This window comes from Phoxinus phoxinus (assembly GCF_949152265.1).
Source record: "Phoxinus phoxinus genome assembly, chromosome: 11".
Taxonomy (NCBI): Eukaryota; Metazoa; Chordata; class Actinopteri; order Cypriniformes; family Leuciscidae; genus Phoxinus; species Phoxinus phoxinus.
Window position 1 is genome coordinate 33746735 of NC_136886.1, and position 144179 is coordinate 33890913.

General features: G+C 41.1%; 5 protein-coding genes and 1 long non-coding RNA gene across 8 annotated transcripts in view; 5 read left to right on the forward strand and 1 right to left on the reverse strand.

Annotated features, from left to right (window-relative positions):
- Window positions 1–702: 702 nt before the first annotated feature.
- On the forward strand, window positions 703–19499 carry LOC307007023 (protein-glutamine gamma-glutamyltransferase 5-like). 2 transcript variants are annotated; one of them, XM_079628606.1, is made up of 16 exons: window positions 703–820; window positions 1284–1463; window positions 5019–5261; window positions 6277–6395; window positions 6976–7104; window positions 7186–7363; window positions 8189–8324; window positions 9688–9791; window positions 13086–13325; window positions 13412–13441; window positions 13808–13840; window positions 14531–14563; window positions 14658–14864; window positions 16488–16651; window positions 18064–18200; window positions 19141–19499. In XM_079628606.1, the coding sequence occupies exons 1-16, from the start codon at window positions 814–816 to the stop codon at window positions 19289–19291; spliced, it is 2091 nt and encodes a 696-aa protein (XP_079484732.1). In that variant the 5' UTR covers window positions 703–813; the 3' UTR covers window positions 19292–19499. The 2 variants fall into 2 exon arrangements, with proteins under 2 accessions (XP_079484732.1, XP_079484733.1); XM_079628607.1 differs by lacking the exon at window positions 13808–13840.
- An 18700-nt stretch (window positions 19500–38199) lies between these two features.
- LOC307007458 (protein-glutamine gamma-glutamyltransferase 5-like) lies at window positions 38200–63575 on the forward strand (the record flags this gene model as incomplete). Its single annotated transcript, XM_079629512.1, has 14 exons — window positions 38200–38206; window positions 38645–38824; window positions 39722–39964; window positions 41356–41474; window positions 43113–43241; window positions 43323–43500; window positions 46498–46633; window positions 47364–47467; window positions 47590–47832; window positions 51400–51432; window positions 52016–52222; window positions 61139–61302; window positions 62255–62391; window positions 62801–63575. The coding sequence occupies 14 exons, from the start codon at window positions 38200–38202 to the stop codon at window positions 62949–62951; spliced, it is 2031 nt and encodes a 676-aa protein (XP_079485638.1). The 3' UTR covers window positions 62952–63575.
- Window positions 63576–86469: 22894 nt separating this feature from the next.
- LOC307007267 (uncharacterized protein) lies at window positions 86470–88860 on the forward strand. The gene is made up of 5 exons (XM_079629076.1): window positions 86470–86841; window positions 87184–87298; window positions 87605–87877; window positions 88014–88187; window positions 88280–88860. Exons 1-5 carry the CDS (start codon window positions 86761–86763, stop codon window positions 88468–88470), a joined length of 834 nt encoding a protein of 277 aa, XP_079485202.1. The 5' UTR covers window positions 86470–86760; the 3' UTR covers window positions 88471–88860.
- A 4851-nt stretch (window positions 88861–93711) lies between these two features.
- On the reverse strand, window positions 93712–95193 carry LOC307006871. Its single transcript, XR_013799537.1, has 3 exons — window positions 94850–95193; window positions 94597–94677; window positions 93712–93781 (listed from the first exon to the last, which is right to left on the reverse strand). It is a non-coding gene; the product is annotated as an uncharacterized lncRNA (long non-coding RNA).
- An 11161-nt stretch (window positions 95194–106354) lies between these two features.
- The window catches only part of vstm2lb (V-set and transmembrane domain containing 2 like b), an 87010-nt gene continuing 49185 nt past the window's right edge, over window positions 106355–144179 (forward strand). The window contains exons 1-2 of the mRNA XM_079628611.1: window positions 106355–106500; window positions 120174–120340. Coding sequence (XP_079484737.1) covers window positions 106401–106500; window positions 120174–120340 — 267 coding nt within the window. The 5' untranslated portion in view covers window positions 106355–106400. The remainder of the gene's footprint in view (window positions 106501–120173; window positions 120341–144179) is intronic.
- The window catches only part of LOC307007024 (protein-glutamine gamma-glutamyltransferase 5-like), a 30277-nt gene continuing 16087 nt past the window's right edge, over window positions 129990–144179 (forward strand). Inside the window, exons 1-8 of one of the 2 annotated variants that reach the window (XM_079628609.1) lie at window positions 129990–130112; window positions 130498–130677; window positions 136361–136603; window positions 137734–137852; window positions 138435–138563; window positions 138645–138822; window positions 139565–139700; window positions 141057–141160. In XM_079628609.1, the coding sequence (XP_079484735.1) occupies window positions 130106–130112; window positions 130498–130677; window positions 136361–136603; window positions 137734–137852; window positions 138435–138563; window positions 138645–138822; window positions 139565–139700; window positions 141057–141160 (1096 nt within the window). In that variant the 5' untranslated portion in view covers window positions 129990–130105. The remainder of the gene's footprint in view (window positions 130113–130497; window positions 130678–136360; window positions 136604–137733; window positions 137853–138434; window positions 138564–138644; window positions 138823–139564; window positions 139701–141056; window positions 141161–144179) is intronic. The other variant, XM_079628608.1, reaches the window with a different exon arrangement.

The window sequence follows — 144179 nt, forward strand, 5'->3', positions numbered from 1 at the left end:
AGGCTATATATATAATGTTATTCTTTAAAAAAATAAACTTTTTTTATTTCAGTAGATCTGGTATTGTATATGCTAGTACAATATGCTGACAAACTTGTCCAGTAAAGCTTTAAAAATGAAAATTATAACCTTTTCCCTCATTAAGCACAGTGAAGTGTGTCATTTTATATAAATTACAATGATGTGTACGGACACTTTGGAGCCATAGTATAGTATAGTTATATATATAGTATACACATTCATAAAAGTGTACATTTGCTGGCGCTAATCCTACACCAGTTAATTTATATAAATAGAAAATAAAATTGGTCCCAAAATAGATCCTTGAGGAACACCTGCCTTTACTATTAGAGGAGTAGAATTATAATTATTTACATACACTGAGTTCTTCCAGTCATATAGTTAAAGAAACACTAAAGCACTGTATTACAAAAACCTATACATTTGAGCCTTTGCAAAAGAAGACCATGATCCACAGAATCAAATGCGAAATCAAATATATGCACACATTATTTTTTTTATCATCCATAAGATGAAGCAACTCAGCATTTTTTAGTGATTTTTGTGATCTCACCTTTGTTCCAATGAATGCAGATCTGCATTACTCATTGTGTGACTGCATCCACCCGCTGAAACGCTCTAGTATGAGTGATTGCGCAATTGTTAGGTGTTGGTTCTGATTGTAACGTTTTGCATGTTGACTTCACTTGAATGTGATCTGACGTCTCAGGGAGGGGCGGAAGAATGTCATATATAAAGCACAGTAAACGTAGAACCTGAATCTAACCACAAACGACAACACAGCAGTATCTCATGGACGGTAAGCTTCACTTATGATTTATTAAGTTGTACTGTTTTGCTAGCCATGGCATTTCTTAAACCTTAAAAAAATAGTTATTTTACTATTCATGGTTGTGTTTTTAAAGAATTTACTGCTTTAATCATTTCTATGCATGTCATTTAATTTGATCAGATTATTGCTGGTATAATTTATTTTTTATAATAGCCTAGTTGTTTATAAATAATTGCTATTAATTTGAAATCCTTCAATATTTGTATGGTACAATTTCAGATAATTATTTAGTTGTTTATCTGAAAAATATAATTGAAAATTAAATAATTTACAAATATTTAATTTTTTTTTTTATTAAATATGAATTCTACTATCTACATACGTTTTTTTTTCAGTTCAGTAATTAGCTATTTTAAATTATTTCTATTTTTATATTTTAAAAAATTCAGCTGCCTCAAAAATAATTTGACATTTGCTCATTTTTGCACAGAGTTGAAGCTTCGAAATGTCCACCTGCAACCGGTCCAGAACCAGATCCGGCACAACACCGATGGTCTGAGCTCCAGCACTCTGGTGCTGCGCAGAGGACAGCCCTTCACCATCCTCATCAACTATGATGGACGGCCATTCGATCCACTGAAGGATAAACTGGTCTTCCGGATTGTTCAAGGTATGTTTGTCAGGGTTTAGGTGAAAGTACTGTAGCGAGGACTCAAGTGCAAAACAATGGGTGTTTTTTTATTTTTATAAAGTAAAAGTTTATGCTATGGGCAGAGAGCATCTGTACGGCGTAGGGGGTCTCCTTTGCTCTGTCAAGTGCTATTACATTTTTTTTTTTTTTTTTTTTTTACAGAGTAAGACCAGCTTCAAACCCCCCACCCACCTCTCCATGCATTCATACCACAATCATCCACGCATTCATAGTGTTATCACAAAAAAAAAAAAATCTAAAAGAAGGAAGCACAAGGCAAATCGAATAACACAAGAAAAAATTAAACAATTAAATAAATCAATAATACCAATCAAAATCAATAAACAAAATACCACAGAATTAGCAAAACATGTATGCCATGACACATGGCGCATCTTTAAGAAAGTACACATAATATTTATATCTCTAACTCAAGTAAGCAGACATTCCATTTATTTTCATGCTCAGTTATTCTGTTGTTATTTCTTGCTGTAATTGTTTCCAGCATATACTGATGAAATACTCTATTCCTAAAATGTTTTATACATAAATTTGATAGTTTTAGCTTTAAAAATACAAATTTTACCCATCAAAATAATCATGTTCAAAAAGTGTATGCATTTACCCTCAGACACATAACAAAACATTCTGAGGTGTGATTTGCAAAACAATATCCATCGACCTTAACCATAATTGTATACTGACCCCAAACTTAGCCACATGTGGGCAAAAATAAAACAAATGCATCAGGTCTTCCTCCTCATCCCTCATCAAAAAATGGGTGTTTATTAGGTACAAATTTTAAACAAAAACTACTCCGTGGGGGAAAACAAGACAGGTGGCAAGACTTCAACTCGGCATCAGACAAGGTTTAGGCCCCGTTTACACGTACATGGTTATTTTGAAAAACGGAGACATTTCGTTTACACGCAAACAGAGAATTCGCCTCTGAAAACGATTCTTTCTAAAAACTCCGTCCAGAGTGGAGATTTTGGAAAACTTCGTTTGCATGTAACCTGAGAAAAACTGAGTTTTAGGCAGCCGGCGTCACAGTATGTGACTATTTTCAGGACTCTGATTGGCTAATGTGGGCTTGAGCTTCTCGTTACACTGCCACCTCCAGTTTTGGCATGCTCTTGACAGCATATATACACGGGTTTGTGTAACGAACACTTTTCTGAAAACTGACGGGTCAAATGTCCGTTTTTGAAAATAGCCGCCCACGTGTAAACGTAGCCTTGGACGACGAACCAGCACAGGACTGCAAACACAGGGAGAATAAATAGGGAGAGCAAACAAAGGAGATAACGAGGGGGGACAGGTGGGGCAAATTAATCAATAATCAGGTAACAAGATGGGAGGGGCTAGACAATCGATGGGAGGGGCTAGACAATCGACGGGAGGGGCTAGACAATCGACGGGAGGGGCTAGACAGTCGACGGGAGGGGCTAGACAGTCGACGGGAGGGGCTAGACAATCGATGGGAGGGGCTAGACAGTCGACGGGAGGGGCTAGACAGTCGACGGGAGGGGCTAGACAATCGATGGGAGGGGCTAGACAATCGATGGGAGGGGCTAGACAATCGACAGGAGATCACATGGCCAGTAAAACAAAATCACAAGCCATGTGCTCACACAAAGACGAAACCTGAACACGCTGCCAATGAGAACTCTCATAAGCCACGTGTTCACACAAAACATGACATCATGAAAGCATGCAGCCAGTGATAAACACAAGCTGTGAGCTACACAGCACAAGACAAGACATGACATGAAAGCACATGAAATAAGACACTTACACAAGACAAAACAAAACAGGAGAGTCAGGGCTCTGTCACAAAACCAAGAAATAGACTTGACAGAAGTGACAGAACCCTGACAATTTTTGTGTGTTTGTGTGCAAAATAAACATGCAGCCTCATCTCACTCTCTCTGCATTATGATTCATCAGTAAATAATCATATTTTCCAAATGCAGTTATCCAAATTGCTTAGAATCAGCATGAATCTGTGCATTAGGAAAGAAATTTTATTTATTAATTTATAGATATTGAATACATATAAACCTGGATTTTTTGTATTTAAAACACATATTAGCACCATTAAAGAAATATGTCCTGTTTCAGTATGACTAACAAGTATTCATCACATTAGGTTTAGCCTATTAGTTATTTCATATTTCATTATTTCATTTTAAGACTGTGTAATTCAAATAGATGGAAGTTTTATACGAAAACCAAATGCATAAATCTTAAATTTAGGCCTAAATGTTTTTTGAGTGAATCCTGCTCGATTGTGCTCATGAACTGAAAGCAAAAAAAAAATATATATATATATTACAATTTATTTTATGAGGTAATTTATTCATCCCATGATAAAGCGTTGCAATTACATGACAATGTTTTAGATAAAAATTATAGAAATAATTTAAAAAATGAATCTATTGACTAAGTCATTGATAAAAAAAATAAAAAATATTTATTTTGGTTTATTCCAATACATGCAAATAAAAAAAGGTATTGGTAGCACTTTATTTTACAGTCTTGTTCTCCATGTACATACTATACTTATTATAAGTGCATTAACTAGGTACTAACCCTGAACCTACCCCTAAAACTAACCTTAACCCATATAGTTACCTTATATGACCCTGTACACAAAAGTGCACGCACTGTAAAATAAAGTGCAACCAAAGTATGTTGAGTATAGGACAGATTGTCATATGGGTTCTACACACGTATACACTGTTGCTTAAAGAGGTGGTATAATGCCCTTTTCACAAGACGTAAAATAAGTCTCTGATGTCCCCAGAGTGTGTGTGAAGTTTTAGCTCAAAATACTCCACAGATATTTTTATATAGCATGTTCAAATTGTCACTTTTTGAGGGTGAACAAAAACGCAGTTTTTGTGTCTGTCCCTTTAAATGCAAATGAGCTGCTGCTCCCGGCACAGGGGGCGGAGCTTCAAGAGCTCATGTCCTTTTACCTCACACACACACACACGCACTGAACATTTCAAAAACTTTTAGCCTTTTATGTTCAAACCGGAGTCAGACAATGATGAAGAGACTCAAGAAGAAGTGACGACATGTAGAAGCAAAAGGACATTTCTGAATGGTTAGTTGATGAATTTATGCAGCTTATGTGTAGTTATCTTCTAGTCATTGATTAGCATATTCTGTCTTGATAATCTATAAATCGTGTTCAGGGGGTGGGGTTTATGTAAATGTTAGGGTTGGTGATGTCACTAACCCGGGAGGAATGTCGTGTAGTTCCTACCAGCCGTTTGTTAGTCCTTAAAAAGTGATTTCTTTAAAAGCAAATATCTCCCTTTGCTTTGACCTTTGAGCGTCGTAACTTTGCAGACATTGTTTATGCTCAAACAGCAACACACTAACTAAAGTTAGAAAAGTGAAATCATAATCAACCACCCAACAACTCAGAGCTTATAAGTCAGTCTTAAAAGGTTATTGATAAAAACGAATTCCTTTATAGAGAACACATTTGACTTTCAGAGCCCTGTTTTTGTGTTTAAGTGCCGCTGTCTGTGGAGGTGCCGGTCTCCGTGTCTGGAAACCCTTCTCCGTCTCAATGGAGTGCCATTCTGGAGAGGAGCGCACCGGACCCGAACGCAGGCCGTACGCAGGCCGTATCTCTGTTCAGCCCTGCGTCTTCCTCTGTAGGAGTCTATACACTTCACCTGAGAGTCGAGACCCGCGGGAGCATCAAAACACACGTGCTCGGACAGTTCACGCTCCTCTGCAACCCCTGGTGCCAAGGTGAGCAGGACGGAGAGCTGTACATTAACAATAGTATGAGTTTATGTGTTCTGTTAAACACAAAAGAAGATATTTTGCCAAACATTTCTGGACCCCATTGACTTCCATAGCATTTTTTTTTCATACTATGAAAGTCAATGGGGTCCAAAAATGTTTTGGTTACTAACATTCTTCAAAATGTATTTTGTGTTCAACATAACAAAAAAATGTACACATTCAAGTCTCTGTGATATTCTGATGTCTATAGGCTATCATAAGTCTGAAGGCCTAGAAATGTATCTCCTCAACAACAGGACACACATAATTTGAGAAGTCATTCATATTTGTAGGACTCAATTAAAAAAAATGGCATAATCTTATGCTAAGATTTTGTATATTTGAATATAAATTAATAATTTCTGCTTTAAAATCTGATTGGTTGAGCCTTGGTCAAAGTGAATATACACACTATCAGCTAATAAACTATATTACATGGTGAAAATATTATTTGTAAGAATATTACTTGATATACGCTACAGTTTATAAGTTTGGTGTCTGTAAGATTTTTTATGCAATATTTTTTATCCTAACTCTTATGCATGTATTTGATCAAAAATACAGTAAAAACAGTAAAATACTATACAATCTAAAATAGCTGTTTCCTATGTGAATTTATTGTAAAGTGTAATTTATTCCTGTGATCAAAACTTGCATTTTCAGTATTATGAATAGAAAGTTCAAAAGAACAGCATTTATTTGAAATAGAAATCTTTTGCAACATTATTAATGTTTAATGTCACTTCTGATCAATTTAATGTCCTCGCTGAATAAAAGTATTAATTTATTTAAAAAAATGTAATCTGACCCCAAACTTTAGAATGGCATAAGTGTGTTGAATAGTGATGTCTTTCATTGCCACAGAATTTCACTTACATATGTACAAAACCCTTAGCTGTGGTAAAATCCCTGTAATGCACGGCTTATTGCTTTCATTTATTGTCATATACCAAGCTCACCCTCTTCTGTTATTCTGCAGCTGATTCGGTGTTCATGCAGTCGGAGGATCTGAGGAATGAGTACATCAGGAATGACATCGGCCTGCTGTTTAAAGGCAGCCCCGAGAACATCGACTCCAGACCCTGGTCTTTCGATCAGGTGAGTCGTTTGACTGTTGACTGTGAAGGCACAGCATTGAAAAAGCTTCTTATTAAAGATGCATTGTGTAATATTTAGGAGGATCTGTTGACAGAAATGCAATATCATATACATAACTATGTTTTCAGTGGTGCATAAAGACCTTACTTAATGAACTGTTATGTTTTTATTACCAAAAAAGCCATTTCTCTCTACATACACCGCGGGTCCCCTTACATTGAAATGCGCTAACATGTTTCTACGGTGGCCCTAAACGGACAAACGCGTTTCGTCACTATGTTGTTCTTCGTGCAAAGAAGCAAGCTAAAGTCAGTGAATAAAACACTGACACAATGATGAACAAGTAACAATAATATTCACAACATATCGTTTTACTGAATAATTAAGTAAACCTAATTTCTTACTTTATCTTTGTAACGAAACCTCATTGCTTAACTGGCCACTCTCTGCTGTCTCAGACGACGACAATATCTTCCTATCGGCAACCGTAACTTCTGTTGTTTGCAATTTGTAACCTCACCTCTAGATCCCGCTAAAGATTACACAGTGCACCTTTAACACCTGACACATGTATTTTCAGTATGAAAGAGGAGTACTGGACATCTGTATGAAGTTGCTGCAGTTGAGTCCTCAATCTCAAGCGGACGCGAGGAAAGATCTGCAGAACCGCAGCAATCCGGTGTACATCAGTCGTGTGATCTCAGCGATGGTGAGGAGGATCTCCTCTCATTCTCTGCTTTACGCTCACTCTCTCCATGTGCTCATGTAGTCTCTCTGTCGTTCTCATCAGGTGAACTGTCAGGATGATAAAGGGGTGTTAATGGGGAACTGGTCAGGAAAGTACAGCGATGGTGTAAACCCCTCCATGTGGTCCGGCAGCGCAGATATTCTCAGACAGTGGGCAGCAACACAATTCAGCCCTGTGAAATACGGACAGTGCTGGGTGTTCGCTGCTGTCATGTGTACAGGTGAGACCGATATCAGTTCTTACACTACCGTTCAAACGTTTGGGGTCAGATTATTATTAAAAAATGTTTTGAATAAATAAATATTTTTATGTAGCAAGGATGCATTAAATTAATTAAAAGTGGCAGTAAATACATTTATAATGTTACAAAAGATTTCTGTTTCAAATAAATAATGTTCTTTTGAACTTTCTATTCATCAAATGCATCAAGCAGCTCAACTGTTTTCAACATTGATCATGATCATACATGTTTCTTGAGAAGTAAATCAGCATATTAGAATGATTTCTGAAGGATCATGTGACACTGAAGACTGGAGTAATGATGCTGAAAATGTAGCTTTGATCACAGGAATAAATTACACTTTACAATATATTCACTATTTTAAATTGCAGTAATATATCACAGTTTTTACTGTATTTTTTATCAAATAAATGCTGCCTTGATGAACATTAGAGGCATCTTTTAAAAACATTACAAAATCGTACAGATCCCAAACATTTGAATGGTAGTGTATGTCCTTTAAAGTTTTAATTTACCCCCAAAATCTCACAAACCCGTATGCTGTTATTTTCTGTGAAACACAAAAGGAGATGTTAGGAAGAAAGTTCAAGCTGCTCTTTTTCATACAGTAAAAATGGATGGTGATTTATACAGCCAAGCTCCAAAAGAGCCAATGGCTTTGTGTTTCTCGGATTGAGTAATATAATCTGTGTTTGGAGGGGTTGTAATTATGTTTTTGGGTGAAGTATTCCTTTAATGGTCTTTGTTAATTTGAATTAGTGCTGTTGATGATCGATATATAAAATGCATTTGTTTGTGTAACAGTGATGAGAGCCCTCGGCATTCCAACTCGAGTGGTCACCAACTTTAACTCCGCTCACGACACAAACGCGAACATGGTGATTGAGGAATATTACTCGGAGAAGGGGGAAAAGCTGTCCATCGGTCGGGATAGCGTCTGGTGAGTTACGCCTTGAAAGCTAAAAAGTCTTCTTCTTATAGTTAAGTTGCTAAAACAACATTCACTACCGTTCAAAAGTTTGGGGTCGGAAAGATTTTTAAATGTTTTTGAAAGAAGTCTCTTCTGCTCACCAATGCTGCATTTATTTGATCAAAAATACAGTAAAAAACTGTGAAATATTATTAGAATTTAAAATAACCGTTTTCTATTTGATTATGTTTTTAAATGTAATTTATTCCTGTGTTCAGAGCTGAATTTTCAGCATCATTACTCCAGTCTTCAGTGTCACATGATCCTTCAGAAATCATTCTAATATAATGATTTGCTGCTTCATATTTTTGAGAAAACTGTTATACTTTTTTTGCAGGATTCTTTGATCCATAGAAAGTGCAAAAGAACTAGCCTGGTTCTACCAGACTCTCGTACATTTCATTTGTACAGAGACTCTGGCCTCTCTCCATTGACGAGCGTTAACTTCCTTGTAGGCGGTCCTCTGTTGAAGTTTAAAACTATTGGATCTGCCCAAAGCCACTCAGGATCTGCCATAACCAATCGCTAACGTTTGGTCGTGACGTATGTTATGTCGGCCTTAAACGCGTATCCGAATGATCAGAGGATTGTGTTTAGAATAAGATGTCTGTCAATGAGAGCTGCAGGTTTTGTTCTTCGAATTTAAGAATTCGCAAACAAATTCGAAATGTATGTTTGACACTGAGGACAGTGATAATGTATTCAGTCAGCTGTCGAAGCTGGGTCTAATCATTAACAATACGCCGCTGCGCTCGGTTCGGATCTGCCGCAAATGCTGTGGAGTGATCAGTGATCGCTCGCATCTTTCTCCGCTGCCATTACTGAACTACAACTCAAACTAACGCACGACATCAACGTCATCGTTCTCAGCCACTCCCTCTGTTCGCTGATTGGACCGGTGAAATTTTGATTTCAGAAAACCAAAGAATACACCACAATCCCAGACCTAGTACTGAAGGAAAATGAAAATTGAGCGGAAGAACGTAGGAGGGCGGAGCCAGGCTACAAAAGAACAGCATTTATTTGGAATAGAAACAGTATAAATGTGTTTACTGTCACTTTTGATCAATTTAATACATCCTTGCTGAATTAAAGTATTAATTTTTTCCCCTCCAAAAACAAAAACTTTCTAACCCTAAACTTTTGAACGGTAATGTACTTATTTGTTGTGTGTGAAGTATTTTATTATGTTTCTTTAGAAATTGTTAAGCTGTGCTCCTTATTAGGATTCAGTGCCTTTACAAATAAACCTGAACTGATTGCGGTTGAAATGAATTGTTTCAGTGTTTTTAACCTGACAAAATGTGAGTTAAGAGTGTTTGGGCTTTTTCAGGAACTTCCATGTGTGGGTGGAGAGTTGGATGAAGAGGCCTGATCTGGATGGAGGTTATGACGGCTGGCAGGTTCTTGACCCCACGCCGCAAGAGATGAGCGCCGGTCAGTCAACACTAATGCATATAGAAAACTCATGTGCTTTAATCCCTGCATGCGGATAAGACCAACTGCTACCAATTGATATGATGCTGTAGTCTGGCTATCACCAGACCAAGCTCAATCTTTTGAGATTGAACATTAGTCTGGGGAGTCTGCTCTGTATTTTCTACGTGATCAACGGCATAGTTCAAATAGACAGCTGTCAGTCTTCTAGTAGATGTGTCGAGAGAAATCTGAATCATTCCCCTCCGAATCTCGCAGAGACGGAGAGCGTGAGTATTGTCCATGAGCTAGCAGCAGGAGCAACTTTATCACTCTCTATGGGCTTCTCCCTTGACTTTATGCCTCCACGTCCCCCCGATTGCTTGCGAGCTTCTCCGCAGATTTGTAACGGAAGCAAGATAGATATATGTACAGTTCCCTTTCAAGGGAACCCGAGCTGCGCTTGAAATGCGGTAGGAAAGCCCTCCGTGATTGCGTCGTGAAGCTCGTGTATAATCAGTCCAATGAAAAGCCGACCAGGAAGCTATAAAGCACACCTGAAAACAGACCGCGTTAGATTCTGTGCCTTCAGCAAGAACGTAGAACGGTCAGTTTGGTTGTTCCCTGCCGGTTCGCCTCTTCAGGGCACCGAAGTGACTGTTCAACCAAATCCAGAGGCCAGTATCGAGAGATTGGTTCCCCCAGTAGAATTTCTGGCAGCGTGGAAACTACTGCCACATATTTCTCAGTGGGTCCTGCACACTATAGAAAAGGATTTAAGAATTCAGTTCGGTTCTCGTCCGCCCAGATTTCTAGGGGTCCTCCCCACAGTGGTGGACCCCGAGCAGGCTCTGGTTATGGAGCAGGAAGTACTGACACTTCTGCAAAAAGGAGCTACAGAAGGGGTTCCTCCTCCCAGCAGACAGTCTGGGTTTTTACAGCCGCTACTTCATTGTTCCGAAAGAGGATGAAGGGTTGCGTCCTATTCTAGATCTGCGTAAATTAAACGGCAGGTTTCAGAATCTCAAGTTCAAAGTATGCTTACGCTAAATATGATTGTGTCACAGATTCAGTGGGCTGGTTTGTCACAATAGACTTGAAGGACGCTTACTTATCTATCCATCCTCATCACAGGAGGTTCCTGAGGTTTGCTTTCGGGGGCGAAGCATACCAGTATCGGGTTCTTCCATTCGACCTAGGTGTATCATCCCGCACCTTTGCAATATGCGTAGATGCAGCTCTGGCTCCTCTGAGACTCCAGGGCATTCGCGTATTATACTATATCGACGATTGGTTGATCCTAGCTCAATCTGAGCAGATGGCAGTTCTGTCTCATTTAAAGATGTTGGGGTTGCGGCTCAACGCCAAGAAGAGTGTGCTCCTCCCAGCTCAGGACCACTTTTCTAGGTGTAATATGGGATTTGATAACGATTCGCCGCGAATGAGGTAAAACTAGGCCAGTCACTCTCTGTGGAACAGTTTCAGACTGTTGGGTCTCGGCAGCTGCGTCCAACGTAATTACTTTTGGCCTTCTGTACATGAGATCCCTGCAGTGGTGGCTTCTCCGAGGGGAAATCCGTTTTCGCATGATGAAGGTCACGTGGCTATGCCTACTTGCCTCAGTCATGTGGAAGAACCTTAGTTCCTCGCCCAGGCTCAGTGTTGGGGGCTTCTTGTCGACGCATAATGCTATCGACGGATGCTTCCTTCACAAGTGGGGGTGATCATGAATGGTCGCTCGGCAAAGGGTCTTTGGCAGGACCATCTTCCTTTTGGCACATAATTGGCTAGAAGTGATGGCGGTATTCCGAGAATCTCAATACTTCCTGTCAGACCCGAGAGGTCACCATGTGCCTGTCCTTCCGGACAACACACTGATGGTCTCGTATATCAGAGCAGATATCCTGTTGAGGCAGGGGCTGAGGCCCGGGGAATGGAGACTTCACCCCGAGGTGGTGGAGCTTCTTTGGGAGAACTTCGGTCAAAACTCAGTCTACCTTTCGCATCGTTTTATACAACGCATTGCCCTATGTGGTTCTTCCTGACGCATCCAGCTCAGCTTGGACTGGATGCGATGTATTAGGTGTGGTTAAGGCTACACCTGTATGCATTTCCCGATATCTTTGCTCCCGGGAGTTCTGGAGAGAGTTCGCTGGGTAGGAGCTCGTCTATTATTAGTAGCCCGATTCTGGCCGGCCCGAGTGTGTTTCTCAGACCTAGTGTCCCTTCTAGACGGCGTTCCCTTGGAGATTCCGATCAGGAGGAACTTAGCATTACAATCAGGGATACAATATTTCACCCTCATCCGGAGTTATGGATACTGTAGGCTCGGCCTCTGAGGGGGCCCAGCTCATAGATTCAGGTCTCTCAACCGAGGTCGTGGAGACCATACTCCAGTCTAGATCTCCCTCCACGAGAAGATGCATTGAAATAGAAACTGTTCTCTGCCTGGTGCAGAGAACGCCTTCTGAATCTTGTTATCTGCCCTGATATTACGGTACTTGATTTCTGCAATCAATGTTTCTTTGCTGGGTTATCTCTGAGGAGAGATCCTTAATTTCGTCTTCTCCGTGGTACATGAGGCTGAGGCCTGCACGTACTTGGATTTGCACCTGGTAGGGTGATAGTCTTTCTTCACCCCAGGCCGGGTTGTATTCCTAGGTCCCTACTAAATTTGCGGGTCATTTCTGTCCTCCACCTAATACCCCAAATCAGGAAAAACTTAATCTGTTATGCCCTGTCCGGGCTTTGGATGATTATGTCCACAGAGCTGCCCTGTGGCGTATATAAGAGCAATTATTTGTCTTCTTTGGGTTACCTAAGTTAGGTTGCCCTGCATCTAAACAGATAATGAGCAAGTGAGTAGTTGAGGCTATCTCACTTGCTTATGAAGCGGCCGGACAGCCTTCACCTTTGGCTGTCCGGGCCCCTTCTACCAGGAGTATGGCTGCGTCTAAGGCTTTATTATCGGGGGTTTCCCTCCATGACATCTGTGATGCGGCAGGCTGGTCCTCACCGCATACATTTGTTCGATTTTATGACTTGGATCTTGGCTCCACTCCAGGGTCTAGCGTGCTTGCTTCTTAGTGTGCGCATTGACTTCACACAGAACAGGCCTTTGGTACTATGGCGTCGTGGGTATGGGGTTCCCACCGCGTCTCAGACGCAGCGTCTCGTTCCCTCTCAGGGAACCAGGGTTACATACGTAACTTGAGACGGTTTCCAGCCTGAGCTGCAGGGCAGAATCAAATCCGGGTGGGTTTACCCAGTCTAATGATGCTGTTGATGCTAAAACATAAACTGATTCTTTCACAGGAATGTACCGCTGTGGTCCTGCTGCCGTGAAAGCCGTTCATGAGCAGAAGGTGAACGCGCCATACGACGTGCCGTTCGTTTATGCAGAAGTCAATGCAGATGTGCGTATAATAATCATCAGAGATGGGAAGATATTAGCAACCAAAGTTGACAAAGACCGAGTCGGAGCCATGATCTGCACCAAACGTCCCGGGACCATGGTCATGCAGGACATCACGGCAGAATACAAAACTGAGATGGGTAAGAGAAACACTGAGAAAGAATAATAAAAAGACTTACTGTTCAATAGATTTTTATACAATATTTTTTTTTTTTTTCGCATTTAGATGGAATGCCATTTATGTTCAGCAGTGATGGTAAGTCATTTTATATTTCTGTTTTTTAAGATGAAGTGTGTAATTAATCTAGCATCAGCAGCATCAGCAAAATATAACAAAGAATGGTTTATGTTAAACAAGACTTTGAGGAAATATTTTAAAATAAACTCAACATCAACCAAAGACTAGTTTAATAATATTTTGGTTTTTTTAAATGCTTTTTAACAAGAGAGATAAAAAAATAAATATTTTTTATATGAACAGATATCAAGATGAGATCTGAAGTATTTCTTACTCTCTGAATACAATTGTATATGCTCACACCAATATTATATATATGTTGATGTTGCATCTACGAATACAATTTTGATTATTTTAAAATATTTTTGTAATATTCTCTTCCAGCTCGAGGTGGTGGAGGCACTGCTGAAAGATTCTGTACGTTTTAGCATTTGGCTTGAATACAAGTGTGCATGCTCACACCAAAATAAACACAAATAATAATAATAATAAAGAAATAAATTTAAAATATATATATAAATGTAAAAAAATTACAAAAGTAATCACAATTATAATAATAATAAAAAAATAAGTAGCCAAAAGTGATGTTATAGGACAGCCCTTTATTTAAATTGAATACAAATTTGCTAAAGATTTTGTTAGCATATATTGCGTTGTTGTGCTTGGAGTCCATAGTTTTATTTTGGATAATAACGCAATGAAACATGACAAATTCTGCAGCCATAAGTTTTGGCCAGGCTGTCAAAGTAACTGGCCAAATAACAATTATAAACACATGCACAAACAAGAGAGAAGCAACTAAATATTAATAACTGGTTATGTTGTAGTAAATGCATGCTTTTTCCTGTCTCAGCCTTTTGTTTTCTATGCATTTTTCTGAATAGAAAACTAAAACTAGCTGTAGTTTGACTTTTTTGGCAAATAATTTTGTCAGATAAATTTTAAAAAAACAAGTTTTGTTCTTCCCTCATATTTAAAATCTATTAAATATTTTCCTCACATTTTGATGTTTTAATCAAGCTTGTAGGGTCGATATCTATATGCAATTTTATGTAGATATTTATTATTTTCGTCTTCATCTTCATTTAATAAAATACTCTCTTCCAGCTCGAAGTGGTGAAGGTGCTAATGGAAGAGGCGGTACGTTTTAGCATTTGTTTTTTCTTCCCACATTAATAATGCTCTTTGATTGTTTGAGTGATATAACAGTGATTTTTCATGTCTTTTCATGCAGTTCGTCAGGGCGTTGGAGTTTCTCTCCAGCTTCTGAAAGCCCCTGTAGTCGGAGAAAACCTTTCTTTCATCGTCAAAATCACTAACAACATGGCAATTCCAAAACTGCTGAGAAAACACGTGAACGCTCAAAACAAAGAGTACAACCGCGATCCCACTGGAACCTTCTGGGAGGATCATGATGATCTGAAGATCGGCCCGAATGAAAGTAAGAATTCTGCAGCCGATATTAAAGTGCTTAAACTGTGTACTTAGGACGTGTTGTTTTCCACAGTTACTCTGCTGTGGTAGCCTGGCTAACGCCAGACCCAATTCTCGTTGAGACTTGGGTCTGGGAACCACATGTGCATTTTCTCGTATTTGAGGCGTGGTTTACGAATGCGCCGGCGCCGTTTATTGGGTGCTAAGAATGTCTATCAAATGCGCCTGTACGTAGCTCATAGCCAATCGTTTCCATTATACCAGATGACGTATGTAGAGAAATGGTTTAACGCCAAACGCTGCTCTTTTTTCTAAATAAAATTGCGATCTAAACTACTTAGAACAATATCTAAGGCTGCATCAAAAGGTAGCTTCGCGTCTGCTGCCATGTTGACTCCATAGATATAAACAAACTGCTTAGTTGTGTCGCAAAGATGTCGTCATCGTCTTGCTGCTCCCTCCCCGTTCTGTGATTGGTTCCCTAAACGAGGCGAAAATCAGGTCCATGGTTTCCAGACTGCCTTTCAGTGAGAATAAAATCGCGCTGCGCAAAGGCAGTCTGGGGAAACCCAGGCTACTGCTGTGGGCGATTTTGCAGAAATATAAAACCACGATTATATTTTTTACAATATTACATTTAAAATGGAAAAACCCTAACTTTCTTATTTTTAAGTTTTTAACTGGACCACACTCATGGTGTCATGTGACTATACTGAAATGTAACATACTACTGTGTGACAAGTTTTTCATGGAATGCACACTACATACGGTTAACTACATACTTAAAAAAAAAAGAGGACCTATGATGCTTTTTTACATGTACATCTTTCTTTAGTGTGTAATGTTGCAAAGCACAAAGTCCCTCCAGTGGGAGTTCTTCTCTATATCAGTGTCAGTGTTTCTGAACTCCTGAAACGCCTCCATTGTAGTGTTGCGTTTCTGCTGGGAACGAACACCTCACAATATTCCTCATTTAAATAATTAATACGCAGAATAAAGGGGCGGGGCCTGGTTGAGTGAGTTAGTAGTGTGTTGAAACTGGCGGTTATGGTAAGAGCGGGACATTTCCCAAACACACTCGAAGCGCTCGACCAATCACAACACACTGATCCAGCCGACCAATCAGAGCACAGTGTGCTTTTCAGAAGGAGGGGCTTCATAGAGACAGGAACTAAACAGAGCGTTACTGACAGACTGGGAAGAGTTACGTAAAGTCACCTTTATTTATATATAGCGCTTTATATGATACAGATTGTTTCAAAACAGCTTTATAGTGATAAAAGGGAAATTATTTAATGATATGAACTGAGTTTATTTCGGCTGTAAAGCAGCTCTTAAAATAAATAGTGTCATTGAATATATAAGTGTATATTCAGTTAGGTTGTAAAGATCATCAATTCAATTATTAATTTAGTTCATTTAATCTATAAAGCAGTTCTGCAGAAAAAAAAAAGTAGACACTGTGCAGTAAACTGCGATTCCTTTCTGAACACAGCTAGCATATGCATAACAAATGTCTTACAATCTAACAACACCCATCTGGATATTATTGGACTACCACAAAAATTTATTGAAATGATTCATTAGGAATTGCGCAATCAATGACTGAGTGTTTGTTGTTCTCCACCAGCTGTGACTGTAAAACACGAGATCTCCTTCACCGAGTACATGCTGAATGAGGCGATGGAGGATTGCCTGGTTAACCTGGCTGTGGTTATAGAGGATGTGAAGTCTCAGGAGAGAGTGCTGGCTTCAGGAGAGTATAACATCAGCAGCCCTGCCCTCAATATACAGGTACTGGTGGCCCATCATAGACATATGTGACCCTGGACCACAAAACCAGTCTGGAGTCGCACGGGTATATCTGTGGCAATAGCCAACAATACACTGTATGGGTCAAAATTATCGATTTTTCTTTATGCCAAACATCATTAAGATATTAAGTAAAGATCATGTTCCATTAAGATATTTTGTAAATTTCCTACCACAAATATATCAAACTTTTTTTTTTTTTAGAGAGAGAGAGAATGCTGCACAATCGTGAACATAAATGGACATTTTTAAAGTTTACATTTTTCTTTTGCACCCTCTGATTCCAGATTTTCAATAGTTGTATCTCGACCAAATATTGTCCGATCCTAACAAACCACACATCAATGGAAGGCTTATTTATTCAGCTTTCATATTATGTATACATCTCAATTTCAGGAAAAAATACCCATGTGACTGGTTTTGTGGTCAAAGGTCACATATGTACATTAGGATATATATATATTAGGAATCACTGATATGAACATTTTGGCCGGTACCGATAATTCTAATTCTAAGCCGATAACTGATATATTGGCCAATACATCTACAATTTAATATAATTTTTGAGAGCCTGATTACAAAAACAATAGTCTCCATTAAAATCCATGTCCCAAGCACACAATTATAATGTTCTCATTATAATTTTATGTAGCCGATATGACAGACTTGCTGTGCACGTGTTGCACTTTACTGTATTTTCCTTATTTGTAATGATTCTAGTTAGCCTGGCAAGCCAGACTTACATCAAGATGTTTAGTCTGGCAACTCTCCATAGACGCGGTTTAATCCGAGGGGCGGGATAAATGGTAGTCTCTCAAAATCCCTCTGCACGCAATAGGATAGCGCTACAACCAACCAGAGCAACGGAGAAGGTGACGTAGTCAGAGCGGCAAAGATCCGGTCCAGCAAAACTCCGAACACTTCTTCCCTTTTTAAGAATGACTTAAGTGCCGTTCTTTGCTCTTTTCTTAAAGAAAAACGTAACTCCAAGTCCTCCAGAGTCACGGCCAAAGCCGATTCGAAAGACCGCTGTTCTCCATCCGCAGCCGCCATTCTTTGTATTCAAGTGGCAGCCGTCGCAACTCTGTCTCATATGTTAAGCCCGCCCCCGCCTACTCTATACACGACGTGATTGGCCTGACCCAATTTAGGTATTTGCAGCTAGAAGGTCTATGGAGAGTTGCCAGACTGCCCTGGCTGCCAAATACATGTTGCTGCCCGCTAGGGTGCGTCTAGATTTCTAGGCTAGATTCTAGTTATATTTTAAGCAATTCAAACCATCATGTTGAACAGTGCACATCTGAAGTGTCTCAGTTTGTTTTGTGACTAAATTAAACTATACACACAATATAATAAATAAAACGATTTAATATGAGCCCTGTGTTTTCTTCCAGATTCAAAACGAGTACTCGGTCATCATTAACACACAGCAAGTTGCCATGGTAACCTTTACCAACCCGTTCAACGTTGCAGTGAGCGGTGACCTCATCGTCGCGGGTTCAGGACTCCTGGAGGAGAAGGTTCAGATGAGGTACATGAAGTGTTTCATTTCAGTTTTTAGAGCGAGCGATCACCAGAGAAATGCACAAAAATAACCATGTAATTCAGTTAAATTAATGTTTTCGAATAGGTTTCTCCCCGTCTTCCATTGTTCATACAAACAGATAGCATCCCCCCAAACACACAACATTGGACAAAATTGTAAAAATTTACCATGGTGACCATAATACCATAGTGACTTTACTTAGATAAATAATATAATAATAATAATTTAAAAAGTAATTAAAAAAACAGAAACATTCTTACACTGTTTAAAAAATATCCCACATTCATCAATTTTGATTTAACAGCAGAAACAGTCACTGTATAGTAACTTTGGTATTTTAGCACACACAAGATTCCCATGGTAAATTTAGCTCACATACCTGACTCTGAAGGGCGTCTAGCAGTCGAGTACAGTATTATCTGTACAGTGGGTGGGGTTGTTCCTGACATATTGGACATTTTTATCTTGTTTATCTCTTTGACATCAGTTTCACTGCAGCTGTGTCTTTTAAAAGTGTCAGTACGAGACGAGTACACACTTGTCGCCAGCATTTCTGAAGCACTAAAAGCACTTGTTATTTCAGTTTCTGTCTGTATGGTGTAATCATATGCATAACACAGAAACTTTAGTGTACATTAATCTGTGTTAAACCTTCAGATTTTCCCCATTATACAATATGAACTCTGAGGCTTAAAGTATTAGAGTAACAGAAATAAAGTTAATCTATTTAAAATGTAAATTAAAGCCAGGATCAAAATGATGCTTTAAAAGCAAGGTTTTTTTAAGTTTGCTGCAACAGAATTATTATTTAAGCCTTTATTTAATCTAGATTTAAGATAAATCCTTATAGTTTTTGTGTGTGTGTGTAAATCACTAACCCTAAACATGAGCAGTAGTAATAGTGATTTGTTTCTTTATATCTCAGGCTTACGATCCAGCCTCGAGAAACCATGAAGAGGCCAATCCGTTTCATTCCCTGGATGACGGGAGCCAAGATGCTCCACGCTTTTCTAGAGTTGACGGATCGGTCCACCGTCCTCCGTGGATTCAAGACCGTCACTGTTCAAGCAGCTTAGAGAGAAACACCTGTACAGTACAGATGATTGTGAACACTCAACGTGAAATACTTGGCTATGTGCTTGAAACACCTTTAGAAATTATTGCTTTCTATTTATTGTGTAAACATTTCTTTAATATCAATGTAATTGAATCACTTTGAATAGTGTGTGCCAACTGCCAAGTTTATATTGGCAAAAGCCTGAAAATAAAGTTTTTTTCATTATATGTCCATGCATTATGCTTGTTTGCAATCTGTCCGCATGCATTTGCCACCAGAGGGCAGAATAGTGAAGCCGGAGACTCGGGTTCAGTGAGTGCACACTTACTGCAGTGAAAACATTTCAAACACTGGCATGTTGAAACACATTACAGATATTTTTGAAAAAGTCTGACAATGTATCACTGAAGCATATGATAATAATAATAAAAAAGACCACAGACTACACAAGTCCTTCTTTAACTTGAGGTGGATTTGTGTCCCATCATGGTTGGATTTTTAGTAACATATTTTGATTTATTTTTGTTGCATGTCCTGGAAACGTTCGACAGTGCATTCATCTTTTCTTTTTTGTCAACTTTTTTGCACATTTTAATTTTTCCCACCATTGTCCGACCTAGACTATGTTAAAATATCCAACAGAACTAAAAGCCGTAAAACTCACCCCCAGTTTCACAGACTAGCCTTAAAATAATCCCAGACTAACATGTTTGAGCTGTTTTAACAGAAAGCAACTTGCAATAAAAGTATATTTTAAAATATATCAGTGTCATTGTTTTGTCTCAAGATGCACACCAGTAATGTTTTTTTTTAAAGGTAACAATCACAATCTACTAAAGTGTCCAAATTAAACTAAGGCCTAATCCTGGCTTAATCTAAGACATGTCTGTGAAATCAGGCCTACATCTTAAATCCTTATGAGAAATCCTCTCTCTCTCTCTCTCTCTCTCTCTCTCTCTCTCTCTCTCTCTCTCTCTCTCTCTCTCTCTCTCTCTCTCTCTCTCTCTCTCTCTCTCTCTCTCTCTCTCTCTCTCTCTCTCTCTCTCTATATATATATATATGTCAGACATTGCTCTGTTTAGTGTTGATTGAGTGGGTATATTCTCCCATGATTTTCTTTGTAAAACAAGTTAATATGCAGTTGAAGAAAGAGAAGCGAAAGATTTTAAATTTCATGTGATTTATATGTTGTCAATTCAGATTAAGTGAATGTGAATGAGTGACCAGTTCTCTGCATTATGCAGTTTTTTTTTTCCTCCTTGTTTGCACTCCTTGAGTTGATCGTGGATGAGTAAACGGCGAGCCAACAGTGCCTAGTTGATGTCACAACAAAGCGGCAACCTCCCTGTCTAAACCATAGACAGTATATAAACTGGACACAGCGACCCCATAGGTTTCAACGGAGAGAAATTAAGTCAATTAGAAGCACTTACTTCCTGATCGCCAGGCGAACTGCGCAGGCTCAAACTGAGCTTGACGACGTAGATGTGACGTGAGCGACCTATAGGTCTTCTAGTAGCTGTGGCGAGAGAAATCTGAATCATTCCCTTACGAATCCCGCAGAGACGGAGAGCGTGGGTATTAGCTGTCCATGAGCTAGCAGCTGGAGCAACTTTATCACTCTCTATGGGCTTCTCCCTTGACTTTATGCCTCCACGTCCTCCCGATTGCTTGCGAGCTTCTCTGCCGGTCTATACTCTTATATACTGTCTATGGGTCTATACCATACGGTAATTTTTCGACTTGTGCGACAGAGTCGCGCGGGTATGACGCAATCGTTAGCCTATTTTTACAAAAACTGCTTCTACGGGGCCATAACGTAAGATACAAGGTAATGGAGCTTTTTATAAATTTTCGTGTTTCTTTAGAAATAAACAATGGACAAACGGTGTCTTTAAACGCCTCAGATGTAAAGTTATTCGCTGTCAAAGTGACGCCAAAATGAATGGGAGTCAATGGAATGCTAACAGCAGGTGGGGGTCCGCTAGCCAATGGCGGCGCCCGGGGATGCTTCAGTGTCTTCCGAAACACTGCCCCCCTGGTCTAAACACGAAAGTGAATTAAACTGCAATTCATCGACTGGCCGCTTGAGGCTGGCTGCAGAAGTGAGTCAAATCTGTATCTCCCCCATGTTGAAATGCCCAACTTTACAGCAGAGAAAAGAAAAGTGGTTTTGGTGTATACAGCTAATTTTGCCCTTCATGAAAACTGTGAGGGGGGTGAATTTTTTTATAACTCATCCATTTAAATTATATTAAGCCTTGAAGTTCTGCATAATTAAGGGCGTGGCCACTTGAGTGACAGGTGGATTGCCGCTGATGTCAATGCTAGCCGTTTGTCTGCTGTTAGCCGTCACTTCACCTCAGCTAATTCCAGCTGCAGAACTTGCCATCTCTGCCGGGTTTTTGGGATTATTTCATACAATTTAATACACCCATTACCTCGCACACGCCTTTGGATTCCGTCGTCGAGTGTCGTTCGAGAGAACAACCAGCGCTGTATTCCAGTTGTTTTCCTCGGTGAACATGCACTAATGGATGTCTGACAATTTCGTTGCTTTTTGGAGTTTTCAGATTTAAAAACGTCTATAGATATAAAGGCTACATTCGTTCTGCGGTACCGTTGCTCTGGAACAGATTATAATATGCTTATGTACCGTCACAAGAAATCCTGCAGGTGTCTATGTTTCTCCGTCCATGCAATAAATGCACATCCTTGAATGAGCGCGGATTTCTAGCGCATTTACTTGAACTTCATAGGTAATATATCTATGTTTTGACCCATTTGAGAGGCGGCCAAAATCAGAATTTAAAATGGACTGAATAATAAAGCTCTCTACGAACTTGACGAGCGATGCCGCACTGACGGACCATAGATAGACTGTAAAAAAGAGTGACACATGTATGCACATAATCACGGTCACACGCACTCTCAGAGTATTATTGTAAAGTTACTGCATAATACATTTTCAACTAGAACGTACATTTCCAGAAGAAAATGTGAATGGTGCTTGCAGTGGCAAAACTCGACACTCGGTTGCTAGAGTGTGGTACATGATTGCATACGAGCAAACAACCATGTCTGTACGATGTTCTGCTGCTGAGATATGGCTTATTCATGTTGTTCGGGTGGTTGCTAGGGTGTTCTGGGTGGTTGCTAGGGTGTTCTGGGTGGTTGCTAGGCAGTTGCTAGGGTGTTCTGGGTGGTTGCTATGTTGTTGCTAGGGTGTTGCTAGGCGGTTGCTAGGGTGTTCAAGGTAGTTGCTAGGCGGTTGCTAGGGTGTTATGGGTGGTTGCTAGGGTGTTATGGGTGGTTGCTAGGCGGTTGCTAGGGAGTTCTGGGTGGTTGCTAGGCGGTTGCTAGGGTGTTCTGGGTGGTTGCTAGGCGGTTGCTAGGGTGTTCTGGGTGGTTGCTAATGGATAACGTCGCGCTAGGTGGGCGTGGTTTCAGATAGCCAGGCTCCTCAGCTCCGCCTCTTTGCCCATATTCTGCTATCCGGGAGTGACGAGCGGTGACGCGAGGCCAAGATGGTGACGGCTGGCTCCGCCCACTTTAGGCTTCAAAAATGCTCTTCAGAAACCTACGCGTGACGTCACGGACACTACGTCCATATTTTTTTACAGTCTATGGTCACAACGCATCTTTCTCTGGAGCGAGCTCAGTATCCTTAATCTGTCATCAAACTGAAAATAGAATCAGCCGCTGATTAACCAATCAGGAGCCTGCTTGTTGCTGTCACGTGGTGAAGTGACGTGATAAACGGGGGCAGGCCTAACATTTATAATGTTATTTTATATGTTTGGCCTCAATAACTTATATGTTTGGCCTCAACAAATTATTTTTCAATATGACTAAAGGCCTGGTGTGAACGTTCTAATGTACAACAAAGCTAATCTTTTATCACATAAAAACTTGATTTAAATATATGAGACATATTCATTTTGCTATTTATTCCAGATCTAAATCTAGATTATATGAAACATTATTATTCTAATGTAAAGACAACCAACATACTTTAGTGTATTAGAACATAGTTCGTGTCTGGACAGTGTTGTGTGAGAAAAGAAAAATCACAGGACAGGTTATTTACTTTTGGAGGCTGGCTCCATTTATCATCCAAACAAAAATAAATTATAGATTAGGTGGGTGAGAGTGATCCTCGCTCTGATGCGGGACAACAGGTCATCAAACTGGGTGCGGGACAGGCGGAAGTATAAAGATGAAAGCGTCCGTCATCCAGGCACAGCTCCTGGAGCAAATGGTGAAACTCGCCAAACTGGGTACGCCTCCGGAGGGTCTGGTGGACCCAAGTAACTCTCTCGATGAATGCTCGATCAACATCAGCCATCTTGCAAACAGACAACCGCCTAGCACTGGCCCCTCCCACAAGAAGCGGATTTCGCCTCGGACTCGCGCCAATTTCGCTTCAAACGCTTGCTTTTTACACGCGTTATTTTCACTTTGGACGCGCGAATGGATTCAAAATGTTCAAGCGTCCAACTAGACGCGATAGATGTGAATTTGACACTCTATTCGCGTTAGGTGTGAATGCAGCATTAGCCAGCTAAAGTTTGCATTTAGCACAGTAACGTTACACAAGTCATACGAAATCGGAACCAGACAAAGGACTACGTGATAAATACACAACACATGAGTTCAGCTGGAAAACTTGCTCATGTGGCAAGCTAGGCAATAAAACATAACGCAAAAACACGTAAGAGAAACGAGTGTTTGTTAGCAAGTCTGCTAACAGCTCTGCTAGTCGAAAGCTAGCTAGAAATATGTGGAAATTAGTGGACTGGTCTTATTATCAACAATGGATGAATGAACAACTTCGTAAAAAATTACATAGAAACGACATAGAACGCAAGATATGTAGGCTACTTACTTGTCCATCAACAAGAATGCCAGGTCAGCATCGCTTTTGCATCCAGTGCTGCATTTTAGCTCTCGCCAACGAGTGAAAGCCTGACCGAGTGGGACTCTTGTCCGTTTCCTTTTCCTAGACTCTTCCAACCACGCTTTCTTCATGTTTTCCTTCGTCGAGTCTGCCATGAATCACTTTTGAAATACGCGCTAGTGTCTTCAAATGTTGTTTGTGCATGTGATGTCGTGCCGTAAAGCAAGTCGTGATTCTCGCGAGATTTTTCGGGGTCGCCACCTCTCAAACTTGCATTGCTGGTTTTGCCAGCGGCATCCCCACCCAGGCTTTGCTTTCAGGATGATTCGCCCTACTACGAGTTCGTTTACCATCGAAATGACTTTGAAGCTGTTATATTTATGTACAATCTTGCATAGTGTACCTTTAATAACCTGGATTATTTCCATTTACTGCCAATAAGCTGCTTGACACTTTTGTAAATTCTTGAGAAAGTCAATTCCTGTTGTTAAATCATGAAAACGAAATTCCACTGTCGTCTTTATTTAGTTCAAGTTTTAGTAATTTTGTTTGGCTTTTGTTTAACAAATAGCTTTTATAAATTTTTCTTTCCGTTTTCATTATTTTAGCAAAATTTTAGTTATCAAGTTAAACTAAATGAAAATGAGAAATGTTGCTTTGGCAATAGCTAAAATAAAATAAAATAAATATATTTTTAAATATATATATCATTTTATTTGTTAATTTTTATTCTTTTTAAAGCAACAAAAAAAATTTTCACCTATGCTGATAAGATGCTTGTGCATGTGTTATGAAGTCCACAAAAGATGAGGGATGTCAAAAAGCGAGATAAAATCAAGTTCTTTCACTGAGATTAAAGACAAACGTATCGGTCTCATCACATGCGACCTTTCTCTATATCAAACTTGAGAAAGGTTTGAGAACGTTTGGTAATGAGAAAGGTCGCATGTGATGTGTCGCAAGCACTTGATTTACTAACCTTTTTTTCTTTTTTATCTCACTTTTTGACGTCCTTCATCTTTTGGGGAGTGTGCGGACTCTTTTGAAGTGCCTCTCTTTGTGCATGTGTTATGAAATATCATAAAATATAACTTTGCTGTTTATCAGCACGTTCTGCATAATGTACACTCTTCAGTTCTTCTTGCTATAAAATATATTGAAACAAAAAATATTTTTTATGCTTTTAGTTTCAGTTAACTATAATAACTGCGTTCAGACCACATTATAATTATAAACTGACAAATGTATAATCTTTATATAGAATGCAGATTTATTATGCACTCATACAAAAATGAAAATATCACAAAAATATATATATTATACCTCTTCATGGCTCATTATTAGTCATCTATGAGGTTAAATCTCATAAAACCTGTTAAGTGCAACATATGATTTTGTTTTTTATCATCCATAAGATGAATCAACTCAGCATTTTTTAGATTGTGATCTCACCTTTGTCTCAATGACTGCAGATGTCTGATTAATGCATGTCCTTTACTCATTGTGTGACAGCACATATGCATCCACCCGCTGAAACGCACAGCGTTCTGGTAGTGATTGCATTATTAGGGGCCAAGCACTGAAGGTGCGGGCACCTATTGTATCTGTTCTGGTTCTTATTCTGCTTCTTTTTCTTTTTCTTTTTCTTCCGACTGGGCGTCTATGGCAGCCTATAGAACCGTTTGCGGGAAACTTATGAACATTGGCACAGTGATAGAGGACAGCCTGAACTATCACCATAGCGAATTTGGAGTCTCCAACTCATTCCCTCTAGCCCCACCAGCTGTCCAAAGTTTCACTCATGTTTATGCTAATAACTTTTGAACCACAAGGGCTAGAAACAAAATTATTTTTTCCTCTGATTCCTGAGCTCACGACGATTCGACTGCACCCTATGACGTCATAATAGTTTTCCCGCCATTTTGAATTTTCCGAAAAACCTACTTTTTCGAACTCCTCCTAGGCCGTTGCTCCGAATTTCACGAAAATTTAACCAGATCATCTCCAGACCATGACGACAAAAAGTTATGGAAATCAAGTTGATTCGAATAACCGTTCTCGAATACCGCGCAAATAAATGTAGTGTTGCGCTTGCGAAAACAGACGCAAGGCTGTATCTCCACAACGCTTTATCGGATTCAGACCAAATTTGGTACATGTCATCACAAGCATGACCTGAGGCTACATGCTGCGTTTTGGCGCAGCGCCACCTACTGGTCCGGAGATATGAAGAATTTATGTTTTTGTTTATAACTTCTGAACGGTTTGTCCAAAAATCACAAAAGTGGTCTCGTTAGATTCAGGGCGTCGTGCTGAGTTGACTGATATCCAATTTTCCCATATCGGCCATTTTGGCTGTCGGCCATTTTGAATTATGTGCTAAAATGCTGTATTTTATGAACGCATGAACGTATCGTTACGAAACTCAGTATGGGTCATCAGTACAAGGCCCTAAAGGTAAAAGTGCCGCTGTCTGAGGAGGTGCCGGTCTCCGTGTCTGGAAACCCTTCTCCGTCTCAATGGAGTGCCATTCTGGAGAGGAGCGCACCGGACCCGAACGCAGGCCGTACGCAGATCGTATCTCTGTTCAGCCCTGCGTCTTCCTCTGTAGGAGTCTATACACTTCACCTGAGAGTCGAGACCCGCGGGAGCATCAAAACACATGTGCTCGGACAGTTCACGCTCCTCTGCAACCCCTGGTGCCAAGGTGAGCAGGACGGAGAGCTGTACATTAACAATAGTATGAGTTTATGTGTTCTGTTAAACACAAAAGAAGATATTTTGCCAAACATTTCTGGATCCCATTGACTTCTATAGATTTTTTTTTTCATTCTATGGAAGTCAATGTGGTCCAGCAACTGTTTGGTTACAAAAATTCTTCAAAATGTCTTCTTTTGTGTTCAACATAACGAAAAAACATACACATTCAAGTCACTGTGATATTCTGGTCTCTAGATAGGCTATCATAAGTCTGAAGGCCTAGATCCTTAATTTGAGGCATATGATATACACTACAGTCTATACGTTTGGTGTCTGTAAGATTTTATAATGTTTATGTCTAACTCTTATGCATTTATTTGATAAATATACAGTAAAATATGATTACCGGTACAATCTTCAGTGTCACACGATCCTTCATAAATCATTGTAAATGCTGATTTACTGCTCAAGAAACATTTCTGATTATTATCAGTGTTGAAATCAGTTGTGCTGCTTCAAATTTTTGTGGAAACTTGCATTTTCAGAATTCTTTGATGAATAGAAAGTTCAAAAGAACAGCATTTACCGGTATTTGAAATAGAAATCTTTTGCAACATAAAGGGTTAGTTCACCAAAAAATTTAAATTATGTCAGTAATTACTCTTCCTCATTTTGTTCCAACCCCGTAAGACTTTCGTTAATCTTCGGAACACAAATTAAGATATTTGTGATTAAATCTGAGAGCTGTCTCACTCTTCCATAGGCTTCTATTGTATTTGATACTTGCCGGCCCATAAATATATTAAAGACATAGTTAAAATAGTCCAAGTGACTACAGTGGCTCAACCTAAGTTTATCAAGTGACGAGAATACTTTTTGTGCGCAAAAAAAAACACATAAATAACGACTTTATTCAACTATTCATTTTCTTCAGTGTGGGCCTCGAGTGAGTTCAAGTAGTGTGACAGCGCAGCGCTTCTGGGTTGTACGTCAGCATGTAGGCTCACTATTGGTCGACGCTGGTCATGTGTGTGATGCTGGCCAATAGTGAGCCTACGTTCTGACACATGGACTATTTTAACGATGTCTTTAATATCTTTATGGGCTGGCAAGTTTCAATTACAATAGAAGCCTATAGAGGAGTGAGACAGCTCTCAGATTTAATCAAAAAATCGTATTTATTTATTTATTTTAAAAAATTTAATCTGACCCCAAACTTTTGAACGGTATAGTGTAATAATATGTTGAATAGTGATGTCTTTCATTGCCACAGAACTTTACCTACATTCGTACAAAACCCTTAGCTGTGGTAAAATCCCTGTAATGCACGGCTTATTGCTTTCATTTATTGTCATTATACCAAGCTCACCCTCTTCTGTTATTCTGCAGCTGATTCAGTGTTCATGCAGTCGGAGGATCTGAGGAATGAGTACATCAGAAATGACATCGGCCTGCTGTTTAAAGGCAGCTCCAGTAACATCGAGTCCAGACCCTGGTCTTTCGATCAGGTGAGTCGTTTGACTGTTGACTGTGAAGGCACATCACTGAAAAAGCTTCTCATTAAAGGGGCATTGTGTAATATTTAGGAGGATCTGTTGACAGAAATGCAATTTAATCACAAATATCTTAATTTGTGTACCGAAGATTAACGAAAGTCTTACGGGGTTGGAACAAAATGAGGAAGAGTAATTACTGACATAATTTAAATTTTTTGGTGAACTAACCCTTTGTAACGGTTTTGTTTATTGTCATGTTTGTGGTTTCACTGTCTTTGGTTTTTGCATTCAGTTTGTATCTTGTTTCTCTGCCTTGTTTATTGTATCCCTAGTCATGTTAATTATTAGTTCCCTTGTTTCAGGTGTGTTGCCTTGTTAGTTCGTTTGGTCCCTCTCGTTGTTCTCATTTGCCCCAGCTGTGTCTCGTTCCCTGAGCCCCTCTGTGTATTTAATTCCTGTGTGCTCTTTTGTTCGTTGTCAGTTATTGAATATATGTACGTTCCTGTTCCGAGTTTTCCCGTTCTGTGTTTATTAAAGTCTGCTGCATTTAGATCCGACTACCGCCTTTGCTTCCACGCAATTCATGACAGAATAACTGACCACACCAGGATCTAGCAGTTAGTAGCCTACCCAGGAACAACCAAGCAAGAGGTATGATGATGGAAAACGGATTCTACCAGAATGGACGGTCGCTTGATGATTACGTGGGGGCTTACCTAGAGTTTTATCATGAGACCAATTTGAGTGAGGAAACACTCAAGTATAATTTCTGGAGTGGGATGGACGACACGCTCGGCGCAATGCTTCTGTTAGATGCGGAACACCTCTTTTTTGTGCAGTTCCTGGACCGAGCGCTGTGGGTGTGCGGTTCGTCTCTCACTGTAGGACTCGCTGAGGAAATCAGCTGTGGTCCTAAACCAGTGCATTCAGTGAAGCCCAAGCACAGTTCACCTAAGAGAGTTTCTAACCGAGCACTGAGGAAGCCCGTTCGCCGCATCCGCACACCCGAGCCCGCTCATCGCGTCTGCACAGCCGAGCCCGCTCACTGCATCCGCACAGCCGAGCCCGCTCATCGCGTCTGCACAGCCGAGCCCGCTCGCCGCATCCGCACAGCCGAGCCCGCTCATCGCGTCTGCACGGCCGAGCCCGCTCATCGCGTCTGCACGGCCGAGCCCGCTCTTCGCGTCAGCCCTGCCCAGTTGTCTGAGTCCAGCCCTGCCCAGTTGTCTGAGTCCAGCCCTGCCCAGTTGTCTGAGTCCAGCCCTGCCCAGTTGTCTGAGTCCAGCCCTGCCCAGTTGTCTGAGTCCAGCCCTGCCCAGTTGTCTGAGTCCAGCCCTGCCCAGTTGTCTGAGTCCAGCCCTGCCCAGTTGTCTGAGTCCAGCCCTGCCCAGTTGTCTGAGTCCAGCCCTGCCCAGTTGTCTGAGTCCAGCCCTGCCCAGTTGTCTGAGTCCAGCCCTGCCCAGTTGTCTGAGTCCAGCCCTGCCCAGTTGTCTGAGTCCAGCCCTGCCCAGTTGTCTGAGTCCAGCCCTGCCCAGTTGTCTGAGTCCAGCCCTGCCCACCCAGAACCATCATTCTCTGCAGCGCCCCCTCGCCGACGTAGGAGGAGGAAGAGAACCCCCTGCAAATCCCAAAGTCTGGAGGTCATGCAAGTACGGTCTGTTCTTCCTGTCACTCCTGTTGGGGAAGAGGAGGTTGCCCTGTCTGTATATGTTGCTGCTCTTATGTGTGTTTGGGCTACCCACACAGAAGTGGATTCCTGCCCAGAGACTACTCCAGAGCCTGCTACCAGCCCAGAGACCGTTCGTGAGCCACCTGCTACTTCTGTCAGCCCAGCTATGGCCCAGAGAGTTATCCGTGCCTTTTATGCCATGATGGCCCTGCGTGCCTGGACAGCACACACCTCCCAGCTGACTGTCTCCTGCCCTTTCCGTGTTCCAGAGGCCGTCCCAGAGCCCGTGGCCTGCCCGGAGGCCGTCCCAGAGCCCGTGGCCTGCCCGGAGGCCGTCCCAGAGCCCGTGGCCTGCCCGGAGGCCGTCCCAGAGCCCGTGGCCTGCCCGGAGGCCGTCCCAGAGCCCGTTGCCTGCCCGGAGGCCGTCCCAGAGCCCGTCCCAGAGCCCGTTGCCTGCCCAGAGGCCGTCCCAGAGCCCGTTGCCTGCCCGGAGGCCGTCCCAGAGCCCATGTCTCTTCAGGCCCAAGAGGCTGTTCCAGAGCCTGCTACCAGCCCAGAGACCGTTCGTGAGCCACCTGCTACTTCTGTCAGCCCAGCTATGGCCCAGAGAGTTATCCGTGCCTTTTATGCCATGATGGCCCTGCGTGCCTGGACAGCACACACCTCCCAGCTGACTGTCTCCTGCCCTTTCCGTGTTCCAGAGGCCGTCCCAGAGCCCGTGGCCTGCCCGGAGGCCGTCCCAGAGCCCGTGGCCTGCCCGGAGGCCGTCCCAGAGCCCGTGGCCTGCCCGGAGGCCGTCCCAGAGCCCGTTGCCTGCCCGGAGGCCGTCCCAGAGCCCGTCCCAGAGCCCGTTGCCTGCCCGGAGGCCGTCCCAGAGCCCATGTCTCTTCAGGCCCAAGAGGCTGTTCCAGAGCCCTATGCCAGCCCGGAGGCTATTCGCTTTAATTTCCCCAAGAACTTTTTGGAGGGGGGCAGTAGGGGTCCGGTGGGGACCATGAAGGCCACGTCGACATGGTCCTTTTCCCTACTGTCTTTGCTCCAATCCCCTTCTGTGTATGCCCTGCCCTGGTCCCTGTCTGAGTCTGCTCCGCCGTGGCCACCGGCACGTTCTGCTCCACCGTGGCCACCGGCACGTCCTGCTCCACCGTGGCCACCGGAACGTCCCGCACCGCCGTGGCCACCGGCACTTCCTGCTCCTCCGTGGCCACCTACATGTCCTGCTCCGCCACTCACCGGTACCGTCATGGAGTCTATGGTCCTGACTACCCTGTCTGGGACTCCATGACGCCCACCCCTCCCGCCCAGGTCGTGTTCTGATACGGCGTGAGGCCACGCCTTATGGAAGGGGGGGATAATGTAACGGTTTTGTTTATTGTCATGTTTGTGGTTTCACTGTCTTTGGTTTTTGCATTCGTTCTGACACATGGACTATTTTAACGATGTCTTTAATATCTTTATGGGCTGGCAAGTTTCAATTACAATAGAAGCCTATAGAGGAGTGAGACAGCTCTCAGATTTAATCAAAAAATCGTATTTATTTATTTATTTTAAAAAATTTAATCTGACCCCAAACTTTTGAACGGTATAGTGTAATAATATGTTGAATAGTGATGTCTTTCATTGCCACAGAACTTTACCTACATTCGTACAAAACCCTTAGCTGTGGTAAAATCCCTGTAATGCACGGCTTATTGCTTTCATTTATTGTCATTATACCAAGCTCACCCTCTTCTGTTATTCTGCAGCTGATTCAGTGTTCATGCAGTCGGAGGATCTGAGGAATGAGTACATCAGAAATGACATCGGCCTGCTGTTTAAAGGCAGCTCCAGTAACATCGAGTCCAGACCCTGGTCTTTCGATCAGGTGAGTCGTTTGATTGTTGACTGTGAAGGCACATCACTGAAAAAGCTTCTCATTAAAGGGGCATTGTGTAATATTTAGGAGGATCTGTTGACAGAAATGCAATTTAATCACAAATATCTTAATTTGTGTACCGAAGATTAACGAAAGTCTTACGGGGTTGGAACAAAATGAGGAAGAGTAATTACTGACATAATTTAAATTTTTTGGTGAACTAACCCTTTGTAACGGTTTTGTTTATTGTCATGTTTGTGGTTTCACTGTCTTTGGTTTTTGCATTCAGTTTGTATCTTGTTTCTCTGCCTTGTTTATTGTATCCCTAGTCATGTTAATTATTAGTTCCCTTGTTTCAGGTGTGTTGCCTTGTTAGTTCGTTTGGTCCCTCTCGTTGTTCTCATTTGCCCCAGCTGTGTCTCGTTCCCTGAGCCCCTCTGTGTATTTAATTCCTGTGTGCTCTTTTGTTCGTTGTCAGTTATTGAATATATGTACGTTCCTGTTCCGAGTTTTCCCGTTCTGTGTTTATTAAAGTCTGCTGCATTTAGATCCGACTACCGCCTTTGCTTCCACGCAATTCATGACACCCTTTATGTTGCAAAAGATTTCTATTTCAAATACCGGTAAATGCTGTTCTTTTGAACTTTCTATTCATCAAAGAATTCTGAAAATGCAAGTTTCCACAAAAATTTGATGCAGCACAACTGCTTTCAAGACTGATAATAATCAGAAATGCATTGTGTAATATTTAGGAGGATCTGTTGACAGAAATGCAATATCATATACATGACTATGCTTTCATTGGTGCATAAAGACCTTACTTAAAGAGATACTTCACCGATTAGCATTAAGCTTTGTATCAGTAGAAACCTGGTAGTATTTTTGAATGACCGGGCTTCCCTCCCTCATGTCCCCCTGAGACGAGAGATTTCTGTATTGTTAGATTACAATAATATGTAATCGTCATTTTACGTTATCGGAGGGTTTTTTGGCCAGAGGCTAGAGACTACAGCCAGTAGCTGGTTCCGCATGTTTTCAACCACACATAGGGGGTGGGATCTCACAATAAAACTGCGTCTTTTCAGTTTCAAGTCAACTAGTAGTCTAGTTGTATCATTTCTTCTGATACTGCCCTCTGTAACCGGTAGGCGTGGGAGTGGCCTTGTAGGGCAGCGAAGCAAGTGCATTCTGGGAGTTGTTGTCTTTCATCCACATGAGCCAAAAATACATTTTCTGGCTTTTCTCACTCTAGAAGGCACCAACTTCTAAAATAATTTCACATTTCTACTACATAAATGACCCAATTTAAATACACATTTATCTTTCTAGTGATTCAGGGCGTCGTGCTGAGTTGACTGATATCCAATTTTCCCATATCGGCCATTTTGGCTGTCGGCCATTTTGAATTATGTGCTAAAATGCTGTATTTTATGAACGCATGAACGTATCGTTACGAAACTCAGTATGGGTCATCAGTACAAGGCCCTAAAGGTACTCAAAATATTATGAGACAGCGCCACCTTTTGGTCAAAAGTTATAATGCAATTTCCAAAAATGCTAATAACTTTTGAATAAATTTGCCTATAGTAATGACACTGGTCTCAAAAGATTCCTTGGGTTATGTTGAAAACATAGATACCAATTTTGCCATAGTCAGCCAAACTTCCTGTCCGCCATATTTATTTTCTTTTAAAACCTACTTTTTCGAACTCCTCCTAGACCGAACGTCCGATTTTCACCAAAATCGGATCGTGTCATCTCCAGACCGTGCCGAGTAAAAGTTATGGATTTCGTGTCGATAGACGAAACCGTTTTCGTATACCGCAGTGGCAAAGTTGAGGCATGATGCCAAAATGACTATTCAGGCTTTATATCTGCAATGCCTTGACATATTGACACCAAACTTTGTATGTGTCATTGTCACTTCACTCTGACCACATCACATCAGTTTCGTAACTGCGCCACCTATTGGTCGAAAGTGATAATCATATTTTTAGTTATTGTATGTGATTTTTCAACCATTTTGCCAAAATTCATCTTCAAATGTCTTTAATTGCTCCTTGCTGCAGTTTGTCTCACACTTTCAGCCATGTAGGCATATCTCGTCGTCTGCTTTTGCGCTTGGCCCCGTAAGGGCTGCTTGCAGCTATATTTGTTTTAGGTGTTGGTTCTGATTGTAAAAATTTGCATTTTGACTTTACTTGAATGTGGTCTGACTTCTCAGGGAGGGGTGGAAGAATGTCATATATATTTAACTTCGTTAAATGCATTAATTGTGCTTAAATTATACATTCTCTTTGGCAAATTTTATTTAGATTTTTCAAAATTTTCAAAATTAGATTAATCTATTTATCATAAGGTAATGCAAAAATGATGTGCCGGACACTTGAATGGATCCATACTCATGCATAAAAGTACACATTTGCTGGCTCTAATCCTAGACCAAGTCCTTATATTAATAGAAAATAATATTGGTCCCAAAATAGATCCTTGAGGATCACCTGCCTTTATTATTAGAGGAATTTAATTTTAATTGTTGACACATACTGTGTTTTTTCAGTCAAAAACCACTTCAGTTCTGTATTAAAACATTTGAGCCTTTGCAAAAGAAGACCATGATCCACAGAATCAAATGCTTTGGATAAATCAATATTAAGTGCAACATATGATTTTGTTTTTTATCATCCATAAGATGAATCAACTCAGCATTTTTTAGATTGTGATCTCACCTTTGTCTCAATGACTGCAGATGTCTGATTAATGCATGTCCTTTACTCATTGTGTGACTGCACATATGCATCCACCCGCTGAAACGCACAGCGTTCTGGTAGTGATTGCATTATTAGGGGCCAAGCACTGAAGGTGCGGGCACCTATTGTATCTGTTCTGGTTCTTATTCTGCTTCTTTTTCTTTTTCTTCCGACTGGGCGTCTATGGCAGCCTATAGAACCGTTTGCGGGAAACTTATGAAAATTGGCACAGTGATAGAGGACAGCCTGAACTATCACCATAGCGAATTTGGAGTCTCCAACTCATTCCCTCTAGCGCCACCAGCTGTCCAAAGTTTCACTCATGTTTATTCTAATAACTTTTGAACCACAAGGGCTAGAAACAAAATTATTTTTTCCTCTGATTCCTGAGCTCACGACGATTCGACTGCATTTTGAATTATGTGCTAAAATGCTGTATTTTATGAACGCATGAACGTATCGTTACGAAACTCAGTATGGGTCATCAGTACAAGGCCCTAAAGGTACTCAAAATATTATGAGACAGCGCCACCTTTTGGTCAAAAGTTATAATGAAATTTCCAAAAATGCTAATAACTTTTGAATAAATTTGCCTATAGTAATGACACTGGTCTCAAAAGATTCCTTGGGTTATGTTGAAAACATAGATACCAATTTTGCCATAGTCAGCCAAACTTCCTGTCCGCCATCTTTATTTTCTTTTAAAACCTACTTTTTCGAACTCCTCCTAGACCGAACGTCCGATTTTCACCAAAATCGGATCGTGTCATCTCCAGACCGTGCCGAGTAAAAGTTATGGATTTCGTGACGATAGACGAAACCGTTTTCGTATACCGCAGTGGCAAAGTTGAGGCATGATGCCAAAATGACTATTCAGGCTTTATATCTGCAATGCCTTGACATATTGACACCAAACTTTGTATGTGTCATTGTCAATTCACTCTGACCACATCACTTCAGTTTCGTAACTGCGCCACCTATTGGTCGAAAGTGATAATCATATTTTTAGTTATTGTATGTGATTTTTCAACCATTTTGCCAAAATTCATCTTCAAATGTCTTTAATTGCTCCTTGCTGCAGTTTGTCTCACACTTTCAGCCATGTAGGCATATCTCGTCGTCTGCTTTTGCGCTTGGCCCCGTAAGGGCTGCTTGCAGCTATATTTGTTTTAGGTGTTGGTTCTGATTGTAAAAATTTGCATTTTGACTTTACTTGAATGTGGTCTGACTTCTCAGGGAGGGGTGGAAGAATGTCATATATATTTAACTTCGTTAAATTTATTAATTGTGCTTAAATTATACATTCTCTTTGGCAAATTTTATTTAGATTTTTCAAAATTTTCAAAATTAGATTCATCTATTTATCATAAGGTAATGCAAAAATGATGTGCCGGACACTTGAATGGAGCCATACTCATGCATAAAAGTACACATTTGCTGGCTCTAATCCTAGACCAAGTCCTTATATTAATAGAAAATAATATTGGTCCCAAAATAGATCCTTGAGGATCACCTGCCTTAATTATTAGAGGAATTTAATTTTAATTGTTGACACATACTGTGTTTTTTCAGTCAAAAACCACTTCAGTTCTGTATTAAAACATTTGAGCCTTTGCAAAAGAAGACCATGATCCACAGAATTAAATGCTTTGGATAAATCAATATTAAGTGCAACATATGATTTTGTTTTTTATCATCCATAAGATGAATCAACTCAGCATTTTTTAGATTGTGATCTCACCTTTGTCTCAATGACTGCAGATGTCTGATTAATGCATGTCCTTTACTCATTGTGTGACTGCACATATGCATCCACCCGCTGAAACGCACAGCGTTCTGGTAGTGATTGCATTATTAGGGGCCAAGCACTGAAGGTGCGGGCACCTATTGTATCTGTTCTGGTTCTTATTCTGCTTCTTTTTCTTTTTCTTTTTCTTCCGACTGGACGTCTATGGCAGCCTATAGAACCGTTTGCGGGAAACTTATGAAAATTGGCACAGTGATAGAGGACAGCCTGAACTATCACCATAGCGAATTTGGAGTCTCCAACTCATTCCCTCTAGCGCCACCAGCTGTCCAAAGTTTCACTCATGTTTATTCTAATAACTTTTGAACCACAAGGGCTAGAAACAAAATTATTTTTCCCTCTGATTCCTGAGCTCACGACGATTCGACTGCACCCTATGACGTCATAATAGTTTTCCCGCCATTTTGAATTTTCCCATAAACCTACTTTTTCGAACTCCTCCTAGGCTGTTGCTCCGAATTTCACGAAAATTGAACCAGATCATCTCCAGACCATGACGACAAAAAGTTATGGAAATCAAGTTGATTCGAATAACCGTTCTCGAATACCGCGCAAATAAATGTAATGTTGCGCTTGCGAAAACAGACGTAAGGCTGTATCTCCACAACGCTTTATCGGATTCAGACCAAATTTGGTACATGTCATCACAAGCATGACCTGAGGCTACATGCTGCGTTTCGGCGCAGCGCCACCTACTGGTCCGGAGATATGAAGAATTTATTTTTTTGTTTATAACTTCTGAACGGTTTGTCCAAAAATCACAAAAGTGGTCTCGTTAGATTCAGGGCGTCGTGCTGAGTTGACTGATATCCAATTTTCCCATATCGGCCATTTTGGCTGTCGGCCATTTTGAATTATGTGCTAAAATGCTGTATTTTATGAACGCATGAACGTATCGTTACGAAACTCAGTATGGGTCATCAGTACAAGGCCCTAAAGGTACTCAAAATATTATGAGACAGCGCCACCTTTTGGTCAAAAGTTATAATGAAATTTCCAAAAATACTAATAACTTTTGAATAAATTTGCCTATAGTAATGACACTGGTCTCAAAAGATTTCTTGGGTTATGTTGAAAACATAGATACCAATTTTGCCATAGTCAGCCAAACTTCCTGTCCGCCATCTTTATTTTCTTTTAAAACCTACTTTTTCGAACGCCTCCTAGACCGAACGTCCGATTTTCACCAAAATCGGATCGTGTCATCTCCAGACCGTGCCGAGTAAAAGTTATGGATTTCGTGTCGATAGACGAAACCGTTTTCGTATACCGCAGTGGCAAAGTTGAGGCATGATGCCAAAATGACTATTCAGGCTTTATATCTGCAATGCCTTGACATATTGACACCAAACTTTGTATGTGTCATTGTCAATTCACTCTGACCACATCACATCAGTTTCGTAACTGCGCCACCTATTGGTCGAAAGTGATAATCATATTTTTAGTTATTGTATGTGATTTTTCAACCATTTTGCCAAAATTCATCTTCAAATGTCTTTAATTGCTCCTTGCTGCAGTTTGTCTCACACTTTCAGCCATGTAGGCATATCTCGTCGTCTGCTTTTGCGCTTGGCCCCGTAAGGGCTGCTTGCAGCTATATTTGTTTTAGGTGTTGGTTCTGATTGTAAAAATTTGCATTTTGACTTTACTTGAATGTGGTCTGACTTCTCAGGGAGGGGTGGATAAATGTCATATATAAAGCACAGTAAACGTAGAAACTGAATCTAACAGCAAACGACAACAGAATATCATGGACGGTAAGCTTCAATTTTGATGTATTTAATTTGTAATGTTTTACTAGCAAGGCATGTCTTAAACCTTAAACAAATTTAGTTATTTTACTATTCATGGTTGTGTTTTTAAAGAATTTACTGCTTTAATATTTTCTATGCATGTCATTTAATTTGATCAGATTATTGCTGCTATCATTTTTAGATATTTATTTTTATAATAGTTGTTTACAAATGATTAATTGCTATTCATTTGAAATATTGCAGTATATTTGTATGGTACAATTTCAGATAATTCTTTAATTGTTTATTTGAAAATATGATTGAAAATTAAATTATATAAATATATTTAATTGTATTTTTTATTAAATATGATTTCTATTATCTATATAAACATTTTATGTTCACTAATTAGCTATTTTAGCTGTCTCACAAATAATTTGACATTTGCTCATTTTTGCACAGAGTTGAAGCTTCGAAATGTCCACCTGCAACCGGTCCAGAACCAGATCCGGCACAACACCGATGGTCTGAGCTCCAGCACTCTGGTGCTGCGCAGAGGACAGCCCTTCACCATCCTCATCAACTATGATGGACGGCCATTCGATCCACTGAAGGATAAACTGGTCTTCCAGATTGTTCTAGGTGTGTTTGTGTGTTTGTGAAATAAACGCGCAGCCTCATCTTACTCTCTCTGCATTATGATTCATCAGTAAATAATCATATTTTCCAAATGCAGTTATCTAAATTGCTTGGAATCAGAATGAATCTGTGCATTGTGAAAATAATTAAATTAATTAATTTATAAATATTGAATATATATACATATAAACCTGAATTTTTTGTATTTAAAATACATTCAGTGTATTAGTACCATTAAAGAAATCTTACCCGTTTCAGTATGACTGACAAATATGCATCACATTAGGTTTATTAGTTTGTTCATTTTAAGTGTAATTCAAATAGATGGAAATTTTATATGAAAACCAAATGTTATATTATATATACCAATATATATATATGTAATCCCTGTAATGCATAATTCATATTAAAGGTATCGACTAATTTTTTCATTACATAACTCCAGACACAAATTAAGACATAACTGTCTATAAATAAGTTTATCAGAATACAATAGTGGTCAAATACTAAAACTTGAGTCTTTTTTTTATTTTTATGATGTATAGTTTGTCATGGTAATAACATTAAATCTGATAGTAGGCCTAACTTTGAACTATTTAAAAAAAAAAAAAAACACTTCAGAGCGTCCGCGCACTGGTGAAGCTTTACTTAACCTTATATTAATTACCCTGTACTTTTTTTTTAGATAAGTACACAGAAGTGCACGCACTGTAAAATAAAAGTGCAACCAAAGTATTTTGAGTATACTTGAGTGTTTTTGGTTCTGCACACGTATACACTATTGCTTAACAGCTCAGAGCTTATAGTTAGTCAGTCTTAAAAGTTTATTGATAAAAACAAATTCCTTTATGGAGAACATGAGTAGTATTTGACTTCCAGAGCCCTATTTTTGTGTTTAAGTGCCGCTGTCTGAGGAGGTGCCGGTCTCCGTGTCTGGAAACCCTTCTCCGTCTCAATGGAGTGCCATTCTGGAGAGGAGCGCACCGGACCCGAACGCAGGCCGTACGCAGGCCGTATCTCTGTTCAGCCCTGCGTCTTCCCCTGTAGGAGTCTATACACTTCACCTGAGAGTCGAGACCCGCGGGAGCATCAAAACACACGTGCTCGGACAGTTCACGCTCCTCTGCAACCCCTGGTGCCAAGGTGAGCAGGACGGAGAGCTGTACATTAACAATAGTATGAGTTTATGTGTTCTGTTAAACACAAAAGAAGATACTTTGCCAAACATTTCTGGATCCCATTGACTTCTATAGATTTTTTTTTTCATTCTATGGAAGTCAATGTGGTCCAGCAACTGTTTGGTTACTAACATTCTTCAAAATGTCTTCTTTTGTGTTCAACATAACGAAAAAACATACACATTCAAGTCACTGTGATATTCTGGTCTCTAGATAGGCTATCATAAGTCTGAAGGCCTAGATCCTTAATTTGAGGCATATGATATACACTACAGTCTATACGTTTGGTGTCTGTAAGATTTTGTAATGTTTATGTCTAACTCTTATGCATTTATTTGATAAATATACAGTAAAAACAGTAAAATATGATTACCGGTACAATCTTCAGTGTCACACGATCCTTCATAAATCATAGTAAATGCTGATTTACTGCTCAAGAAACATTTCTGATTATTATCAGTGTTGAAAGCAGTTGTGCTGCTTCAAATTTTTGTGGAAACTTGCATTTTCAGAATTCTTTGATGAATAGAAAGTTCAAAAGAACAGCATTTACCGGTATTTGAAATATAAATCTTTTGCAACATAAAGGGTTAGTTCACCAAAAAATTTAAATTATGTCAGTAATTACTCTTCCTCATTTTGTTCCAACCCCGTAAGACTTTCGTTAATCTTCGGAACACAAATTAAGATATTTGTGATTAAATCTGAGAGCTGTCTCACTCTTCCATAGGCTTCTATTGTATTTGATACTTGCCGGCCCATAAATATATTAAAGACATAGTTAAAATAGTCCAAGTGACTACAGTGGCTCAACCTTAAGTTTATCAAGTGACGAGAATACTTTTTGTGCGCAAAAAAAAACACATAAATAACGACTTTATTCAACTATTCATTTTCTTCAGTGTGGGCCTCGAGTGAGTTCACGTAGTGTGACAGCGCAACGCTTCTGGGTTGTACGTCAGCATGTAGGCTCACTATTGGTCGACGCTGGTCATGTGTGTGATGCTGGCCAATAGTGAGCCTACGTTCTGACACATGGACTATTTTAACGATGTCTTTAATATCTTTATGGGCTGGCAAGTTTCAATTACAATAGAAGCCTATAGAGGAGTGAGACAGCTCTCAGATTTAATAAAAAAATCTTATTTATTTATTTATTTTAAAAAAATTAATCTGACCCCAAACTTTTGAACGGTATAGTGTAATAATATGTTGAATAGTGATGTCTTTCATTGCCACAGAACTTTACCTACATTCGTACAAAACCCTTAGCTGTGGTAAAATCCCTGTAATGCACGGCGTATTGCTTTCATTTGTTGTCACATACCAAGCTCACCCTCTTCTGTTATTCTGCAGCTGATTCAGTGTTCCTGCCGTCGGAGGATCTGAGGAATGAATACATCAGGAATGACATCGGCCTGCTGTTTAAAGGCAGCCCCAGTAACATCGAGTCCAGACCCTGGTCTTTCGATCAGGTGAGTCGTTTGACTGTTGACTGTGAAGGCACATCACTGAAAAAGCTTCTCATTAAAGGGGCATTGTGTAATATTTAGGAGGATCTGTTGACAGAAATGCAATATCATATACATGACTATGCTTTCAGTGGTGCATAAAGACCTTACTTAAAGGGATACTTCACCGATTAGCATTAAGCTTTGTATCAGTAGAAACCTGGTAGTATTTTCGAATGACCGGGCTTCCCTCCCTCATGTCCCCCTGAGACGAGAGATTTCTGTATTGTTAGATTACAATAATATGTAATCGTCATTTTACGTTATCGGAGGGTTTTTTGGCCAGAGGCTAGAGACTACAGCCAGTAGCTGGTTCCGCATGTTTTCAACCACACATAGGGGGTGGGATCTCACAATAAAACTGCGTCTTTTCAGTTTCAAGTCAACTAGTAGTCTAGTTGTATCATTTCTTCTGATACTGCCCTCTGTAACCGGTAGGCGTGGGAGTGGCCTTGTAGGGCAGCGAAGCAAGTGCATTCTGGGAGTTGTTGTCTTTCATCCACATGAGCCAAAAATACATTTTCTGGCTTTTCTCACTCTAGAAGGCACCAACTTCTAAAATAATTTCACATTTCTACTACATAAATGACCCAATTTAAATACACATTTATCTTTCTAGTGGTGAAATATCCCTTTAATGAACCGTTATTTTTTTATTACCTTGGAATGAGCCATTTCTATCTACATACACCGTGGGTGTTATGAGGATGAAGGTGGAACGAACCCAATCGCAGACAGAATGCACTAACACAATTTATTGTTGACAAAACAGAGAAAACAAAACCCACGAGGGGGCAAAACAAGACAGGACTATGGAGACTAACTAGACTGAGACAGTGACAGATAACTACAAGAAAACAAACAACTAATACAGGCAATAGCACAACAGCTCTTGACAAGATACTCACAGACAAAGGTTTGACATGGATTAACAATGAACTGACACAGGACAGCAAACACAAGGGGATTAAATAGGGAGACTAATGATAACATAACCGGTGACACAGGTAAAGCAATAATGATGAGACTAATGATAACATAACAGGTGACACAGGTAAAGCAATAATGACAAAACGAGGATAACAAGGAGGGCGGGGCTAGAGGACGAGACAACACAAGCACATGGCCCAACAAAAGGCCATGTGTTTGCACATGAAACATGGGTCTGCCATGATCCTGCCACAAGACCAGGAAAAACAAAGACATGATGGCAGAATCATGACAGAGGGTCCCCTTACATTGAAATGTGCCGACATGTTTCTATGGTGGCCCTAAACGGACAAACGCGTTTCGTCACTATGTTGTTCTTCGTGCAAAGAAGCAAGCTAAAGTCAGTGAATAAAACACTGACACAATGATGAACAAGTAACAATAATATTCACAACATATCGTTTTACTGAATAATTAAGTAAACCTAATTTCTTACTTTATCTTTGTAAAGAAACCTCATTGCTTAACTGGCCACTCTGCTGTCTCAGACGACGACAATATCTTCCTATCGGCCATCGTAACTTCTGTTGTTTGCAATTTGTAACCTCACCTCTAGATGCCGCTAAAGATTACACAGTGCACCTTTAACAGCTGACACACATGTATTTTCAGTATGAAAAAGGAATACTGGACATCTGTATGAAGTTGCTGGAGTTGAGTCCTCAATCTCAAGCGGACGCGAGGAAAGATCTGCTGAACCGCAGCAATCCGGTGTACATCAGTCGTGTGATCTCAGCGATGGTGAGGAGGATCTCCTCTCATTCTCTGCTCTACGCTCACTCTCTCCATGTGCTCATGTAGTCTCTCTGTCATTCTCATCAGGTGAACTTTGAGGATGATAAAGGGGTGCTAATTGGGAAATGGTCAGGAAATTACAATGATGGTGTAAACCCCTGCACGTGGTCCGGCAGCGCAGATATTCTCAGAGAGTGGGCAGCAACACAATTCAGCCCTGTGAAATACGGACAGTGCTGGGTGTTCGCTGCTGTCATGTGTACAGGTGACCAATATCAGTTCTTACACTACCGTTCAAACGTTTGGGGTCAGATTATTATAAGAAAATAAAATGAATATTTTTATGTAGCAAGGATTCATTTATAATGTTACAAAAGATTTCTGTTTCAAATAAATAGTTATTTTGAACTTTCTATTCATCAAATGCATCAGTTTCCACAAAAATGTGAAGCAGCTCAACTGTTTTCAACATTGATAATGATCATACATGTTTCTTGAGCAGTAAATCAACATATTAGAATGATTTCTGAAGGATCATGTGACACTGAAGACTGGCCAAGAGGTTGACCACCTACCTCATAAGCAATGGGTACATCGACACTAGCTGCCAGAAGGTAGGAGTGCCAGGCTTCCCAGGGTGCGTGGAACACTCTGCAGTCATATGGGAGCAGATCCAGAGAGCAAAAAGAGAGAGAGGTGAGCTGCATGTGGTGTGGCTGGATCTTGCCAACGCAGATGGATCCATCCCCCACCAACTCATCGAGTATGCCTTGGACTTTTTCTACATCCCTGTCTGCATTCGTGCCCTGGTGGCCAAGTACTTTGAGGACATCAAGATGTGTTGTACCCATCAGGACTTCACGACAGGCTGGCAACAACTGGAAGTGGGCATTGCCATGGGATGCTCGATCTCTCCCATCCTGTTTGTAGCGGCCTTCGAGATTATCCTGATGGGGGCAAGGGTGATGGTTGGAGGTATGAAGCTACCATCTGGCCAAAGGCTACCACCAGTGAAAGGCTATATTGACGACATTACCACCATTCTCCAGATAGCAGCATGTACAACAAGACTGCTGAAGAGGATTGACGAGCTTGTGGGGTGGGCGAGGATGAATATCAATCCTACCAAATCATGCAGCCCCAGGAAAGGGGTTAGAAGCGACCATACCATCTTTGTCGCAGGCAGTGAAGAAATCCCTTTGCTGGCAAATCAGCCAGTCCATAGCCTGGGTCGTACTTACACAGCAGACCTCTCTGATAGGCATATGGGGGAAACAGTGAGAAAGCAGCTTGCAGATGGCCTCACCGGGATCAATCATACCCAGCTCCTCGGCAAGTATAAAGTATGGAGCTACCAGTTCATACTGTACCCAAGGGTGATGTGGCCTCTGAAGATGAGCAAAGTTCCCTCCTCTGTGGCAAACAAGATGGATGGGCTAGCAAACTCATTCATCAGGAAGTGGCTGGGTCTGCCGAGATGCCTATCAGATGTAGGCCTCTTCGGCAGGAACACACTACAGCTGCCACTGCGATCCATTGGCCTGGGATACAAGCAGGAGAATACTCGGATGGTGCTGGAGCTGAGGGAATCCACTGATCAACTGGTGAGATCAGCTGGCCCTAAGATGCAAACAGGTAGGAAGTGGAAAGCCCAGGAAGAGGTTGACATGGCAATTAGCAGGCTGAAACATCGTGAAATAGTCCACGACGGTCGAGCAGGCCTTGGGAGGAGCGAGACCCCCCTCTTCTGGTCAAAGGCCTCCAAGAAAGAGCGGAGAGCCATGGTGGTGGCAGAAGTGACAAGGACTGAGCAGGAGCGCCTTAACATCAAGACTTAATCTCAGAGCCGGCAGGGTGGCTGGATGTCATGGGAAGGTGTAACAGACAGGCATTTGTCATGGTCTGATCTGTGGAAGATCCCCCAAGCCAGGCTCAGCTTCCTGATTAGATCCACCTATGACACCCTACCTTGTCCCAGAAACCTCCACCAGTGGTTCGGCACTGAAGAACTTTGCCCCCTTTGCAGTACCAGCAATGCAAGCCTCCAGCACATCCTGTCGGACTGCAAGACAGCATTGTCGGATCGACACAATCTGGTGTTGAGGAAGCTAGCAGAGTTGGCAGAGTCATGTAGACAGGAGGCTAATAGTAGACCTTCCGCGCCAGCGAGAAGTCCCATCCTGTTTGCAAGGGCCGGAGAAAAAAATCAACCACCCTCACCAGAGAGCAACATCTAGAGTCCTCTCATCTGGCAGTGAGTGGAACATGAGGGTCGACCTGGGGAGGCAGCTCCGGCCAGACCTGATCATGTGGTCAGAGACTTGTTGGTGGAGCTCACTGTCCCATGGGAGGGGGGAATGGAGGCTGCCAACGAGCGGAAGTGTGCCAAGTATGCAGACCTGGCAGAAGACTGCAGAGAGGCTGGCTGGAAAGCCACCAGGTGGCCCGTCGAAGTGGGATGAAGGGGCTTCGTTGGGTCCTCAACGGTTCGCCTGCTCCGGGAAATGGGATGTACAGGAGCAGGGTGTCGAAAAGCCATTAAAGAACTGTCAGAGGAGGCAAAGAGGGGCAGCTTTTGGCTGTGGCTAAAGAGGAAGCATAGGGGATGGGGGCCAAGTAACACCTAGGGCATCAGCAGGGGGTGGGAGGGAGTGATCCCTGCCATCGCTCCACCACCAGGAGATGTACTGTGTTTGAAGGAGCGAAACATCCATAACTGGTGGTCCCCAGCTGATGATCCGTTTTATGCCCAAAGAGGTGGAGCACACCTGCACAAAAGGCACCGGTGGAGGTGCGTCAGGCAGCAATGCCCAGCAGGTCGACCATCAGCCTGTATTTCTAAGTGGAGTAATGATGCTGAAGATTCAGCTTTGATCACAGGAATAAATTACACTTTACAATATACTCACATAGAAAACAGCTATTTTAAATTGCAGTAATATATCACCGTTTTTACTGTATTTTTGATCAAATAAATGCTGCCTTGATGAACATTAGAAGCTTCTTTTAAAAACATTACAAAATCGTACAGACCCCAAAAATGTAAATGGTGTATCTGTATGTCCTTTAAAGTTTTAATTTACCCAAAAATCTTACAAACCCGTATGCTGTTATTTTCTGTGAAACACAAAAGGAGATGTTAGGAAGAAAGTTCAAGCTACTTTTTTTCATACAGTAAAAATGGTATTCCTTTAATGGTCATTGGTAATTGAATTAGTGCTGTTGATGATCGATATATAAAATGCATTTGTTTGTGTAACAGTGATGAGAGCCCTCGGCATTCCAACTCGAGTGGTCACCAACTTTAACTCCGCTCACGACACAAACGCGAACATGGTGATTGAGGAATATTACTCGGAGAAGGGGGAAAAGCTGTCCATCGGTCGGGATAGGATCTGGTGAGTTACGCCTTGAAAGCTAAAAAGTCCTCTTGTCATAGTTATGTTGCTAAAACAACATTCACTACTTTACAAAAGTCTGGGGTCAGAAAGATTTTTAAATGTATTTGAAAGAAGTCTCTTCTGCTCACCAATGCTGCATTTATTTGATCAAAAATACAGTAAAAAATAGTGAATTATTATTAGAAATTAAAATAACCGTTTTCTATTTGATTATGTTTTTAAATGTAATTTATTCCTGTGATCAAAGCTGAATTTTCAGCACCATTACTCCAGTCTTCAGTGTCACATGATCCTTCAGAAATCATTCTAATATAATGATTTGCTGCTTCATATTTTTGTGAAAACCGTGATAATTTTTTTTTGCAGGATTCTTTGATGAATAGAAAGTGCATAAGAACAGCATTTATTTGGAACAGAAATCTTTTGTAACATTATAAATGTCTTTACTGTCATGTTTGATCAATTTAATGCATCCTTGTTGAATAAAAGTATTAATTTCTTCCCCTCCAAAAACAAAAACTTTCTGACCCTAAACTTTTGAACGGTAATGTACTTATTTGTTGTGTGTGAAGTATTTTATTATGTTTCTTTAGAAATTTTTAAGCTGTGCTCCTTATTAGGATTCAGTGCCTTTACAAATAAACATGAACTGATTTCGGTTGAAATTAATTGTTTCAGTGTTTTTAACCTGACAAACTGTGAGTTAAGAGTGTTTGGGCTTTTTCAGGAACTTCCATGTGTGGGTGGAGAGTTGGATGAAGAGACCTGATCTGGATGGAGGTTATGATGGCTGGCAGGTTCTTGACCCTACGCCACAAGAGATAAGCGCCGGTCGGTAGACACTAATGCATATAGAAAACTCACGTGCTTTAATCCCTGCATGTGGAAAAGACCAATTGCTACCAATTGATATGATGCTGTTGATGCTAAAACATAAACTGATTCTGTCACAGGAGTGTACCGCTGTGGTCCTGCTGCCGTGAAAGCCGTTCATGAGCAGAAGGTGAACGCGCCATACGACGTGCCGTTCGTTTACGCAGAAGTCAATGCAGATGTGCATGAAATAATCATCAGAGATGGGAAGGTATTAGCAACCAGCATTGACAAAGACCGAGTCGGAGCCCTGATCTGCACCAAACGTCCCGGTCCAGCCATGGTCATGCAGGAAATCACGGCAGAATACAAAACTGAGATGGGTAAGAGAAACACTAAGAAAGAATAAGAAAAATACTTACTGTTCAATAGATTTTTATACAAAAAACAACACAACAACAACTGATTTCTTTCACACACTGATAACAATTATTTTGTGGTGAAGTAAATACTACAGAAAAAAACAATGTAATCTACATGAAAAACTTAGTTCAGGCAAGAATAAAAAAAAAACTAAGTTAATTCTATATTAGTACTCAATTCAATCGTGTAAAAATCAAAGCTTAAATATCAACGTTATTAAATTAAGTAAAATGACTCAGCTTTTCTGATTCTGGTGTTCCCATCATGCACTGGGACTTGAATAATTAATGAGGTTGATTTTTCACAGTTTTTGCTGTTTAGTAACTTGCCATTTTGGGACATTTGGAGTTAATTTTCTTCTCAAAATGACACATTCAAACACAAAAACGATCCATCAAATGTTACCATCATTGTGTATTGTCTACCAAGTATTGAGGTCTCTGCGTTCACACACATGACTTCTGAAATGTAGATATGGTCTCACACAATATCTATTGGATTAATAACTTATATGTTTATAAGTGAAGCATACACTTTAAAAGTGTGGTTTAATTCAATGTTAATGTCTGAGTGAAATGTATTGTAAAGGAAACTTAAACTAAATAGATATTATTCAACCTTTTACTAGCCAAGATAAAATTACTTATTTTCTTAATTAAGTAGAGTTTACTTAATTTCATATGTTAAATTTACTTTAAAACCAATAATAAACGTGTGAAATTTACTTAAAAAATATTTGTGCAAAGATGTTACTTATTGTTTGTTTGTTTTTTTTCAGTGCATTTAGTTGGAATGTCATGTATGTCCGGCAATGATGGTAAGTCATTTTATCTTTCCATTTTTTTAAATGAAGTGTGTAATTCATCTAGTTATATTTTAGGACTAGGTGAAACAATCCCCTTTTTAAGACCTGAGGTATGAGTGGTGACGATGCATCCATCGGAGTGATTTCCTCACTGTGGTGGTGTTTGAGTGGGATGATAATGGGGGTTTTCAAGCTTCATTGGGGTCATCAGGTGGGCACCCTCCTTCTCTGGTGTTTCAATGATAGGCCCACGACACCTCCGGAGGGCTCATCAGGAGCACCTGGCGTCCCAGGTGTGCCCCCCTCTGCTTTCAACCCCTATATGCCTCAGGTGATATTAGGGGCCCAGTTGGAGTCTCCCCTTTTCACCCATAGCCATCGACTTGGTTCTTCTGCTGCACCTGAGAGGGCTTTGATGGTTCGGCGTAGGGTTTGACCTTGCACTCCCAATTCCTTAAGCAGCCTGATGGTTGACTTGCCCACGAAGCCTCTGCTGCCAACTTCCACTGGGCAAACCTTGGATTTCCATCCGTGTTGCTCAGCATCAGCTGCTAACTCGGTGTACTTAAGGCTCTTGCGCTCAAATGCCTCGTCTACAGCAGCCTCCCAGGGAAGAGTACACTCTATTATATACACAATGTGGAGTGAGGAGGACCAGAGCACAAGGTCTGGTCTGAGGTTCGTTGTGGCGATCTCGGAAGTCTTTGGTTCAGATCTACCACCAACTTCCAGTCTCGAGCCCTTCCGAGCTGGCCTTTGTCAAATGTTGCATGGACTTTGGCTGTCTTTGCACCTTCTCGGATGAACTCCCTTGCTTATGAGGGATGAAATGATAGAGGAGGCAGGGCATTGATCTTTATCCGTCTGTACTCCAAGGTAGCTGCTAGGTACTTCAGGACATGATTGTGCCTCCAGGTATAGAGGCCTTGTGACAATCTTGTCTTACATCCAACCAGAATGTGTTTAAGGTTAATGGACAGAGGGGGCATGTTGGGTCTTCTCCGTACCACTGGTTGAGGTTTGAGGGGGAAGGCAGGATGTCATACGTTGCACGTAAGATGAAGCTGATGTGAAATGCTTCCATGCCCATCAGCTCCCTCCAAGATAACTTTCTCCTCTCAACTCCCTCCCATCTCATCCACTGCCCTTGCTTGGCTTGTGAGACAGCCTTTGCACACCTCGTTGCCTGCTCGTGCCGACGCACCTCCTCGACAACCAGCTGTCGGCGCTGAGCTGGAGCTGCCCTTTGCCAGGATGGTCTTCTCTCTCCAAGGCCGAGGCCTCCTCTCTCCTGTTGCACATTACCAATGATGTGTCTGTGCCTGAGGTCTGACTTCGCCTGGTGAGTAGCTGCAGCTGGTTTCCATTTCCTTCTGGTCACCAGGGTAGGAGCTGTTTCGGAAACACATGGGTCACGGGACTCTGTTAGTGTCATTTCCATCCTTACTTTAGAGCACTTGAACTCTTCTGCAAGGCTGGAAACAGGAATCTCCAAGATGCCTCTTCCATACAGTCCGATGTTAGTAAAGGATCTGGGGAGTCCCAGCCACTTTTTGGCAAATGAGCTGACCACCCTCTCCAGCTTTTCTACCTTTGAGTTTAGGTGGTAAGAGACCACATCATCCTGGGTAGTAGCCCAAATTGAAGGCACCACAGCTTTAGCCTGCCAGGGAGCTTGGTCTTGTTGATACTCTCAAGGCCGCGCTTGGTGTCCTGCGTAAGCTGGTCAACTTGCTCTGTGTCCTTGAGTGTGGCATGGTACCAACGTCTAAGACTCTTGACTGGCTTCTCTGCAACTGTTGGTATAGGCTTCTTGCCCACATAGAACCGCTGTTCCTACAGCTTCCCCTTGACGACTGAAATGCTCCTGGACTTGCTTGGCTCTATTTCCATCCTAGCCCACTTGATGTTCTCCTGTAGCTTGCTCAGCAGCCGCTTAGCACAAGACTTGGTTGTGGTGAGGATGGTCATATCGTCATATAGGCTCTGATGGGAGGGAGACGAAGACCAGATTTGAGCTTCTGACCTCCTACTACCCACCGAGATGTGCGGATGATGACCTACATAGCCATCGTGAACGCTAGAGGTGAGATGGTGCATTTAGCTGGAATGCCATGTGTGTTCAGCAATGATGGTAAGTCATTTTATCTTTCAATTTTTTAAAATGAAGTGTGTAATTCATCTAGTATCATCAGCATCAGCAAAATATAACAAAGAATGGTTGATGTTAAAGAAAACTTTGAGGAAATATTAAAAAAAAAACTTAACATCAACCAAAGTTTAATAATATTTTTATTTAATAATATTTGTTTTACATATTACCACATATCATGATGAGATCAGACAAAAGTATTTCTTACTTTCTGAATACAATTGTGTATGCTCACACGAAGATTAAAAATATATAGCCTACAGTGCTGGTCAGAATTATTTGCCCCCTTGGTAAATATGATCAAAGATGGCTGTAAAAAATTAATCTGCATGGTTATTCCTTTTGATATTATATTTTAAAAATGTGCAAAAGTCTACCCTTTCATTGAAGTAAAATATTTGAAAGTGAGTGAGGGGGAAATCACATTATGAAATAAATGTTTTTCTCCAAAACACGTTGGGAACTATTATTTGCCCCCTCTTTTCTGTATATATTTATCCTCATATTTTGATGTTTATGATATTTAGATATTTATTATATTTAAATATTTTTTGTAATATTCTCTTCCAGCTCGAGGTGGTGGAGGCACTGCTGAAAGATTCGGTACGTTTTAGCATTTGGCTTTTCTTCCCACATTAATATTGCTCTTTGATTGTTTAATATATAACAAGTGATTTTTCACGTCTTTGTATGCAGTTCCTCAGAGCATTAATAGATATCAAGATGAGAAAAGTATTTCTTACACTCTGAATACATTTGACCGTTCGCAAAAGCCACGCCCCTTAGTTATTGTTACTACGCCCGTCAAACAATTGAGAACCATAGCCATGGCTGGGTTGAGATCCATACATTAAGTGATTGGTTTTGGAGTAATGCAGCAGACATATCCTCCAGGGCACGACAGAAAGTATAGAAAGAATAACGCACGGGAGCACATGCACAAAACAGTTTTGTAAAATTATATATCAATAATTTTTATTTGATCATATGTCATTTTACAAAACTGTGTTGCGCATGTGCTCCCGCGCGTGCGCTATTTCAGTCACAACACTGCAATCAGAGGACGCGCTGAAACCATCAGTACAAGAGGCGGTACATTTTAGCATTTGGTTTTTCCTCCCACATTAATAATGCTCTTTGATTGTTTGAGTGATATAACAGTGATTTTTCATGTCTTTTCATGCAGTTCGTCAGGGCGTTGGAGTTTCTCTCGAGCTTCTGAAAGCCCCTGTAGTCGGAGAAAACCTTTCTTTCATCGTCAAAATCACTAACAACATGGCAATTCCAAAACTGCTGAGAAAACACGTGAACGCTCAAAACAAAGAGTACAACCGCGATCCCGCTGGAACCTTCTGGGAGGATCATGATGATCTGAAGATCGGCCCGAATGAAAGTAAGAATTCTGCAGCCGATATTAAAGTGCTTAAACTGAGTTCAAATGTACTTAGGACTACCGTATTTTCCAGACTATAAGTCGCTCCGTAGTATAAGTCGTATCAGTCAAAAAATGTGTCATGAAGAGGGAAAAAATATATATAAGTCGCACTGGACTATAAGTCGCATTTATTTAGAAATTTATTTCACAAAATCCAAGACCAAGAACAGACATTTAATCTGGAAAGGCAAGTTATTCAGCTCCACAACAGCACACAGAACAGAATAGGGGTCCGGAATGTAAACGTAACAGGGTTTCCCGCAGCACTTTGGAACTAAGGCGGCCGCATAAGCAACACACGCCTGCCACCTTAACTACGTTGTCAAAAAAATGTATATGAGCGTTACGCGCCGTGTTAATCTGTCCTGTTTAGAGCTTAGATTCTCTGCCAGAGCCCGATATTTCCTGCCGCTATATAGAGACGTGCGGCGCGGGACTAGATTTGATGGCCGAGTGCGAGCGCGGGCGGTAGCCTAATGCACGACTCACTCTTTGTGTGCGGGCTGCGGGAGAATAAAACGATTAAATAGAAATATCTATGAATAAAACATATAAAAACTAATAAATTGTTATTCATCTGTTGCAGAAAAGCAACAAGAACAACTAAAACAAAATAGAAACGATTTACAGGCCAGAGTTTCTATTTGTAACATGTTTGCTGCGTTGAGCGATGTAGCCAATCACAGACATGTGTTGATTTCTTGAACGCAATGGCCAATCATAAGCATTTAAGATCCTCACCGCTCAAAACTGACTTTTTGTTCAGTGCTGAATTCTGCATGCTTGCAAATCCTCTGACTATAAAAGATATTATGAAAGATTCATTATGCAGTCAGCTTCATTGATAATAACAGAGATGTATGAGATCGCGATTCATGAACTGATGTCAGTTTTTTAGGAATTATTAAGGGAGCGCGCATTCGGTCATGGCAAACCATGCACGACGCAGCCTGCTTGCTTCTATGTTAAATTAACAGTGGTTTGTTAATGTTAATGCTTTAATAACAAATCATGCATCAGGATCATTGCTGATGTGTATGGTGGCGACGTGTAGGCTAACGTTAGGTTAAGTTACACAAAGTTGCACCTTAACTAACACATTTTCTGCGGGAAACCCTACACAATAGTATAAAGAACATATACATGTGAGGCTGAATAGGCTAAACTAACATTAGCCAGCGAGTCCAACAAGTTACCGGTAAGCAAGTTCACCAAGATCCTGAACTCATCCCACAACACTGAATCCATTGAGTTCTTCATCGGTGTCGCTTCTGAACAACTCCGCTAACTAGAGCGCCCTCTTGCGGCTGTAGACGGTAATGTTTTCTCTTGGTTCATCTCAGTCAGTATGAATTCATTTTGATATAAGTCGCAGGACCAGCCAAACTATGAAAAAAGTGCGACTTATAGTCTGGAAAGTACGGTAGTTGTTTTCCACAGTTACTCTGCTGTAGGGGTGGGCGATTTGGCAGAAATATAATATCACGATTGAAATAATTGTAATAATTTACATTATATTACATTGCATTAAATTATTGAATTACATTTGAAATTGAAAAAAAAAAAACTTCCTTTTTTTAAAGTTATTAACTGGACTGCACTCTCATGCATCATGTGACTAAAATGTAACGTACTTCTGTCTGACACATTTTTTATGGAATGCACACTACATATTTTTTACTACATCTTTTTTTTTTTTTTTTTTAAAGAGGACCTCTGATGCTTTTTTACATGTTCATCTTTCTTTAGTGTGTAATGTTGCAAAGCACAAAGTGCCTACAGCGGGAGTTATCCTCTATATCAGTGTCAGTGTTTCTGAACTCCTGAAACGTCTCCATTGTAGTCTTGAGTTTCTTCCAGGAACGAACACATCACAATATTCCTCCACAGCAACTCTAGGGGTTGCTGTTTGAAAAAAATTTAAACTGCATAGTGTGCCTTTAAGTATTGATTCAGTTCCGTTGTAAAGATCATCAATTACTAATTTAGTTCATTTAAAGCATGAAAACCTGCTGAAAATCGCTGCTACAATGTCAAATATGTGAAATATATATATTTTTAACATTCAGGCATGAAAACCTATTCTAGTAGAGCCCAAAAACAAAATCAAAACTTTGTAAAAGGGCATAATATGGCCTTTAAAAAAAAAAAAAAAAAGTAGACAGTAGACACTGTAGTAAACTATAATTCCTTTCTGAACACAGCTAGCATATGCATAACAAATTTCTTAGAATCTAATAACACCTGTAAGCCCGACTAAAGGTCCAATAATACGGGGAAGGTTTCTGCGCGTTACTGTCTTTCCTCTTACGCAACACAACTAGATTAAATAACATACATTTTCTCATATGTATTACCTCATTATTTCATCTGACTACGTATCATTAAAAAAGTTTTAATGATACGTATATGAGCATCATTAAATGTTTGATTTTTCTTTTTAAATCTTTAATTATATTTGACCTGTTCAGATTAGAAAACCATGTCGCTCAGAGGTCCTCATGTCTTCTGTTTAACGCGGGTCTCACGATCGCAATCTCGTCAGTTTTGATCATCAAACAGAGGTAATATACCGGTACCTGCTATACCTGAGGTTTCACATTTACACAATCAAAGATACTTTGCTATAGCCCCAATGGAATTGCATACACTTGAATTTAATTTAAACATTTACTTCAGTAGAGGTATGGCCACTATTACAGATATAAGCTGACCAACATTACTTCTCTTATAATAGCTTTGGATTGGCCATGCCGTGGTTTCCCACGTACACTTATCTAAAGTAACATTAAATTAAAACAAAGGTAAGATACACCCACATTTAGATTGGTCAAGCAGCATTTGCTGTTCTAAACGGCAATTCACTTCTTGTCTTTGCAAACCAAGTACACTTGAATTGATGCCAAATATTAGTCTTCACTAATCTGACGCAGACTTGCGGTAACATACGAATCTGTTTAATCTACTTGGGAAAAAAATTTCAGAGCCAGTCAGAATAAACTCAAATGTAACAATTTATTATGTCAGGCAAATGTATCATGCCAATTACATAATTAGTAAGGCCAGTGTTGTAGTCGAGACCAGCTCACTCGAGTCCGAGTCAAGACCAAGACCAGAGAGAGTCGAGACCGAGACCAGAGAGAGTCGAGTCTGAGACCAGAGAGAGTCGAGTCCGAGTCGAGACGAGACCAGAGAGAGTCGAGTCCGAGACCAGAGAGAGTCGAGTCCGAGACCAGAGAGAGTCGAGTCCGAGACCAGAGAGAGCCGAGTCCGAGACCAGAGAGAGCCGAGTCCGTGACCAGAGAGAGTCGAGTCCGAGACCAGAGAGAGCCGAGTCCGAGACCAGAGAGAGTCGAGTCCGAGACCAGAGAGAGTGGAGACCGAGACCAGAGAGAGTCGAGACCGAGACCAGAGAGAGTCGAGTCCGAGACCAGAGAGAGTCGAGTCCGAGTCGAGTCCGAGACCAGAGAGAGTCGAGTCCGAGACCAGAGAGAGTCGAGTCCGAGACCAGAGAGAGTCGAGTCCGAGACCAGAGAGAGTCGAGTCCGAGACCAGAGAGAGTCGAGTCCGAGACCAGAGAGAGTCGAGTCCGAGACCAGAGAGAGTCGAGTCCGAGTCGAGACCTAGACCAGAGAGAGTCGAGTCCGAGACCAGAGAGAGTCGAGTCCGAGACCAGAGAGAGTCGAGTCCGAGACCAGAGAGAGTCGAGTCCGAGTCGAGACCTAGACCAGAGAGAGTGGAGTCCGAGACCAGAGAGAGTGGAGTCCGAGACCAGAGAGAGTCGGGTCCGAGTCGAGACCTAGACCAGATAGAGTCGAGTCCGAGTCGAGACCTAGACCAGAGAGAGTCGAGTCCGAGTCGAGTCCGAGTCGAGTCCGAGTCGAGACCGAGTCGAGACCGAGTCGAGACCGAGTCGAGACCGAGTCGAGACCGAGTCGAGACCGAGTCGAGACCGAGTCGAGACCGAGTCGAGACCGAGTCGAGACCGAGTCGAGACCGAGTCGAGACCGAGTCGAGACCGAGTCGAGACCGAGTCGAGACCGAGACCAGAGAGAGTCGAGTCCGAGACCAGAGACCAGAGAGAGTCGAGTCCGAGACCAGAGAGAGTCGAGTCCGAGACCAGAGAGAGTCGAGTCCGAGACCAGAGAGAGTCGAGTCCGAGACCAGAGAGAGTCGAGTCCGAGTCGAGACCGAGACCAGAGAGAGTCGAGTCCGAGACCAGAGAGAGTCGAGTCCGAGACCAGAGAGAGTCGAGTCCGAGACCAGAGAGAGTCGAGTCCGAGACCAGAGAGAGTCGAGTCCGAGACCAGAGAGAGTCGAGTCCGTGACCAGAGAGAGTCGAGTCCGTGACCAGAGAGAGTCGAGTCCGAGACCAGAGAGAGCCGAGTCCGAGACCAGAGAGAGTCGAGTCCGAGACCAGAGAGAGCGGAGACCGAGACCAGAGAGAGTCGAGTCCGAGACCAGAGAGAGTCGAGTCCGAGTCGAGTCCGAGACCAGAGAGAGTCGAGTCCGAGACCAGAGAGAGTCGAGTCCGAGACCAGAGAGAGCCGAGTCCGAGACCAGAGAGAGTCGAGTCCGAGACCAGAGAGAGTCGAGTCCGAGACCAGAGAGAGTCGAGTCCGAGTCGAGACCTAGACCAGAGAGAGTCGAGTCCGAGACCAGAGAGAGTCGAGTCCGAGACCAGAGAGAGTCGAGTCCGAGACCAGAGAGAGTCGAGTCCGAGTCGAGACCTAGACCAGAGAGAGTGGAGTCCGAGACCAGAGAGAGTGGAGTCCGAGACCAGAGAGAGTGGAGTCCGAGACCAGAGAGAGTCGGGTCCGAGTCGAGACCTAGACCAGATAGAGTCGAGTCCGAGTCGAGACCTAGACCAGAGAGAGTCGAGTCCGAGTCGAGTCCGAGTCGAGTCCGAGTCGAGTCCGAGTCGAGTCCGAGTCGAGACCGAGTCGAGACCGAGTCGAGACCGAGTCGAGACCGAGTCGAGACCGAGTCGAGACCGAGTCGAGACCGAGTCGAGACCGAGTCGAGACCGAGTCGAGACCGAGTCGAGACCGAGTCGAGACCGAGTCGAGACCGAGTCGAGACCGAGTCGAGACCGAGTCGAGACCGAGTCGAGACCGAGACCAGAGAGAGTCGAGTCCGAGACCAGAGAGAGTCGAGTCCGAGACCAGAGAGAGCCGAGTCCGAGACCAGAGAGAGTCGAGTCCGAGACCAGAGAGAGTCGAGTCCGAGACCAGAGAGAGTCGAGTCCGAGTCGAGACCTAGACCAGAGAGAGTCGAGTCCGAGACCAGAGAGAGTCGAGTCCGAGACCAGAGAGAGTCGAGTCCGAGACCAGAGAGAGTCGAGTCCGAGTCGAGACCTAGACCAGAGAGAGTGGAGTCCGAGACCAGAGAGAGTGGAGTCCGAGACCAGAGAGAGTGGAGTCCGAGACCAGAGAGAGTCGGGTCCGAGTCGAGACCTAGACCAGATAGAGTCGAGTCCGAGTCGAGACCTAGACCAGAGAGAGTCGAGTCCGAGTCGAGACCGAGTCGAGACCGAGTCGAGACCGAGTCGAGACCGAGTCGAGACCGAGTCGAGACCGAGTCGAGACCGAGTCGAGACCGAGTCGAGACCGAGTCGAGACCGAGTCGAGACCGAGACCAGAGAGAGTCGAGTCCGAGACCAGAGACCAGAGAGAGTCGAGTCCGAGACCAGAGACCAGAGAGAGTCGAGTCCGAGACCAGAGAGAGTCGAGTCCGAGACCAGAGAGAGTCGAGTCCGAGACCAGAGAGAGTCGAGTCCGAGACCAGAGAGAGTCGAGTCCGAGTCGAGACCGAGTCCGAGTCGAGACCGAGTCCGAATCGAGACCGAGACCAGAGAGAGTCGGGTCCGAGACCCGAGAGAGTCGGGTCCGAGACCCGAGAGAGTCGAGTCCGAGACCAGAGAGAGTCGAGTCCGAGACCAGAGAGAGTCGAGTCCGAGACCAGAGAGAGTCGAGTCCGAGACCAGATAGAGTCGAGTCCGAGACCAGATAGAGTCGAGTCCGAGACCAGAGAGAGTCGAGTCCGAGACCAGAGAGAGTCGAGTCCGAGACCAGAGAGAGTCGAGTCCGAGACCAGAGAGAGTCGAGTCCGAGACCAGAGAGAGTCGAGTCCGAGACCAGAGAGAGTCGAGTCCGAGACCAGAGAGAGTCGAGTCCGAGACCAGAGAGAGTCGAGTCCGAGACCAGAGAGAGTCGAGTCCGAGACCAGAGAGAGTCGAGTCCGAGACCAGAGAGAGTCGAGTCCGAGACCAGAGAGAGTCGAGTCCGAGACCAGAGAGAGTCGAGTCCGAGACCAGAGAGAGTCGAGTCCGAGACCAGAGAGAGTCGAGTCCGAGACCAGAGAGAGTCGAGTCCGAGACCAGAGAGAGTCGAGTCCGAGACCAGAGAGAGTCGAGTCCGAGACCAGAGAGAGTCGAGTCCGAGACCAGAGAGAGTCGAGTCCGAGACCAGAGAGAGTCGAGTCCGAGACCAGAGAGAGTCGAGTCCGAGACCAGAGAGAGTCGAGTCCGAGACCAGAGAGAGTCGAGTCCGAGACCAGAGAGAGTCGAGTCCGAGACCAGAGAGAGTCGAGTCCGAGACCAGAGAGAGTCGAGTCCGAGACCAGAGAGAGTCGAGTCCGAGACCAGAGAGAGTCGAGTCCGAGACCAGAGAGAGTCGAGTCCGAGACCAGAGAGAGTCGAGTCCGAGACCAGAGAGAGTCGAGTCCGAGACCAGAGAGAGTCGAGTCCGAGACCAGAGAGAGTCGAGTCCGAGACCAGAGAGAGTCGAGTCCGAGACCAGAGAGAGTCGAGTCCGAGACCAGAGAGAGTCGAGTCCGAGACCAGAGAGAGTCGAGTCCGAGACCAGAGAGAGTCGAGTCCGAGACCAGAGAGAGTCGAGTCCGAGACCAGAGAGAGTCGAGTCCGAGACCAGAGAGAGTCGAGTCCGAGACCAGAGAGAGTCGAGTCCGAGACCAGAGAGAGTCGAGTCCGAGACCAGAGAGAGTCGAGTCCGAGACCAGAGAGAGTCGAGTCCGAGACCAGAGAGAGTCGAGTCCGAGACCAGAGAGAGTCGAGTCCGAGACCAGAGAGAGTCGAGTCCGAGACCAGAGAGAGTCGAGTCCGAGACCAGAGAGAGTCGAGTCCGAGACCAGAGAGAGTCGAGTCCGAGTCGAGACCTAGACCAGAGAGAGTCGAGTCCGAGACCAGAGAGAGTCGAGTCCGAGACCAGAGAGAGTCGAGTCCGAGACCAGAGAGAGTCGAGTCCGAGACCAGAGAGAGTCGAGTCCGAGACCAGAGAGAGTCGAGTCCGAGACCAGAGAGAGTCGAGTCCGAGACCAGAGAGAGTCGAGTCCGAGACCAGAGAGAGTCGAGTCCGAGACCAGAGAGAGTCGAGTCCGAGACCAGAGAGAGTCGAGTCCGAGTCGAGACCTAGACCAGAGAGAGTCGAGTCCGAGACCAGAGAGAGTCGAGTCCGAGTCGAGACCTAGACCAGAGAGAGTCGAGTCCGAGACCAGAGAGAGTCGAGTCCGAGACCAGAGAGAGTCGAGTCCGAGACCAGAGAGAGTCGAGTCCGAGACCAGAGAGAGTCGAGTCCGAGACCAGAGAGAGTCGAGTCCGAGACCAGAGAGAGTCGAGTCCGAGACCAGAGAGAGTCGAGTCCGAGACCAGAGAGAGTCGAGTCCGAGACCAGAGAGAGTCGAGTCCGAGTCGAGACCTAGACCAGAGAGAGTCGAGTCCGAGACCAGAGAGAGTCGAGTCCGAGACCAGAGAGAGTCGAGTCCGAGACCAGAGAGAGTCGAGTCCGAGACCAGAGAGAGTCGAGTCCGAGACCAGAGAGAGTCGAGTCCGAGACCAGAGAGAGTCGAGTCCGAGACCAGAGAGAGTCGAGTCCGAGACCAGAGAGAGTCGAGTCCGAGACCAGAGAGAGTCGAGTCCGAGACCAGAGAGAGTCGAGTCCGAGACCAGAGAGAGTCGAGTCCGAGACCAGAGAGAGTCGAGTCCGAGACCAGAGAGAGTCGAGTCCGAGACCAGAGAGAGTCGAGTCCGAGTCGAGACCTAGACCAGAGAGAGTCGAGTCCGAGACCAGAGAGAGTCGAGTCCGAGACCAGAGAGAGTCGAGTCCGAGTCGAGACCTAGACCAGAGAGAGTCGAGTCCGAGACCAGAGAGAGTCGAGACCTAGACCAGAGAGAGTGGAGTCCGAGACCAGAGAGAGTCGAGTCCGAGTCGAGACCTAGACCAGAGAGAGTCGAGTCCGAGACCAGAGAGAGTCGAGACCTAGACCAGAGAGAGTGGAGTCCGAGACCAGAGAGAGTCGAGTCCGAGACCAGAGAGAGTCGAGTCCGAGTCGAGACCTAGACCAGACAGAGTCGAGTCCGAGTCGAGACCTAGACCAGAGAGAGTCGAGTCCGAGACCAGAGAGAGTCGAGTCGAGACCAGAGAGAGCTATCTCTAAACTCTTAAAAACTTTATTACCTTTTGCTTTACTTCTTTGGGAATGAAACCTTTGTACCAGTCGCACTGAGACATTTCAAATGATACGAAACAGTGTAATACTGTATGATAATTATTCACATTAAACCATATAGATTCTTGGGTGAATTTTGGTGATCTCAGCACGAGAGAGAAGGCACGGGGGAAGAGGGAAAGAGATGTAGATTAGGATGATCCTGAGGTGAGACTTGCGTCTCGAATGGTGCACAAGAGTGAGTTTGAATGTTAATTTCTTTGTTCTCTCAGAGTTTTTCCAGTCTTATACACACCCATCTGGATAGTATTGGACCACATGATTTTGACTACCACAAAAATGTGTTGAAATTATTCATTAGGAATTGCGTAATCAACTCCATGATTGGTGTTTGTTGTTCTCCACCAGCTGTGACTGTAGAACACGAGATCTCCTTCACCGAGTACATGCTGAATGAGGCGATGGAGGATTGCCTGGTTAACCTGGCTGTGGTTATAGAGGATGTGCAGTCTCAGGAGAGTGTGCTGGCTTCAGAAGAGTTTAACATCAACAGCCCTACCCTCAATATACAGGTATTGGTGGCCCATCAATTACATATTATATATATATATACATTTTTGGCAGAGACCGATAACCACTAATTCTTTATATTTCTAAGCCGATAACCGGTATATTGGCCGATAAATCCCAAAAATGTATATAATTTTTGAGAGCCTGATTACAAAAACAAAAGTCTCACCATTAAAAGCCATGTCCCAAGCACACAGTTATGATAATAATAATGATTAATTACATTTATAAAGCGCTTTTCTCTGCACTCAAAGCGCTTTACATGGAAGGGGGGGAATCTACTCAACCACCACCAATGTGCAGCTCCACCTGATGATGCGACGGCAGCCATAGTGCGCCAGAACGCCCACCACACACCAGCTTACTGGTGGAGAGGAGGCTGTGATGAAGCCAATTAGTATGGGGATGATTAGGACGATGTTCTCCTTATAATTGTATGTAGCTGATATGACAGACTTGCGCTGCCCGTGTTTGTATTTTCCTTATTTGTAATGATTCTAGTCATATTTCAAACAATTATAAACCATCATGGCGAACAGTGCGCATCTGAAGCATCTCAGCTGAAGGAAATAACACATTATTTATCGGCTTTAATATATCGACCGGCCAACTTTTCTTATCGGGATGAAAATAATAACACTAAAAATTGGCATATATCGGCCGATACTGTGGCTGATATATTGTGCATCCCTAATATACATATGGAGCTCATTTCATGGAGAAAAAAAGAGCCTCATTATACAATGGGTTGCAAATGCAGTTTCATGATGATTTTAAGAAACAGCACAATGTTTGTTTTGTGACTCTAAAAAACTACCTGATAACAGTTTATTTTAAACACTCGCATGATCACTCCAAGATCATAGGATATTATAAAAATAGATTTTTGACATAACTGAAGTCACAAAGTAATAAAATAAAGCAGTTTAATATGAGCCCTGTGTTTTCTTCCAGATTCAAAACGAGTACTCGGTCATCATTAACACAGATCAAGTTGCCACGGTAACCTTTACCAACCCGTTCAACGTTGCAGTGAGCGGTGACCTCATCGTCATGGGTTCAGGACTCCTGGAGGAGAAGGTTCAGATGAGGTACATGAAGTGTTTCATTTCAGTTTTTAGAGCGAGCGATCACTAGATAAATGCACAAAAATAACCATGTAATTCAGTTAAATTAATGTTTTCGAATAGGTTTCTTAAACACGCCCCCTGCCTGTCAAACAGATAGCATCACCCCAAACACACACCATTGGTCGATACAGTGTGTTGGGCTGATCTGGATGCTCGAACAAAAGAGTTAATCTATCTTAAATGTAAATTAAAGCCAGGATCAAATTGATGCTTTAATTAAATGCAAGTTAGTTTAAATTTTCTGAAACAGAATGATTATATAAGCCTTGATTAAATCTAGATTTAAGATTAATCCTTTTTGTGTGTGTGTGTAAATCACTAACCCTAAACATGAGCAGTAGTAATAGTGATTTGTTTCTTTATATCTCAGGCTTACGATCCAGCCTCGAGAAACCATGAAGAGGCCAATCCGTTTCATTCCCTGGATGACGGGAGCCAAGATGCTCCACGCTTTTCTAGAGTTGACGGATCGGTCCACCGTCCTCCGTGGATTCAAGACCGTCACTGTTCAAGCAGCTTAGAGAGAAACACCTGTACAGTACAGATGATTGTGAACACTCAACGTGAAATACTTGGCTATGGGATTGAAGCTGTGGTGGATTTTTAATAGATAAGATAGTAAACTACTTTTTGGAACTAATTATGTTACTAACTATAAAAATCTGACTTTAGATTTTCTAAACTTATGATAAACTTTTATCAGACTTCCCATTCTAGATCTAACAATATAACAAAATACCAATTTTTTCTTTACCAATTTAACCAATCATATTGAGAGCGTGACATGTTAGTCATGATGATTATATTTACTTTATCCTATAAAACCTGATGTATGTTTCTTTTTGGATGAGATTCTCTAAGTATTACTAGAGGACTCTCCGGGCCGTGATTAAAAAGCATTTAAAAGGACATTTGCAGGAGGTGAGTTAGTTTAGGGAAATAATCTATATATTGAACGTCATAGGCGTTAGGGAACGTCGATTGGAGAGACCCAGACAGGTTTAGGGAAAAATCTACGACAAAGCACCTTTAGAAATTATTGCTTTCTATTTACATTTCTTTCATTGTAATTGAATCAATCTGAATTGTGTGTGCTGAGTTTATATTGGAAAAAAATAAAAATAAAACCTCTTCCTTTAATCCTCCCTTGTTTGACTTATCCTACTCTGTGCAATGCCTGAACTTTGTATTTTGAGCTCTTCTTGCGTTGTTTTTGCCTCTTCACGATGACTCGCTTGCTGTAGTCCTCAGTTGTAAGTCGCTTTGGATAAAAGCGTCTGCTAAATGACTAAATGTAAATGTAAATGTAATCTGTCTGCATGCATTTGCCACCAGAGGGCAGAATAGTGAAGCCGGAGACTCGGGTTCAGTGAGTGCACACTTACTGCAGTGAAAACATTTCAAACACTGGCATGTTGAAACACATTACAGATATTACAGATTGACAATGTATTACTGAAGATTATGAACATTAAATAAATATAAAAAAAGACCACAGACTACACAAGTCCTTCTTTAACTTGTGGTAGTTTTGTGTCCCATCATGGTTGGATTTTTAGTAACATATTTTGACTTATTTTTGTTGCATGTCCTGGAAACGTTGCATTCAGCTTTTTTTCTTTCTTTTTTTACTACTACTTTTATGCACATATAAAAAAAAATTCCACCATTGTAAATGGTGAAAATAGCCTACTTTCAAATCCGTATGATAGCGAGTTATGAGAAACAGTTATAGTGATGCTAATACTGCTAATTATTCCATTAAAGCGTGATTTTTCCTCTGTAGCGAGACTGTTGCCCTCTCTCTCTCTCTGTGTGTGTGTGTGTGTGTGTGTGTGTGTGTGTGTGTGTGTGTGTGTGATCTCCTCTGGCAGCAGATGCAGCATTTATTGATCCGTCTAATGGAGGAGTAACAGAAAACTGCTCAGTGTGTATCTGTCCCTGAAAGGCTGATAAACACTCCTCATGCCGAAAGCAGCAGTCACTAACAGAGAAGAACAGTAACAAACTCCCAGTTTATCACAATAATGATCTGCCACAAAATGCGTGGCATTTTATATAAGGACAGATGAAGAAATGCTGTTATGAATCAAGTATGATGCAGCATAAGAAATGCATGAGTGTTATGAATGTTTCCTAACACACACAGAGACATAGGCTATTGACGCAAATGTGAGCCATTTCATTAAGTGATGTTACTACAACCATGAAAACTATTGCAGGCTACATATACATCTCCATTATGCATTTGACTTACTACAAGAAGACTTACTACTTTAAGGCCACATTTACATTCCATGGTTCAAGGGACCCAAATCCGATCAGAAATAACCCATGAACGTAAGCAGGAAAAAAGCATATGGATTCAGATATTCTCTGATCAGTTTCAGGCCTCATTCATATGTGGAAATAGATCTGATATGACTCGTATACGTGCATTTGAGTCTGCCATGTAAGCAGACAGATCAGATATTCCTGTCAACCCGTCATTGAAAAAAACGACGTGGCGAATGATGTGAACTAAGGTTGACACCAACCGCGATCACATGACAACTAGGGCTCTCCTCTTTTTTCTCTGCCTTATGATACCAATGTTTTCCTGAGCTTTGAAGATGGTCCGGGAAAGCAAAAGTTTGTTTTATCATTTCATCTGCGTCCATTATAAATCATGCCATTTTTACTTATTTTTCGGCCTAAGCTTTTCCGGCTCAGTGCGACTTTGAGTTGTTCCACCAAGTCTATAGTGTGCCGTTATGGGTCACTTTTTTTGTCCAAAATGAATTGGATATAGTCAGCAAATCGGAATTTGGAATCAAGACCTGCAGTGTAAATGTGGCCTAAGTCTCATGCACAATTGACCGTTGGCAAAGACCCGCCCCCTTAGTTACTGTCGCTATGTCCGACAAGCTACGCCGCTCTCACACACACACCATGTTCTCACGCAGTGAAAAATACATCGTGGAGCAGAGAGGACACTGACAGACACAGACCAGCTTACTTTGCGGTTACTTTTGACATTAAACATATTAAACAAAGTCTCACCTTTCAAATTTGGTAATTTTTAAAAAGAAATGTAAACAATAAATACAGTTTTGTGGCTCTTTAATGTGTCTGACAGATCGCTGTATCCTCAGTTAAAGCTGCTCGTGAACCGATCATCTCTTCCTTTAGTTCATTTATAGCATCAAATAAACATGAATGAACATCAGAAGGAATGTTGTTTTAACCGCGGAAAGACGTCAGTACACTCCGCTTCTCAAGTTCAAATCCTCCCATGTTAATCTGCTAACTCTCCTGACTGCTTTGTCGGACAAAATGGCAGATGGCGAAGTATGATTGGTCAGATCACCTGTCAATCAAGCTCCCTGCGAAGGGTCATGTAGGCTATATGACATGAAGCACTAAATGACATATTTTTGCAGTTAAAACATTATTTCAAATGTTAAGCATTAATCACAAGCCCATTCAAACTAAATGAGGTGAAACATTTATATTTGATGGTTGTATTTTGTGGCATTAAATCACCTCTTCACGTGTCTGATCTTGGTCAGTCCAATCGAGTCACATCCTCAGTAGGCTACATCATTCGCTAAAAACTTACAATGTCACCATCTTCACAACCTCAAAACTCCTGTGGCTGTGTATGTGATGCATTGCCAATGCTGGCGGGATTTCATCATGACATGAAAAGTTATATGCAAATATACGAGTACATATCCACACACGCACAAACAATGCATCTGCTGCCTCTGTGTAATCGTGCTGTCATGATGTTGTGCTATATTTCCCGTATATCTAAGCAGCAAGTCCACACTTGCTCTGCAGCGGCAGCACTACATTAGCAGCTAACTTTGAGACAAATGATCCTGCTAACAGATCTCTCTCTCTCAATATATTACACTTGTCTCTCCAGGTGATGCTCCCCCCTGTGGCTGCTCTTTTGTAGTGCACAAGGATACGGACACACACGGCTGAAGGACGTGGTGCCAGTGATGGATGTCACGGCTAATTTTAAACACCATGAACTAAATCACCAGTCCCTCCCCATCTCTCACGCTGCTGGAAGTGGAGCACAGTTCGGCCATTTAGAGAGCGCCTGGAGTGCACTATTATATACCTTCATAACACACTTTTATTTCTCCTACTAACTTTCTTATATCTTTACTCTAATGTACTACTCTGATATACACACAATACAACACAAATGAATCTGTCACTTGGTAAGCTCAGATGTAAACATGAACAGGTTGTGCGACATGCCCTCATCCTCAAAAACTCAATTATTCATTGTACGACCCATGTAGCAATGAACTGTGGCACAATAACTCTTGCTTTGAACACAAAACTTCTTGATGACAGAAGAGTAAAATCTTCCCATTTTACCCATTATATTTGAGATGTTAGCCGCGTGTAATCAGTATGGTGGGCTAACAGCCTGGATTTTCACACGGGTGAGAATGAACCTTTCTTTGCCTGCATGGCATCCCTGTAAAGGCTCTAGTCCTCTTCAACACTGATAAAGCCAGACATTTGTGTGTGTGTGTGTATGTGTGTGTGTGTGTGTGTGTGTGTGTCGCACATCCGTCTGTCTGTCTGTCTGTCTGTCTGTCTGTCTGTCTGTCTGTCTGTCTGTCTGTGTGTGTGTGTGTGCGCGTGTGTCTGTCTGTGTGCGTCTGTCTGTCTGTGTGTGTGTGTGTGTGTGTGTGTGTGTGTGTGTGTGTGTGTGTGCGCGTGTGTCTGTATGTATGTATGTATGTATGTGTGTGTGCGCGTGTGTCTGTATGTATGTATGTATGTATGTATGTGTGTGTTTGTGTGTGTGTGTGTGTTTGTCTGTGTGTGCGTGTGTGTGTCTGTCTGTGTGTGTGCGTGCGTGTGTGTGTGTGTCTGTGTGTGCGTCTGTCTGTGTGTGTGTGTGTGTGTGTCTGTGTGTGTGTGTGTGTGTGTGTGTGTGTGTGTGTGTGTGACCTGCCCAATACAAGGCCTGGGAATAAAGAAGAAAAAGCAGGAGAATTTATTAAAATGCCTTTGCTTTAGAGCAGCTCATTTTTGTATTTTCAGAAATGTATCATATAAATAGGCCTAAAAAAAATGTTGCCCTACAAAATTTGTAATCTTGCACTATATGTCCTCTTTAAAAAGTGTTCACATTGTATAAGTGGCTATTATCAAAGCAAGCTGTGGAGACTAAATGTCAAGTGCTCGATGAATATAAAAGTATCAAAATAAATGAAAATGGGATCTTTTTTAAACCGTGTAAGAATGTTTCCCTGTTGTTTTAATTACTTTGTATTATATCGATTGAGCTCTATGCTCAACATTCAAATACTTGTTCAGTGTTTACTTTAGCAGTTGCAGTGCACTTTCAGAAACCCTCCACCTTCCCCAGCTCCACCTGTATAGATCTGCTTCGGGTTATTCATGTACGCTGTGTTGCTAACCATGGCTTACTTGCTCACAGCAGTGTGTTGTGTGTATGTATTAGCAGTAGCAAGTCTCCATACTTGCTCTGAAGCAGCAGATCTATTCTACCGAGACCCATTACCAGGCTAAACTACAAGTCACGTCTGGTCACGTGGTTTGGAGAGACTCCCCTTATGTAGGATAAATATATATGTATTAGTCAATTTTCCTCATCATGACACACTGCTAAATATTCAGACCTTCAATTCACCCACCAACATGCACGCATCCACACGCAGAGTTATGCGAACATGAGTTTTTGCTCACTCATTTTCATTCTAGAGCATCTTCTGACATTTTAAAGTCTGCATCGATAGCGGCAAAATGAGTGAACAACAAAACTGTGAAGAAGTCAAGAGGAAGGAGATAAATGAAGGCTTTCATTTCATTTGAGAGATGGATGAGTTGGGGTGGCATTTCCACCGCTATCGAATCAAATGATGAAAGATTCTGTTGGCCTTGGGACAAAATGGTCTGGGTAATCGAGTTGGTTCTGGGGTCGCTGTGCCACACAGGCTGATTGGTTTCCTTTGCTCCATCTTGATCTTTATTTTCTTACTTTGATTTCTCTTCTATTTTTATTTTTATTTTTTTACATTCCTGGTACAGAGCATGTGGAATATACAAATCTGCATTTTCTTTAAGCCAAGACAGTGAATATGGTAAACATTTTAACTAATAGAAATTGCCATACTTCCCCAGTTGATTAATCACAGTACAATACCAGTTAACACAAGAGATCATGCGATGATAACAGTGACATCCATTCTCATACTGTAGCTAAGTTTCCATCCACTTGTTAATCGATCTATCTGAAGTTCGGTAAAGAAAAACTTGTGCGAATAAAGCTGGTGAAAGTGTGTTTCCATCCAACAGCTTTAAAGCGAATAAAAACCTGTGCGTAATGACGTCACACGCTGTTGTGCGATCAAATTGGTAAATCGAATTGATTTGAGACATTTTAAGGTGTTTCCATTCATTATCGCACTGAATCGCACAACATTCAAGCCAACATTTGCGAACAAAGTTTTGCTAGACAAAATGCAATTCATTATTTATTCGGCAAATAACGTTTCCATCAGCATTTATCGCATAAGCCGTATATCGATCAAGATAATATCCGATGAGACCGAACGCATTTCATTTGAGTCGATATTCATGAAATTCAATCGACTGTTTCCATAAGGCATTTTTCATTTGATATCACTTAATTCGGATAAAAACGTGTGGATGGAAACATAGGATACTCACAGTGTGAGTTATATGTGAAAATTGTGAATTCAAAATGTTAAGCAGGTTGAGAAGAGGCAGTTAAAATGTCGGTCTTTATTATTCTCAACACTGGAAAAACGTGGATACTGCAAGATTTGTTAGCAAACCGTTTGTGCTGTACAGTTGTATTCTGGACTCAGCGTGGAATTGTTACACTGGAGAAATGGTGACAGGTCTCTTTAATTGCTATTCACATATATGATCTCATATGATATTGTCATGCCAATATGCATGTGGCCTGGCCCTAGTTTCCATATCAACACTATATAGAGAAAAAATCTAAAATCTTTGGAAGATATCACTGAACATTTAACCATAGCAAAAGTAAATGTCTTACTTGTGTATATTTTTCATCTCTGTTTTTTTGTGTTTATTTAAATATTATTTTTTATATAGATATTATTTTTTTTATCTCCAATCTGTTAATTAACTGTTGAGATAGTTCATATGCACACTGCAGAATCTCATTGGAAATAGTATTAATCCGGGTACTTTTTGTCTACTCTTTTATGAGTAGGCCTACTGTGAATTCGGACATACTTCTTTTATGTACTGTTTTCCGGCTACTATAGTAGGGAAGTATGTGGTTTCGGATGCAACCATTCACTTTATTCTTTCCTACATCAATATTTTTGAACCAATGAATCATTCTCATAACTCATAAAGATGGTCACTTGTCGCCACCTACTGGTGCAACAATGTAACCCGCAGACAGAGTCACTGAAAAATACAAAACGTACTCGGTTACTAACGTAACCTCGGTTCTCTTACGTAGAGTTCTCTCGTACTGCGTCGAAAGAACGCTACGGGAAAGTATTTCTTTGTCGAGATTGAAGCCTAAAAATTAATCCTTAATTTTGTAAACATGTAAAACGCTTTTCTGTAGCATACAACCTTAGGCGGAGCAATATCGCTCACCCATTGGCTGCTCCGCCAGAAAAGCACAGCCTATGCGAGGCCAGAGACGCTGACCAATGAGGACGCTTCGCGCCCATTCTGCGTCATCTCCCGCCGAAACAGGCGTGGCCTAGGCCTATAAATACGAGCATAGCTGTCTAACACACCGATTTTCGCCACGAAAGCGACGCAGCGTGGGCACGCACGGCATGAGACGCAGTACTCGTTCCCTCTCCTAGAGAGAACCGAGGTTACGTTAGTAACCGAGTACGTTCTCTTACGTAGAGTTCTCTCGTACTGCGTCGAAAGAACGCTACGGGAACCCCATGTAAAACGCCGTGCGTGCTCTTGGACCGACACAGACACCTAAGGGCGCGCGCGCCCTGGCATACAAGTGCCTACCCCAAGAAGTATAGGGAGAGCGGCTAAAATAGCATCATCCCTTTATAGTAGTGCCTCTAAGGGCATAATAACATATATATGATTAATATAAATATATATATGAGGGGTAATAGCATGCTCATGGGACACCATGTCAGTGAGTGATGCTTAAACATTGAAGTGACCTGGGCCGCAACGCGGGGCAGGAACACCAAAACATAGTCTTCTAGACCGAGAGCAGTTTAGCCTGCAGCGCAGGAACCTCTAGGTTATAGAACCGTATAAATGTAGACGGGGAGGCCCAGCCTGCCGCCATACAGATATCTTGAAGCGAGATTCCACTATACCAAGCCCACGAAGAGGCCATGCCTCTCGTAGAATGTGCTCTGATGCCCAGGGGGCATTCCAAACCTCTAGATGCGTAGGCTAGCGCAATGGCATCCACTACCCATCGAGATAGACTCTGTTTCGTCGCGGCTCGCCCTTTAGAGCGCCCACTGAACGAAACAAAGAGCTGCTCCGTCTGTCGAAAAACAGCAGAGCGGGACACATAAGCTCTTAATGCCCTGACCGGGCAAAGGGAGTTATTTCCGTCCTCCGAGGCCGGCAGGGCCGACAGGGAGATGACCTGAGCCCTGAACGGTGTGTTGAGGGACTTAGGTACGTACCCATGCTTCGGTTTCAACACGACTACAGAGTCGTTTGGCCCGAACTCCATACAAGAAGCTCTAACTGAGAGCGCTTGCAAATCCCCCACACGCTTCACTGAAGCGAGAGCCAGAAGAAACACGGTCTTGAAAGACAGGTGTTTCATGTCAACTGAGTGAATAGGCTCGAAAGGGGCCCCTTTCATAGCGTTCAACACTGTAGAAAGGTCCCAAACGGGGACTGAAGGAGGCCTTGGAGGGTTTAACCTCCTGGCTCCTCTAAGGAAACGGACCACCAGGTCGTTTCTGCCCAGTGAATGGCCAAGCGTTGGATTAACGAACGCTGATATGGCAGCCACATAGACTTTGAGCGTGGATGGGGTTCTTCCCTTATCCAACAGTTCTTGGAGGAAGGAGAGAATCTCCGTTTCCCCGCACTGGAGCGGTGACAGACCTTGGTCTGAACACCAGCCAGAGAACACCGACCATTTGGAAGCGTAGAGCCGTCTAGTAGACGGAGCCCTAGCCTGTTCGATCGTGTCTAACACTCCCTTTGGGAGGTTAGCGGGTACCCGTTTATGGCCCATACGTGTAGGGACCAGAGCTCCGGGCGAGGATGCAAAATCGAGCCCTTGGCCTGCGAGAGGAGGTCTCTCCTCACTGGAACCGGCCACGGGGCAGTACTCTTCAGCCGCATCAAAACTGGGAACCAGGGTTGATTCGTCCAGTATGGAGCGACTAGTAGCACCGAGCATCCGCTTTCCTTGATCCGCTCCAGCACTTGAGGCAGGAGTGAGACAGGAGGAAAAGCATAGAGCGGACGGCGGGGCCAGACACTGGCCAGCGCGTTCGTGCTCTTCGAAAAAAATTCTGGGCAGTGAGCGTTTTCCTGGCTTGCAAACAGGTCTATTTCCGCTCTGCCGAACGTTTCCCACAGCAGACGCACTGTCTGCGTGTGTAGGGACCACTCTCCTGTAGGAACGTTGTTCCGTGAGAGTCTGTCTGGGCCTACATTCAAGTGGCCTGGCACATGCGATGCTCTCAGCGAGCGCAGGTTGTGCTGGGCCCATACCAGTATGCGTTCCGCTAACCTGAATAGGTTTCGGGATCTCACGCCACCCTGGCGGTTTATGTAGGCTACTACCGACGTGTTGTCCGAATGGACCAGGACGTGGTGTCCTTTTATCCGGGGACAAAAACGCCTCAGCGCAAGGTCCACCGCCATCATTTCCAGGCAGTTTATGTGCGGTAGTTTGGTCCGTTCTGCCCACTGGCCAAAGAACGGTCTGCCGTCGAGCAGTGCTCCCCAGCCTGAGGTGGACGCGTCCGTGGACACCACCTTCAGGCTCGAGGAAGTCCCCAGGCTTACACCTGACCGGTACCAGTCTGACGCTCTCCATGGTGTCAGGGCTGAAATACATTCCTGAGTGACCTTGAGGCGATAGCGGCCGTGCAACCATGCTCGGCGCGGAACGCGCGCTTTCAACCAGAACTGCAGTGGGCGCATGCGCAGCAGGCCCAACTGCAGTACCGATGAGGCTGAGGCCATGAGGCCCAGCATTTTCTGAAATCTCTTGAGCGGCACTATATGGCCGCTGCGGAAGGATTTCGCCATTTGCAGGGTATTTTGCCTGCGCTGTGATGACAGCTGTGCTGTCATAGATAGCGAGTTCAGATCCAGTCCTAAAAAGGAGATCCTTTGACTGGGAAACAGTGAACTTTTCTCCCAATTGACTCTCAGACCTAAGCACTCGAGGTGATCGAGTATTAGTGTCCTGTGGTGAGCGAGTTCTGAAGGCGATTGAGCCAGAATCAGCCAATCGTCCAAATAGTTCAGAATTCGAACGCCTCGGAGTCTCAGGGGTGCCAGCGCCGCGTCCATGCACACTGTAAATGTACGAGGTGCTAGGGATAGGCCGAATGGCAGGACTGTGTACTGATATGCCCGGCCCTCGAAGGCGAATCTCAAAAATCGCCTGTGACGTGACGCAATTTGTATGTGAAAATACGCGTCTTTCAGATCTATCGCCATAAACCAGTCTCCTCGGCGAATCTGCGCGAGGATTTTTCTGGTCGTGAGCATTCTGAACTTTCGCTTTGTTAGCGCTTTGTTCAGACGCCTCAGATCTAAAATGGGTCTGAGACCCCCGTCCTTTTTCGGTACCAGGAAATATCTGCTGTACAGACCCCCTTCGCTCTGAGCTTGAGATAAAGGCTCTATGGCCCCTTTGCTCAATAGTTTCGCTATTTCGGCTCGAAGTAGATGTGCTACTTCTGTTTTTACCGTGGTTTCGACTTTCTCCGTGAAACGGGGTAGGCGTCGATGAAACTGCAGCGAATAGCCTCTTTTTATAGTCTCTAGCACCCATTCTGAGACCCCGGGAAGTCTTTCCCATGCATCTGCACGAGTGACTAGGGGTTGAATGTAATGTGGGCCCTGGTCGCGAAATGGCGGCGACACGAGAGCAACCGTGTGCTGTAACATGGACGCCGTGGCGTCTGAGGCGGGGGGCATGCTTAACACAGTATGCGTCCCGCGCGCGCTCTGTTCTCTGAGTTGCGAGAGAGCGCGCGGGGAGAGCCCCGTAGGGCTCGTTATGCTTGTGAATAAACGTGGGCGCTTGGTGGCGGGCACATTTATAACACCGGGGACACTGTGTTTGTGAACTGACTGACCGCTCGTTGGTTTCGTTTTTACAGAAACCGCGGAACGTGCAGTGTGTAGTGGTTGTGGGCACTGGACAGCGGGCACGCTCACTACATGTAAAGCACAATCGGCATGAGCCGATTTTATGTGTGCAAACCCTGTGTTGAACGGGGCTGTGCTTGTGTGAATGAATGGGCACTGGGTGGGCATTGCAGTTACACACATTACACCATCGGCCTTGGCCGGAACACCAGAAAATAAACTCTTTTTTCGATTTATCTGGGTCGCCGTGAAAACGGCGTTTGTGTGCAGGCAAACGGGCTTTACGGCCGGTTTGTTGGCTGCTGAATACACTGGTACAAACACGGAACTTAGGGCTGTACAAGCGGGAATCTTGGGTGGAAGTCCGGCCGCGGCGGGACCCGAACACCGTCTTTTTCCTAGCATAGCTAGGATGGCGCCGAGGCCTCGGGCTTGAGTGTTACCTTGGGCCGAGGACCACGCGGTGGCGGGCGGCGTCCGGCGGAGCGAGACCGTGGTCTCTCTCGGGCCTGTTGCTGCTGGGCCTGTGCGGCGGGCGCGGGGCGCTGCTGAGTTCGGGCAGGCGGCTGTTTAGGGCGGCCTGTTGCGGAACTGGAGCGCTTTGGCAGGAAATGTTTCATGGCCTGCGAAGTCTTCTGTACCTCGGCGAATCGGTCCGCGAAGTCCTTCACGGAAGATCCGAAGAGGCCAGTCGTCGAAACGGGAGCGTCGAGGAACGCCGAGCGCTCCGACTCCGCCATTTCGGAGAGAGTTAGCCACAGATGTCTCTCGGAAACGGTAGCTGAGGCCATAATCCTGCCGATGGCGTGTGCGGCGGACTTTGTAGCACGAAGAGCTAGGTCTGTGGCGCTACGTAAGTCCGGAACACTGATCGCGCCCGGGCCTTCCTCGTCTAGCTTGCGGAGGAGGTTGGCCTGGTGGATTTGAAGCACCGCCATGGTGTGCAGCGCCGATGCAGCTTGTCCAGCGGCGGAGTACACGCGGCCGTTCAACGCTGACGATGTGCGGCAAGCTCTGGATGGTAGGACTCCCTTAGCCCGCCGTCCAGCAGAGGGTGGGCAGAGGTGAGTCGCTACAGCTTCCTCGACCGGAGGGAGAGCGTGGTAGCCTCTGTCTCGAGCACCGTCCACTACGGAGAATGCTGGCGAGGCAGAAGTACGCACTCTGGCTGAAAATGGCGCCTTCCACGATTTCGCTACCTCTTCGTGAAGCTCAGGAAGAAATGGGGCGTGTCTGGAGGGTGGCGCAGCGCGGTCTCCAGAAAGGAAGCAGCCATCCAGCCGGTTAAAAGCAGGTTGTTCGGGCGTCGACCACTCGAGGCCGAGGCTCGACACGGCCTGTGTGAGCAGACGCATCAGCTCTGCCTCAACGCTGATCTTCCCTCCTCTGCGTTCCGGAACAGCGGGGGAGGGGAGGTCCACGGAGCTCGCCCATCCCTCGCTCTCCGAAGCGAGAAGCGAGCAGCAGTCGTCATCCCCCTCAGATACAGCTTGCTGGTCATCCTCCATAACGGACATAGCGGCGGGCTGCGGCTGTTGTCCGTCGGTGAGCGACTCGAGCGAAGCGTTGAGAGGAGCTAGCGGCGGTGGCGGCGGCGAGCTCCTCGTGGAGGGAGGTTCCGGGACCCGCTGAGCGCGGCGCTTCTTACGGCGCGGCGCTACAGGGGGTGGGTGAGCAGCTTCGGCAAATGATGCAAGGCGAGTCCGCAGAGTCGCGATGGGCATCATGTCGCAGTGATGGCAGCCGCCATCACCGAGAGCGATAGCTGCATGTTCCTCGCCCAAGCAGGAAACACACAGCAGGTGGTGGTCCCCGTCGATGAGCGCGGCTCGGCAGGAGCCGCAGGAAACGCGAGACATCTTTAAAAAGACACTCGTGCTCTTTCTGTGAGAAAAAATGCGTGTCGCAGTAGGCGAACACACACACAAAACACACACAAAGCAAAAGGATATTCCACGCCGGAGAAGCGCAGCAGGGAACGGCGGCTGAAGGCGGCGGCGACTTCAGATAAGGGCTCGTCCTGCTGAAGTGCTGTTCCAAACGGCTGTGGCGGCTCGAATCCAATTCAGCGATGCGTGCAGCTTCGTGAATTTTAGAAAATCGGTGTGTTAGACAGCTATGCTCGTATTTATAGGCCTAGGCCACGCCTGTTTCGGCGGGAGATGACGCAGAATGGGCGCGAAGCGTCCTCATTGGTCAGCGTCTCTGGCCTCGCATAGGCTGTGCTTTTCTGGCGGAGCAGCCAATGGGTGAGCGATATTGCTCCGCCTAAGGTTGTATGCTACAGAAAAGCGTTTTACATGTTTACAAAATTAAGGATTAATTTTTAGGCTTCAATCTCGACAAAGAAATACTTTCCCGTAGCGTTCTTTCGACGCAGTACGAGAGAACTCTACGTAAGAGAACTATATTTATCCTGACATTATACATTTTTACCAGTGAGGACAGGATTTGCAGAAATGATAATAAAACCTAAGCAAACACAGTCAAAGTCATTTTCCAAAACGTATTCATCTAAGGATCTCTCATTCTGTCCCTGAGTAATGTATCATGCCACAACTGCATTGTGTCTTATTTCCCAGGTGTATACAATTCTTGCTTGTATGGCAACTCGCTGAGAACATCGTGTTGGCTCTGTATGATTTGAAAGCTGATGTCTTTCCATATTCAGAGGCAGAGCTCGGGCTGTTAGAGATGAGAGACCGGAGAAGTGGCTGTTGGCGCCTACACTGAATAAAATTAGCGTTTCTGCACATCATCATCTCTGGTGTGACGGTACACAGCACACGGTGTCTCAACGGATTTAGAGACTGTTATATCCGTGTGCTCGTGACTGAAATAGTTTGCTTTAATAGATTTAATAGTGTTACTGAGTTTCTCTAACACAAATAGTGTTGGTAATGCGGCTATTTTGATTAGTTTCTCTATTTGGATGAGAAGATTTGCAGGTTTTGGCACCGGTTCATCTCGGTTTTGAAGGCAGATTTTTTTTGCAGTTTTATTTTCTCTTTTGTTTGTATTGAGCAATAAAATATACAGGTATTTTACAGCTGATAGATAGATAGATAGATAGATAGATAGATAGATAGATAGATAGATAGATAGATAGATAGATAGATAGATAGATAGATAGATAGATAGATAGATAGATAGACTAAAAAATTTTTGGTTTAACTTAAAAAAGCAAGTTACCTTGTTGCCTTATAATTTTGAATTCGTTGTAATTAAAAATTGAGTTAATACAATGAAGAAGAATGGTTTAATAAAGAGGAACTCAAAATAGTATGTTATCTTCACACATTAGTTATCGAAGTTGATTTGACAAAAGATGAAAAGTTGTGATAACAAATCATGAAAATATTTTTTTTACAGGATAGATAGATAGATAGATAGATAGATAGATAGATAGATAGATAGATAGATTTTATTTGTCCTTGAGAGGAAATTTGTTTCAGATGGTTACACAAACACACTTAACATATACAACAACAAAAAACACACAAAAAAAAAAAAAAACAAGAGAGCATACATGACGAATCAATGGCTGTCATGTTTTTATGATTATAATTTTACGAAAACCCCAAATTCAAATAATAGAATATTGTGAAAAGGTTTTCATAAGCTGTAAGCCATAATCATCAACATTATAACGAGTAAAGGCTTGAAATATCTCACTTTGCATGTAATGAGTCTATATAATATATTAGTTTCGCCTTTTAAGTTGAATTACTGGAATAAATGAACTTTTGCACCATATAAACATTTCTCGAGTTTCACCTGTATGCTTATCAACTTCTAAAAGTGAGGAGAAAATGTATTAAACCAGCTGAGCAAAACTAGCTGAGAACCAGTGCAAAAATCTGCATTAGGGAAGCTGATTGCATTCATTATGTGGCGTACACCTGACCATAATGAGCCACATTCATTCTTTGTATCACTTTGATTCTGAAGCACATTCTGATGCTGTTGCCATGGTGAATTAGAATAATTGAGTGGGTTTGAAACGCACATTAATAATAGATGAGGAGGGTTATTATATAGAGTGGGTCGCACAGAGCTAACCAGCGATGAACATTTCTGTGTTTCGGTGTCAGGATCTCGTTCCCTTCTCTGCCTCTTTGTGCTTCAGTTTTTATTTAGATCAGACATTTGCAGCGGCACACAGATCTCAATGCACAACTTTGAATGTTGCTGACATTTTACTCAGAAAGCAACTGTGTTTACTTACAAAAGAGGACCAGGGTATTGCATGTCACTATAGTAATACCATGCTTTTATTTCTGGACATGCAGAATTGGAGCAACAGACGGAGCCTCAGAGAACACATTGCGAGTGATAATTTTACACTGAGATGTCTATCATTGTAAAAAAAGAAAAGAAAAAAAAAGCCATTCAATACAAAAACACAAACAACTGCTGGACAATAGGGGGGCCATTTCATAAAGTTGTTGGGGAAAATATTCACAATGTATAAATTCATTTTACATAAGAAAACCTGGTTACACTTTATTTTAAGGTGTCCTTGTTACAGTATAATAATATATTTTATAATATAAGCAAGTACATGTACTTACTATAGGTTTAGGGTAGGATTAGGGTTTGGTTTAGGGTTAGTTGAATGTAAATATGCATCATTTACTGTTATTAGGTAACGTATGTAACAAGGACACTGTAAAATAAAGTGTTACAGAAAACCTTTCTCACCAACTTTGTTTTGTAAAGTGTCTTGCACTTCTTCCACCGTTTGGTCAAAGAAGCATTTGATTTCAAAAACGTTATTACTACTTAATGATTGTTATAAAAAAGTGGATCTTTATGCTGCAACACTGTGACCGTGTCACACTTTACCTTGTTTGTTCGATCATGACCAGCCAAACATTTACACAACCCATGTGAGTTTGATCTGTTTAAGAAAACTGTTTTATTGAGATGATGACACACACGTCATCTATTGTTTTCCATCTTCTTAAGCGTTAAAGCAGTGTTTATTTCCCCACAGACACATCCGAGGCTGAAACACAATTTGGAGACCATGATATAATATCATGGCCCAAGTTGTTACGACCAGCAGAGGTTCATAGCAAAGAAGAATATTTTTTTTATTATTATTTATTTTTTATCTCAAAACCAGTAGAGATGCTCACAATAAATGAAAGTACTTGATATGTCTCTGCATGTTCAGTACATTAATGTCAGAGGATAGTGCTTATTAAGAGTTTACAGAAACATCATGATCATTTTATTTTGCACGGATCGAAGACAATACAACACAAGTGGGGGAATTGCAGAGAAGCATGTCACAAATACAGAAAGATAAATGAATAAAGACTTCTATTTAACAACAATTTAACTATCTAAATGAGTAATACAAAAAAATGAACACATTGATTTGTGGGCTGATTTTCAGAACAAGCAATTCAAACTCGAGGGGCCAAATGGGTCGGTTCGAGTATGAGACTTCATTCGAAATCATTTTCATTGGTCAATCCCTTACAACTATTTAATAATTGATGGCAGTTATTAAAAGAAATACCCATTGTAGAAACCTATAAATCACGTTAGTCTCCGTTATCAAGCTTTGAAGCAAGCATATGGATTGTGGCTTTTTCCTCATTTTAGTGACAAACTGTGCATAAGACGTCAGCGTGACACATTATCATTCACTGATAGATGTCTGGATGTTTGCAGACAGCTTGTGTTTTTTACTGACTGGACTTGTTTTCCATGTGCATTAGAATGAAGCATTTCTCTGTTTCTATCGCCTCTGCTGGCAGCGGGTTCACATTTGTCTCCATTAGTGCTGCCAAACACACTGGCTAATGAAGCCACGGTTTGCTTTCATTGCCTCAGACCGTTTCTCTTTATTATTTTACTCACTATTGGCTCTCTTTTCCACGAGTGTGCATGTGTGTGTTTCTCATTGTTTAACCAATGCTTTATGTTTTGCACCTAATTTCTGTGGGACTATGAAATATGAAAAGCATACTTGAAAAGATCAAATCCAAAAGTGATCTAAAAGTATGTGTTCATATAAACAGGGTTGCATTATTATGTTGCTTTCTATTTCTGTCCTGTAATGGTTTGTTGTGGACTGTCATAATGAGAGATAAAGCCAGCAAACAAAGACTTCTTGCAAGCATTTTCCATCCAGTTTTACTTGAGCTGCAAATAGCAGCACTAAAATGCTCTTTTATGTACAACACGGTCTCACCCCTATTCGTCGCACACTGCCGCTTGGTCATTTCCCCCTCACGTCCATAAGCCGACGTTGAGGGTACCCCTCTTCGTCGCGTGGCACCGTAGAGGGTCATCCAATAGATTTGAATGCAAATCCCTCATCTTTGGATTTTGACGAAAGGGGGTTAGGCATCCAGCGGTTTTCCTGCGCTGGAAAGTATTGCTTCAGGCGATTGATTTTGTACTGCAAATGTGTATTTTGCAGTAGCGTGAGTCGTCGCATGGACTGTCACGATCATTGGTGCGGTGACCATACATTTTTGTGGGGCAGAAACCCTTGTCTGAATCGCTACCACGACTTTTATATATAATTTAATATAGTGTTGGGCTACATTAAAATGGCATAATTACAGGAGTTACAGGACTGCATATTTGCTGTAGGCTTAAACGTGTCTTAATTTAGGTGGGATATTTTATAATTGTACTTTGTTTCCTTTCTTTTTTTATTTGGTTAATTGTGTCTCTCACCCAGCGACGCATAGCAACCGTCGCTATGGGTAAACAACACCAGGACTCTGTCCTAAAATTCTGTCTGGTCCAGACAAAAAAAATAAATAATAATAATTGCCTACTTTTATAGATCTTTCTCAATATTGATTATGAAGTTGTGATAAATTAAATAGCATACTGCAGAAATGTTTGTATTAATATTATATGGCCATCCCCAGCCTGGCAAAGAGATGGATGCATTCTGGGAAGTGATGTGTTTCAATGTAATGGCTACATATTCCCGTGTTTCCTTCACTCAGACATTCATGCTGATTCTTTTAAATGTTTGAGCAAGGATGTAAAATATTAAGACTGTACTTTTTCATTATGATTGATATTTTAACACAGTCTCACCCCAAAACGTCACATACTGACGGGTCTTGACCATATGGCAACATACGACGAAAAGGGTACCCTTTAACGTCCATATGTGACGATTCGGGTACGGTTGGGTTTAGGTATGCGTTAGAGTACCGCTAGGAGGCGCTGCTGGTGCGCTTATGTCTGCGTCTCATATTGACGTTATAGGGGTATACCCTTTTCGTCGTATGTTGACGTATGGTCAAGACCCGTCAGTATATGACGTTTTAGGGTGAGACCGCGCTGGATATTTTGGCGCAATTTTGTGCAACGCGTCACACTGTGTGCGACGATCCCAGAAACCATTGCCCAGCGCGATTCCACCACGGTAAGTAGCCTACCCTACAACAGTCAAATAAAGAAGAGAAATTAATAAGAATTTACACGTCCAAAATGAGGAAGTTATGGCCAAAAAAACAAAAACAAATATGTTGTCGTATTTGTTGATTTTGAACCCCACTGTAAGAGCTGTATTAGAAAAAGAGTGACATTATATTTTTGAATTATTTTTTTACTTTATTTTTCATGTTTTATTTTTGAGTTGCAGTAACACAGACATTTACACAGTGTGGGATTAATAAAGTATATCAAATCAAATCAAATACAACTGTTTGTTGAATCACAATGAGATGCAAAGTGGGGTGGTATTAAATAAGTTGTCTTCTTCCCACTCCCTTTCAGGCAGAATTCTATTGTCATATTTAAATACTGTATATTCTGTTTTTTGCACTATATGACTTAATTATATTTTGTCTACTTTGTATTTTTTTTTGCCATTGCCTGAAATAAACAAACAAACAAAACAAAGTAGCTAGTATATATATACATATATATATATAACGGTTTTAAGTCTGGCAAGGCAAAGTTTACAAGTACCCTGATCACGTTATTCCTGTTTGTTTATCAATTTGAATCAAGGCAGAACAAAAGGATGTGTTAAAAAAATAATGATAGAAGAACCCTTGCTCACACAATGACTTCTTTTTAAAGTCATTCATTTTTTATGATATTGTGATTGCATGAATAAATAAGAGGAGCAATTTACTTAATGTCTTAGCCTAGTAGTTATTTATATTGTAATATGTAGTTTGTTGATCTATTCTATTTTGGTTTGTTCTTCTCTTTCTCTGTAGGTTCCTTCCCTTTATCTCATCTTATCCCTCATCTTAATACTTATTAGCAGCATCTTATAAAAAAAAAGGCACTTTTAAGAGCCACATTTGTCTTGTTACTTTCTCTACTGTTGTATTGTGTTTTCTCTCTCTCTCTTGAGGTCTTACTGTCTCTCCTCCCTCCCCTTCGAGTGGTGTTTTTGTTTTTTTTGTCTGTCTTGTCTTTTGTTTGTCCCTGTGTGTTTATATTGTGTGCCGTGTCCGATCCTGAGATGGACCGTCACCTGAAGGAGATTAGTGACCTTGTCGATCAGGCTGCACATCAGGCTCACCTCCAAGAGCTTGAACAGCTCATTAGCATACACCAGGAAGCAGAACCATCCACCAGTCAGCCTTCCACCAGCCATCCATCCACCAGCCAGCCATCAAACAGCAAGCAAGAGGTTAGGTGGATTAAGAGGGACAGTGATGGAAACATTATTTACGGCAGACCCAGATCATCCCGAAAACAAGGAGGTCAGACTTTTTTTTACATTCATGTTAATTAAATTGTAGACTTTATCTCCAGATCTAGTTTTGCATCTTGAAATGGTATACAACATAATCACAAGTCATGGGTCTGAATTAGAACATATCTGAGGTTATTATTACATACCTGTGCCTAGCATCAGGTAAAGTTTGTTTCATTGAGTGTAAAAAGCAACAGCTTTTTTGCTACAGCAGGTCCCAGTCACAGCCAGAGTCGGAAGAAGGGTGTCTCTCATGTCAGGGCTCCGGAAACCAGTGGGGAAGTGACCAGTGACTTTCCTTCCGTTACTGCAGGTGTGTTCTTTATTTTGACTGCACTGGTTCAAAACAATATGTTAATTTAGTATGTTAATATTTATTATTACTACAGTTTTTCAATATTGTGCATTGTTTTAACAGAGTCCTTCCTTCAAGAGCTTAAATGCTCACTGGGTGAGGACATACATGAGGATGAAACACCACAAGCCTCAACAGACTGGTCGACCCGAAAGAGCCTCATATCAGGGTGGTGGGAGAAAGAGAGACCCCGACTGGTCAACACCATGGTGGCTCGACAACATGCGGCAACTCGGATCTGCCAACATTGTGGAAACGGTCCAGCCGTTATCCGTTGTTGTGACTGCCGACCACACCCATTCCTCTGTGGGCAGTGTGATGTCAGGGTCCACCAAGGTCAAGTGTTTCACAACAGGGATTCGATGACACTTGCATTTTTTCATCCGTTGCCTCCCACAACTTGTGTTGTGGAGAGGGTTCTAACCCAGTGTGGTAAGTTGTAGTTTTTGAAAGTCACATAAATAAATATGTTATTCTTTAATTCTCATCCATGTGTTTTTTTTTTTTTCAAGATCGTCTTGTACCTTTGGAGATGCCAGAGACAATATGCGGTTGTCTACAAGGATCGTCCAGTGTCATCGCAGGACAGTCCATAGTTGTGGTTACAATGAATGGTAAGAAGAACTTTATGGGTGGGGTGGGGGTCACTCCTGCAGAATTTCACCCACAGGTATTTGCTGATCACACCTCGTATATACTCCCTCTCACTTTGTCACAACTATGAACATATAAAAATCATGATTATGTTACATTCATACGTTACATTGTGGAACACATATCCAGAAATTTTCTTTATCATGGCTGGAAATCCAATTCAATAGGTTGTGTGTTGATTAGATTGTCTGGGCCCACCTATGTGGAGGAAAACAGTTAACCTTTGTTTGAATGGGGATAGTTAATTTGCCTGACAAAAGTGTGCCTTCCAATAGAGTGCCTTACAAAATGTTTGTAGAAGTGTCCTCCTGATCCATCCTTAGTCAAAGGTTCCCATATCAGTTGTCAGAATGACACAGTTTGCGTCTGTCAAAATTAACTGTGAGTATATATTTCCTTCTTTTTCCAGGGCGATATGATCTCAGATTGCCTCAGATTAGATGCAAGGCATGTGAAGCCACTTGGAGTCCTGGAGTGGATGACCTGATCCATAATGACTACTGGCCTGCCACTTCTCACCATTCAACTGTGTACGCGACAGATGTCCTTTTTTCTTTTGAAGAGCTGAAGATGGCAGCACCAGGGATGTCTAGCCAAGCATTTCTTAGAATGCTGGATCAACGCACTGTTCGCTTTGGCCGTGTAAGTATTTGTGGTAATAACTGTGTAACTCAATAAATAATACTATGAGGGCATGAGGATGATGATAGAAAGTACACATGAACATTTGCACTGTTTAGGATTTTTTTTATTTTTTATTTAGACCCTTTATAAACAACCATAAACTCATGTTCTCTCATCAGTCATGCAGTTTGCACTGAACCATTTCTGAAAAAAAACAGGTCATTCTGAAGATCTCAACTTCAACTCCATTGGCTACAGACTTTGACATCTTCTCCCCAATATAATTTCCTTATCCCAGAAGTGTTCCCTTGGATTAATGGGCCAAACATCCCCAAAATACACCAGTGTATAGTCTATGAGTGAAGTTTACACATTGTTAATTTCCTTTGATATGTATTCTAAGGATTGGTTACAAAATTAGTACAAACATCCCGAAATGTATCCATTTAGAGTATTTTACTTCAGTGCAGTACATATTTAATTTGATCTGTTTTACTGAACTCTTTTGAAACAGAGCGGTAACATCACAGCAGACAGCTTCCGGAAAAGCTTCTTGGAGTGGGAAGCTGTCCGATTCGAAGTGGACAAATTATGCCAGGAGGACCACTTTGACTGCCCAGCGTGCAGCCCAGACATGGTTGCAGTATCTGTTGATGGAAACCGCAAGCACTACAGATTCAAGAGTGCAGCAAGGTATTTACAAAATCCTGTGTGCATTGACGGTTCATTACTTTTAAAGCAACTGCTGTGAATTGAAAATCATATGAATATTTAAAGTTAATATGTATCTCTTTTATTTAGATCGGAGGAACAAGCCATCTTTGATGGCGTGTTCATCGCAAATGATGATGACGTCGCAAGATTTGTGGACTATGTCCATACCTCAACCAGTCATGTAAACTTGCACAACTTCACTATATTTACCTATAAAACACCACGTCCTATAGAGAACTTTGTTTGAACAAGTTTGGACTGTTAACCATCTTCCATGTTTTAGGTCTCTGGAAGAGGTGTCTGTGGAGGGCAGTGGTCAGCGGCGCGCGAAACGTCTCAGAAGTCCTCAGGAAAAACAGACGAGGAGGGCCTGGAACTCGCTGTATGTCGTCATGGGGTTCTCCTCCGTGCCCTCAATATGTTCAGGGGGGAGATTTTTGCCTACCCCCTGTACCTCCAAAAGCAAATGGCCTGTAAGCAAGTGACATTTTTCGCTATGGATGTGGCATGCAAGTACTGGCCTTACCTCCGGAGAGTGACAGAGAAATGCCCTGAGCTTCAGGATCTCCTCACCATGAGGCCATTTCTTTCTGTTTTTCATGCCAAAGCTCATGATTTCAAATGTGAGGTAAGAAAAAAGGATTGTCCATGACATTTTCTTTCCCTGAAAACCCTGCATAAGATTGTTGCCACTTAGGTTTGTTTTTTTTGTTTTATTTTTTAAAGGTAAAATGGAGTGGAGCGTATCAGGAGGGGGCTGGTTCGACTCTTGGGGAAGAGGTGGAGCAGTGCAACGCCTTCCTCTCAAGGATTGCTGTTACCACAAAGCACATGTCAAAAGCAGGTAAGGAAAGCAGTACATTTTAATCCTGATGACAATGGTGAGCCACTTTAAGCACATGCATATATGCTGAGTCTGAAAATATAAAGCTCAGAATATTCAACACAAATGGATGGATCGATTACAATACCATCATCCTATTTTATTTGAAGGCAGGATAATAAGGAGGGGCAGTGTGATAAAAAAATACACGTCAGAGTACCATTCACCTACTGTCCTGCCATAGTGCTCTATGCCATTTGCCTACTGTTCTGCGCCATTGTTTCATGCTACTACTTCACTATACTGTGCTATTTACCTACTAACCCTTTCATGGGACTAGGGCTGGTTATCGAGTTCAATACTTTTTAGGTACCGACCGATTTGCCTTGATACTATACCATTATTAGCTCCACGCGGTGTGTGTGTAAGCGTCATAACCCACATAGATGGAAAATATGGTACCATGTACCCATTGTATATGGGTGGGACAAGACCCACCTACTTTCAATTTTATCGTCTCTAATTCAGCGCATAATGTCTGTTCACTTTTCAGAGCGCCGTCAGTCAAATTATCCATTACACTTGAGGAATGCCTTAATAAATTAAACTCCATTCCGCTTTTTAGCTTCAGCGTTGATTTCAAAATAAATGAATAACGTAGTCAGCACGGCACAGTCCTCTGTCAGATGAGATGTTGTCAGGCTATGTGTCATTAAAACTACAATTACAACTGTGTCAGCCGTGATTTTAAGTGTAAAAAAAAGAAAAATTTAACCAATTAATTTTTTTAGGTAATGTAATGTTGTTAAAACGGATTTATATATATTTTTTTCATAAAATTGGTATCGGAAAAAGTATCGTTCAGGAACTGGTATCGAAGTCAAGGTATCGGTATCAAATTACTTTTAACGATACCTAGCCCTACATGGGACAGTAATCAAATGGCACAAGACAGCAGATTAGTACCATAGTACTATACTGTAAGTTATTATCTCGCAAAAGTTTGTGGTACCTAACAAGTCTGCACACTCAGTTTCTTCTCCTACTGCTACTGGAAAGAAGGGTGATTATCTCATATTTTTTATTTTTGCAGGACGCATAGACATGCTGACGGTCATGGCCATGCGCTGGAACCAACGAAAGTTTGACAACTTGGCTTCCACCCTTGCCTGCCGATATCGGAAGGTAAAGACACCAGTTTTCCCTTATGCAACATTCATAGCGATATTGTAAAATAAAGTGGCATATATCTAAAAAATACAATACAATAGTCAATACAATAGAATATATGGATGGTTTCATGTGTAGTGTCAATTGTATTTTTCAGTGTCTTAATATAAAATATGTTCATAAAATATGTAAATGTTCATACCGCATACCGGTATATTGATTGTCCACGTATTTACGAATATACTGTATATTTAATCAGTGTTGTATGTGGTTTTCTAATAGTGGAGGTACTTAACAATCCTTATCAACAATAGTCAAAGTTGTAGGCATTTCCCTCATTGTGATTTGTGTTTGAAGGCCACAATAGCCCTGCAATGCCAGTTGCATAACCTGGAGGCCATGAAAATGGAAATGGACATCACAGACAATCAACTGGAAAGCTGGATCATTGATATCAATGAGTGGGCAGAAGGTAGAATATACTGTCTTATACTGTTTGATATGCTGCTTGATGCATCACTTCTGACTAAGCTTGGCTGCAATTCCAAAGAGGCTCATTGTAATCGTAGTCAAAGAGCACATACTCTGATTGCTGATGATGTGTGGAGATTCATTATCCCCATGGGGACAATATAGAACCTAACTAACCTAACTATACTCAACCTTAACTACAAGTGTAGCCTCAGTTACAGAGAAATATGAACATATTGTTTGTCCAGAAATAATATTTTTTCATGGAATCAAGTATATTTCTTATCTCTTCATTTCTTCCTCTCAGCAACAACATCCCCAAACGATGCTGATCTTGCCATTGTAGCCAGCCGAATTGAGGAGCTGGTGGCAAGTGTTAAGAGGAGGTCCCAGCGTCTTTATAAAGATAATGACGGATGCAAAGGACGTGCCCGGATCCGCCGAAAGATCAGGGAGGAAAAAAATGTTTTACTTTCTTTTGTGGAAAAGTATAACACCTTGGTTCCTAATGCAGAACATCTGACCTTAGACACCATTCTATCTGATGAGATTGTTTGGCCATGGCAGCTTACACACGGTGGTATGTACACAATTCTGTTGACTATGTGAAATAGTCACATAGTGGCACAAAATCTATCATGCCTTTATTGTAACCCCAGAAAATCTTTAAATACTAATCTTAAATACAACTGACTTGTTTCATCTATGTATTCCAGACTCTGTAGATCTAAGGACGAAGAGGAAGGCATTTGACATAGTGATGGCAGTAAGGAGACTTGAGGAGGAGAAGAGGATTCTTATTGCAGAGATGAACAAGCATTGGAAGTCTCTTTGCACCCGTGCAGACACTCTGAAGCACATGTCATCCCAGCTTTCTAATGTGACATCAGGTACAGTATGTTTTTGTGTTATACTTGGCATACATTACAATATTGCTGAAAGTTTCTAATTAATAAAGGCTCAATTTGTTTTAACATGTAAGGTGAGACGTGGGGCCTGCTTCAAGATGGGATCCAAGGTCTACAGAGCTTGACGATGAAGAACAAACAAGCAAGCAACAGCCTGGCAAAGCATGCAAAGAACTGTTATGTTCAAGTTCTGACTGAAACAGAAATTAACTTTGATAGTGATTCTGAGGAATACAATACCAGTAGTGACTCTGAGCACGATTAAACTATATTTTCATGGCCAGAGACCTTTTTTATGCTGTTGTGTGCTGGGGAGGCAGCATTAAGAAGAGGGCTGTTGGGACAGGCTGGTAAGGAAAGCTGGCTCTGTGTTTGGCATGGAGCTGGAGTTAATCATTTAACAAACCGAGGATAATTTGCAGAAGCAGTCTTCTGCATGCTCAACATTGAGGAGAGGTCCTTTGCCCCCAGGGCTAACCAGCAACTCAATGTCACACAAAAGGGTAGTGGAGAAATGGACTTTTCAGCATGAGTCTCTCCCTGCCCCAACCATCACATCACTTTGTCTATTGTCTAGTATCCACTATCCATTTGACTCTCTTACAGGCTACATTAGCCCCTCTACACAGTTTGGACTGTGGTCCCATTATTTACCCCTTTTGGCTGCTTGTATAAACTTTTTCTTTTAAATTTAATATAAGTGTCTGTTCTACTTATCTTATCTGCTTTGTATTGCTTTGTACTGTGCGATATTGAAGAAAAGTTCGATAATTCATTAAATAATGCGATATTCGATATGCGATACGATAATGCTTAAAGTGTGTAAAATAAACTTAAATTATCTTTAAAATATCTTTAAAATGATATAACCTACATGTATAACAAACATCCTTATAACTTGTGAAAGTGAACATCAGTGTTTTACTGTAGCGTAAGAAGTGTTATTTTAACATCAGTGTAAACCACAGGGTTTCAGGTTATCCTACATTATTTAATAAAAGATACTGAATCATAAAATGTAAAAATAAAATATTGCTTAGTTTTCACTGCATGAATTAAATATATCCTGATACTTATTAAAGCTACAAAACTGTATTTTATTCATGACCCCAGTCATTGCAAGCTGTTGCGTTATGCATATCGCGATATACAGTATACATTTCACTAATTTCGATATATTGTGCAGCCCTACTTTGCACTGATTAAACCCCAGCACTGTTAACTTTTGCACTACCACCACTGCAAATCACTCCATAGCTGCCCCATCATGTATCACAGGGTCAGTCCCTACCAGGCCTTTGTAATCACTTGACATGCTCTTCACTTTTTGTATTTGTCTGACTGATTTTTGTTATGTGTCTGAGCTATGTGTGTTGTTTTTGTGGTTGTACAAGCTAATAAATGCCTAAAATGTATCATGTTATTCATTATTTTAATAATATTATTTTGCTCTTATTACCAGTGAAACATTACATATGCTGTAAGACAGAACACTGCAATATGGGCCGAGCGGGGCGCATGCGAAGCCCATATCCCACTTATAATGCCAGTATTGCTTCAATGTACATGATATTTAATCAGTGGTTTTGTCACCAGAAACAACACGTTGCTCAGTTGTGAACTTTTTGAGTTTAGTTGAAGCCCATTCACTGCAGACAGCGTATCTAGTGGAAGTTGTAGTTTTAAAATATATTGGTATATTTCTCATAATTAGAAGTTGGCAGTGTAGAATTTTGGATACACCATGGGTTTTTTTGGGATGGGGAACACACTGGTGTCATCAGATTTAAAAAATCTAATTGTTAAATAGATCAAAATAGCTTATTACCATATTTGACAGTGCTTACAATGGGTAAACTTTGGAGACCATATCTACATGACAGCTAAGGTCCAGAGCTTTCTATAACAGCTGGTGTAGCATCTTCTGTCACTAAATGACAAGCCTTCAAACATGTACTGGGTTCAAGGTTCAGAGGTCAATATTTCAAAGCAGGAGTAATGTATCCTCTTCGGACTGACATACATACTGTCGAGGTTGAGACCTTTCCAACAATGTGTTTGCTATAGTCCTACGACAAAGTTTTAATTTTTACATATCATGGAGACCACTTTGCAGCGATGGCCTCCTTTATTCTCCCCAGAGGGATATTTGCCTCAAGTTCAAATGCTTCACACATAACACTTGACATATTTGTTTTATCGTACAGCTGACATATACTTACAATAAAAAAACAACATACATAAAGTGATATATAGCCAGACTGAAGCACATCACAGCCGCAATCTATTGCTCATCTTTCACAAACAATGACAAGAGCAACCTACACACAACCCTATATGCATTATATCATGAAGCTATTGCACAACCCCTGCAGCCTCAAGCAACATTATTTAAAGTTTTAATTGAGGTAGGTTCAAATTATGCCTATAGTTTAGAAATATACTTAGTTTACATTGGGGTACCCTATATCTTCTGCCAGAGGATAAGAGCTCATACTTGGCATGGAGAATAAAGATAGAGTTAGGGTTAGGATAAGTGGGAACTGATTGTATTTCGTGAATAATGCAACACTTTCCTGACAAATCAGACCTGAGGCCTTGATCATGAAGACATTGGCCGGATTAAACAGCACAACAGGCCGCATGTGGACCACCTTGCAAGGCCAGGCCTTAGATTTCCCACCACTGTCATAGGCCTTAGTAAACCGCCAACCTGAGTCAAGTCATTCCAGGGTGACCAGATCGATGTCATCAGTATCCTGGCACATTCCCTATTGTCAGGGGAAACTACCTCTGTCCCTGGTTTTATGAGAAGAAAACATAGACCTTTAAAGTATATTGATGGCCAAGCTGGAAATGTTGCTGGCTTTACCGATTCCTCAGGCTCATGTCTCCGGTTTTGATCTCTGAAGTCTGATCACCTTATGTCATGCACATGTTGATTTGTGAAATTTGACACCAATCTGTCTTTGTATGAGGCAAAGGATATGAAAAAATTGCCTTTTTGAGTGGCAGTTCAGACGCTGTGTGATTTTAATTCACTTTCATATATTTCATCATATAGTTCTTTCAGAATCAGAATGAGCTTTATTCGCAAAGTGTGCGCAAACACACAATGAATTTGTTTTAGGTTTTTTTTTACAGGCGCTCTTACATACATACATACATTTATGACATGAGAACAAGCATTTCAATGAGACTAAGGAAAAAACCTGAATAATTAAAAAATAATAATGATATTGGGTATACATGTGAACAGAGACTTATGTACAGATTTGTGCATTGTGTACTGTGGTGCAGCTCTATAAATAAAATTTCTATATGTATTTCCAAAAAAAAAAAAAAAGCAAACAATAACAACAAAACTCTAATTATTGCTTCTCTCTCAGATACTGAGAATGAATTATACAACAGGTGTTAATTTCTGTGTTAGCTGTTTAAGCTGGAGATAGCATGGGGGGGAAAACTGTTTATGTGCCTGGATGTTCTAGTGCGCATCTGAAGCGTCGGCCTGACGGCAGAAGTGCAAACAGTTTGTGGCCGGGGTGAGAAGGGTCTGTGATGATGTTACCTGCCCGTTTCTTCACTCCTGACCGGAAAAATCATTACATGTACCATTGTTGAAAATGTATAAATGTGCCTCTTCTCTTCATTGAGAATGTTTGAAAATGTCTTCTTATTTTCAAACTCTCATAAGTGTTCTGAACAGACAAACATGATAACAAAAATAAACAGTGTTGTGTGCTAAGCGGTCAGAGGTAAAAAAGGATGCAGCTTTTCAGTAATACATCCTGACGCAGGAGGCATCTGTCACCAGGGATAGGACCCCATTTACTTTGCTCCAAAATTACCACAAACAAATACTGACTAAAATGTTCATGATCAGTTAGGATGATGCCAATTTAGTACTTGTTCTGGTTGCCTGGCTTTTGGCTTGCTTAGTTGGGGGCATTTCATATTCAACAATATTATTGATCTGCCTTAAGGTGGACGAGGATGCAAAATTCTTCTAGAAACAAACTTTGTTGTATTATTTTCATGTTATCACTGTGAAGCTGCTTTGTATAATTGTATAATCTGTATTGTAAAAAGCGCTATATAAATATAGGTGACTTGACTGTCACTACATGCAACTTTCCACTATCTCAATTTTCCCATCAAATAGAGCACGAAGTCATGACACAATTATTCAGTGTAGTCAATGATTGACAGACAAATCATAAAATATAACAATAGTGAATTTAATTCTGACCAAATATACAAAAAGAATAGTAAAACAGTATAGGTCATCAGGCGAATTTGCTGGCCGGCTCCCAGGTGTCCTGCCAGACTCTGCCACTGTAAATAGTCCACAAGTCATCTTACACACAGCATATGCAGTACAGCCTAAAGCTCACAACTAGACTTCTGGCTAGTTTGAAGATATGTCATCTGAAGCTGATAAATAAAGGTTTGCCTTTTTCTTTTGGATAATTTTTTGGGGTTTATTTTATATGGCTTTTGTCAAACAGCAGTCATTTTGTTCCAAGTGAAAACTACTGGACTAACCGGTAGTTGCTTGGACACAGTCATCCCCACAGACAACCCTTTGAAGTTCTGCATCAGGTTTACCGTGTCGCTATGCAAATACTGTGTAGACAGACACGATAATCTAAATTATGTGTTTAGAGGCCTCTACGTCGAGCGCAGAGGGGGTCAGCAAAGACACAATGGCACCACAAAGGCATCTGCGTCACAGCTTAAGACTCCATCAGCTGAAGTAGACTAGAAAGTGATCTGAGTCCTCTTTAAGTGAACTCATAATGTGAACACAGAGACAAGAGTTGTTTCTGGTTCAGTCCACTTCACAGGCCATTTTAAGAGGACTAAATTTGGTTCATTATGGGAACAGTGGTTTTCACTTTGAACAAAATAACTGCTGTTTGGCAAACACCATATAAAATAACCCAAATAAACAAAATAAAATTAGCAAATGTATAGGGCAAACAGGTTAGAATGTATTAGCTACAGATGTCATATGACCAAACCTGAGCCAGATGACTACTTGTAGGCTGGCGTGCACATGTTCTCAGTTCAGTTCACTTTAAAAGGGGTCTAAGTATGCTTAGAGAGTGTTCCTTATGCCCAAAAAAAGGAACAGTCACTGCTCAAAGTTCACTTTGAAGGCTGGGAGGGACCAAGTTTTAAAACACTAAGACTGTGTTAGCTATGGATGAATGACAATATACATATGTATGGCAAAGAAAATGTGGAAATAATATGAATTAATGAATGAATAAATTAATGAATTAATGGATACATATACAGAATAAGCCATCACTTACCAGGAAGAGCAAGGCAGCCAGCGCACTTTGACCTCTGCTGCCTTCCCCTGCAGAAACAAACACGCACACACTTTTTCGTAAGGGGTAGCACTTGTGAGAGGGTTGATACTTGAAAAAGGTTGATAACTACTGCTCAGTGTTACTGTTTTGTCACATGTGGATTGAAAGATATGGTTCTACATCTTACCTCATTCATCCGTCTTTCCAATATTTGATCATATGGGTAAATTGTCTGTCGACTGCATTTGCAACCTTAAATGACAAAGGCAAAAAAAAAGTTTGGTTAATTTCAAATGGGTCTGAGTTCGCTTGGGGTGTTCACATATGCCCCAAAAAATGCTGAGTCACTGTTCTTAGTTCACTTTGAGGGCTGAAAGAGACCAAGTGTGAGTTTGGTTCAATAAAAGGGGGCTACATGGAAAAACACCTGTAGAGGTTTGAAATCTTGAGATGTGCAATGGCTTACACTAATAACTATCTAACATTATTCCAAGCAGCTAGTCCCATCCACAGTGTCTATTGTGAGCCCAGCAACACAGTTCAATAAATCCACTTCAGAAATGTTGTTGAAATAAAAGATGAAAATCTCTGTTTTTATTCCTTGGTTTCCGATTTACAAAAGAGAATGTGAGCTGACTAAAGCACTTAATGAAATAAAAGAATCCTAATGGAAGTAGCTATAAGTTAGCAGTTAGCAGGTAAGAAAACCATTTGCTTCCACCACTCTCAAGATCTGAATAACATTATGAGAATCAACGTAATGTAGCCGAAGAAGGCTTATTGTTAAACAGGCAGTACACTATTTTACTAATATGTACCAAATCCTATAAGCACATGTATTCTAGTATGCTTTTAACCTTTTAAGTATTATTTAACATTTTTAACCATTACATGAACTTCTAAATGAAATGATTTACCTGTTTAACATAAATTCGTATTCACATTACTATCAATTGTACTTTGGCCTCTACAACACCCTTACACCCAACACGTGGCTGCTGATATACACATGGGGTGCAAAGAAAAGAAACAAATATACACATGGGCTGCAAAGAATGTGTACTTACTTTTTGTTTTCTTCTTTTTGGCAAGGGTGGAGGGTGGGGCTTCTCTGCCGGATTGCGTGTCTCCTTTGCCTGCGGCTGGGGCTTAGGGTGCAAGGGGAAATTATATATTCAGTATATATTCAGTATCTTGGGGGAGTGGCTTAATTAATTGAAGGGGGTGAAATTCACCTTGGTTAACTTATTTTAAATTAATACAATGATTACAAAACCACGGGACCAATTTACAGATGGGATGCAAGGCAAGATTACTTACTTTGTCTTTTCCTTAATTGAGGTTGGACGGATGGTGGGGCTTGTCTGCCTTGGCCTGGGGTGGATAGTGGGGCTTAGGGAAAAGGTTAAGAATTATATATTCATATTCGCGGGGAGGGGGGTTAATTCATCAAAAGGGGAGAAATTCACCATGTGTAACTTGTTTTATATTGTGCTCTGATTACAAAAAAAAAAAAACATGGGACAAATTTACAGATGGGGTGCAAGGCAAGATTACTTACTTTGTCTTTTCCTGGGTGGTAGAGGCTGCATATGAGTGTCTATCGGAAATAGGTTAAGTGTAATCATTTGTTGGGGCTGGGGCTGGTCTAGGGTAAGGTGCTGGTCTTGAGGCTGGGGCTGGTCTAGGGTAAGGTGCTGGTCTTGTTGTGTCTGGGGCTGGTCTAGGGTAAGGTGCTGGTCTTGTTGAGGCTGGTCTAGGGTAAGGTGCTGGTCTTGTTGAGGCTGGTCTAGGGTAAGGTGCTGGTCTTGTTGAGGCTGGTCTAGGGTAAGGTGCTGGTCTTGTTGTGTCTGGGGCTGGTCTAGGGTAAGGTGCTGGTCTTGAGGCTGGGGCTGGTCTAGGGTAAGGTGCTGGTCTTGAGGCTGGGGCTGGTCTAGGGTAAGGTGCTGGTCTTGTTGTGTCTGGGGCTGGTCTAGGGTAAGGTGCTGGTCTTGTTGTGGCTGGGGCACATCTGTTGTGAAGTTAGCAAAAATATACATTCTGAACACATCGTCAAAAAAATCTACGACAAACACTAATGAACTCTACATAAAACGTATCTTACCATATACTTTGGTAATGAAGTTATATGCCTTCTTCATACTTGTTAAAAAACCTGTGTTGGCTTGCGTTGGTGGCAGATGCGTGACTACTTCTGCCACCAACTTGCCTGTGCCCTTGTGCCTCTGGCTAATGAACAATATGGGCATATAGCCCAAGGCAGAAAGTTTTTGGACCTGAAATGAAACAAAGTAATTAACACATTTCCAATACATTATGTTACTACATTACTACATATATGGTAGTCCATCTACTATTGAAAGACCCAATTTGGCAAAAAATCGTTTTTAACGCTTTCAACAAGTGTTAACCATGTGATTAAAGACATATTGTTTCATGAGGATTTCTTAAATTGCAACTGTTAGTGCTTGATTTGGTTTGAAAATATTTAATCAGATGTTGTGATAGTAATTAGTAGAAGTAGAGTTAGAAGTTGAGAAGTTGAGAGATTAAGTTGAACCGGCACAAGAATCTTGAGTTAAAATCAGAAACGGAGGGCAGTTTACTTGGTGTATATACTATGTACTACTTGATTCATAGTTCATCCCTATCCCTAGTCCCTGTCACAAGTATTTTAAGATAAGTGTAGTCTGGAATATTGCCTACTTATGTACATACACCAATGAATTTTCAAGATTTTTTTTCACAACATGCCTGCATAAAATGAAAGTATCTTTACATATTGTGCATGGGGAGCTTTTTGGCAAACTGTTTATCAGAGCAACTTGCATGTGATGTACAATTATCACTTGAGCGTCATGTATAATGTGTGCAGCAAAAGCAATTAATAGGGATGTATGGTGACGTTTTTAAAGTGATTGTCTGTCTAAAATTTCATCCTGACAAGATGTGCCAACTTCTAACATCCAGGTGCGCATGTGACACCTGGTACACAGCACACAGCATGGCTGCTATGTATTCGGTCCGTCAACAAACATGGGACCCACAGAAAGTCCTCAATAAAAGTTTCCACAGTTGTGTTCATATTCAAGCATGTATATTCCATGTGTTTGTGTGCATACATGCGTTAGAGAGACGGAATATATATAAAAGAAAATAATAAATTGCAGTATCCTGGACCTGAATCTAAGGTCATTTTTATTTTACAGATTAAATTATGCTTCTACAAATGGGGTCCTTGCCCTAGGGCTGCACGATTATGGCCAAAATGATAATCACAATTATTTTTGATCAATATTGAGATCATGATTAATTATCACGATTATTTGTTGATTTTAACCAAAACAAATGTTATTGTCACATAGGCTAATTATAACTGCTTTCACATTTATATTGTGCTACATTCCTGCTCATGTACAAATAGGTGCATCAAAATAAAATAGGTCCTCTTAATAACCAAAATTCAGTGCATCTCCTTAAAGAATAGATAAAAATAAATAAAACAATAAAGAAAATGTAGCAAAACTTCAACAGGGCACTATTTCCCATTGTGTAAATATATTTTAGAAAGCAAAATATAAACTTGCATTGTACCTGCATAATGGATGTGAATAAAACTCAAAATATACAAACAATAAAAAACAAATATTCCATAACAGAATGTAACCAAATGAAAACATTTCAAGGCAGAACTATGCAAAAAAAAGAGACTAGTTTACAGGTTTTGGAAAGAAACACTAGCCTGTCAACATTTGAATAATTTGTCAACGCTGAGTGAGATGATTGACAGCTGTACAGCGAATGAGAGCGCCGCTGACATCATAACTGACGCGAATCAGGAAGAGCAGAGACAAAGCTCACTGTGTTCGCTGTTTGAGCTCTTCAGATCGCATAATTCAGAGGAAATAAATGTTTTTCTGTATGATGAAATATTTTATTTCAAGTAAGTGTGTGATGTTTTAACGAGTAATGAATGTTGAACAACAGTAATCTGGGGCCGTCTGTGATCTTTGCCGCAAAAGGGGTTAAATATTGCTCGATCACGCGAATTTGATCATGGGAAGCCAAATTGATTAAAATTCGATTAATTGTGCAGCCCTACCTTGCCCCATCACACATTATCAATAAAAGTGACAGAAATAATGCTGGGGGGGCTGACTTTCGAGAGGGGTAGAGATTATATTTTCTGGACTGATGGAAAGGATCCCCTTAGAACGGACAGATGGATGTGCATGTTAATGTAAATACTGTATGTACTTTGGGCTTATATTGATTACCACTCAATTAATGTAGCATGAGCATTTTTACTTACAGCTATTTGGGCAGAGGCCACCACCCGCGATGCATTTCTGTTTTTGATGACCCTCTGGCCCCAGTCAACATTAATTGACATTAAATGTGCAGTTTGTGATTTTCGCTTGCTCGGCAGCGTGGCGAAACAAGCACTGCACGTTTTGCGGTTGGCCTGCTGATGGACCTGGCAGCTTGGGCAGGGCCTGAATTTTGGCTTCGTCATTCTGAAATGTACACACACACACACACAAAATATAAATATAAATATTAAATATCATACAGAGATCCAAACACACATAAGGACAAGAAAGAGAGAGCTAGTCAATATATTAGCATGTGTCATACAGCAGTAGGCTATGCTGAACTTATCACTATTCTAACATTATCAAAGGTAGTACAAGCTCTGGATGTTTGCAAGCTGGCAAATTATTTAAGTGCAGAACAAGTGAAAATCGCCAAGCGAGCTGTTTGATTCCTGTAGCCATATTTGAATACTGGCATTCCTCACAAAACTTAAGTTTGATTTATTTAGACTTCATGCCAACAGCAATCTTATCTTATAGGCTGGCCTATATTGTTCAGCCTCCTGCACATTTCATTTGGTGCAATAACCAGGTATTATATATCTTAGTCTCTATCCATGAAATTGCTACAGTGCCCTTAATACAACACCAACTAACAAATCTATATTCTCTGATCCCGACCTTTACACTTTGAGTGGATTGCAGGGAGTGAAGAAGAGGCAGCAACCCAGGTCCTGTCTCTCGGGGGGTGGAGAAAAAGAAAGAAAGAGAAACGAGAGCAACAAATAACAAGACAATAAACAATACAAATAAGACAATAAACAAGACAAATGTGGCTCTTAAAAGTGCCTTTTTTTTTTATAAGATGCTGCTAATAAGTATTAAGATGAGGGATAAGATGAGATAAAGGGAAGGAACCTACAGAGAAAGAGAAGAACAAACCAAAATAGAATAGATCAACAAACTACATATTACAATATAAATAACTACTAGGCTAAGACATTAAGTAATTGCTCCTCTTATTTATTCATGCAATCACAATATCATAAAAAATGAATGACTTTAAAAAGAAGTCATTGTGTGAGCAAGTGTTCTTCTATCATTATTTTTTTAACACATCCTTTTGTTCTGCCTTGATTCAAATTGATAAACAAACAGGAATAACGTGATCAGGGTACTTGTAAACTTTGCCTTGCCAGACTTAAAACCGTTATATATATATATGTATATATATACTAGCTACTTTGTTTTGTTTGTTTGTTTATTTCAGGCAATGGCAAAAAAAAATACAAAGTAGACAAAATATAATTAAGTCATATAGTGCAAAAAACAGAATATACAGTATTTAAATATGACAATAGAATTCTGCCTGAAAGGGAGTGGGAAGAAGACAACTTATTTAATACCACCCCACTTTGCATCTCATTGTGATTCAACAAACAGTTGTATTTGATTTGATTTGATATACTTTATTAATCCCACACTGTGTAAATGTCTGTGTTACTGCAACTCAAAAATAAAACATGAAAAATAAAGTAAAAAAATAATTCAAAAATATAATGTCACTCTTTTTCTAATACAGCTCTTACAGTGGGGTTCAAAATCAACAAATACGACAACATATTTGTTTTTTTGGCCATAACTTCCTCATTTTGGACGTGTAAATTCTTATTAATTTCTCTTCTTTATTTGACTGTTGTAGGGTAGGCTACTTACCGTGGTGGAATCGCGCTGGGCAATGGTTTCTGGGATCGTCGCACACAGTGTGACGCGTTGCACAAAATTGCGCCAAAATATCCAGCGCGGTCTCACCCTAAAACGTCATATACTGACGGGTCTTGACCATACGTCAACATACGACGAAAAGGGTATACCCCTATAACGTCAATATGAGACGCAGACATAAGCGCACCAGCAGCGCCTCCTAGCGGTACCCTAACGCATACCTAAACCCAACCGTACCCGAATCGTCACATATGGACGTTAAAGGGTACCCTTTTCGTCGTATGTTGCCATATGGTCAAGACCCGTCAGTATGTGACGTTTTGGGGTGAGACTGTGTTAAAATATCAATCATAATGAAAAAGTACAGTCTTAATATTTTACATCCTTGCTCAAACATTTAAAAGAATCAGCATGAATGTCTGAGTGAAGGAAACACGGGAATATGTAGCCATTACATTGAAACACATCACTTCCCAGAATGCATCCATCTCTTTGCCAGGCTGGGGATGGCCATATAATATTAATACAAACATTTCTGCAGTATGCTATTTAATTTATCACAACTTCATAATCAATATTGAGAAAGATCTATAAAAGTAGGCAATTATTATTATTAATGGTGCTTGCCTATAGGCAAAGCAACATTAGTGTTATTGCTCATACTTATTATTTTTTTTTTTATTATTATTATTCTTCCACACAAAGTTCGGCGCGTAACTCGCCCCGCACCGTTTGTCACAGACCCCTGAGTGAGGTGTCAAAACGACCGGCTCATTGAGGAGAGGTGTGCTATATCTTTTCTAAGCGATCGGGTGTACGATGTTTGCACAGCGGACGAAAAAGCGGCCAAAAAAGTCCCATTGACTTAACATTGCGGAATTTTCAGAAATTCAAATCCCAACTGTCATTTTTCACACACACAGACACAAAGGGCCTGACACCCCTGCATGTCTCCCCCTCTCTCTCCCTCAGAGGATTTATATTATCCAGCAGCCAATAAGTAATGGCCTAAAATCTTCATAGCCACACCATAGCAACCAGTACAGCACCCTAGCAACCATAGGCTATAGGCACGAGGCCGCAGGCCTCGTGCATTCATTATAATGCACTCGTTTAATAGAGATTTTAAATACTCTATAAAAACTCACTCGTAGGCGGCCTCGTGCCTAACCTTAGCCCTAACCCCATAGTAACCATCTGTGGTGCCCTAGCAACCACCCAGAACACCCTAGCAACCATAAGCTATAGGCACGAGGCCGCAGGCCTCGTGCACTCATTATAATGCACTCGTTTAATAGAGATTTTAAATACTCTATAAAAACTCACTCGTGCCTAACCTTAGCCCTAACCCCATTGTAACCATCTGTGGTGCCCTAGCAACCACCCAGAACACCCTAGCAACCATAAGCTATAGGCACGAGGCCGCAGGCCTCGTGCACTCATTATAATGCACTCGTTTAATAGAGATTTTAAATACTCTATAAAAACTCACTCGTAGGCGGCCTCGTGCCTAACCTTAGCCCTAACCCCATAGTAACCATCTGTAGCAACCACCCAGAACACCCTAGCAACTGCCTAGCAACCACCCAGAACACCCTAGCAACCACCCAGAACACCCTAGCAACTGCCTAGCAAACGCCTAGCAACCACCCAGAACACCCTAGCAACCACCTAGCAACCGCCTAGCAACCACCCAGAACACTCTAGCAACCGCCTAGCAACCGCCTAGCAAAACTCACTTGTAGGCACCTACGGCCTCGTGCCTAACCTTAACCCTAACCCCAGGAGATGCAGATATACACTAAGAGCCTAGCACCCTAGCAACTGCCTAGCAACCACCCAGAACACCCTAGCAACCGCCTAGCAACCACCCAGAACACCCTAGCAACTGCCTAGTAACCACCTACAACACCCTAGCAACTGCCTAGCAACCACCCAAAACACCCTAGTAACCACCCAGAACACCCTAGCAACCAACCCAAAACATGAATAAGCCATATCTCAGCAGCAGAACATCGTACAGACATGGTTGTTGGCTCGTATGCAATCATGTACCACACTCTAGCAACCGAGTGGTGAGTTTTGCCACTGCAAGCACCATTCACATTTTCTTCTGGAAATGTACGTTCTAGTTTATTTTTTTTGTCTGGACCAGACAGAATTTTAGGACAGAGTCCTGGTGTTGTTTACCCATAGCGACGGTTGCTATGCGTCGCTGGGTGAGAGACACAATTAACCAAATAAAAAAAGAAAGGAAACAAAGTACAATTATAAAATATCCCACCTAAATTAAGACACGTTTAAGCCTACAGCAAATATGCAGTCCTGTAACTCCTGTAATTATGCCATTTTAATGTAGCCCAACACTATATTAAATTATATATAAAAGTCGTGGTAGCGATTCAGACAAGGGTTTCTGCCCCACAAAAATGTATGGTCACCGCACCAATGATCGTGACAGTCCATGCGACGACTCACGCTACTGCAAAATACACATTTGCAGTACAAAATCAATCGCCTGAAGCAATACTTTCCAGCGCAGGAAAACCGCTGGATGCCTAACCCCCTTTCGTCAAAATCCAAAGATGAGGGATTTGCATTCAAATCTATTGGATGACCCTCTACGGTGCCACGCGACGAAGAGGGGTACCCTCAACGTCGGCTTATGGACGTGAGGGGGAAATGACCAAGCGGCAGTGTGCGACGAATAGGGGTGAGACCGTGTTGTTATGTAACATGTGAAAGAGAAATCAAGATGTGTGTGTCATTCTCAGCCTCTCAAGGGCAATTACAGCGCCACTGAAATACCAGCTGTCATACTCCTGTTGTGGAGGCATAAAAGCAGCACCATTAGGAGAAGACTAGAAATCTGACCTTATAACACACACACACACACACACACACACACTGTACTGTACAGCATCCATGCCATGCACATTTATGCTGGACTCAAGTATTAGCAATAGATTTGATGAATTCTGTGATGTTTTGTAGTTGCTTTGTCTCACTCTCTGTTGGAAAGCTCAGGAGCAACAAAGCAAAATCCGGTTACACCTTATTTTAAGGTGTCATTGTTACAGTGTAATTAAGTACTGAGTAATGTTAAGCAACTACATGTCTTACTATAGGGTTAGGGTAGGATTAGGGTTTGGTTGAGGGTTATTTGCATGTAATTATGCATAATTTACTGTTTTTAAGTACATGTAACATATGTAACAAGGACACTGTAAAATAAAGTGTTACCCAAAATCCCTTTAGCCTCAAATTAGTTCTAGCCTTAATTTGTATAGTAATTCTTATATTTTAATAAAGCAAAGAATGTGTTGTATGGTTCATGGTATGGTTTGTGTTTTCGGCCTATACAGGAAGAATTTCTCACGGGTGTTTTCCCAGTATTTTGAATTAATCATTGCATTGTGTTTTAAATGTACCTTTTCTGTTTTTATAACAGATTTTTTTTTTCTCATAGCTCTCATGATATAGTTATTTTTGTTGGAAATTCAACCCAAAATATATACAACTCAGTCACACTTAATGAGTCTCTATAGCACGCAGTGTGTTTATCGTGCAATTTATACGCGAAAATTAGTTTTTACGTGCATAGGATACGCATTGCATGGATGTGTATTATAGGCCTACGTTTGGTTAGGATTAGTGTGTGGGGTGTGTGTGTATTACACGCAATGAAGTGCGTATCAAATGCACGCGAAAAATACATAAAAAGGTAATGCAGTCATTGCAGTGAATTAAATACTTTACAAATGAAAGGTAATTTATCTCTATGTTGGATTTTTTTTAACACTGCAGGATAAAGAATCTCAACATCATGAGCTACAAAAAACACTATAGGCTACTGCTCTAAAAATGACATCCTCTTACATCCATCAAAATACAAAAACTGGAACGTCAACTTTTCAAAAGATGGTTGAAATGTGCAAAACAAACTTCATCTCAACTTCAGCTCTTCATAAACATCAGTGAAGCGTTTGAAACTGACCAGAGCAGATTTATGAAAGTCAGTTTTTATAATATTTCCTTAAATTACATTACAACATATGCATTCATTTTAATCAGATGGAGTTCTGGAACTGCAGAACAGGAACGACCGTTTCAGTTTTTTACATCTCTTTCTGTCATGTTTGCATCTGCTGTTATTGGCCATTATAGGTCTTGGCATCTCACAGCTGCACTTATGAAAAGACACACATGCTTTCAGGATCAGAGAAGAGGACCGTGTGCCAGTAAAACACCACACCAGCTCCATAACTCAACCTGAAAACCCATCGACTGCAGCTCTGAAACACAGCCAGAGACGATGCATGTGTTTAGTGTGTGTCTGTGCACTCGAGATCAGTGTTCAAGACAATTTTCAAGCAGAAAGCAAAGTTGTGTGCTTGTAATTGAGCTTGTGTGACTGTCTGGATGCAAAGACCATCTCAACATTGCATGGTGTGCAGCAGGGTTATTTTTGGCCACTAAATTTCTGTTAATTAAATAAAGTCAAAATAATATAAAAACTAAATATTAGTTAAAATATATAAACTAAATTGAAACTAAAAAATGTTGCCTTGGCGCTAAAAATAAATTGAAACTAAAACTGAAATTGCTATTTTTTTGTTTCTAGGTTGTTTCCTTCTTAAGCCTGTCAGCAAGAGCTCCTGCCAAAGCATCAGTGTACGCCTGGACCTTTTCATTTAATCACTAACTCATTAACTCAGCCAGCCTGTCTTGCAGGCCAATCAATTATCCTATTGATCAACTAAGTGCTGAGGCCAAAATAAAGCCTCAAACCAGCCGACGCTGCAGCCCACTGCTCATGCAAGGTTCTCGGCTTGAAAGCCAACGGCATCAAGGGCCAATAAAGCAGTCAAAAGATTAGCTTTCCGAAAATCTATATTCTGTATTTGAGCTGCAAGTCATGTTTTCCACAGCTTATATGAAGACAATTGACCTCATTTAATGACACCTTCACGGTTAGCAGCTGCTAAAGTATTGGGCCTGTCCTTCACAGCCAGAGAGACATTTAAATCCACCAGACTGTGTCTGCAATAAAACTCTGCTTTTAAAAGCAAACATCGCTGATTGAAAAGTTCAGAGAGACAGCATGCAATTTTCTAGTGACCTTTAAAGCAACTAAAAACTTGTGGGAACAAAACATTCAACAGACAACTACTGTGTGAATGATTTTATGTATTATTACTATTGAGAGTGCATCTGTGCATGGCTTAAATCATATTTGATACATAAAACAAGACTTTTCGCCTTTTGTGCACTGTTCCTTTCACTTCTATGGTTTTTGTATAGAGTTTGGGATCTGCCGTTACAATACACTGATCTTACCATCTTCATTTACATGTTCAACATCTTCTCCATGTTGGCAAAAGCAAACGTACTCAAGATCAGTCCGGGGTTAAACTCCCCTGGGTTCAGCACCTGATCCTGATCCTGATCCTGATCCTGATCCTGGTCCTGATCCTGATCCTGGTCCTGATCCTGATCCTGATCCTGATCCTGATCCTGATCCTGATCCTGATCCTGGTCCTGGTCCTGGTGTCTGTCAGTGGGTTTGAAATCCAGGCAGATTAACATTTGTGAGGCATACTCAACTATTTTAGCACAGGTTATTCCATTTCCTCCATCCTCACAGCTATCTTTAATATTTATGAACCTGCTAGATATGGTTGGACAGTCTATGAGATTATAAGCAGTCAAAGAAATGGAGGCAAAGACCAGTAGCCTATCAATGTGAAGGCTGCTCAAAAACTGTATGATTCCTTAAGGTGTTTTATAGCCTATATATATATATATATATTATATATATATATATATATATATATATATATATATATATATATATATATATATATATATATATATATATATATATACGAGAGCAATAGCCTGTCAGGAAAGAACATGTTATGCATCTTTAAAAAAAAAAGTTTCTTAGGGTACATTTTTCCTTTGCGTTTTTCACGTACAGAGATGACAACGTTGTCAAAATGATCCTTGTTCTAACATGGATCACAACTAACAAACGACTAAAACGCTGTTCAGTAGTTTTCAATCTAATATGAATTAGATTCATCTAACTGGATGTAAAGTCAAGTTGGGAAGTCATAATCACAACAAGTGCGTTCAAATCTAGATCTTCAGCAAGGGTTTTTTACTCTACATGCTGAATAAAGAATGCACAACAGGTGAGTTTTTGTAAAGGTTTGTTCAACTTTTGATGGTGCCGTACATTGAATCGCCATGCATCGTAGGCTAATTGTACAATCATACTGTGTACATTAATTTCAACAAATTTACTAGCCTAGATCCTGCATCTATTGCATCCGCCATATTGTCTCACTGACATGCCACCTCAGAAACACGGTACCAAAAGAAAGTTGAGTTTCCCACTTAGTTTGCGGTGGTATTCATGTGCGTTCAGCTCTTCATCGTGACTTGAAAGCAGCATTAAGTTGTTTTGTTATTATGAGATTAATAGAAGGCCAGTATAGCCTATAGTCTGACATGCAAGTGCAAATGATGACCATCCTCTGTACAACACTATTAAATGAAAAGTCTACTTAATACTGGGCAATTATTGTAGAAATGTTACTTTGGTTTGCATACACAGAAAGTGACTTTCAATGCACCGGTCTCATCCCTGATAGTGCGCGCAGTTTATATCCCTCCGCCTAATTGATAATTCACCTGACCTCATCACACACACGCGCTCCTCCGCGTGTGTTCCTCCGCGCTCCGGGCACCGACGCGCACTCGACCGACACACGCGCTCAGCTGCCGGTTCACTGGAGATCTGATGAGTGCATAGAGCAGACATGGGCTCGTTTGGAGAGATGCTGTGGATTTTACACTCGGTGGGAATTTATGCCCAAATCAGCGCGAATTTGGCGGTGGACAACCATGTATCTGGAAACGGTAGGCGTGAGGCACGGGGACTAATGAAACGGTATTGAGTGTCGTGGGATGTGTCTCAAATGAGCTGCCCACCTAGACCGCGTTTCTGGGGCATCATGCATGCGTGAACTGATTCAGAATGCAAATATATCCTGTCTGGATAGGCAACTTACTAAGTTTTGAGCTTCTGTTGTTGATTTTATGAAGTGTTTAACATTTATAAGCTTGAAACCATCGTTTTGAAAGTTTCTTATAAACTGCTGATATAAGTTTCTTAATAGGAAAGAAAATATGTTTTATGATAGATGATATTAGCTAACCCAAATTAAAACCGGCCTATGACATAGACGGGGGCAAATTGTATATCACATACATTATTATTGATTAAAAATTCCATTTAGCCTAAATTGACTTTTTCTAGCAGTGCTTTGTTTTATGCACACCTACCTAGGCTATTTAAAGCTGCCTTGAATAAAATATATATTTTTGTAAATCATCTCTAAATCGCATTATTGTCATTTTTGTATGGGAATCAAATTAATAAAACCACTGGCATTCATTAAGATGAGTCAACTACTGTAAATTAAAGTTTGATATGTGCTCTCATGACAGTTATGAGTGTTTTCTGAGACAGTTTCGATTTTTTTCTCAAATGCCAGGTTGCCACATGTTTGAAATGTTATAGATAAGTTATACATCTAGCTATAACAGTTAAAGTTATACATAAAAAAAAAAACATATATAAATTTAGTGTTAAAACCAATGGTTAAATATTTTTGTGTGTTTTCTTACAATTGTAATTGTTTTGTACAATGCATGTTAAAACCTGTTAGCCTTCACCAGAGCGAGGACGCTCTGAAGCGTTTTTTTTTTAAATAGTTCAAAGTTACTATCAGATTTAATGTTATTACCTTGACAAACTATACATCATTAAAAATATATAAGTCTCACGTTTCAGTATTTGACCACTATTGTATTCTGAGAAACTTATAGTGACAGTTATGTCTTAATTTGTGTCAGGATTTATGTAATGAAAAAATGAGTCGATACCTTTAATGTGAATTATGAGCATCAGCGCGTCCATTCATAAAAAAACTCCGGTGGTGTTGTCATGAGAACGCGTGACAAAACAACGTTCCTCAGGGCTTTTGGCTCAAAAATGTGCAGATTTGGAGAAATATTGATATATTCTCATAGGTTTACATCAGATTTCTATAGACAGGAATAATATTTATTGAATTTATATCAAAATGCGTCCATGTAATCATATGCGCGCTGGATACTCTGATGTACTGTGTTTTCAAACCATACAGAAGACTGAGGGCGCCAGAGATACACAGAATAATCCATATACGGATGCACTGCACATGAAGAAGAGCCCTACCATGTGACCTTCCAGGACGTCACTTACATAAACACAGCTAGCTTTCAGAGATCGTTGTAACATGCAGATAAAGATGTTTTGAAGACAATAAACATGATTGCAATGATATTTGATTTACCTGTGTTCTTCGAGCCATGTCAGGTATTTTTATAATAATAGATTATATGTATAATGTAATGCTAATCTATATAGACTTTACAATAGTGCAGAATAACATAAACTCATTTATTTTCTGTCTGATTTTCTTTTCTGAAGCCAAATAAGCTCATAGAAGATTATTTAAAACACTCGACTTGCGTTTTAAATTAAGTTTGGAGCACAAACACGGTTTTAATCTCATAAATTGTCGTGTATTGATGGTGTGCTAAGCTAACATGCTAGCTAGCTCTCTAGTTGCACCTGCCATCTAGCTGTTATTTTTTATGATTTTTTTCTAAATCGGAATGCTTACTGAAATATTTATTTATTTAAGAAAGGCATTTGATACAGTTATAAATGTGAAAGGTGAGAACTATGAAAGAAATTAGGGGGTGAAACGGCGTGAATAGCCAGATCGTTAGCCATTATAATGAAGACATTATAATGCATATTTAGGGCCATAACCCAGGCTGGAGAGGTGTGAATGAGTGCAGGAGAGACTGACACTGAATGGGGCTCGTTTGCACCACAAAAAATAGAGACAATAGACTGAATAGATGCTAATAGATGACAATAAACACAAGTTTGCATTTAAGAGTCAATTCAAAATAAAGTCATTTGAGATGATCTTGAAAAACATTTAACAAAATACAGAGTTTTAGACTTATCACCTTCAAATTTTAAATATAACATGGTCAGACATGTGTCTTTAGCTGGAGTGCATTTCTAGAGTGCTGACGGGCCAACTTCAATTTAATTTTCATGAAGATGTTTCATAAAAATAAATTTCTAATAACTTACACAACTTTGAAGCTATTCATAATTTTTTTTTCATTATGACAATAATTCATTCTACATTTCCAATAAAGTGCCAGGTGTCAGCTTTCAAATGAGATCATGCTTGTGCTTTTAGGACAAAGGGTCAATTAACTGAATCTGTTTTAGGTTCAGAATGCAATTTCTGGGGATTTTTCAAAAATGGCGCTGAAGGCTAACAGGTTAATGAACATTTTTAAAATACAAAATGTAAACAAGCTGGATGAAAGCAACATTGCAAATCTACATCCACATGTTTAACAGTTTATATTTAAATAAAAAGCTTCTATTAATGGCAGGGTCCATGGGCAACATGCACCAACAGAGGAAACGACAAATATTCAACTATATTTTGATCTATAATTTCAATCAGACATAAACAGAATTAAGACCCATTCAAGTCTTTAGTCAAAATGAATCCAAACATAACTGAATTGCAGTCCTGCGAGGATGTAACCAGCTGGACAGAAAATAAAGTGTAAGATATAAGGGTTTTCCATGGTCTTCTTCTCCAAGCCTTCATTGGGAATTCCTCCGACGTTAATGTTGTGACATGATGTCATGATGGGCATTAGCAACACATAATTCCCAGTTTTCCCCCCCGACAGCTAGTGTAATTGACATTGAACTGATGCTTAAAGTCCCCATGAAATCAAATTGACGTTTTTAGCTTTTAGTGGTAATATGTTAGCTACTGTTATCTATAAGCTGTGCTCCAAAACAATGACAAAATTTACATTTAGAAGATAATTAAAAATGTACAGTCTCTCACTCCCACCAATATGGATCAATGATTTTGATGACATCACTCTGCACTTCAACTTCTCATCAGATTTTCTGTCCAATCAAATGCTCTCTAGAATCTGAAGCTCCGCCCCCTACAATATATCAATACACACTGAAGCTGCGGCTGAAATCGGTCACTTGTTCACACATTTACTGTTTTCTACATGGTGAATGGTATATAGTGCACTGTGGCAATGGTTCAGACAGTGTAAATATGCTTTCCATTGGGAGAATGAAGTCTGGTTTCACGTTAGTGTCACACGAACCGCCACAGCTCCGGTCCAGAGACACGACACACAGAGCGGATCATGTGATCGAGTCGCCACAGACCAGAAAACATATCAGACCCGACTGAATTCTGCACAGAATACTATATTTTTAAGCGATATGGAGGAAAAACTGTTTGAGATTAGCAGGAAACTGTGGCTTTAACGACTCAAGCTCAACGGCTCGGGCCGAGCTGTGATATAAACTAAACGCTATTGGTTATTTTAAAAGAGGAGGAGCTGTTTGATGTGTCCCGCCCTGTCTTCCAGTTTCAGTGGAAATTACATCAACACATTGAATAATGCTGTGTGTTATAGGCACTTCAGTGGACCTTAAATTCATGATATATTGGATCAAATCAACTCGGATATATTGAATATTGACAGTACAGTCAGTATTGAACAGACATATTCAATTTCATCACTTGCATAATGACCTCAGGTATTCGAAGAAGAAAAAAATTACAATCATGACATTTTTTTTATGCTGTTCTCAGTTTTCAGTGGTGTAAAAAGAACAGTGGGCAGTCATTTCCTTGCATAGAATTGCATAGAATAGTTTGGCCATCTTTTACAGTCACTCTCAGGTTTTTGTGCTTGCCCTGCTTTGTTCTTCTGTGGTGTGTGATTAACGCTCTGTGATCGCTGTGTATTTTTGAGCTGTTAATCTGTCTTTGATCAATATAAGCGAGAGCGCTGTGAATGAGCGGATTATTGATCGGCTAATGGCCTTGAATCTCTCAGGTTAGATTACCAGCCTCTCCACTGGGAGTCAATTAAAAGTTAAAGTTAGTCCAGAAATCTGTGCGCTCTTGTGTTTCAGTGAAGTGCACAAGTGAACGATCTGATAAGTTCTGTGAAAATTCACTCTCGTGTTCTGCTGTAAGGAAGTAACCGTAGCAAAACATCACAGAATTCATCAAATCTTGATCTTACTTACTTCCTTCAAAAAATATTTTCTGTATGATTATGTCATTTTGAAACGGGCTTTTGTTAGTTACAGTTAATAGATTTTCCATTGTGTTAGCCTTATGTAAAGCTTTAATGAGTTATATTGAAAAACATAAGTTGACTAACAATTCGACTATTTTAATTAGTGAAAGAAAAAAATGAAGACACAGCTGATATATATCTGAATAAATTGTCAGTTTATCATTGCAGAAGTTAGTGCAGCACTCAGACAAACATCAACAAATGTTCTTAATTGGAATATTCAATAAAAACTAATATCATTTCCATTTTAAAGCCGGTAAATTGAAACATGGGAGCATTTGCTGCACAGAATTTGCCATATCATGGTCAGCCGTGATGCGTCTCCATTTCTCAGGTCAGCGTGAGCTGGTTTAATAATGACCACAGGGGGTTTTGTGCCCTATGCTGTCTGTCTTCATCTGTGACCTCCATGGTCTTCCTCCAGCTGAGATTAAACCAATGAACCCTTTGTTGAGGCGAGGGAACAGATATCATGCTGGCGTCTGCAACTTTCTTATTTGTCGTTTATTATTTCTTTTTCTTTGCCTTCCTACACTCACTTCTGCCATTCAGTGGTACACCTTTTGGGAGTTGCCGTAGTAGGTAATGCTTACTTCTCTGGAGGTAGAGAGATCTATTGTAACATTGCATGTCATTTATTGCATGCCATTCATTCAGCTGAACTTGGTTTATTGTCTATCCCTCGTTTCTGGTTGTCTACAGTAACTGTAGGTGGACATTTAGCGTTAATGCTCCTAAATTATGCAATTCACTCCCCTTTAACCCTTTGGGGTCGGCAAACGCGCCGGCGCCGCCCAAAAACATCTTAGACCCCAGAGGGTTAATCTGTGGTTACATTCAAGACTCAGATAAAAACACATCTATTTAACATGTATTTTGGATAATGTAAGTGACTATATGTATCCTTATGTGACTGTGATGTGTGTGCGGGTGTGTGAATATATTGTAATGTACAACAATATAAAGCGACCTTGTGCTATGGAAAGGCGCTATAAAACAAAACTACTTCTTCTTCATCAGTGCAGTAAAAGCCCTGACGGCTAAAATTAGTTTTTTTTTTAAGCTGGCTGTATCTGAAATCTGAAAAACATCACCATAGATAGGACGGCAACAATGCACGTCAGAATCCAAAGTTTAAATATGCCTTAGTCGCCCGGTTTTGAAGCTTAGTAGGTGCCTTCATGCAATCGCTGCCTATTAAGTCATTGACAGACTGGTCAGCAAGGCTGCTAGGTTTCAGACACAGCCCATATTACAGTTTTTCTCAGTCGCTTTGGTGCATTTCTCACATCACTATTTACATTTGCACAACAGTTAGTTCAACCTCCACAACATTTAGTCATTTGTGCACATCATAGTAGCCGTTTCTCATTCCTTCGAACAAATTGCAAATGCTTTTGGACATGCATCAATTGCTTTCATACAACTCTCTGCTGTTTATAACATTATCATTTGCTTATGTCATGTCAGTCAAAATTAACTATACTTGTGAATGCTGAATAGTCATTCCATATAAAACTAATAGTCCTCCTTTCATTGCTTGAGTCATTACATACAAAAATGTTGAACTAGTTGTCAAAATCTGTCAAGCAAATTTTACAAAAAACATTTAATCTTTTTTTTTCTGAAAATGTCTCCTAAATTGAACAATTTATCTTAGGTGAATCTCAACTTTCACTGATGCGAAGGGGTGTGTGAAGCATTACTGTAGTTGCAACCAATGATAAGCCACTTCTCTACAATCACTGTCAGAGCTGAATCCCATAAACCCCCACTTTACGTACAAGCATATATGAACCAGGACATAGTACCATTTCTACAATACTGTGACACAGAAATGGAAGGCCAGCCGTGTGGAAGAGGGGTGAGGGTGAGGGTGAGGGTGAGGGTGCGGGTGAGGGTGCAGGAAGGGGAATGGGGAAGGGGAAGGGGAAGGGGAAGGGGAAGGGGAAGGGGAAGAAGAGGCCAAGTACATAGGCGGATCCCTGATGAAATCAGGGCTACAATTGTGGATCATGTTGTCAATCACGGCCTCACAACGGCTGAGGCTGGTCGAAGGGTGCAGCCAAATGTTGGGAGAACCACTGTAAATTCAATTATTCAAACATTTCGTCGGGAGAACAGGTGTGTATAAATGGCATTTCCCCAGTCTTGCTCCATACAACACACAACATCTGCTGACTTTGTTAGACACTCTTTACAGGGACATAATCCCTGAGACTGAGAGGGGTCTAACTGGAGACCATCTGAGCAAGCATGTTGTTGTTTTGGATTGCATTGCAAGAGATGATGTTCGCTGTGATGCAGATGAAATTATGTGGCCAGACAGAGAGGAACGTCTGGATGTGCATGAATGATTACAGTACTATGTATGTTGTATGTTCAGTTCCAATATGTACTGCAGTATTGTTTCCAGTTGTGCACAGCTCTACCCAAAGGGAGTTTATGTTTGTTGTAAATAAGGGTGTATTTTTTCTTTTGCACAATGCTGTGAACAAATTAGAATTGCAAAGAGCATATGCAGTAAAAATGTGAAACATTCAGTGTCTTGTAGTTACCTCACTAAATACAGTAATGTGTAACTTTACTGTATTTTTCAAATGGCTGTGCAAATAGTATATAGTGCCGTCTTGAGCATTTTCAGGTAGTGTCACCAATATCTGACTTTTTTGCATTGGAAAACATTTACAGAGTAAACTGTCATAATGAAAACATGACAAAGCCATTTGACTATCTTGTTCATAAGCAATGGTGTCAAGACTTTTCATCTTGATGACACTGACACTTTCATTGACATGAATACTTGCTTTTGAGGAATGAGCTAAACATTTTGAGCAAGTGACACGCTTTTGCAGGTTATCAACTAGGTTTTGCAGTTTGCACTAATTGTTTTGAGAACTGCATGAACTGTTGTGCAAATGTAAATAGTGATGTGAGAAATGCACCAAAGCAACTGAGAAAAACTGTAATAGTTTTACTCCACGGTAATGCTGATTGGTCAATACAGTGTTCCTGTCATCCTAAAATACACATTATTCTAACAGCTACTGTGAATACAGGCACTCTTCTGCAGTCTTTAACTGTGACTGCTCACTCAATATTGCAAGACCTCTTGTACCTTATTTCTTAATTGATCAAAAACGGTAAGAAATAAAGCACGCACAAATAAAAAGCATTCAGCCTTTGGGTTAGAGAGCAATTATGTATTTAACGCAGAACAATGTAGCCTGTAATATTAGAGTGAAAAGATTATTAATTTCACTGAATTAATAAAAAATAATACAATTATTGAATGCGTAATTAACTTGATTTGATTGCACAAGCATGCAATTAAACACATTATATTACGTTAGTGCATTTCCATTGAAAAACGTCACCATGAAGAACAAGGAGCATTCCGAGCAGATCCGAGGCAATATTCATGGAAAATGTATACTGGATGATTTTTAAAGCATTAGCATCACCAATCCAGCTAATATAGCATGCAAAGCATCATGGTTAAGCTTCTCTGCTGGAAACCTCTTAACAATTGAAAGAAAAACTAAAAGCAAAGAATGAAAAGAAAACATTCTACAATCCTCAAAAGAAAGCGACAGTGAAGCGGCTTAAAACAGACAATTATCCCGACACTGGACAATGGATTTCTTTCTAGTGTACAGTTGAAAGTCGAAAAATTGTGCAAAAGTTCATTTATTTCAGTAATTCAACTTAAAAGGTGAAAGTAATATATTATATAGACTCATTACATGCAAAGTGAGATATTTCAAGCCTTTATTTGTTATAATTTTGATGATTATGGCTTACAGCTTATGAAACCCCAAATTCAAAATTAGAATATTGTGAAAAGGTTTTCATAAGCTGTAAGCCATAATCATCAAAATTATAACAAATAAAGGCTTGAAATATCTCACTTTGCATGTAATGAGTCTATATAATATATTACTTTCAACTTTTAAGTTGAATTACTGAAATAAATGAACTTTTGGACCATATTCAAATTTTTCGAGTTTCACCTGTACACTTTATATTACTATGTGAAGCTATACTGTGCGTTTAAAACAGAATGACATTAGTACACTACGATGTTGTCGCATGACATCAGTAGTCTTGGTCGAGCAGCATTTCAAGAGTGCTGTAAAACAGCAGTTATCATTCTGCATTTTACATTGACTTTTTCTGCAGGTTATGGCGACAAATGACAGTCTTTATGAGTGAGTCAATCGAATCATTCATTCAACTGATTTGTTCAAAAACAGTGATTCATTCAGGAGGAAACAAGTGACTATTATGAATGAGTCATTGAATCATTTACTCAACAGGAATATTTTTGGTGGAGCAAAAACAAATTTCTGTAACTGCAACATTGTGTTTAAGATGTTATTATGAACTTCTTGTTTATTGAATGGTTATATAAAAGCAATTTCACATTTGCAAGCATGTTGTTTTTCCTCTTGCTCAACTTAAACATTTTTAAAATATCGTGCTATATTTGAACACATACTATTTTTTATTAATCCAGGAAAAAGTTAGGCCTACCTTGTATTTTTTACTATAATTGTGACCATGTTTGGCTGGATTGCCCTCGAGTGCCTCGAGAGGGCGCTTCACCCCTGCACTTCATTCCCTTGGACTGTTCACGCACACACTCTGGACTAATTTCTCACATCTGTTGCCACTGATCACCCTCTCACCTGCATCTAGTTTCACTCACAGCTCCACACACATTTATACCTCACTCTCACTATTACACTTTGTGAAGTCTTGTTTTGCCACGTTGCATGTTTTCCTCGTGTTTCCTTGTTTCATGTCAGTGTTTTGTTACCTGTTGAAATAAAGCTCTGCGAATGGATCCGACTGCCTCTACTCCTTCACGACAGAAGACTTCACCAACACAGGATCCAGCAGACTTCCAGAGTCTTGCTTCCGAGGTTCGTTCCCGGGCATCTGTGTTGGTCACACACCAACAACAGCTCGTCAAGTTGACGAATCTCACGGAGGAACTAGTGAGGTCTGTTCATACCCTCACTCAACAGAGCGCGGCCGCTAATGAAGCGCAAGCCCCAGCTACACATGCGCCTGTCACATCAAGCGTGAGTACGGCTTCAAGCAAACCAAAATTACCCTTCCCTGTGAAGTTTGATGGCTCACCTGTGGCATGTGAGGGATTTCTTCGGCAGTGCATCTTGTATATGCATCGTCAGCCCCAGGTTTTCACCTCGGATTACGATCGTGTTTCCTTCATCTGCTCTCTGCTCACTGGAAAGGCTCTGGAGTGGGCAGGCGAGCTCTGGGGACCAGGTCGTATGTCGCTCCCTTCTTATGCTGTGTTTTTCGCTCTATTCAGAGAGGCTTTTAAACTCCCCGCAGGAGAGGAGGATCCCGAGGAACTGCTCTCGTCCCTGCGCCGGGGAGGTTCGTATGCGGCGGATTTCTCTCATTCATTCCGCACGCCACTAAAGCCTCATCTCGCTAAACTGTTCGATCCTCCCTTGATAACCGTCAGAGGGGCTTTCAAGTGGACCGGTTCTGCCAAACCCATTCAGCGTGTTGGACCCCTCGAGCCCGGACTCCACACGGGTCCTGTTGAGGTTGTTAATCCAGAGATAGCGGAGGTTTCGTCAGCCAAACCGGAGTTTGAGCGCGTGCCAGCCGAGTCAAATGAGTCAAGTGCTTCCAGTGAGTCAAGTGCTTCCAGTGAGTCAAGTGCTTCCAGTGAGTCAAGTGCTTCCAGTGAGTCAAGTGCTTCCAGTGAGTCAAGTGCTTCCAGTGAGTCAAGTGCTTCCAGTGAGTCAAGTGCTTCCAGTGAGTCAAGTGCTTCCAGTGAGTCAAGTGCTTCCAGTGAGTCAAGTGCTTCCAGTGAGTCAAGTGCTTCCAGTGAGTCAAGTGCTTCCAGTGAGTCAAGTGCTTCCAGTGAGTCAAGTGCTTCCAGTGAGTCAAGTGCTTCCAGTGAGTCAAGTGCTTCCAGTGAGTCAAGCCCAGTGAAGCGCCGTCGCAGAAGGAGAAGGAGGACTCGTTGGGCTCGCCAGGCTCCGGAGGGCGTTCCCAGGCGCCTCGCCTCGCCGGCCCCGCCTCTGCGCCTCGCCCTGCCGGCCCCGCCTCTGCGCCTCGCCCTGCCGGCCCCGCCTCTGCGCCTCGCCCTGCCGGCCCCGCCTCTCAAGCTTCGGGAGCCTTTTGCTCTTGATTTCCCCAAGTATTTTTGGGGGGGGGGGCAGGAGGTACCCTGTGAAGGTCATGGAGGCGGCGCCTACATGGCCGCTGTCACGTCCTGCTCCGCCCTGGCCGCCGTCACATCCTGCTCCGCCCTGGCCGGCGTCACGTCCTGCTCCGCCCTGGCCGCCGTCACGTCCTGCTCCGCCCTGGCCGCCGTCACGTCCTGCTCCGCCCTGGCCGCCGTCACGTCCTGCTCCGCCCTGGTCACCCACGCTCCATGGCCCAGGCCCGCCTTGCCTGTGTCCTGGTCCCGTTCCCCTGCACGGGCCTGGCCCTCCGTCCCTCCCCCAGGATAGTCTTCACTCTGCCCCCCGCCTGGATCTTATTTTGGAGCGTCTGGTAGCCGCTCCTTAAAGGGGGGGTTATGTGACCATGTTTGGCTGGATTGCCCTCGAGTGCCTCGAGAGGGCGCTTCACCCCTGCACTTCATTCCCTTGGACTGTTCACGCACACACTCTGGACTAATTTCTCACATCTGTTGCCACTGATCACCCTCTCACCTGCATCTAGTTTCACTCACAGCTCCACACACATTTATACCTCACTCTCACTATTACACTTTGTGAAGTCTTGTTTTGCCACGTTGCATGTTTTCCTCGTGTTTCCTTGTTTCATGTCAGTGTTTTGTTACCTGTTGAAATAAAGCTCTGCGAATGGATCCGACTGCCTCTACTCCTTCACGACAATAATAATAATAATAATACTTATAATAATTTTATTTGAATATAGTTTGTTAAAGTTAGATTCTTAAGGCAAGAGTAAAAAATACAAAATATTATACATAATGTACAGTACAAAAAAATACAACTTTTATTATGTAAAAATAAATAGTTTATAAGGGATAAAACCAATCAAATACAGCTGTTATAAATTGAAAATGTTTTTGCTGAATGCAAAAGAGCTTCCGAAGTTCTCCGGTTGTGTTTTAGGTCGTTTATGTATTTCACAAATAAAGAAAATGTGAATTTACGTTTATGCATATGACGCTTTTATCTTAGAGGAACATATAAGCAATTTGTCACAGAGCCAAAAATATTTGTTGTATACTTTGCCAGGTTTGTTATAAATCTAGATTAGGGAACGACTGAAGCTATAGCGGAGCAGAGAAGAAAAAGAAAAGAAAAAATTAATTTGCATTGGAAATTCATAAATGCCAACCAAAGAAGATCAATCAAAGAAGCAGTGTGAAGATGAAGACGGTAACTTCTGCCACTGGTGATCCTGTGAGTGCTCTGGGTCATGATTCAGCATTTTCAATCCAGATCTGTTAAATATGAGTGTTAACACCGGCCAGATTATCTCTCGGACAGTAACGCTGCACCGTCTAATAACCTTTATACCAACCGGACAGAGACTGCATATTAATGACTAGAGAAACTGTCTTTCTCTCTCCAAACAAAGACAACAGATGATCACACTGTACATGCTCATTACAGAGACAAAGAGCAGAAATCGGGGAGTAATTACAAAGATGTTGACCGTGTGTGTGTGTGTGTTATTAATGTTGCACGGACTGAAAATGCTGGCATTGCCACAGTGTGATATCTTGATGTTTGTTGAGTGCAATAGTTTCAGATCGCTGCTAAATTACCAGGATATCAAAGATCTTCAACGTTTTTTTTTTTATGCCAGACAAATATAGTGAAGAACGTCCACTAGCATAAGCAATTATGCCTAAACCGTGATGCATGAAAGTAGTTTTACTCACAAATAATTCATATGGGAAAAATGTCTTGAAATAAATGCTGTGCACAACATCTTGGGGTTTGCATGAGGCTGATATTTAAAGGATAATTCCGGTATTTAACACCTTGAGTCTATATTGTAGTTTGTTTTGGATGAACAAGAGTGGTGGACAAAAATTTTTTGACAATGGTTCCTCTCTCGAATTTTTGACTATAAAATAATTGGCCATGGACCCATTTAACATTGGAGTCAATGGGCATGTCCAAAAATGTAATTAAAACAACCTTTAACATTAGTTTTCAAAACTGTGCAACTCACCGAGTGATTAGTGGTGTTAGTTGATGTTCCAGAAACAAAAAGTGTTGCGAAATACAGTTTCTGTCGTGTTTTATTCGTCATTTTGTAAATGGGCATGTCCGAAAATGTCATTAAAACAGCCAATAATGTTCGTTTACAAAACTGTTAAACTCACCGAGTGGTTAGTGGTGTTCGTTGATGATTATAAACAATATATCGTCGCATTATATGATTCCAATCCGTTTATTTTGCTATAGTGGAACTATTTTTTCAGACACTTCACAACCGTGTAACTTCCGCTCAATATTTGAATCTGAAGCGTTAGCACACTCCCGACCACTTCCGTTTCCATTTATATTAACGAGCACTCAGTCCTTCAACAGAATTCAATGGGATTTTACAAAATGACGAATAAAACACGACAGAAACTGTATTTCGCAACACTTTTTGTTTCTGGAACATCAACTAACATCACTAATCACTCGGTGAGTTGCACAGTTTTGAAAACTAATGTTAAAGGTTGTTTTAATGACATTTTCGGACATGCCCATTGACTCCAATGTTAAATGGGTCCATGGACAATTCTTTTATAGTCAAAAACTCGAGAGAGGGACCATTGTCAAAAAAATGTTGTCCACCACTCTTGTTCATCCAAAACAAACTACAATATAGACTCAAGGTGTTAAATACCGGAATTATCCTTTAATAATATAATTGTCTGTGATCGTTATTCCTTAATTATTTCTTCCAAAAACGTACCTTTACATACAATTCACTGCAGTTTACATCTTTCATTGCCTTTTCAGACAAAGTATGATTATCCTTTGACCTTTTTGAGTCCCTTTAGGCCGTCAGACCGTGTGTGTGAGTGTGTGAGTTTTATACTAATTAATTAATTATAGGCTATTGTTTGTGCTCAAATGTATCTGCTTAATTATCTCCAGTCCTGTTTGCAATAATTTTTCTTGAGCATTGGACTGTCAGACCTCCAAACACACACACACACACACACACACACACGACTGAAAGTATCTGTGTGTAGAGATTGGCAGAACCAGTATGATTATATCTATAGAGAGCAGGATGACTAATACTAGTTTGAATGTGTTTCTCTTCAGCTCTTTTCACCGAGGTTCCTCGTGACGTGGTGTCTCGGGCTGGAGATGATGTGGAGATGTCGTGCTCCTTCAGAGGATCTTCCTCATCCTCCTCCTCACTGGAGATCCAGTGGTGGTACACCAGACACAGCCGAGACTGGGCGGAGCCACACGCAGCCACAACCAATCAGGAAAGCCGCAAACTCGCCTTTGATTTGAATGTTTTTACGTTGTTTTCATCTATTAAAGATGAATTAAAGATGAAAGTGTGCAATAGGGTCAAGTTTAGTTTAGCTAATTTTAGATATATTAGAAATGTACTTACTTTTAATGCTGCCAAATTATTTATGGACGCCATGATTATGTCACATCTAACATATTGTCTGAGGACAAACCAACAGCACATCACTAAAGTCATTAGCAACTCTTTATAAAACAAAAGTTTTGGACCAGAAGCCTAACAGTTCACCTCATTGTTTTATTCTTAATAACCATAAACTGTTAAGCTGGGAAGATGTAATCAAATACAAAAACATCTGTCTGATCTACAAACTTTTGCATAATACTGCTCCTGCTTCTTTGAATTCACTCATAATTCAACGTAATAATAGCAGTCAAAATACTAGAAGCACCACACGAGGGGACCTTATTATCCCATTTAGAAAAAGCACATTTGGTCAATTATCATTTTCTGTTACAGCAATACACAACTGGAATTCATTGCCCATCACGATCAAAGACATACATACGTATTCTTCCTTTACTATACACCTTAAAAACTGGCTGTCCGACAATTATAACTGCACACATTAATCTGATAGTTGCGATGTGTATTCGATGTGACATGGTCATGCTGCTGCTATTTGATTTCTACTGCTTGCCTCAATGTTATGTCCTGTATGTGCTTCAATGTGGTCTCTGTGTGATTATTTTTTGTGCCGATTTGTACTGTTTTAATGCATGAACTGCTTTTATGTCTTTGCAATTTGTGCTTGCTTGTTTGTGCTTGCCTCAATTGTGTGCCACATGTTTGTATGTCTTACTCCCTTTTGCTTGGCACTGCTGTAAATATAATTGTAATGTATTTTATTTGATGTATGCCTTATAAACATCGGGCCGGGGACTACAGCTGGAAATTAGCCGTAGAGGCTAAAGCTGCTCTATTTATCAAAAGGGATTGTCCACGTCATTATACAGTTATGGCCAAAATTGTTGGCACCCCTGGTAAATATGATCAAAACTGGCTGTAAAAAATAAATCTGCATTGTTTATCCTTTTGATCTTTCATTCAAAAAATTGCCAAAATTCTAACCTTTCATTGAAGCAAGAGAATTGAAAGTGGGGCTAAATCACATTATGAAATAAATGTTTTTCTCCAAAACACGTTGGCCACAATTATTGGCACCCTTTTATTAAATACTTTTTGCAACCTCCTTTTGCCAAGATAACAGCTCTGAGTTTTCTCCTATAATGCCGGATGAGTTTGGAGAACACCTGACCAGAGATCAGAGACCATTCCTCCATACAGAATCTCTCCAGATCCTGCAGATTCCCAGATCCATGTTGGTGCTTCTTCTCTTCAGTTCAGCCCACTCATTTTCTATAGGGTTCAGGCCAGGGACTGGGATGGCCATTGCAGATCTTGGTTTTGTGCTCAGTGACCCATTTTTGTTTTGATTTTGATATTTGTTTTTGGATCACTGTCCTGTTGGAAGATCCAAACATGGCCCGTTATAAGATTTCTTGCCCCGGCTGTTAGGTTTCGATTTTTTATCTGTTGGTATTTGATCCAATCCATGATGCCATGTATCTGAACAAGATGTCCAGGACCTCAGGCAGAAAATTAGGCCCACAGCAGTAAAGATACAGCAGAGTATTTCACTTTACACATGGGGTACTTTTTTATCCCTGTGTGCACCAAACCCATCTTAAGTGTTTGCTGCCAAAAAAGCAATTTTTTTGTTTCATCTGACCATAGAACCCGTCCCGTTTGAAGTGCCAGTAGTGTCAGGTACTTTTCAAACGTTCTATGGACAGAGGAACCAAAAAAATTGCTTTTTTGGCAGCAAACACGTAAGATGGGTTTGGTGCACACAGGGATAAAAAAGTACCCCATGTGTAAAGTGAAATACTCTGCTGTATCTTTACTGCTGTGGGCCTAATTTTCTGCCTGAGGTCCTGGACATCTTGTTCAGATACATGGCATCATGGATTGGATCAAATACCAACAGATAAAAAATCGAAACCTAACAGCCGGGGCTAGAAATCTTATAACGGGCCATGTTTGGATCTTCCAACAGGACAGTGATCCAAAAACAAATATCAAAATCAAAACAAAAATGGGTCACTGAGCACAAAACCAAGATCTGCAATGGCCATCCCAGTCCCTGGCCTGAACCCTATAGAAAATGAGTGGGCTGAACTGAAGAGAAGAAGCACCAACATGGATCTGGGAATCTGCAGGATCTGGAGAGATTCTGTATGGAGGAATGGTCTCTGATCTCTGGTCAGGTGTTCTCCAAACTCATCCGGCATTATAGGAGAAAACTCAGAGCTGTTATCTTGGCAAAAGGAGGTTGCAAAAAGTATTTAATAAAAGGGTGCCAATAATTGTGGCCAACGTGTTTTGGAGAAAAACATTTATTTCATAATGTGATTTAGCCCCACTTTCAATTCTCTTGCTTCAATGAAAGGTTAGAATTTTGGCAATTTTTTGAATGAAAGATCAAAAGGATAAACAATGCAGATTTATTTTTTACAGCCAGTTTTGATCATATTTACCAGGGGTGCCAACAATTTTGGCCATGACTGTATATATTTATTTTTAATTATTTAAAGCAATACAAAATATTTTGGGCTAATAATAGTGTTTATTTTCTCACTGTCACCTATGCTTATTAGATTCTTATGCTTGTGTATGTTATAAAATATAATAAAATATAATTTTGCTGTTTATCACATTCTGCATAATGTACACTCTTAATAATAATAATAATTTGTTACATTTAGCCTATATAGTGCTTTTTCTGGGGCCTCAAAGTGCTTTTTTATTTATTTATGGTTTTTGTTTGTTAACTATAATAACCCTGCGTTCAGACCACATTATAATTATAAACTGACATATTTATAATGAATTCTTGCATAAATCTATAAGGTCAAAGAATGTTTTCTCAAGCTGAGAAGTTCACAGTCTTTAATTCATGTGAAATCCTCTTAAATGTTTAATATGTGCAGGGGTTCTTTCGTCATATAGAGTATTTCCTAATCCTTTTACCAAATAAGAGTGTCATCATCTGAGTTCTTTGGAAAATGGGCAGAGTAGAGAGGAGTGATTGGGGTGTCACCAGGCCACACCTTCTGCATGGCAGAAAACACCATCTGTCCAATTTCATTTGTATTATCCACATATTATCCTGCTTCGGGTACACTGGGTTGTGAAATTTAGTTTTGTATATATATATATATATATATATATATTTAAAAAAGGTAAAGGTACATAGAAAATATTAAGAAATTATGGAAAATTATTGAGCCAAAATTGTACCCTATTGAAAGTCAGCAATAAGCTAAGTTTTGTAACATTTATTTATAATCACAAATGTATTTTAAATTGCACTGTAAACACATTTATTTTATTTTAATTGCCTGTTTTAAATAAACAAAGAAATTGATTGCTTGTAAAGTCAATAAGACAATAAAAGTCAATAATAAAAGCAAAGCCTTAAAGATACAATATGTAATTTATTTTGCTGCTAGGGGTCGCTAACCTCTTACAATAACAAAGGCGTAGTTTGATGACGCAAAATTTCCTGCGGAATTATGGAACTTGTTGTCAAGTTGATGGATCTAATAATGTTTATGGATGAGTGAATACATTGATGTTTTTGTCATGACTGTGGTATGAAGCAGGCGCGAGTGCTAATTAGAGACAGATATCAGCGCCACACGCGAGTCCCGCGGATATTAAGGAATAAGGACATTTAATTCTACTCCCAAATGTCAGTTTATTTGACTAATTAAACTTGTGAGGTAACGCAGCGCTGTTCCACTCTCTCTACACTATCACACTAAACTGCATTTGAGTGTGTTAAAGTTATAATGTTATTCTATGTGTTAGTTTGGCCCTGTCCCAAATGGCACCCTAAGCACTCACGGTAAAACACTCGGCAAAAGTGCGCATCGAGGGCGCAAATCGACCGCAAAGGGGGCGCTCGCGAGCACCCTTCTGAGAGCTAAAATGACAAATGGGACACCCTACGGTCTCACGGACTTAACGGACACGCGCATGCGGCAGCCATTGTATGTCCACAAGACCGAAACTGCATATGAAGTGTGCCATTTGGGACAGCGCCTTTGCTTGCTATATGAGACTAGCAGTAAGCTAGATCAACATTAGAATAACATACAGATCATATTCTAACATTTCATCATGTTGAGCTATATAACATTGATTATTTTATGTACATTTGCTCACCTGTCTAATAAAGTACATGCAAGAGTGGCGTCTCTGTCGAGTGGACGTTAGTCGCGGACGCTAGCTCTCGGCGTCTCGAAAACGCCATGCTGATATTGATCCTCATTTTAGTTCTCCTTTTGTCCCAAAGTCTGCTTGCCATGGTCTATAATGTTTGAAAGAAACGACAACAGTGTGCAGCTAGACGTTACGCACTACGCAGTTGTCCATGTCTGTCGCCATGGTTACTATGGGAGTACTTGAGCGGAAGCCAGGGATAACGCGGAATAATTGCTGTCCCGGAAAACCTGTTCACTTGTCGCCTGCCAATGACGTAATTGTGAACAGGTTTTCCGGAACGGCAATTATTTAAAATTCGGAATTTCTCTGAAATTAAAAATCTTTGGGAACTTTTGGGATATTGTAAGTACACAAATGCAGGAAATATATCACACAGTGATTTTTGTTTATTTTATAACAAAAAATCTTACATATTGTTGCTTTAAGTCCTCAAGGCTGAAATACTTTGAAGGTTAAAATATATTTTTTTTTCTCTTGATTTGTTAATTAAATAATAATAAAAAGTTAATAAACATTTGGTTTCAGCAGTTCTTGAGAAAAGTACAGATTCTCAAACATAAGATAGGTCATGTCTATAGAAACTTGGTTTCGCTGAATAAATCATTGTGCACTTAATCATTTTAAGCCGTAAAGCTGGAAAGAAGCATCCGTGGGATCAAGACCGATGTTTCCTTTCAAAAGCATCACACTTTCGGTGTGATTTTAGTCACGTGTAAAGAGGAGCAGTGCTGCTGTTCACTATAGGACTGCTTTTAAATGTGCCAATGTGTTTAGCAAGGCCAATATAAACCTCTGGAGCATCAATAACCTTGTTTAAGGGTCTTTGTGAGTCATTTGAGAAACTAAAGGTGTATGTTTATATAGGGACGGGCCTCGAACTAGCAACGGTTCCTGCATTAATAACCTGGATTATTTCCATTTACTGCCTATAAGCTGCTTGACACTTTTGTAAATTCTTTAGAAAGTCAATTCCTGTTGTTGAATCATGAAAACGATAAAGTCGTTTTTATTTAGTTAAAGTTTTAGTAATTTTGTTTGGTTTTTGTTTTACAAATGTCTATATAGCTTTTTATTTCAGTTTTCGTTATTTTAGAACATCAAATTAAACTAAATGAAAATGAGAAATGTTGCTTTGGCAATAGCTATAAAATACAAAAAGTTGATATATACTGTAGGCTATATATATATATATATTTATTTTTAATTATTTAAAGCAATACAAAATATTTTGGGCTAATAATAGTGTTTATTTTCTCACTGTCACCTATGCTTATTAGATTCTTATGCTTGTGTATGTTATAAAATATAAGTAAGGAATAATTGACGACAGGCCGTTGAATTATTATAAAAATAATAATCCGCTTCGCGTCGTGACCGCATTACCACCTCGGGTGTGCATTATTTTTATAATAATTCAACGGTCTGGAGTCAATTATTCCGCTTATACTACAGTTACCACACCTCGAAATATAGTTCAGATGATGTATTTCAAGACGTTTGTAAAGTTTTTGTCATTAAAACGCTCTTGTATGTAGGACTAATTCCTTGCGCATCTAAACCCATGCTCCGTTGCTAATTCCAAAACGTCATTTTAGAGTTAGTAACGGAGGTTTGAGCCGCTGATAGCAGAGTAATGCTGGACACACTTAACGACTAGAAACATTCTCTGACTGTGAATGCAGCAGATTTTAAACACCGCTGTGAACACAGACTGAACGCGCTGAAAACGCGTGCATGATTATCATGACTCATAAGTATCAAATTACATTCATAACCGGCCTTAGAGAGAAGCATGTGCGTCAATAATATTATTATTTATTTATTAATTCAATTCGTTTTAATTAATTCGTTCATTCTTTTTTTCTATTAGTGACAGTAGACTAGACTAATAAATGAAACACAAAGCCCTTTTAACAAGTATAGGCCTATCAATTTTATTTATTTGTTATATTATCTTCAATAATTACGAAAACCCGTGCAACAGGACTATCAATTTATTTAAATATTCAGTTTAATTTTTTATTGATTATATAGGACATTGAAAATTGCAGATCAAGCGCATGGGGCTGCAGTTTCTCTTGTTATGAATTGTATCCTATTGTCCGTTATTACAGTTGACTACGCGAAGTGATATGGAACTGTAATGAGGTCAAGACCTGCCTGGAACTACTTTAGCCATGCGGTTCCCTGAATATAATTGCACACCTCAGAACGTTCGTCAACCAATCAGATTCAAGCATTCAACGGCCCTGTAGTATAATAAAATATAATTTTGCTGTTTATCACATTCTGCATAATGTACACTCTTAATAATAATAATAATTTGTTACATTTAGCCTATAGGGCCTATAGCGCTTTTTCTGGGGCCTCAAAGTGCTTTTTTATTTAATTATGGTTTTTGTTTGTTAACTATAATAACCCTGCGTTCAGACCACATTATAATTATAAACTGACATATTTATAATGAATTCTTGCATAAATCTATATACTAAGGTCAAAGAATGTTTTCTCAAGCTGAGAAGTTCACAGTCTTTAATTCATGTGAAATCCTCTTAAATGTTTAATATGTGCAGGGGTTCTTTAGAAAAGGATTAGAAAAAGAACTTTCCCCAGGAACTAGGAACTTTGGGCTGGTACTCGGTGTGTTTACACCGCAGGAACCAAGGTCTAAATGAAGTTCCAGGTAAATATTTCCCCCTCAGAAAGTCCCTGCTCGCGAGGTAGTACTTTTTCAAAGTTCAGGAACTTTCGGGGGTTGGACTTGTGCACTGAACATGCTGATTGGTTGTGTTCACGCCGCATATTGACTGGAGGACTCCACGCAGCATTCTATTTTAACCGGCATTTTTAAAAATCTATTGTGGTTCGTGGCTTCATGCATTAAGAGTTGTCTGTCTGCAAATATGGAATTTAATTATAAAAAAAACACTGGACCGACGACGAGGTACAGGCTTTATTACGCATATTTGTGTAACAGGAAATTTTCTGCGCGTTCGTCCCAGCCGTCTCACATTCAATGTCCGCAATACATCACAAACACAACTACAGCACAGCTTGAATCTCCTCCATACTTGTTATAAATGTGGCGCTCAAAACTGATTAATGTGCGTCGCAGACTGGGAGGAGCAGTCGCGGGCAGTTTATAATCTTCCCGGTACTTTAGACCGCGGTGTAAACGCAGAAAGCAACCGGTCTGGGGCAAAAAAAGTTCCTGGGAAAAAAGTTCCTGGGACAAATTGTTCCGGGTAATTTCGGTGGAAACGCGGCTTAAGAGTGTCATCATCTGAGTTCTTTGGAAAATGGGCAGAGTAGAGAGTGATTTGGGTGTCACCAGGCCACACCTTCTGCATGGCAGATCTGGTATGATCGATATTCACCATATTCACAGTGTGGGTGTGTGATCTCAAGCCCTTTCCATGACTGTAGATCTGTGTCAGGCTTTGTAAATGCAGACCCTTCGGTCTTTATAGAATGCAGATTTATTATGCACTAATACAACAATGAAAATATCACACAAAAAATCTATTATACCACTTCAGGAGTCATCTATGAGGGTTAATCACATGAATCCTGTTAAGAACAAAACATTTCACCTCATAATCAAAAGAACGATTGCATTTCTTTAAATTGATTATTATTGCTTAAATTTAAGGTACTTTAGGCCTATGTAACTTTTTCACTCTACGAAAGCATAAAAATACCATAATATGTGATGCGATCTTGGAAAACTCACCACATGGTGAAATTTTACCTATTACAGTTTTTGATACAATATTAAAGCTGGTTTCAAGCCCTTTCCAGCTCTGTTTTTATTTCTTTCATCCTTTGTCAGTAACAAAAGTTATGGTTATCTGAAGTCGGCTGATCGCTATGATTTTCAGGAACGGAATTTTGAGGAAAAAAATGTTTAATTAACGGTCACGTCCTGCTAACGGGACGATTGGCGCTCTTTTTTTATTGCCTTTTTTCATATCACATATTATATTAATCATCATAGATTAGGTATCATTCGAAATATGAAATTGAAATTGGTATTTGAAATTTCAAATTTTGAAATTGGACGATTGAGAGGCGAGCAAGACCTTTTAAGAGAGCAGCTACTTCAGACTCCGTTGTTCTCTTGTGCTGCGCTCCGCATCTCAAGATAACGTTGGATAAAATAAAAAACCTTGGGTGCTGTTGTAGTTTACACAGGACTGGCGGGAAATGCACATTGATATACCTTTCTGTTATGTGGTTTATTTTAATAGGTGAACTGTCTGTTAAGAGAAGGAGAGCGACAGTCTTTTCAGCTTTCATAAATAGCTATTTTTCGGCACTAAACTAGTAGGCCTAAATTTTGCAAAGACATATTCAGAGATTATAGACAAGACGTTATAGAATAATAATTCAATGAAAACCCAATTTTGACAAAAAACTGACATTCAATCTATTTTTAGACCTTACTGAAAATACCAGCACAACATTTGACGGGTTTTCCCAGATCGCATCACATATGTTTGAATATATTGAGGAAACAAGTTCACATACTCATTTCTCTGAAAAACACTTCTTCAGCCAGTTGTTTTACTTTGAAATGTGTGTTTCCAGGCTGGAATGTTTCTTATAGACATTCTTATAGACTGCACCTTTAAGCATTTTTTTGTAGAATTGGTAGCCTATTCAGATTTTTTTTAAAATGTTTTTTTAGTAGATCTGGTATTGTATATGCTAGTAGCTACAATATGCTGACAAACTTGCCCAGTAAAGCTTTTAAAATGAAAATGATAACCTTTTTCCTCATTAAGCACAGTGAAGTGTGCCATTTTATATAAATTACAATGATGTGTACGGACACTTTGGAGCCATAGTATACACATTCATAAAGGTGTACATTTGCTGGCAAGTTAATTTATATAAATATAAAATAAAATTGGTCCCAAAATAGATCCTTGAGGAACACCTGCCTTTACTATTAGAGTGGAATTATAATTATTTACATACACTTGAGTTCTTCCAGTCATATAGTTAAAGAAACACTGAAGCATGTATTACAAAAACCTATACATTTGAGCCTTTGCAAAAGAAGACCATGATCCACAGAATCAAATGCAAAATCAAATATATCCAACACTTGATTTTTTTATCATCCATAAGATGAAGCAACTCAGCATTTTTTAGTGATTTTTGTGATCTCACCTTTGTTCCAATGAATGCAGATCTGCATTACTCATTGTGTGACTGCATCCACCTGCTGAAACGCTCTAGTATGAGTGATTGCGTAATTGTTAGGTGTTGGTTCTGATTGTAACGTTTTGCATGTTGACTTCACTTGAATGTGATCTGACGTCTCAGGGAGTGGTGGAAGAATGGCATATATAAAAAGCACAGTAAACGTAGAACCTGAATCTAACCACAAACGACAACACAACAGTATCTCATGGACGGTAAGCTTCACTTTTGATTTATTAAGTTGTACTGTTTTATAGCCATCAGATTAGTGCTGCTATCATTTATTTTTATAATAGTTGTTATCATTTATTTTTTATAATAGTTGTCTAGAAATGATTAATTGCTATTAATTTGAAATCCTTCAATATTTGTCTGGTACAATTTCAGATAATTATTTTATTGTTTATCTGAAAAATATAATTGAAAATCAAATTATATACAAATATTTAATAATTTTTTTTATTAAATATGAATTCTACTATCTACATACGGTTTTTTTTCAGTTCAGTAATTAGCTATTTTAAATTATATTTATATTTTTATATTTTAAAAAATTCAGCTGCCTCACAAATAATTTGACATTTGCTCATTTTTGCACAGAGTTGAAGCTTCGAAATGTCCACCTGCAACCGGTCCAGAACCAGATCCGGCACAAGACCGATGGTCTGAGCTCCAGCACTCTGGTGCTGCGCAGAGGACAGCCCTTCACCATCCTCATCAACTATGATGGACGGCCATTCGATCCACTGAAGGATAAACTGGTCTTCCGGATTGTTCAAGGTATGTTTGTCAGGGTTTAGATAGGTGAAAGTAGCGAGGACTCAAGTGCAAAACAATGGGTGTTTATTAGGTACAAATTTAAAACAAAAACTACCCCCGTGGGGGAAAACAAGACGGGTGGCAAGACTTCAACTCGGCATGGACAGGGAACATGAGGCGACATCAGACAAGGTTTAGGCCCCGTTTACACGTACATGGTTATTTTGAAAAACAGAGATATTTCCCTTCGTTTACACACAAGCGGAGAATTCGCCTCTGAAAACGATTCGTTCTAAAAACTCCGGCCAGAGTGGAGATTTTGAAAAATTTCGTTTGCACGTAAACTGAGAACAACTGACTTTTAGGCAGCCGGCGTCACAGTATGTGACTATTTTCAGGATTCTGATTGGCTAATGTGGGCTTGAGCTTCTCGTTACACTGCCACCTACAGTTTTGGCATGCTCTAGATGGCATATACACAGGTTTGTGTAACAAACACTTTTCTGAAAACTGACGGGTCAAATGTCCGTTTATGAAAATAGCCGTCCACGTGTAAACGTAGCCTTAGATGACGAACCAGCACAGGACTGCAAACACAGGGAGAATAAATAGGGAGAGCAAACAAAGGAGATAACGAGGGGGGACAGGTGGGGCAAATTAATCAATAATCAGGTAACAAGATGGGAGGGGCTAGACAATCGATGGGAGGGGCTAGACAATCGATGAGAGGGGCTAGACAATTGACAGGAGAGCAAATGGCACAAGGAAACATACATGACACACCAAACATGACTTGAACACATGCACATGGCCAGTAAAACAAAATCACATTTAATTTATTAATTTATAGATATTGAATATATATACATATAAACCTGGATTTTGTGTATTTAAAACACATTAGCACCATTAAAGAAATATGACCTGTTTCAGTATGACTAACAAGTATGCATCACATTAGGTTTATTAGTTATTTCATTTTAAGACTGTGTAATTTAAATAGATGGAAGTTTTATATGAAAACCAAATGCATAAATCTTAAATTTAGGCCTAAATGTTTTTTGAGTGAATCCTGCTTGATTGTGCTAATGAACTGAAAGCAAAAAATATATATATTACAATTTATTTTATGAGGTAATTTATTCATCCCATGATAAAGCGTTGCAATTACATGACAATGTTTTAGATAAAAATTATAGAAATAATTTAAAAAATGAATCTATTGACTATAAGTCATTGATAAAAAATATATATATATATATTTTGGTTTATTCCAATACATGCAAATAAAAAAAGGTATTGGTAGCACTTTATTTTACAGTCTTGTTCTCCATGTACATACTATACTTATTATAAGTGCATTAACTAGGTACTAACCCTGAACCTACCCCTAAAACTAACCTTAACCCATGTAGTTACCTTATATGACCCTGTACACAAAAGTGCACGCACTGTAAAATAAAGTGCAACCAAAGTATGTTGAGTATAGGACAGATTGTCATATGGGTTCTACACACGTATACACTGTTGCTTAAAGGGGTGGTATAATGCCCTTTTCACAAGATGTAAAATAAGTCCCAGAGTGTGTGTGTGAAGTTTTAGCTCAAAATACCCCACAGATATGTTTATATAGCATGTTCAAATTGTCACTTTTTGAGAGTGAGCAAAAGCGCAGTTTTTGTGTCTGTCCCTTTAAATGCAAATGAGCTGCTGCTCCCGGCACAGGGGGCGGAGCTACAAGAGCTTGTGTCCTTTTACCCATAGATATTATATAGAGACTAGATGCCCTATTGGCCGCTGGGCACCGAGAAATACGGCCGCCATCTTAAACCGGTCGTACTCCTAGTTTCGTTGCTTAGCAGCAGTTAGATTCCAGAGCACTGTGGAGCATTTTCCTGTTCTAATCGGCGGACCATCGCAAATAGGGCCCGGGATTACTTTTCACAAGTACATTTTAACATTACCGTACTTTTGGTTGTGTTTTGTGAATAGAATATTACCAGATAATTGAGAAGGAGCAAGGATCTTTGATATTACTGTACAGAAATCGTAGCCAGCCAACGTTCTAGGCTAGGTTTACTGCACCACTCTGCATGGAGAGGTTGGGTAAAGTCAGTTTATACTGTCTATGGGTAAAGTAATTATTACAAGAGCTTCTCGGTTATCAGATACAAGCATTCAACGGCCCTGTAGCATAAACATATACAAATATAGGTTATTTGTGTTTGCGCACGTGATATCAGGAAGCAATGTAATAACGTTAACTTACCTGTGTAATACACACATGACGGCGATGCGCAAATCGAGTGTGTGTGTGTGTGTCACAACAAAAAATATCTTACTTTACTGCAACTATCTATTACTGCTTCTTTATCATATTTATAGTGTGTGCTTTATAAAATACCTTATCCTGTATCACATATTTTGATTTTGGATGTCTGGTCACTTTATATCTTTATTATTACTGTTAAGCCTACTATGAATATTAAAATATGCCGAACCATGTGTCCTTTATCATATTTATATTGTGTGATTTATAAAATACCTTATATCCTACATCACATATTTTGATTTTGGACGTCTGGTCACTTTATATCTTATATCAGAATATTATATTACTGTTAAGCCTACTATGAATATTAAAATATGCCGAACCATGTGTCCTGTATCATAGCTACATGAATGACATTTGCAGAAAAAAACCCTGCGTGAAAATCAGTTCGGTCTTCAGTGAGTTATGATTAATTAAATGCGCTGACAGCTCATTGCACCGGCCATACAGAATACACTGAGTGGAGCGGGTGACCGGTTTAAGATGGCGGCCCCGCGGCTCGACCGCGCTAATAGGCAGTAGCGGTCGATAGGGCGTCTATCTATGTCTATGCTTTTACCTCATATACACACACACACACACGCACTGAACATTTCAAAAACTTTTAGCCTTTTATGTTCAAACCGGAGTCAGACAATGATGGAGAGACTCAAGAAGAAGTGACAACATGTAGAAGCAACAGGACATTTCTGAATTGTTAGTTGATGAATTTATGCAGCTTATGTGTAGTTATCTTCTAATCATTGATTAGCATATTCTGTCTTGATGATCTATAAATCGTGTTTCGGGGGCGGGTGTCACGACTGGTAGGAAGGATGATGGAGACGAACGTGGAATTAATCCTTTCTTTAATAAAGTAGAGTCAGGATACAAAGGAACAGGTGAGACAGCATGTGAAACACAAACAATACCGGACACTGAACAGATAACAGACAGGAACTCAAATACACTGTGATGATGACTACAAATGACAGGCAGCTGTGAGGAAGTGATCAGTGTCCATGGAAACAGATTGGTGGCGGGAAACAGACAAGGAACCACAGGTGAAGACAGGAGACACAGATGATGAGGACGAAGACTGTGACATAACGCCCCCCTTCAATTAGGCGCGACCTCGCGCCGTAGAACTACAAAGGGGTGGGGGGCTGGGCGCCCTGGAGGCTGATGAAGGGGTGGCCGATCTGGAGCAGGAAGCCTCCAGGGCGGAGCAGGACGTGCAGGTGGCCAGGGCGGAGCAGGATGTGGGCGTGGCCATGGCGGAGCAGTCGGACCCTCAGGCGTCCAGGGCGGAGCAGGACGTGCAGGTGGCCAGGGCGGAGCAGGATGTGGGCGTGGCCATGGCGGAGCAGTCGGACCCTCAGGCGTCCAGGGCGGAGCTGGCTGTGGGCGTGACCACGGCGGAGCAGTAGGACCTTCAGGCGGCCATGGTGGTGAGGACCCTTCGAGTGGCCATGGTGGTGAGGACCCTTCAGGCGGCCATGGTGGTGAGGACCCTTCGGGCGGCCATGGCGGTGAGGACCCTTCGGGCGGCCATGGCGGTGAGGACCCTTCGGGCGGCCATGGTGGTGAGGACCCTTCGGGCGGCCATGGCGGTGAGGACCCTTCGGGCGGCCATGGCGGTGAGGACCCTTCGGGCGGCCATGGCGGTGAGGACCCTTCGGGGGGCCATGGCGGTGAGGACCCTTCGGGCGGCCATGGCGACCGTGTCGGAAGGGCCTCCACGATCCCCTCAGAGGACTTATTGCCCCCCCCCAAAATTTTCTTGGGGAGGTCAGCACTGGACTGGACCCGCGGCGAAGAGGACTCTGAGCTGACCGGGGCCAGCGGCGAAGGCGGTCCTGGGCTGGACGGGACCAGCGGCGAAGGCTCTGGGCTGGACGGGACCAGCGGCGAAGGCCCTGGGCTGGACGGGACCAGCGGTGCAGGAAGCTCTGGGCTGGACGGGACCAGCGGTGCAGGAAGCTCTGGGCTGGACGGGACCAGCGGTGCAGGAAGCTCAGGGCTGGACGGAACCAGCGGTGCAGGAAGCTCTGGACTGGACGGGACCAGCGGTGCAGGAAGCTCTGGGCTGGACGGGACCAGCGGTGCAGGAAGCTCAGGGCTGGACGGGACCAGCGGTGCAGGAAGCTCAGGGCTGGACGGGACCAGCGGTGCAGGAAGCTCTGGGCTGGACGGGACCAGCGGTGCAAGAAACTCTGGGCTGGACGGGACCAGCGGTGCAGGAAGCTCTGGGCTGGACGGGACCAGCGGTGCAGGAAGCTCAGGGCTGGACGGAACCAGCGGTGCAGGAAGCTCTGGGCTGGACGGGACCAGCGGTGCAGGATGCTCAGGGCTGGACGGGACCAGCGGTGCAGGAACAGTGGGCTCTGGCGCAGGATCAGTGGGCTCTGGCGCAGGATCAGCGGGCTCTAGTTCCTCCCACTGCAACAGCGAAATTTGGAAGCCACTAAGCTCAGGCACCGGCTCCTGAAGTTCTGGAGTGACAGGAGAAACTGTGAGGGAAGACCCATACATCAAGAGGGCTTTGTCCAAAAAGTCACAAAAAGGTAGATTCAAGTCTCCCAATAGCAGCAACTGGTCCCGGGGATCGTCCAGTCCGCACCAGAAGCGCTGCTTCAACTCGTTCTCACTCCAGTACTCATCTTGATGGAGGTGGAGGTACAACTCAATGAATTCCTCCATGGAACACCCATTCTGGTTAAACAGAAAGGCATCCATAGCGTCGTCCTCCATTACTTTTTAGGTCCGGTATTCTGTCACGACTGGTAGGAAGGATGATGGAGACGAACGTGGAATTAATCCTTTCTTTAATAAAGTAGAGTCAGGATACAAAGGAACAGGTGAGACAGCATGTGAAACACAAACAATACCGGACACTGAACAGATAACAGACAGGAACTCAAATACACTGTGATGATGACTACAAATGACAGGCAGCTGTGAGGAAGTGATCAGTGTCCATGGAAACAGATTGGTGGCGGGAAACAGACAAGGAACCACAGGTGAAGACAGGAGACACAGATGATGAGGACGAAGACTGTGACAGCGGGGTTTATGTACATTTTAGGGTTAGTGATGTCACTAACCCGGGAGGAATGTCGTGTAGTTCCTTCCAGCCGTTTGTTGTGGTTCTTAAAAAGCTATTTCTTTAAAAGCAAATATCTCCCTTTGTTTTGAACTTTGAGCGTTGTAACTTTGCAGATGTTGTTTATGCTCAAACAGCAACACACTAACTAAAGTTAGAAAAGTGAAATCATAATCAACCAGCCAACAGCTCAGAGCTTATAAGTCAGTCTTAAAAGGTTATTGATAAAAACTAATTCCTTTATAGAGAACACATTTGACTTCCAGAGCCCTGTTTTTGTGTTTAAGTGCCGCTGTCTGTGGAGGTGCCGGTCTCCGTGTCTGGAAACCCTTCTCCGTCTCAATGGAGTGCCATTCTGGAGAGGAGCGCACCGGACCCGAACGCAGGCCGTACGCAGGCCGTATCTCTGTTCAGCCCTGCGTCTTCCTCTGTAGGAGTCTATACACTTCACCTGAGAGTCGAGACCCGCGGGAGCATCAAAACACACGTGCTCGGACAGTTCACGCTCCTCTGCAACCCCTGGTGCCAAGGTGAGCAGGAGGAACAATTATAAATGAACAATAGTATGAGTTTCTTTGTTCTGTTAAACACAAAAGAAGATATTTTGCCAAACATTTCTGGACCCCATTGACTTCCATAGTATTTTTTTTTTCATACTATGAAATTCAATGGGGTCCAAAAATGTTTTGGTTACTAACATTCTTCAAAATGTATTTTGTGTTCAACATAACGAAAAAACGTACACATTCAAGTCTCTGTGATATTCTGATGTCTATAGGCTATCATAAGTCTGAAGGCCTAGAAATGTATCTCCTCAACAACACACATAATTTGAGAAATCATTCATATTTGTAGGACTCAATTAAAAAAATGGCATAATCTTATGCAAAGATTTTGTATATTTTAATATAAATTAATAATTTCTGCTTTAAAATCGGATTGGTTGAGACTTGGTCAAAGTGAATATACACACTATCAGCTAATAAACTATATTACATGGAGAAAATATTATTGTTAAGAATTTTACTTGATATACACTACAGTTTTACACAAGATATACACAAGATTTTTTATGCAATATTTTTTATTCTAACTCTTATGCCTGTATTTGATAAAAAATACAGTAAAAACAGTAAAATACTATACAATCTAAAATAGCTGTTTTCTATGTGAATTTATTGTAAAATGTAATTTATTCCTGTGATCAAAGCTGAATTTTCAGCATCATTACTCCAGTCTTCAGTGTCACATGATCCTTCAGAAATCATTGTGATGATTATCTGAAGAAACTAAAGAAAACAGTTGTGCTGCTTCAGATTTTTGTGGAAACTTGCATTTTCAGTATTATGAATAGAAAGTTCAAAAGAACAGCATTTATTTGAAATAGAAATCTTTTGCAACATTATTAATGTTTAATGTCACTTCTGATCTATTTAATGTCCTCGCTGAATAAAAGTATTCATTTATTTAAAAAAAATGTAATCTGACCCCAAACTTTTGAATAGCATAAGTGTGTTGAATAGTGATGTCTTTCATTGCCACAGAACTTCACCTACATATCTACAAAACCCTTAGCTGTGGTAAAATCCCTGTAATGCACGGCTTATTGCTTTCATTTATTGTCATTATACCAAGCTCACCCTCTTCTGTTATTCTGCAGCTGATTCCGTGTTCCTGCCGTCGGAGGATCTGAGGAATGAGTACATCAGGAATGACATCGGCCTGCTGTTTAAAGGCAGCCCCGAGAACATCGAGTCCAGACCCTGGTCTTTCGATCAGGTGAGACATTTGATTGTTGACTCTGAAGGCACAGCATTGAAAAAGCTTCTTATTAAAGATGCATTGTGTAATATTTAGGAGGATCTGTTGACAGAAATGCAATATCATATACATAACTATGTTTTCAGTGGTTCATAAAGACCTTACTTAATGAACTGTTATGTTTTTATTACCAAAAAAGCCATTTCTCTCTACATACACCGCGGGTCCCCTTACATTGAAATGTGCCGACATGTTTCTATGGTGGCCCTAAACGGACAAACGCGTTTCGTCACTATGTTGTTCTTCGTGCAAAAAAGCAAGCTAAAGTCAGTGAATTAAACACTGACACAATGATGAACAAGTAACAATAATATTCACAACATATCGTTTTACTGAATAATTAAGTAAACCTAATTTCTTACTTTATCTTTGTAACGAAACCTCATTGCTTAACTGGCCACTCTCTGCTGTCTCAGACGACGACAATATCTTCCTATCGGCAACCGTAACTTCTGTTGTTTGCAATTTTTAACCTCACCTCTAGATCCCGCTAAAGATTACACAGTGCACCTTTAACACCTGACACACATGTATTTTCAGTATGAAAGAGGAGTACTGGACATCTGTATGAAGTTGCTGCAGTTGAGTCCTCAATCTCAAGCGGACGCGAGGAAAGATCTGCAGAACCGCAGCAATCCGGTGTACATCAGTCGTGTGATCTCAGCGATGGTGAGGAGGATCTCCTCTCATTCTCTGCTTTACGCTCCCTCTCTCCATGTGCTCATGTAGTCTCTCTGTCTTTCTCATCAGGTGAACTGTGCGGATGATAAAGGGGTGTTAATGGGGAACTGGTCAGGAAAGTACAGCGATGGTGTAAACCCCTGCACGTGGTCCGGCAGCGCAGATATTCTCAGACAGTGGGCAGCAACACAATTCAGCCCTGTGAAATACGGACAGTGCTGGGTGTTCGCTGCTGTCATGTGTACAGGTGACCAATATCAGTTCTTACAGTTACATTACCGTTCAAACGTTTGGGGTCAGATTAGTATTTAAAAAATTGTTTAAATAAATGAATATTTTTATGTAGCAAGGATGCATTAAATTAATTAAAAGTGGCAGTAAATACATTTATAATGTTACAATACAAAAGATTTCTGTTTCAAATAAATAATGTTCTTTTGAACTTTCTATTCATCAAATGCATCAGTTTCCACAAAAATGTGAAGCAGCTCAACTGTTTTCAACATTGATAATGATCATACATGTTTCTTGAGCAGTAAATCAGCATTAGAATGATTTCTGAAGGATCATGTGACACTGAAGACTGGAGTAATGATGCTGAAAATGTAGCTTTGATCACAGGAATAAATTACACTTTACAATATATTCACTATTTTAAATTGCAGTAATATATCACAGTTTTTACTGTATTTTTTATCAAATAAATGCTGCCTTGATGAACATTAGAGGCTTCTTTTAAAAACATTACAAAATCGTACAGATCCCAAACATTTGAATGGTAGTGTATGTCCTTTAAAGTTTTAATTTACCCCCAAAATCTCACAAACCCGTATGCTGTTATTTTCTGTGAAACACAAAAGGAGATGTTAGGAAGAAAGTTCAAGCTGCTCTTTTTCATACAGTAAAAATGGTATTCCTTTAATGGTCATTGGTAATTGAATTAGTGCTGTTGATGATCGATATATAAAATGCATTTGTTTGTGTAACAGTGATGAGAGCCCTCGGCATTCCAACTCGAGTGGTCACCAACTTTAACTCCGCTCACGACACAAATGCGAACATGGTGATTGAGGAATATTACTCGGAGAAGGGGGAAAAGCTGTCCATCGGTCGGGATAGCGTCTGGTGAGTTATGCCTTGAAAGCTAAAAAGTCTTCTTCTTATAGTTAAGTTGCTAAAACAACATTCACTACCGTTCAAAAGTTTGGGGTCGGAAAGATTTTTAAATGTTTTTGAAAGAAGTCTCTTCTGCTCACCAATGCTGCATTTATTTGATCAAAAATACAGTAAAAAACTGTGAAATATTATTAGAATTTAAAATAACCGTTTTCTATTTGATTATGTTTTTAAATGTAATTCATTCCTGTGATCAAAGCTGAATTTTCAGCATCATTACTCCAGTCTTCAGTGACACATGATCCTTCAGAAATCATTCTAATATAATGATTTGCTGCTTCATATTTTTGAGAAAACTGTTATACTTTTTTTGCAGGATTCTTTGATGCATAGAAAGTGCAAAAGAACTAGCCTGGTTCTATCAGACTCTCGTACATTTCATTTGTACAGAGAGTCTGGCCTCTCTCCATTGACGAGCGTTAACTTCCTTGAAGGCGGGTCCTCTGTTGAAGTTTAAAACTATTGGATCTGCCCAGAGCCACTCAGGATCTGCCATAACCAATCGCTAACGTTTGGTCATGACGTATGTTATGTCGGCCGTAAACGCGTATCCGAATGATCAGAGGATTGTATTTAGAATAAGATGTCTGTCAACGAGAGCTGCAGGTTTTGTTCTTCGAATTTAAGAATTCGCAAACAATTACAAATTCGAAATGTATATTTGACACTAAGGACAGTGATAATGTATTCACTCAACTGTCGAAGCTGGTCTAATCATTAACAATACGCCGCTGCGCACGGTTCGAATCTGCTGTGGAGTGATCAGTGATCGCTCGCATCTTTCTCCGCTGCCATTACTGAACTACAACTCAAACTAACGCACGACATCAACGTCATCGTTCTCAGCCACTCCCTCTGTTCGCTGATTGGACCGGTGAAATTTTGATTTCAGAAAACCAAAGAATACACCACAATCCCAGACCTAGTACTGAAGGAAAATGAAAATTGAGCGGAAGAACGTAGGAGGGCGGAGCCAGGCTATAAAAGAACAGCATTTATTTGGAATAGAAACAGTATAAATGTGTTTACTGTCACTTTTGATCAATTTAATGCATCCTTGCTGAATTAAAGTATCCATTTTTTCCCCTCCAAAAACAAAAACTTTCTAACCCTAAACTTTTGAACGGTAATGTACTTATTTGTTGTGTGTGAAGTATTTTATTATGTTTCTTTAGAAATTGTTAAGCTGTGCTCCTTATTAGGATTCAGTGCCTTTACAAATAAACCTGAACTGATTGCGGTTGAAATTGTTTCAGTGTTTTTAACCTGACAAAATGTGAGTTAAGAGTGTTTGGGCTTTTTCAGGAACTTCCATGTGTGGGTGGAGAGTTGGATGAAGAGGCCTGATCTGGATGGAGGTTATGACGGCTGGCAGGTTCTTGACCCCACGCCGCAAGAGATGAGCGCCGGTCAGTCAACACTAATGCATATAGAAAACTCATGTGCTTTAATCCCTGCATGCGGATAAGACCAACTGCTACCAATTGATATGATGCTGTAGTCTGGCTATCACCAGACCAAGCTCAATCTTTTAAAGATTGAACATTAGTCTGGGGAGTCTGCTCTGTATTTTCTACGTGATCAACGGCATAGTTCAAATAGACAGCTGTCAGTCTTCTAGTAGATGTGTCGAGAGAAATCTGAATCATTCCCCTCCGAATCTCGCAGAGACGGGGAGCGTGAGTATTAGCTGTCCATGAGCTAGCAGCAGGAGCAACTTTATCACTCTCTATGGGCTTCTCCCTTGACTTTATGCCTCCACGTCCCCCCGATTGCTTACGAGCTTCTCCGCCGGTCTATACGGTAATTTATCTACTGTGCGACAGAGAGTCGAGTGGTTATGACGCAATCGTTAGCCTATTTTTACAAAAACTGCTTCTTGGATGTAAAGTTATTCGCTGTCAAAGTGACGCCAAAATGAATGGGAGTCAATAGAATGTTAACGGCAGGTGGCACTGCTAATCAATGGCGGCCCCTGGGGAAGCTTCGGTTTCCGGCTGATGGATTACCCCCTTGCCAATAGCGTGCCAGGTGGATAAGTCAGTTTGTGATTGGTCCCCGCAGATTTGTAACGGAAGCAAGATAGATATGTGACCGGTCACGGAAAGTAAGGACACATGTCGGTTCTGGGGCATTTTGAGTTATTCACAGATTCTGAAAGTGTAGTCTCCAAGCTTTCCAACGATGTGTAACACATGGAAATCTGATAACATTTGGAGAAGTTGTGGCCATTTGAAGGTAGGCACTCAAAAAAATGAAAAGTGGAGAAATCTGCCTCTAAAGATTGAGCAGTTCTCGCCTCTCTCTGCTGCTGGGAGTGACAATAGGGCTCATTTACATCTCATTTAGATAAGCCACACCCCCTGTAAAGCTGTAAAGCACATGGGGGAGCAAAAAGGTCAGGAAAATGTGCCATCAAAGAAAAAAAAAAAGTTTGCAAACAGGTAATAAATAAATAAATGTCTCTTAGCATCTACCGATAAAACTGTATAGGCAACTCTTTTGATATCAAATAGAGCCGCTAGAGCGCTGCATAATAAGTAACCACTGGGCTGTAGGGCTGGGCGATATGGACCAAAAGTCTTATCCCGATATATTTAGGCTGAATAATCGATATATGATATATATACCGATATTTTTTACTCAAAGTGAGAGCAAATGTTCAGTGAAAGTCAAAGCCAAATATGGACTTCACTGTATAAATTATACACTGATTCTTATTAAAGTTACTATTAAAGTTCTCAGTCAAGAGCAGTGTGTGATGTTGTTTTATTAACATTAAATGGATAGTTCTCCCCAAATGTTTAATTGTCATCATTTACTCTCTCAAGTTGTTTTAAACCTGAATAAGTTTCTTTCTTCTGTTGAAGTTATTTGGAAGAATGTGGGTAACCAAACAGTTGATGTTCCCCAGTGACTTCTATATGTATTTCCTATAATAGTCAATGGGGACCAGCAACTGTCTGGTTACCCACATTCTTCCAAATATCTTCTTTTGTGTTCAGCACAATAAATAAATAAATACAGGTTTGGAACAACATTAGAGTGAGTAAAGAATGACAAAATGTTTATTTTTGGGTGAACAATCCCTTTAAGGACAAGCGGCAGCGTGTTACTATTAGGGCTACTGTCTCTTTAAGACCTGAAAGCAACGCGTCTAATATGTACGCATAATATGACACGCAGATTTCTCTCAATTTTCTCGGTTTGCTTTCAGTTTAGACATAACCAACTTTCTTTATGTAAACCTTGAGTGTATTTGACAGTATTAGCTCAAAAAGACTCGAAAGATAACTTAGTCCAGTATCCAGGCGCTGTTAGACAGGCTTTTAGGCAAGGCAAGGCAAGGCAAGTTTATTTATATAGCACATTTCATACACAATGGTAATTCAAAGTGCTTTACATAGAAGAAATTAAAATAATCAAAAGAAATAAGAATAATTAAAACAGTTTAGAGTAAAAAAATAAAAATAAAATAAAATAAAATACAGTGCAAACAGTCGGACGAACAGTGGCACAGTGCTCATTCAGTAAATGCAATGTTAAACAGAAGTGTTTTGAGTCTGGATTTGAATGTGGCTACTGTAGGAGCACACCTGATCTCTTCTGGAAGCTGGTTCCAGCTGCGGCTGGCATAATAGCTAAAAGCGGACTCTCCTTGCTTTGAGTGAACCCTTGGTATTTCTAGTTGATGTGATTCTAATGATCTCAGTGATCTGTTGGGTTTATATTCAGTGAGCATATCTGCAATGTATTGAGGTCCTAGGCCATTAAATGATTTATATACCAGTAATAATACTTTAAAATCAATCCTAAATGTGACTGGGAGCCAGTGTAAAGACCTGAGGACTGGTGTGATATGTTCATATTTTCTGGTTCTGCTCAGGATCCTGGCGGCAGCGTTCTGTACGAGCTGCAACTGTCTTATGGTCTTTTTGGGAAGGCCAGTGAGGAGTCCATTACAATAATCCACCCTGCTGGTGATGAAAGCATGCACAATTTTCTCTAAGTCTTGACTGGAAACAAAGCATCTAATTCTTGCAATATTTTTTAGATGATAGTATGCCGATTTAGTTATTGCTTTGACATGACTACTAAAGCTAAGGTCTGACTCTAGAGACACACCAAGATTCCTGACTTGATTTTTAGTTGTTTGACCTCTAGAGTGAAGGTATGCGTTCACCTTGAGAACTTCATCTTTGTTTCCAAACGCAATGACTTCAGTTTTGTCTTTGTTTAACTGAAGAAAGTTTTGGCACATCCAGCTGTTTACTTCATCAATGCATTGGAACAGGGAGTCAATGGGGCTGTAATCGTTTGGCGATAGGGCTAAATAGATCTGTGTGTCGTCTGCATAGCTGTGGTAAGAGATTTGGTTCTTTCTCATTATTTGGCTCATTGGAAGCATGTACAGGTTGAATAGGAGTG

Coding starts and splice junctions, on each gene's coding strand:
- LOC307007023 (XM_079628606.1), top strand. Junction 16,652..18,063: donor GCCCTGCCCTCAATATACAG/GTACTGGTGGCC, acceptor GTTTTCTTCCAG/ATTCAAAACGAGTACTCGGT. Junction 18,201..19,140: donor GAGGAGAAGGTTCAGATGAG/GTACATGAAGTG, acceptor TTTATATCTCAG/GCTTACGATCCAGCCTCGAG.
- LOC307007267 (XM_079629076.1), top strand. CDS start 86,761: ATGCTGACGGTCATGGCCATGCGCTGGAACCAACGAAAGTTTGACAAC. Junction 87,299..87,604: donor TATCAATGAGTGGGCAGAAG/GTAGAATATACT, acceptor TCTTCCTCTCAG/CAACAACATCCCCAAACGAT. Junction 87,878..88,013: donor ATGGCAGCTTACACACGGTG/GTATGTACACAA, acceptor TATGTATTCCAG/ACTCTGTAGATCTAAGGACG.